The sequence below is a fragment of the Hypanus sabinus genome, chromosome 7 (assembly GCF_030144855.1).
Source record: "Hypanus sabinus isolate sHypSab1 chromosome 7, sHypSab1.hap1, whole genome shotgun sequence".
Lineage (NCBI taxonomy): Eukaryota > Metazoa > Chordata > Chondrichthyes > Myliobatiformes > Dasyatidae > Hypanus > Hypanus sabinus.
The window spans coordinates 88,150,180-88,294,358 of record NC_082712.1 but is presented as its reverse complement, the minus strand read 5'-3'; the positions used below and the strand labels follow the sequence as shown (position 1 = coordinate 88,294,358).

The 144,179-nt window shown below is 43.8% G+C and overlaps 4 protein-coding genes and 1 long non-coding RNA gene across 13 annotated transcripts in view; 2 read left to right on the top strand and 3 right to left on the bottom strand.

Annotated features, from left to right (window-relative positions):
- The window catches only part of LOC132396954 (uncharacterized), a 31,418-nt gene extending 2,009 nt beyond the window's left edge, over positions 1-29,409 (top strand). For 2 of the 5 annotated variants that reach the window (XR_009513195.1, XR_009513193.1), the window contains one exon: positions 17,900-29,409. Coding sequence is in view for 2 of the 5 variants with exons in the window: in XM_059975116.1 (XP_059831099.1) it covers positions 4,478-6,799 (2,322 nt within the window). In the remaining 3 variants the exon portion in view is untranslated. Of the gene's footprint in view, positions 1-3,871; positions 4,039-4,309; positions 6,801-17,899 lie in introns of those variants that run through there. The other 3 variants (XR_009513194.1, XM_059975117.1, XM_059975116.1) reach the window with 3 other exon arrangements.
- LOC132396956 (chromatin complexes subunit BAP18-like) lies at positions 10,542-39,314 on the bottom strand. 4 transcript variants are annotated; one of them, XM_059975121.1, is made up of 7 exons: positions 38,060-39,298; positions 37,761-37,901; positions 32,396-32,490; positions 29,416-29,517; positions 12,563-12,774; positions 11,704-11,808; positions 10,542-10,892 (listed from the first exon to the last, which is right to left on the bottom strand). In XM_059975121.1, the coding sequence occupies exons 2-7, from the start codon at positions 37,779-37,781 to the stop codon at positions 10,828-10,830; spliced, it is 600 nt and encodes a 199-aa protein (XP_059831104.1). In that variant the 5' UTR covers positions 37,782-37,901; positions 38,060-39,298; the 3' UTR covers positions 10,542-10,827. The 4 variants fall into 4 exon arrangements, with proteins under 4 accessions (XP_059831104.1, XP_059831103.1, XP_059831105.1 ...); XM_059975120.1 differs by having other exon boundaries at positions 37,761-39,297; XM_059975122.1 differs by having other exon boundaries at positions 10,542-10,888; positions 37,761-39,292.
- A 5,150-nt stretch (positions 39,315-44,464) lies between these two features.
- Positions 44,465-54,715, bottom strand: rnaseka (ribonuclease, RNase K a). The gene is made up of 3 exons (XM_059975124.1): positions 54,558-54,715; positions 47,010-47,089; positions 44,465-46,236 (listed from the first exon to the last, which is right to left on the bottom strand). Exons 1-3 carry the CDS (start codon positions 54,633-54,635, stop codon positions 46,095-46,097), a joined length of 300 nt encoding a protein of 99 aa, XP_059831107.1. The 5' UTR covers positions 54,636-54,715; the 3' UTR covers positions 44,465-46,094.
- A 10,776-nt stretch (positions 54,716-65,491) lies between these two features.
- Positions 65,492-135,272, bottom strand: alox12 (arachidonate 12-lipoxygenase). 2 transcript variants are annotated; one of them, XM_059975118.1, is made up of 14 exons: positions 135,054-135,270; positions 126,518-126,716; positions 118,941-119,022; positions 116,455-116,577; positions 113,610-113,716; positions 96,633-96,802; positions 94,893-95,036; positions 90,887-91,090; positions 89,062-89,148; positions 84,083-84,252; positions 75,917-76,038; positions 71,674-71,780; positions 69,540-69,710; positions 65,492-67,604 (listed from the first exon to the last, which is right to left on the bottom strand). In XM_059975118.1, the coding sequence occupies exons 1-14, from the start codon at positions 135,201-135,203 to the stop codon at positions 67,425-67,427; spliced, it is 2,016 nt and encodes a 671-aa protein (XP_059831101.1). In that variant the 5' UTR covers positions 135,204-135,270; the 3' UTR covers positions 65,492-67,424. The 2 variants fall into 2 exon arrangements, with proteins under 2 accessions (XP_059831101.1, XP_059831102.1); XM_059975119.1 differs by lacking the exon at positions 89,062-89,148 and having other exon boundaries at positions 135,054-135,272.
- A 25-nt stretch (positions 135,273-135,297) lies between these two features.
- Positions 135,298-138,850, top strand: LOC132396959 (uncharacterized). The gene is made up of 2 exons (XR_009513197.1): positions 135,298-135,492; positions 137,703-138,850. It is a non-coding gene; the product is annotated as an uncharacterized LOC132396959 (long non-coding RNA).
- The last annotated feature ends 5,329 nt before the right edge of the window (positions 138,851-144,179 follow it).

The following is a 144,179-nucleotide window of genomic DNA, read 5'->3' as shown; positions in this document are numbered from 1 at the left end:
ATGTCCAGACATGTTGGGGATGATGAGATCCTATGTAACATTCCAAGACTCTGCTGTGTGGCGAATGAAATCCCAAAGTTCTGGCATGGTGTCATGGCGACCACCTTTCACTCAATATCAGAAAAATAAAAGATGAACAGTCTCAGTACGAAACATCAATTCTTTATTCCTTTCCACTGATGCTGCCTGACCTGCTGAGTTCCCCCAGCATCTTGTGTGCACTACTCTGGTTTTCAAGCATCTGCATAACCTTGTGCACATGAAAATAAGAGTTGGTTATTGATTACAGGAACCAGAGTGGTGCACAAGCTCCTGCTTACATCAATAGTGCTGAGAGCTTCATGTTCCTTGTTGTAAAAGTCACCAATAACTTCTAGTTCAGCCATATAGATGCCATGGCCAAGACAGTACACCTGTACCTCTACTTCCTCAGAAGGCTAAAGAAATTTAGCATGTTCCCTTCAACCGTCATCATAGGTACACCATAGAAACTACAGTAAGCTGTGGACAAAAAAAAAACAGCTTCTCTTCCATGGACTCTGCTAAATCAGGAGTTTACACTTGAATCCAAAAGTTAACTAACATTATTCTGAAGTTAAGCAGCAAGGCCTTGTCTGGTATTGAGACTTTGAGCAACAGCCAAGCCCTGCCCAGAATTTCCCATAAACAACCTTCGACAGATGGCAAAGCTCAATTTCAGCTATGCCAGCTGTCAGAATAACCAAGTATTACATGCTCAGAAAAAAATATTAAACAGTTAATTCTCTCTGAAAATATTGATTCCATTTAAGAATACTTTTTTCATTTAAAACATTAATGGACTCAATAATCTGACAATCTGCTTGCTTGCAGAAATATTGCAATATTATTAAAATTAGTCTATTAATCTTTATAGCTGCCATTTATTGCCCTGTGAAGGTGGGGAAAGATCTGCTTTCTTGCATCACCACAGTACTATTGGAAAGGGAACACCTGACTTAAACCCATCAAGTTTAGAACACTTTGTCTGTAGCTATTACACTTCATTCTGGATTATTATGGCTCTATCTGTTTTACCTCAATGCACTATATGATCAGCATGAACAACATGCAAGACAGGCTTTTCACTGTATCTCAGTACATGCGACAATAATAAGCCAACTCCAATGTTTCCAAGTCACAATTGGCAACTTGAATGGGAACCTCGTGGTGATGTTCCCAAGCAACTTCTACCTTTGTTCTTGTCAATGGTCAAGGTCACGGTACAGGAGGCAAAGTACTCCGGTTGGAAAGGGATTGGACATTTAGGTGGTAATAGGTTGTTGTGTACCAGAGGGTCAGAGCTTTCAATATTGATGGAGCTGTACTCATCCAGGAAGATAGAGGGCCTTCCATAACATTTCTGACCGACACTAAATCGATCAGGAGTTCATAGCCTCGGGGTCCACGGACCCCTTGATTAATGGTAGGGTCCATGGCATAAAAAAAGGTTGGGAACCCCTGAAATTAATGTGAGGATGGGAGGGTCAGGAAGTAAGTCACTTGCTTCAGGACACTCTGACCTGCTGGTGTAGCAACATTATTTATGTGGCTGGTCCCTCCGAGTTCAGGGATCAATGTTGACCTCCGAGATTTGGATGCTGGGGTCTTAGCAAAGGTGATAACATTGAACATCAAGGTTAGGTGGTTAGTTTGTTTTGTTGGAGATAGTTGGTGGCTGACTCTTCTGTATCCCATGTCAGCATGGATCAACACATGGCTTAATGTTGCATTGATCTCATCAAAGATGCCCACCATCCAGACCTTGCCACCTGTTCGCAGCTACCATTAGGCAGGAACTACAGAAGGCAACATCCATCATGAAAGATCGTCACCATCCAGGCCATGCCATCTTCTCACAGCTACTATTTGGCAGGGGGTACTTACTGAATTCTGAAGTCCCACATCATCAGGTTCAGGAACGGCTACTTTCCTTCAACCACTTGGGTCTTGAAGCAACCGACACAACCCTATTCAATAGAGGATAGTAACACTGTGACCCCATTGATCAGTTTGTCCTTTGTGTATTTTGTTGCAATTGTACTATTTCATGTAAAAATTGTATATAATTTAAGCTTTTAATCCTGCTTATATATAGTAATATGCCTATAATGCAGCTGCACGCAAGTATTCACACATGTACTTGCACAGATGACAATGAACTAGGCAGCACTTTAGTATAGTGGTTAGCACAATGCTTTAAGTACAACCGACCGGGTTCACTCCCACTGTTGCCTGTAAGGAGTTCACATGTCTCCCCATGACCGCGTGGGTTTCCTGCCACAATCCAAAGACGTACCAGTTGGTAGGTAAATTGTCCCAAGATCAGGCTAGGATTAAATCCTAATCCTAAATCATGGGATTGCTGGGTGCACATCTGAAGGGCCTATTCTACACTGTACCTTAATAACTAATTAAATAAATAGATCCTGAGAAAGGATCTAGTGCTTTCCCAGAGTATAGGATGAATAAACTCTCCACGAACTTCCAGCCAGGTACAGGTATCAATTTTAACTGATGTTTTGATAAGAAACTCTATTATCTTCATCATCTGGCATCATCCCTGATGAAGATAGCAGAGTTTGTCATCAAAATGTCGATGCCTGTACCTAGCCGGAAGCCCGAGAAGAGTTTTCTTGAACAGACTGAACCAGTAGGCTGCCTTAGTAGTTGAGGAGTTGCAAATGAATTGAACCTTGTGCAATCTCCAGTGAATGCCTCCCCTCTGAGTACATAATGGAAGTGATGAAAGAGTTTAAATTGGCTCGGTCTGGGACACTGCCCTAAGGAACTCCTACAGTGATGTCCTGAGATGGGACGATGGATTTCCAATATCTACAACCAGTGTGGATGTTACATTTCATTTCCAGGAGGATTTGAGAACATTCTTATACCCCTTCCTTGCCTCTCTTGCAATTTTGGAGCATGCAATAGAGCTTCCATTTCTGAACACAAAGTACACTGCAGTTGCTGTGGTCAAAGCAACACGTACAATACGCTGGATGAAATCAGCAGGTCGGGCAGCATCCATGGAAATGAAGTGTCAACATTTCGGGCCAAGACCCTTCGTCAGGACTGAAGAGGGAGGGGGCAGGGGCCCTATAAAGAAGGTGGGAAGAAGGCTCGTAGGTGCCAGGTGAAAAGCCAATAAGAGGAAAGATCAAGGGGTGGGGGAGGGGAAGCAGGGAGGGGATTGGCAGGAAAGGTGAAGAAGGAATATAAGGGGAAAGCACCATGTGTAGATGAAGAAGGCAGAATCATGAGAGAGGTGATAGGCAGCTGGAGGAGGGGGCAGAGGTAAACTGGGATTGGGGAAGGGAGAGGGAGGGAATTACCAGAAGTTGGAGAATTCAATGTTCATGCCAAGGGGCTGGAGACTACCCAGACAGTATATGAGGTGTTGCTCCTCCAACCTGAGCTTGGCCTCACCATGGCAGTAGAGGAGGCCATGTATGGAAATGTCCGAATGGGAATGTGAAGCAGGAGATCCATTTCTGAAGCCTGAGATCAAGCACACTAAACAAAGACTGACCAGCATCATACAAGCCAGTTTGATACCCCTCCACTGGATTTTGCTGAGACATTATTGACTGCACATCTCCAGTGTTTGGAAGTGCTTTCTTCAGATAGCTCATGCCTTTGAAGCTTACAGAATCGCTGCTGCCCAGGACAGGTTCTTGGATTAAGTTTTGACCTTCAAGTTTAAACCAGCCAAAGGCTGTGCAAGTACTTTGTAGGTGGTGGCAAATGTTATTGTGTTGTCTTTACGACAGTTATTTAGTTTATAATATTTTCGCTTAGTAATTCATTTGTTAGTATTTTCTAGTTAGAATTAGAAGTGTTTAAAGTATATTCATTGCATGTAAAATATATCGGCATGCGATGACGTCACATCCGGTTTCGCCGCGTCTTGTGGGAAAACACCGGTTTGAAATTAGCGCGAGGGTGGGGGCTCACCACGAGGCACACCTGAGCAGAAGTTGTTTTGCAGGCATGAGAAATCACAGTGAGAGCAACGCTGTAAGTTAATAGATAATCGATATATTGAACTAAGATGTTAATGCCGACCCTGTTAAAAGTAACGACGGTCGATAAATGTTTTCGTTAGTTAGAGTTGCGGATAGTTTGCATGGAAGTGTATTTAAAGTAGTCAATGGAGCAGGTAAACTCTCCCTGTATACTGCACCTTAGTGTAATGTAGTTATAGTCACTTTTACAAGTATTTACAATTGAAATGTGATATTAAGAAAGGAACAAATACTGTATCAATCTTGTATTGTTTTATCAACAGTTTTCACCATATGTTAATGTGAAGAGTGAACAGTAAATGGTTAATCTTACTGCGATCTGGTTTCATTGACTGTGGTTTATCTCGGCGTTGAATTCGGCGTTATTAGTTACACCCGAAGGATAACGTTACAGTGAAAAAGCGGCATTATCAGGTGTTTCAAGTGCTGCAATGTCAGCTCGATCCAGCATCAAGTCGTTGCCGCCCAGCGACAAGGGCAGTAGAGCGACATCAAGTAAGTCCACCCAGGCAAGAGCCAAGGCAGAAGCCGCCAGGGTGCGACTGCACTACGCCAGACAAGAAGCAGTTTTGAAAATGGAACGGGCCACCAGTGAATCCAAAATCCAGAAGGAAAAGGCCGCCAGAGAAGCCGAAATCCAGAAGGAAAAGGCCGCCAGAGAAGCTGAAATCCAGAAGGAAAGGGCCGCCAGAGAAGCCGAAATCCAGAAGGAAAGGGCCGCCAGAGAAGCCGAAACCCAGTTGGAAATGGCAAAGATATCGACAAAGTTGCAAGTGCTGCAGCTAGAAAGAGAAGAAGCTGCCAAGGCGGAAGCAGAGTACATAGAAGAAGCTGAAGGGACGCAAGATCTGACCGAAGTAAGATCTACTTCAGAATGGGCCAGATCGGAACGCACAAGCGACTATGTCCGATCTCAAATAGACAGGCAGGCTCGTCCTTCCTCTCCATACGTATTTGATAACTTCCCAAGATACGAGGAAGACAACTTACCCTCGCGACTCGGTGATGAAGTCGGGAATGAAAGAGCTGATAACCAATATTTCTCGACACCAAACTTACGAGATTTGGTGCGAAGAGATGCAGAGGTCGAATCCAGGACGGCAAATTCCATAAGAAATGTACGCTCTCAGTCATATAGGCACCAACGTACTTCTCCAGCCCTCATGCCGCTTACAGTTGATCCCACGATGCAGTATTTAGCACGACGGGATCTCGTCACTTCGGGACTGTACCAGTTTGACGATAAACCTGAAAATTACCGTGCATGGTACTCCACATTCACCAACGCGATCGACGGAGTCCAGCTCAGAGCAACCCAAGAGTTGGACCTTATGGTGAAATGGCTGGGAAAAGAATCACGAGAACAGGTGAGACGCATACGTTCAGTGTACATCAACAAACCCGAGCTAGCCTTAAGTGAAGCGTGGGAGAGACTTCTGGAGAGGTATGGGGCCCCCGAAATTATTGAAGCGGCACTATATCGACGTCTGGAAAACTTTCCTAAGGTGTCGGCCAAAGATCACATTAAGTTAAGAGAATTCGGAGATTTACTCATGGAGATCCAAGGCGCCAAAGAAGATGGCTACTCAGCTGGTCTAGTATACCTAGATACTCCATCCGGGATTAGACAAGTAGTGGACAAACTTCCATTCGGGCTGCAGGACAGGTGGCTGTCCGTTGCTTTAGAATACAAGGTAGACAACGATGATCGATTTCCTCCCTTTAAACTCCTCACTAGGTTTGTGTGCTGGGAGGCAAAGAAGCGAAACGACCCTAGCCTCGCAGGCCCAGGAAGCAGTACGATTTACACCAAGCCAGGTGGATCCTCTTCAAATGTTTTCAACATTGATAAACCCGTGTCAGTGCTCAAGACCGAAGCCCTTACAACTAACAACGACCCTAGCAAGTATTGTCCATTGCATAACAAACCTCACCCCCTCAAAGGATGCAGAATGTTTAGGGGAAAACCCCTTGCAGAGAGGACGGCCCTTCTCAAAGAGAAAAGAATATGTTTTAGATGCTGTTCCTCAACCTCTCACCTCGCCAGAGAGTGTACGATCGCCGTGAAGTGTCCGGAATGTGATAGCACGGATCACGTCGGGGCCATGCATCCCGGCCTGTCACTGCAAACCGACGGCGCTCCTTCACCCCCACAACAGGACGGCGGGGAGGGAGAGGCTCACTCTAGGTCAACAGTTGTCAGCACGAACTGTACAGAAGTTTGCGGTCAAGCTCGGTCAACCCGTTCTTGTTCCAAGATCTGCCTCACTAAGGTGTACCCTAAAGGAGCCAAAGACAAGGCCATCAAAGCCTATGTGATTCTGAAAGATCAGAGCAATCGCTCACTAGCCAGTCCAGAGTTCTTTAAATTGTTCAACATTGAGAGTGAGCAGTTCCCATCCTACCTCAGAACTTGCTCAGGCAACATGGAAACCCAAGGAAGGAAGGCAGAAGGCATCCAGATCGAGTCCCTGGATGGTAAAGTCGTCATCTGTCTCCCTCCGCTCTTAGAGTGCGATGGAATCATGAATAACCGCACTGAGATCCCAACACCAAGTGCGGTGCTACACCAGCCACATCTCTGCCACATCGCAAAACACATCCCAGAACTGGATCCAAAGGCAGAAATACTCCTGCTATTAGGGAGAGACGTTCTCCGGGTGCACAAGGTTAGGCAGCAGGTCAATGGACCACACAACGCTCCCTTTGCGCAACGCCTGGATCTAGGCTGGGTGGTGATAGGAGAGGTGTGATTCGGTGACGTACACAAACCGACGGTTAACACACTCAAGACCAATGTGCTAGAGACTGGCCGCCATTCAATTTTTCAACCCTGCCCGAGTGTCCCGTGCATTAAGGAAGCACAAGACGTTAACAAGCGTAAAGTAACTGACGAGGCGCTAGGTCAGTCAGTTTTCGTTCAAACCGAGCATGGAAATAAACTTGCACAATCAGCTCAAGATGCCATTTCTTTAAAAGCAAAGGACACCAAGGTCTTCAGAGATAAAGCAAATAATGGGGTCGCCCCACTACCTTTCAGAGAACCACGCCAGTGCTCACCAAAATAACAAAGAGCAGGCAGTCAAGCGGTTCCTGTCCTTACGGAAAACTCGGAAAAGGAAACCTGAGATGCAGCAACGCACCCGATTGACCCACGAGGTACTGTGCACCCTAATGGCAGAGGTCACAGCCATTATAAACTCACGACCACTCCTGCCTGTGTCCTCTGACCCAGAAAACCCCTTCATACTTTCGCCATCAATGCTCCTTACACAGAAGGCAGGAGCACCTCCTCCACCAGGAGACTTCTCAGACAAGGATTTGTACACAAAGCAATGGAGACAAGTCCAGGCTCTGGCAAATCAGTTCTGGTCTCGCTGGAGACAAAAATATCTACCTTTGTTGCAACAGAGACAAAAGTGGACAGAACCCCGCAGGAATCTTCAAGTTGGAGACTTAGTCCTGCTCAGGGACAAGCAAATCGCCCGCAACAGCTGGCCAATGGCCAGAATCACTGCTACATTCCCTAGTGGGGATGGACATGTCAGGAAGATCAAACTGAAGACTACCGACCAAGACGATGTGAAAATTTACCAAGGGCCAGTTACAGAAGTTATTCTACTTCTACCCAATGACTGATTAAGAGACTAAGTTTTGTACTCTGCTCATTGTGACCTTACGAAGGTCAAGCGGGGAGTGTGTTGTCTTTACGACAGTTATTTAGTTTATAATATTTTCGCTTAGTAATTCATTTGTTAGTTTTTTCTAGTTAGAATTAGAAGTGTTTAAAGTATATTCATTGCATGTAAAATATATCGGCATGCGATGACGTCACATCCGGTTTCGCCGCGTCTTGTGGGAAAATACCGGTTTGAAATTAGCGCGAGGGTGGGGGCTCACCACGAGGCACACCTGAGCAGAAGTTGTTTTGCAGGCATGAGAAATCACAGTGAGAGCAACGCTGTAAGTTAATAGATAATCGATATATTGAACTAAGATGTTAATGCCGATCCTGTTAGAAGTAACGACGGTCGATAGTGTTTATGCTTTCGTTAGTTAAAGAGTTGCGGATAGTTTGCATTGAAGTGTATTTAAAGTAGTCAATGGCGCAGGTAAACTCTCCCTGTATACTGCACCTTAGTGTAATGTAGTCATAGTCACTTTTACAAGTATTTACAATTGAAATGTGATATTAAGGAAGGAACAAATACTGTATCAATCTTGTATTGTTTTATCAACAGTTTTCACCATATGTTAATGTGAAGAGTGAACAGTAAATGGTTAATCTTACTGCGATCTGGTTTTCATTGACTGTGGTTTATCTCGACGTTGAATTCAGCGTTATTAGTTACACCCGAAGGAGAACGTTACAGTTATCATCTTTAGTAATCTGGTCTTGATGGCAAATAGCTCTGCCTCCTAAACCGACAACCTTCAGTCCTAGACAGAGAGTTTTGAAACAAAACGTCAACAGTTTCTTCCCTCTCATGAATACTGGGTGGCGCTGGGCAGCACAATAGCAAAGTGATCAGCACAACTCTTTATCACGCCAACTGTAAAATCAGCGTTCAGATCCTGCCACTGACCATGAGGAGTTTGTGCATTCTCCCCATGACCATGTGGGTTTCCCCCAGCTGCTCTGGCTTCCTCCCACATTGCAGATGTGCACAAGTCAGGGTTAGTAAGTTGTGGGCATAAAATGTTGACACCAAAATTCGTGGCAACACTTTTGTGGACTGCCTCTGGAACATCCCAAGTGTGTTGGTCACTGACATTTCACTGTTTCAATGTACATGTGACAAATAAAACTAATATTAACTTTCCTTTTAACACGCCTACCTTGTCAGTGCTGCACTACTGGTATTCCAGCAGGGCATGCAGTCTCCTTTATTCTCCCCACAATACAGCCTGAGTATTTCCTACTTAATGTAAACCCTAAACCAAACAGTGGAAAAAATAGAAAGGCAAGTTTTGTCAATTTCACAGCTTTTAAATGTTACAATTGTAACCTGGGCCACTACAGCCTCTGATAGCTCATTCCAAACATCGACCATTCTGGGTCAAACCTTCCCCACTGATGTTCTCTAAAATTCCTCCCTCTCACTTATGCTCTTTTGTTTTAGATGCCACCCCCCCCCCCACCCAGATTCTACAAAAGAGATGATTGGCTATAGACCAGAAACAGAAAGATGTAGAGTGGAAAGCATTCTGACTGGCATAGAAATTCCAATGTACAGGAATGCAAGAGGCTGCAGAGTGGTGGGATTCAGCCTGTTCCATCAGACGTACAGCTCTCCCCACTATTAAGGTCATCTTCAAGAAGTGATTTCTCAGTAAGGTGACATCCATCATCCGGGACTTCCACTACCCGGGACATCTCCCTTTCTATGCTGCCATCAGGCAAGTACAGGAGACTGAACCCCACACCTCAAGGTCCAACAACAGCTGTCATTCAACTGACCTGAAAAACCCTCAAATTGCACTAACGTCATTTTTGTTTATTTTGTTATATTAGTTCTGTATGGGTGTCTCCCCCACCCCCTTACAAAGGTAGAGCGTTCCTATGAAAGCTTTCTTAAGCCAAAATGGCGTAAAGCAATGAACCATTAATTTATATGGGAAACATTTTCGTAAAAGCGAAAATCCTTTTTGTAGTGCGAAAACAGGTTACTAATGTCAAACACAAGGAAATCTGCAGATGCTGGAAATTCAAGCAACACACACAAAATGCCGGTGGAACACAGCAGGTCAGGCAGCATCTATAGGGAGAAGCGCTGTTGATGTTCTGGGCCGAGACCCTTTGTCAGGACTAACTGAAAGGAAAGATAGTAAGAGATTTGAAAGTAGGAGGGGGATGGGAAAATGTGAAATGACAGGAGAAGACCGGAGGGGTTGAAGCTGAGAGCTGAAAAGGTAATTGGCGAAAGTGATACAGAGCTAGAGAACGGAAAGGATCATGGGAAAGGATCATGGTACAGGAGGCCTAGGGAGAAAGGGGGAGGGAGCACCAGAGGGAAATGGAGAACAGGCAGAGCGATGGGCAGAAAGAGAGAAAAAAAAGGGGGAAAAGCTAATTACATCAGGAATGGGGTAAGAAGGCATTTACAGAAGTTTGAGAAGTCAATGTTCATGCCATCAGTTTGGAGGCTATCCAGCCGGTATATAAGGTGTTGTTCCTTCAACGTGAGTGTAGCTTCATCTTGACAGTAGAGGCCATGAATAGACATAACAGAATGGGAATGGGACATGGAATTAAAATGTGTGGCCATTGGGAGATCCTGCTTTCTCTGGTGGACAGAGCATAGGTGTTCAGCAAAACAGTCTCCCAGTCTGCGTCAGGTCTCACCAATATATAAAAGGCCAAGTGACGTAAAGCAGGGGACACCTGTATAATGTTGTGTTAAGTCACTCAAGCCTGGTATGCACTGTGCTGTTGTAGCATAATGCTAATTTTCATGGCATTTCTAACCGATGACAATATGACAATAAGCAAAATGACAGATTGTGAGTAGTTTTTGTTTTAATTGAAAAATCCATCCATACACCTCTAAAATAAAATCCCATTGCAATGGTGGTCAACAGTCACCAATGGAGCTCCTTGGAATTGAGCAACATGCAGCGTCAGTCGGAGTTGGTCAGCTCGGCTCTGGTCTTTGCTGGCACTGGACTGAATTCTGCTGGCCGACCTCCTGGCTGACAGGAGGAGTGGGGCTCCCTCTGTGAGTGAGGGGGCCGGTAGAGTAGAGAGGAGGAAGAGAAGGTGGTGGGAGGGGTAGGTAATTCAGCGAGACGGGAGCGGGGTGTCTGAGGTGCTCATGATGAGACTGGAATCGAGGCTCAGACTATCTGGAACAGAGATGGGCAAAAACAAAAGTTAGGTTAGCAAAGCGACAGGAGATAGGTTCCCTTCCCAACTGCCCAAACAGTGAAACGTCAGCTGTACTGTAGGTCTTATGGTCTACATTTCAGACCGGTGCCAATGCAAAGACTTGACAAGCTGTGTCTAACTCTCCTTCAAATGTATGAACAGGATGCTGGGCTTTTTCATCCCTCTTTTTATTCTCAATGGGTGCATGTCCACTGGTGTCATCATTACAACTTCAGATTCAAGTCAACAGAAGAACTAATCTCCCACCAAACCTATGACTCAAGGGCCAAGGGGTGCGTAGGTCTCACCCCACACTGGGGGGAAATAATTGGCTACTCCCCAATCGTGCGCCTTGTGGAACTTTTTTTGTCTGATTGAGGGTGATGGGGTGAGGAGTGGAACAGCATCACAGAATTGGCACTGCAGCTTCAATCCTCCAGGAAGCTGTGTTCGATCCTGACCCCTGCTTGGAGTTTGCATGTACTCCCGGTGACTGCATGTGTCTTCTCTGCTTTCCTCCCACATCCCAAAGACTCACAGGCAGTAGGTTCACTGATTACAGTAAGCTGTCCCCAGTGCATTGGTCCACAGCAGGAGAACCAGGGGATGGTGTGCGGGTGGGATTTGGAAAATATTGGTGGGCATTTGAGTGGGTTAATGGGAAACAGAAGGGGTGGAATGCACTGAGAGCTAGCATCATTACGATGGGCTGAAGTACTTCCTATGTTTCAAATACAAGGGCAAACTGGGTATTAGGGAAATGCCCACCTACCACAGAACAACACATACCCTGGTCAAAATTGAGCTTCTTAGCTGGAGAGCTGTCACCCAGGCCTTCGATGTCCACCAGGTCACTGTTGACATCAGAGTCATTCAGGGCACTGAGGGTCACATCTGCAGGAACAGGCAGAAATCATCATCCTCTCTGTAACTAGCACCCATTACCTCCCCAGTAATCTACGATAGGCTAAACAATATCAGAGTCAGACTCTTACACTGAAAGTCCCTACGTAAACATTACAGTATCATTATATGCTCCGCCAATAGGTGGTGGTGTGGCACAAGCTGCTAAAATCTCCTCTTCAGAAAGGAGGCAAATAGACACTCAGCAGCCACATTATTAGGTGCCTCTTGTATCGAATAAAGTGGCTACTGAGTATATATTCATGGTCTGCTGCTGCTGTAACTAAGCCACTTTAAGGCTCAACATGTTGCAAGTTCAAAGATGCTCTTCTGCTCACCACAGTGTGGTTATTTGAGTTGCTGTCACTTTCCTGTCAGCTTGAACCAGTCTGGCCGTTCTCCTCTGACCTCTCTCATTAAAAAGGCGTTTTCGCCCACAGAACTGCTGCTTACTGAAGGCTTTTTTTTTTGTTAATCATAGCATTCTCTGTAAACCCTAAAGACTGTTGTGTGTGAAAATCCCAGATCAGTAGTTTCCGAGGAGGGTGTACTTAAGGCAGAGATTCATAGGTTCTTGATTGGTAAGAGGGTTAAGTATTAGAGGGAGAAGATGGGAGAATGGAAACAAAAACAAAAATCAGCCACGATTGAATGTTGGAGCAAGCTCAATGGGCCGAGAGGCCTAATTCCCCCCTAATGGTAAGTGTTTCCATAACAACAAGAACTGGAAGTTGAACCGCCGCACCTGATGGTTTCTGCTTCTTAGCCCCTGTCGAGTCTGTGGAGGCCACGTTCCCAGACCCCACTGTCGCTGTGGGCGGCGTCGTGCTTGTTGGGGCTCCAGTTGTTGCCACAGGGGTTGCCATCTTCTTATGGGTCTTCTTGGGGGACTCAGAAGGGAGCGGCATGCTACTGTCCTCGTAGACCTTCCTCTTCACTGTGGTCTTGATCTGCGCTCTAGGTAGGAGTGGGGAGCAGTAATGTTACATCATTAGCACCCATGTAAAAAGAAAACAGAACTGCCAGCTCCAAAACCTCTCAGAACTTTTAAGATACACATACAAAATGCAGGAGGAACTCAGCAAGTCAGGCAATATCTATGGAAAAAGAGTACAGTCGATGTTTCAAGCCGAGATCCTTCAGCAGGACTGGAGGAGAAAAAAGAGGAGTAGATTTAAAAGATGGAGGGAGGGGAGGGAGAAACACAAGGTGATAGGTGAAAGAGATACAGGGCTGGAGAAGGGGGAGTCTGATAGAAGAGGACAGAAGGCCATAGAAGAAAGTAAAGGTGGGAGGAGCACCAAGGGGAGGTGATGGGCGGGCAAGGAGATATGGTGAGAGAGGGAGAAAGGGATGGAGAAGGGGGCCATTACCAGAGTTTTTTTTTAAATATTTATTAAATTTTAGAAATTACAAAGAATAAATGTAATAGTAAAATAGTAAGAAAGATAATATTAGCCCCCCTCCCCCTTAACCCTTATCTAAAGAAAGAAAAAAGAAAGAAGAGAAAGATTGCCTGGATATCGGAGGATCCCCACATGCTCCATGGAGTTCAAAATAATTTTGGTACTTATTTTTTACTTTCCCCAATTACTATAATTTTATCTTCAAAGGACCTATGTATTTACTCCTATCTTTTGTAACCCAATCTCTCTTTAATTTCTTATGTTCTGTTTCTGTTAAATGTGTTTCTTATAAAAATAAAGCTACATCTCCTTTCATTTTCTTAATATATGTTAAAACTCTTTTTCTTTTCACAGGTCCATTAATTCCATTAACATTAAAACTTTAAAAAATTAAGTAAATTAATCATTCATGGGAACTCTTTAAAATTCCCCATGTTGCTATGAGTCTCTCCCCAATCATCCAGGCAAAGAAGAAGAAAAATAGAAAAAAGATAATTAATATATAAGAAAAAAACAAAAAACAAAATACCCCCCCACTAATGTTGCGAATAAAAAGAACACAACATTACCCCCCCCCCCCCCCATTTTACAGGTCATGGCAATCGCCATGATTGTACACGTGAAACTCGCAGCTAACAATCAGGAGCTCCCCCAGCTCCCCCGCAAAAAAAAAAGAAAAATATATCGATAAAGAAAAAAAAATAATAATTAATGTCTCTACTCTCAATTAATACTTTTTTTCTTATAAATGTTTTTTTCTTCTTATAAATGTCCATCAGGTCCAACCTTATTTCAGTCTTCATCATTAGTCCATTTCATTTCTATAATTCTTTAGTCCTCTTCATGGGCATCAGGTAATTTTTGTACAAATTCCTCTGTTTTCTGGTAGTCAATGAAGAATCTTCTTCCTCCATTATCCAGGAAGATTATCAATTTTGCTGGATAGCTCAATAAAAATTTATAGCCCTTTTCCCATAAAGATTTTTTCACTGGATTAAATTCGTTCCGCCTCTTCAACAGATCGTAGCTTATGTCTGGATAAAAAACACATCTTTTCCCTTCTACTACCAATGGCCCATTTCTCTTTTTAGCACCTTGAGTAACTGCCTTCAAGATCATTTCTTTATCTTGATACCTTAAACATTTTATCAAAATTGATCTCGGATTTTGATCTTGTTGAGGTTGTGGTCTTAAAGCTCTGTGTGCTCTTTCAATTTCAATTATTTGACTTCCTTCTTTCATTTCCAAAATTTCCGGAATCCATTTTTGAAAGAATTTTATTGGATTTTCTCCCTCTGTACCTTCCATAAGACCAACAATTTTAATATTATCTTGTCTACTAGAGTTCTCAAGTGCATCCATTTTTTCCATCATCCGTTTTCTTTCTGCTGTCCAGGCAAGCTTATCGTATTCTATCTTTTCTATTCTTTCTGTGTTTTCTTCTATTTTTACTTCCATCTCTTTAACTTTATTATCCATCTTCTTTTGTTCTTCCACCACATTGTCAAGTGTATTCTGTATGCTTCTTATATCTGTTCTTATAACTTTAAATTCATTCGCCATATTTGTTCTTATAACTTTTAATTCAATGATTATATATATATCAGGATATCGTTTATGTCTCCTTTAATCTCTTCCTTCTTTTCTTCTTCTTTTTCTTCTGGATTTCCCAAAGAGTCTGTTTCAACTTCCGACTCACTTTCAATTTCACTTCCAACCATTGTTAAAGCTTGCATTTTTGTTAACATCTGTTCATGCATACTTTCGCGCATGCGTTGTTCTTGCCGTTTCTTCTTAGAGACCGCCGACATTGCTGCAACTTCTTTTCCCGCAACATCAGAAGTGCCATGCACTTCGTCAGGAGAAGATCCAACTTGAGTCCAAGGCTTCGCCAAGACGGCTAGGCCTTTTTCCCGCCGATTTGTGCAGTCTTCGAAGTAGAAGCTTTCTTCTGTTTCAGTTTAGGAGCCATATCAAAAGATAATCCTGAGTTGCTTATAAGTAGTTTCTAATAGATATTTGTTAACTCTTCTTCATTTAAACCTTATTTCATTACTTTTTGCGAGGGAGCTGGAATCCCAACGTCTCGACCCTACGTCATCACGTGACGTCCCCCCTACCAGAATTTCAAGAAATTGATATTCATGCCATCAGGTTGGAGCCTACCCGGGCAGAATTTAAGGTGTTGTTCTTCTAACCCGAGTGTGGTCTCATTGCAACAATAGAGGATGAGGCAATGGATTGACAAATCTGAATGGGAACGGGAAATGGAATTAAAATGGGTGGCCACTGGGAGATCCCGCTTCTTCTGACAGACAGAGCTCAGGTGCTCGGCGAAGCGGTCTCCCAATCTACAGGAGGCCACACAAGGAGCATCAGACACAGTATATGACCCCAACAGACTCACAGGTGAAGTGTTGCCTCACCTGGAAGGACTGTTTGGGGCCCTGAATGGTAGTGAGGAAGGTGGTGTAGAAACAGGTATAGCACTTGTTCTGCTTGCAAGGATAAGTGACAGGAGGCAGATCAGTGGAGGGTCAAATGGACAAGAGAGGTTGGTGGCAGTGGATGGGAGAGTCCCAGAGCTAATAAGGCTGGTGATGGCGTGCAAGACAATGGCCTGGTGCTCCTTAGTAGGGTGCTGCTGCCACCAACCTCATAGTTCTTGCACCTCCCGTTTCTACCTCCTACCCAAGATCCACAAGCCTTGTCCAAGTAGACCCTTTGCTTCAGCTTGTTCCTGCCCCACTAAATGCATTCTGTATACCTGGACTCTGTTTTATCCTCTGGTTCAGTCCCTTCCGACCTATATCTGTGACACTTCACACGCTCTGGATCTCTTCAATGACTTCAAGTTCCCTGGCCCCCATCATCTTATTTTCACTATGTCCCGTCCCTATACATCCCCATTCCCCACCAGAAAGCTCTTACAGCTGTTTCTTTCTGGACACCATATTCAACCAGTTCCCCTCCACCACTCTCCTCTGTCCAGTGGAATTTGTCCTCTCTCAATAATTTTACTTTGGCTCCCCCCCCCCCCCAAACAAAAGGTGTAAACATGGGTGCTTGCGTAGGTCCCAGCTATGGCTGCCTGTCGGCTATGTGCAATATTCTATGTTCCAAGCCTACACAGGTGACCGGCCTGCACTTTTCCTACACTACATCGATGACTACATTGGTGCTACTTCCTGCACCCATGCAGAGCTCATCAACTCTGCCTCTGGCTTCCACCCTGCTCTCAAATTTACCTGGTCCATTTCAGAAACCTCCCTTTGCTTTCTCGATCTTTCTGCCCCTGGAGACAGCTTATCTACTGATGTCTATTATAAACCTATGAAATCCCAAAGCTACCTGGACTGTACCTCTACCTACCCTGTAAAAACGCCTTCCCCTTCTCTCAATTCCTCTGTCTCCACCATGTCGGCTCTCAGGATGAGGCTTTTCATTCCAGAACGAAGGAAATGTCCCCCATTTTTAAAGAAATGGCCTTCCATTTCTCCAGCATCAATGCTGCCCTCAACTGCATCTCTTCCATTTCATACACATCTGCTGTCACCCTATCCTCCCGCCATTCCACCACGGATAAGGTTCCTCTTATCTTCACCTACTAGCCCACCAGCCTCCACGTCCAGCACATAATTTTCCGGAACTTACGCCACCTCCAACACGATCCCACCACCAAGCACATCTTTCCGCAGGGATCGTTCCCTACCCACTGACCTCCCTCCCTCCCTCCCTCACTACCATTCAGGGCCCCAAACAGTCCTTCCAGGTGAGGCGACACTTCACCTGAGAGTCTGTTGGGGTCATTTACTGTGTTCCTGTACATCAGTCAGACTCCGTATAGATTGGGAAACCACTTCACCAAGCACCTACACTGCATCTGCCAGAAAAAGCAGGATCTCCCAGTAGCCTCTCATTTTAATTCCACTTCCCATTCTGACACGTCAATCCATGGCCTCCTCTACTGTCGCAATGAGGCCACACTCAGGTTGGAAGAATAACATCTTATATTCTATCTGGGTAGCCTCCAACCTGATGGCATGAACATCGATTTCTCAAACTTCTGTAATGTCCCCCATCTCTCCTTCACCATCCCCCAACCCCTTTTCCCTCTTTCACTTTATCTCCTCGCCTGCCATTGCCTCCCTCTGGTACTACTCCCCCCCCCCCCCCCCCCTCACTACCATGGCCTTCTATCCTCTGCTGTTAGATTCCCCCTTTTCTAGCCCGGTATCTCTTTCATCAGTCAGCTCTTTACTACACCACTCTCCCTCCAGGTTTCACCTATCACCTTGTGTTTCTCCCTTCACCCCCACCACCTTTTCTTTGTAATCGGAGCTACATGTAGTACTTCAGATACTGTGTAAGCAAAGTTCAATGTGAACGGCAATAGCTTAAGATAGAGGCACAGTGGTGTGGCTGGTAGAGCTGCTGCCTGACGGCTCCAGAGACCCAGTTCGGCGGTGGCGGTGTGCGTGTGTGTAAGTTTGCACGTTATTGGTGCAGCTGCATGAGTACCCCCCCCCCCCCAACCCTGGTTTCCTCTCATATCCCAGAGTCATGCAGGTGAGTAGGATAACCGGCTACAGTAACTCGTTGCTAGATTGGTAACTGGTTTATTGTTTTCACATGTACAGTAAACTAAAATTTGTGTTTGCGTGCCACCCACACAGATCATTCTATACTCGTGTATACTCAGAAGCCACTTTGAGATAGAGTGGACACCCACTGCTTCTTCCCCGGGGCACCACTGTTCAATACAAGAGGACATGGCTTTAAGGTAAGGGGTGGGAAGTTCAAGGGGGATATTAGAGGATGGTTTTTCACTCAGAGTGGTTGGTGCATGGAATGCACTGCCTGAGTCAGTGGTGGAGGCAGATACACGACTGAAATTCAAGAGACTACTAGACAGGTACAGTTGGTCCTCCTTATCCGCGGGTTCCGCATGCGCGGATTCAACCAACCACAAATCGGGTAAACCCGTAAGTTCTCTCTCCAGCACTCGTTGTTTCAGCATGTACAGACTATTTTTTCCTGTCATTATTCCCTAAACAATACAGTATAACAACTATTTACATAGCATTTACATTGTATTAGGTATTATAAATAATCTAGAAATGACTTTGAAGTACAGGCAGTCCCCGGGTTATGAATGAGTTCCGTTCCTGAGTCCGACTTTAAGTCAGAACAGGTACATCTGGTATTATTTAGTGTCAGTTAGTCAAATGTTTTTCTTAGTATATAGTACATATTTTACCTTTCCATGCATATAAAACACTTAAGAAACATACGTATTTCAATAATTAAACCACTGCGTTGCTTAATAATAATTATAGCTTTCATTGGGGCAGGGCCTTTCACATGTTCCATTAAAATTGTTCCGATCATTGACCAACTGTAGCCTAACGTTTTTCCAATGACTGATAGCACTTCACCTCTTTCCAATCATTTTATTACTTCCACCTTATTTTTAATCATGATTATTTTTGTGAAAAGAAACACAGTGGATTCAGAGCTGAGCTGCGCTGCCGGGTCCTAATGTCCACCGCACTGAGACAAGTAAAGTCCGGGGTTCCGCTGGGTCCTAAAGACCACCGCATTGAGACAGGTTAAATAAGGGATTTGAGCATCCGCATTTTTTGGTATCCGCGGGGGGGGGGGAGAGGAGTCTCAGAACCAGTCCCCCCGCGTTTAAGGAGGGCCGACTGTATATGGAGGAATTGAAGGTGGGGGGGGGGGTTATATGGGAGGCAGGGTTTAAGGGTCGTGGGCATTGTGGGACAAATGGCCTGTACTATTCTATGTTTATGAGGCAGATCTTGTACCTAATAAAGTGGCTCATAGTCTTCTGCTGCTGTAGCCGTTCAAGGTTCCATGTGTTATGCATCCAGAGATGCTCTTCTGCACGCCACTGTTGTAGTGTATGGTTATTTGAGTCTGTGTCACCTTCCTGACAGCATGAACCATTCTGGCCATTCTCCTTTGAACTCTCTCATTAACAGGGCATTTATGGATGTCTAATGTTTATCACAACATTCTCTGTAAACTCTAGAGACTGTTGTGCATGAAAATCCCAGATCAACAGTTCAGATCTGAGATACTCAAACCACCCCTATTTGGCACCAAGAATCATTCCACAGTCAGAGTCACTTACATCACATTTTTTCCCCATTCTGATGTTTGGTCTGAACAACAATTGAACCTCTTGACTATGTCTGAATCCTTTTCTGCATTGAGTTGCTGCCACATGATTGGCTGATTAGATATTTGCATTAAGGAGAAAGTATACAGGTGTATCTAATAATAAAGTGGTCTCTATATAGACAGGCAGAAAAAGTGCAAGGGTGACATCAAGGTCAGATACATCCATGGGATAGAAACGGTCCTTGAATATGGTGATATATATATATTCCTAAGCTTTTGTATCTTCTGACCAATAGAAGGGGGAAAGGAGAATGATCGGTGTTGCAGGGGTCCTTGATTAAATTGGTTGCTTTCCTGAACCAAATGATAAAATTAAAGGAGGCAGGGAAATTGACAAGAATATGAGAACTAAACAAGTTAGGATAGAATGACTGCAAATGGCTGGCATGAACATGGTGACCTGTCTCGCCACTGGCTCTCTCATCAATTTATGACAAGCCCATTTTCACCCTCTCTACACTGAAACTGAACCCACTAAATTGTGACTGAATCACTTAAGACAACAAAAGCTACAGATGGCACCAGAGGTTTTTTTGAACTTGGGTGACTTCTTCCAGTTCACCAGCAAAAGTTTAATTCTCCCCTTTTTCCTTTTCAAGATGGCTGGGGTCCGATTGGAGACATGATCTATTGCTGCTCTCAAAGTATGTTCTTCACACGCAGGGGGTTCTTACTTAGAACTCGCTGGGCAGCCTGGCATTTCGATATCTCCAGATGCAGCCTGGAAGACATGTGCCTTCGGGGTGAGACCCTGTGAACAACCCGATTCCTCACCGACTGAAACATTACCAAGAGATTGAAGCATTGAGATAGCAGGCAGGTGGTGTATGCTGCTATCGAAAGTAGGTTTCTGCACTCATGAGAGAAACCTACTGGTCGGGGGGAGTTCAGTTAAGTGATGGGGCAGATTGTGATATCAAAACAGCAGATTGTAATATCGAAACAGCAAACTGTTGGTCTCCCCTCTCGTTGTGGTTCAGAGGAACAGGAAGAGAGGCCGAGGGAGGAAAATGCAGAGCTTGGGGTCCTGACAACTGAATGGCAATGTGATTAAATTTCAGAGACACGAGAGACCATAGATGTTTGAAATCTGGAGTGACAGACACAAAGTGCAGGAGGAACCCATTCGGGCAGCATCTGTGGAGAGAAATGAAGAGTTGATGTTTCAGGCTGAGACCTTTCAGCAGGGCTGGAAAGAGATAAAAAAGGTGGGGAAGAAGTGGTAAGAGCTGGTAGGTGATGGGTGGATCTAAGTGAGGGGGAATGGTAAGCAGGTGAGAAAGGGTGGGAAGAGTGGGATCGAGGCAAAAACCCGAGAGGAAGTGGTTTCTTCCCCCAGGCAGTTAATCTGATCAACCATTCTAATTAACCCTCCTCCACTCGTCTACCTACCGCCTCAGTCACTGCATTGGATTGTAAATACTTTAAACCTCTTGTTATAATGTTTACATTGTAAATACTTGCACATGTTTAAATGTTTATGCACATTGCTTTCCATGTCCACACTTTAACCTCCAACTTTATTTTTAATTTAATTTGTTTTAACTTTGAACGTTGATGTTTATTGCTTCAAGTCATGCGAACATGCCACAGCAAATTGCTAATACGTGTAAGTATGTATGGTGAAGAAAGCTGATCCATGGAAGTGACAAAGAGCTGAGGAAGATGGAAGTAAGATGGCGGGGTCCAAGCCTCAGAGCGTATCGAAGCCACCAAACCCAATGTTTGGACAACAACTTATGCACCAGGCCAGATTGAAAAGGTCAGGGTGTCTGACCCGAGACGAGGGAAGTCCGGTTTGGCTCGCTGCTCTGCAGCGTTTGCTCGGCTCTGCATTGAACTATGAGTCTCAGACTTCAGAATGCAATTTACTTGCGGTTATTGCTTGCATGATTTGTTGTTTTTCACTGCACACTAGGGTGTTTGACGCTCTTTTTTTAAATGAGTTCTTTGGATTTCTTTGCTTTGTAGCTGCCTGTTAGGAGACGAATCTCAAAGTTGTACAGTGCATACATATTTTGATAATAAATGCACTTTGAACTTTGAATTTGTTTAAGAGGGGACTATGGACCATGAAATGAAGGGAAGTAGGCAAGGAGAACTGGAAGGAGGGAATGTGTAGGTGATGGACATGTAGAGGGGACAGGGGAAGAGGCAGAGAGGAGTTGGCGGTGCCAGTGAGATAAGGAAAAAGAGGGCACATTGGAGAATGGATAATGAAAATTAAGGGGAAAACAATTACATTTTGAAATGGTCAAGAGACATGAAATGCATTTCAGGCCACTCTTTGCATCATAAACTACAAACAAGCTTTAGCCAGCGGTTATCCAGAACGAGCATGAGGTGGTCTTTTGGTGAATATAGGGCGCATCGTGTTCCTCCAATAAACGTTCAAATGCAAGAGGCAGTAAATCACTTGGCACTTCTCATCTACACTCAGTAGCCACATTATTAGGTAACCTGCTCATTCATCAGCCAATTATCAGAATGTTGAAGAAATACGTGACTGACTGTGGAATGATTGTTGGCACCAAATGGATAGCTTGAGTATTTCAGAAATGGCTGATTTATCTATCTATTAATTATTTAATTTTATCACCATGCAGCGTGGAATAGGCCCTTCGAGTCACACCGTCCAGTAACCCAATTTAACTCGAGCCTAATCAGGAAACAATTTACAATGACCAATTAACCAACCAACCAGCACATCTTGGGATTGTGGGAGGAAACCAGAGCACCCAGAGGAAGCCCATGCAGTCATGGGGAGAATATGCAAACTCCTTGCAGACAGCTGTGGAAATTCAACCCAGGTTACTGGAACTGCAAAGCATTGCAAAGTAACTACTGCATTATTGTGCCATCCACGATTCCCTGGCATTTTCATGCACAACACTCTCTAGAGATTACAGAGAATGCTGTGAGAAACAAAAGAACATCCAGTTAGCCGACGAAAACACCTTGTTAATGAGAGAGTTCAGAGGAGAATAGCCAGACTGGTTCAAACTGACAGGAAGGCAACAGCAGCCCAAAACAACCACATTAGAACAGAGGTGTGCAGAAGATCATCTCTGAATGATCATCAAACCTTGAAGTGGACGGGCTACAGCAGCAGAAAATCACAAACATACTCAGTGGCCACTTCATTAGGTACAGAAGGTACCTGTAAAGTGACCACTGAATGACCAAGTAAGCTTTAGCCAGCAGTTATCCAGAATGAGGAAGACTAGGTCCTTTGGTAATTACAGACAATATCGCATTCCTCAAATAAACATTCAAAAGCAAGTGGCAGTAATTCATATGAAACTTCTTTTCATCTATTACTGGAAAGGAATTAATTAGTTAGGGAAGGGATTTGGAGGGGTACTTCCTGTTTGGCTGTTCATCATCCTAGAACAGGCCCATTGTCAGCTTTTCTATATGCCCACTAAACAGAGACCAAGGCATTTGCAAAATGAGATATTAACCCCTCCATAATGGGTTTTGGCCCAAAACAACGATGTTTATTTTCCTTTATCAGTGCTGCCTGACTTGTTGAGTTATTCCAGCAATGTGTCTGTGTGGGCGTATGCGTGCATGTACGTTTGTCATGTCTGGGTCTGTGTCCGTGTGGCTCAAAGAATCTCATGGTTAAGGATTAATCCTAAATACACACACTAGTCAAACTAACTGCTAAGAGGAACCATGATCTGGATGAGGGGTGGTAAATTGGATTAGTAAGTATGCAGATGATACTAAGATAAGTGGCATTGTGGATAATGAAGTGGGTTTTCAAAGCTTGCAGAGAGATTTAGGCCAGTTAGAAGAGTGGGCTGAAAGATGGCAGATGGAGTTTAATGTTGATAAGTGTGAGGTGCTACATTTTGGTAGGAATAATCCAAATAGGATATACATGGTAAACGGTAGGGCATTGAAGAATGCAGTAGAACAGAGTGATCTAGGAATAATGGTACATAGTTCCCTGAAGGTGGAATCTCATGTGGATAGGGTGGTGAAGAAAGCTTTTGGTATGCTGGCCTTTATAAATCAGAGCATTGAGTATAGGACTAGGGATGTAATGTTAAAATTGTACAAGGCATTGGTGAGGCCAAATTTGGAGTATTGTGTACAGTTCTGGTCACTGAATTATAGGAAAGAGGTCAACAAAATAGAGAGCGTACAGAGGAGATTTACTAGAATGTTACCTGGGTTTCAGCACCTCAGTTACAGAGAAAGGTTGAACAAGTTAGGTCTTTATTCTTTGGAGCGTAGAAGGTTGGTGGGGGGGGACTTGATAGAGGTATTTAAAATTATGAGGGGGATAGATAGAGTTGACGTGGATAAGCTTTTTTCATCGAGAGTAGGGGAGATTCAAACGAGGACATGAGTTGAGAGTTAAGGGGCAAAATTTTAGAGGTAACATGAGGGGGAACTTCTTTACTCAGAGAGTGGTAGCTGCGTGGAACGAATTTCCAGTAGAAGTGGTAGAGGCAGGTTTGGTTTTGTCATTTAAAAAAAATTGGATAGGTATATGGACAGGAAAGGAATGGAGGGTTTATGGGCTGAGTGCAGGTAGGTGGGACTAGGTGAGAGTAAGCAGTTGGCACGGACTAGAAGGGCCAAGATGGCCTGTTTCCCTGCTGTAATTGTTATATGGTTATATATGTTCTTCAAGCCTGGTCACAATATATTGCTGCGAAAGCATTAATCGGCTTTTTATTTCGAACTGAGTTAAAACACTTTGTTTCTTTGCACCGATGTTCCACCATCTAGGCTTTTAAAATTTACATGATCACATTCCCAAACTGGCAAGCCCTTATCACAGTATTCCATTAAAAGATATGAGGAGTGTTTGATGGCTGTGGGTGTACTCACTAGAGTTTATAAGTATGAGACAGGAACTCATTGACCTATCGATTATTGAAAGAACCAAATAGAGTGAATGTGGAGAAAATGTTTTCTATAGTAGGAAGGGGGTGGGTGAATTGTTGGAATTTTTTGCCATAGGCGGCTTTGGAGGCCAAATCATTGGCTGCATTTAAAGCACAGGTTGATAGATTCTTGATCAGTCTGGGTGTCAATCGTTACGGAGAGAAAGCAGGAAAATGAGGTTGAGAGGTATGATCAAATGAGAGGTTTAATAAATCAGCTATGATGGAATGGCAGAACAGACTCAAAGGACCGAATTGCCTGATTCTGCTCCTATGTCTTTTGATATCAGTGCTTTTTGTAATTATAACTTTGCATAACCAAAATTTGACAGGAATATTTGGCTTTTTATATGTTCCTATGGGTGGCAGGGTGGAGATAAATCTTTACCAAAGGAAGTGTAAGGTGCTCCTTCCCTCGCTAGCCTACAGCTCACTCTTGGGCAAGGTGTAGCAACTGCTTAGCATTCCCCTCACCCCTGATCAGGGTCATGCGAAGCCACGAGAGTAGGTGGTGGGCCGTCGTACGAGCAGCTGGTGCACATTACAAGACCTGGTTATGCGATTACTGATGCCAGGCAGACAATCTCTGAAGAATATTGAAAATGGCTGGGGTCACTTGCCTTATAAAGACACTGCCCAGAAGGAGGCAATGGCAAACTACTTGTGTAAAACAAATTTGCCAAAAACAATCACAGCCAAAGATCATGATTGCACACGTCATACAACAAGTCACATGGTGATGACAATTATACTCGTTTCTTCTAAGCCTGTATTTCCCTACAAAGTAATTTGATTATCAAAGTCCATTCATATATGTCACCACATACTACCGAGATTCACAGCAAATACGGAGCAACACAATAGCATCAATGAAAAACCACATATAACAAAGATAGACAAACAACCAATCTGCAAAAGACAACAACTGCAAACACAAAAAGGCAGAGGGGAGATCTGATAGAGGTTTACTAGATTATGAGAGGCATAGATAGACAGGGAGCACCTGTTTCCCAGGGTAGAAATATCTAAAACTAGAGGGCATTCATTGAAGGTGACAGGGGTTAGGTTCAAAAGGATGTGAAGGGTAAGTTTTTTTGCTCATAGACTGGTGGACGACTGGAATGCGTTGCTGGTAATGGTGGCAGAGGCAAACACATTAGAGGCTTTTAGATGTTTAGATAGGCACATGAATGGAGATGGACAGATAAGGAAGGATTAACGTTTGAATGTTTTTGATTTGCTTTTTAGCTCGTTCGATACAACATTGTGGGTGGAATGGCTTAAACCTGTACTGTACTCTGTTTTATATTAGAATCCGAATCAGGTTTATTATCACTAGCATATGTCGTGAAATTTGTTAAATTAGCAGCAGCAGTACAATGCAATACATTAAACAGAAAGCAAAAAGTAAATTGCAGTAAGCACACATTTATCAAATAGATTAAAAATAGTGCAAAAACAGAAATAATATTATAAAAAGTGAAGTAGAGTTCACGGATTCAACATCCATTCAGAAATCAGATGGCAGAGGGGAAGAAGCTGTTCTTGAATCGTTGAGTGTGTGCCTTCAGGCTCCTGTACTTCCTGATGAGAAGAGGACATGTCCTGGGTGATGGAGGTCCTTAATAATGGACGTTGCCTATATTAGCTCTATTCAAAGTGCTTTCAACTTCTATTCATTTGAAACTCAATGAGATAAATAGTGCAGGAGTGAATTTTATGAAATATCACTCTAGATCTTGCAGCAACTTTGAGATTTCACTTATAGCTTTTCTATGCAGAAATTCCAGCATTGTCTGCTATCTTTTCCAATGGAATTAAGGTAGGTTACCCGAATTGACCTAAATTTCTGGTTTTTAATCTTTCACTGGGGCAACATTTTACATTCAGCGGCCACTAATTAGGTACAGGAGTGTCACTAATAAAGTGGCCACAGGAATGGAACCAATTCTGATCTCCTCCTGCTGCTATCTATCCACTTTTAGGTTTGACATGTTGTGTGTTCAGAGATGCTCTTCTGCATACCACTGTTGTAAAGTGGTTACTGTCACCTTGCTCACTACTTTTATTTCTATTTTGCACTAGTTATTCAACTATATATAAAACTGACAGTAATTCTGTAAAAATGTTTCTATTATCATGTATCGCATCATGCTGCTGCTGTAAAGGCATTTGCTGGTGATATTAAGCCTGATTCTGATTCCGTCAGATTGAAGCAGTCTGGCCATTTTTCTTTGACATCTCTCAATAACGAGGCACTTTCACCCACAGAACTGCCACTCTGCCAAACTGGATGTTTGTTTTGGTCTTTTCACACCATTCTCTTTAAACTTTAGAGACTGCTGTGCATCAAAATCCCAGGAATTCAGCAATTTCTGAGATACTCATACCACCCTGTCTGGCACCAACAGTCAATGTCACTTAGATCACATTTCTTCCCCATTCTGACATTTGGTCAGTACAACAACTGAACCTTTTGACCATGTCTGCATGGTTTTATGCACTGAGTTGCTGCCACATGATTGGCTGATTAGATATTTGCATTATTGAGCAAGTGTACAGGTGTACCTAATAAAATGCCCACTGAGTGTAATGAAATAGCAAGCATTGTGGACAAGAAAAATAACAAAAATATCTGAAACTGCAAATGATTAATAAAAAACATTTTATATTTAGTATACTTCTTTTAAAGGAATGTTTCAATTTTTATTTGACATCAGTAATTATTTAACTACAGGGATTTACTACGATGCTGACTGGACTAGAGGGCATGTCTATTGAAGACAGGCTGAACAAGCTATGAATTTTCCCTATGGAACAAAGGAGGATGAGAGGTGTACAGGATGAGGCATAGATAGAATAGACAGACAGAGACTTTTCCCACAGGGCAGAAATAGCTAAAAGAAGGGGGCATAATTTTAAGGGGATCGGAGGAAGTATAGGGGACATGCCAGAGGTACGTTCCGGTGAGTGGTGGGTGCGTGGAGAACCTACAAGGGGTGATGGTGGAGGCAGATACATTAGTGGCATTTAAGAAACTCTTAGGCACAAGGATGACAGAAAAATGGAAAGTTATGTAGAAAAGGAAGATTAGATAGGTCTTAGAATAGGTGTGCGGCTTAGGTCACCTATCTACAGGACAGATGTAAATAAGGTTGAAAAAAATGTTGCCAGATCTGAAGGAAGTGAGTTACAAGGAATGATTGATGAGGCTAGGACTTTATTCCTTGAAACAGAAGATTAAGAGGAGATAGAGGCATACAAAATTATGAGGATATAGATATGGTAAATGCAAGCAGGCCTTTTCCACGGAGGTTGGGTGGGATTGCAAGAGGTCATAGATTAAGGGTGAAAAGTGAAATTTAAGGGGAAAATGAGGGGAAACATCTTCACTCAGAGGGTTGTGATAGTGCGGAATGAGCTGCCAGCATGATGCTTACGAGTTCTATTTCACTGTTTAAGAGAAGTTTAGATAGGTACATAGTTGACCTATTTGCCTATCACCACAATCTCAATGGCTCTTCACACAGCCTTAGACCACCTGGACAACACAAACACCAACACCAGGATGCTGTTCATTCACTATAGATCAGCATTTAACACATCATTCCCACAATCCTGATTGAGAAGTTACAGAACCTGGGCTTCTGTACCTCCCTCTGCAATTGGATCCTTGACTTCCTAACCAGAAGACCACAATCTGTGCAGATTGGTGATAATATCTTGTCTTCGCTGATGATCAAACCTGCTTAGCCCGCTGCTCTACTCTCTGTACACACGATTGTGTGGCTACGCATAGTTCAAATACCATCTATAAATTTGCTGATGATACAACCACTGTTGGTAGAATCTCAGGGGGTGACGAGAGCGAGATAAGCCAACTAGTGGAGTGGTGTCGCAGCAATAACGTTGCACTCAACGTCAGTAAGATAAAAGAGCTGATTGTAAACTTCAGGAAGGGCAAGATGAAGGAACACATACCAATCTTCATAGAGGGATCAGAAATAGAGAGAGTGAGCAGTTTCAAATTCCTGGGTGTCAAGATCTCAGAGGACCTAACTTGGTCCCAACATGTTGATGCAGTTATAAAGGCAGCAAATCAGCGACTACATCAGGAGTTTGAAGAGATTTGGTATGTCAACAAATACGCTCAAAAACTTCTATTTTGAGAGCATTCTGACAGGCTGCATCACTGTCTGGTAATGGGGGGGGGGGGCTACTGCACAGAACCGAAAGCTGCTGCAGAGGGTTGTAAATTTAGTCTGCTCCATCTTGGGTACTAGCCTACAAAGTATCCAGGACACCTTCAGGGAGCGGTGTCTCAGAAAGGCAACATCCATTGTTAAGGACCTCCAGCACCCAGGGCGTGCCCTTTTCTCACTGTTACCATCTGGTAGGAGATACAGAAACCTGAAGGCACACACTCAGCGATTCAAGAACAGCTTCCCCTCTGCCATCTGATTCCTAAATGGACACTAAACCCTTGGACACTACCTCACTTTTTTTTTTAAATATATGTATTATTGCACAAATTTTAATCTATTCAATATACGTATACTGTAATTGATTTACTTATTATTTTTCTTCTTCTATATTACCTATTGCATTGAACAAATTCCACGGCACATGCCAGTGATAATAAACCTGATTCGGGATGGTAGGTATATGGTGGGCTACAGTACTGGTGCAGGTCAATGGGAGTGGGCCGTTTAAATGGACTAGATGGGGCGAAGAGCCTGTTTCAGAGCTGTACTTTTTTATGTTGTAATTAAAAAACAGTGCTGCTAGGTTGCTGTCAGAATTCTTTACATGACAGGCCAGCTGACTGCCAAGAACTACCTTATAGAAGCACAGTACACAGAAGGGCCCTTTGACACACCGTGCCCAGGTTGACCACTAACAGTAACCCCACTTCATGCCTTGACAATTTGAGTGTTCATTTAGCTTTTTCTTAAAGAGAGTACCTACCTCCATCATCCACTCAGCTTACTAATCTAAGAGACGGTAAAGGGGAAGACGTGGGCTTCATACTCCCCTTTCTCCCCAGATCACCCTCCACCCTTGCTCCCCAGGCTTACACTGTACGGTCTTTGATGACGGTGCTGATTTTGTTTAAATCCTCTCCGAAGCGCTTAACAGCCGAGCGCAGCATCTCAATCTCTGTGTCCGTCCACTTGGCACTGGCGAGAAGAGAGAAAAAAATGGAAAACAAAATGTGGGAGAGCTGGGAACGCAAAGTTAAATTCCACGAGGGCCCAAACTCTGCATGGAAATGGACCACTCGGCCCACTAAGTCTGCACTAGCCATCCAGCACCCGTCTGTGCAAATCCTGGATTATTCTCCCTGCATTCCCAACAACTCCCCACCATGTTGAGCTCCTCACCTACAGACCAGTGTCAATTTACTGTGGACAATTATCTTACCGACCTGCCCATCTCTGGGATGCAGAGGAAACCCAATTACTTGGAAGACACTGTCACAGGGAGAACGTGCAAATTCCACACAAAGGTCGGGACCTAAGGTCAGTCACCCGAGACACTGGCTCTACCTGCCACACAACCACGCATGTTCTCAGTGCTGATGAAAGATCAATGAAGATAGCATGACTGAGGTGAAGGTCAAGCCCACATGGTGGCTGAGTCAGGCACCAAGGTGAAGCAGTTCCTCAACAAATCTACCATCCCGTGTACATGCCATGGGTTACATGCAAGCAGTCAAGACAACTCCTGTACTGGCACAGCTTCCACCACCGTATCCCGACAAGCTGCATCACTGCCTGGCATGGAAATACCATTGCCCAGGAATGGAAAAGACTACGGAAAGTGTTGGGGATAGCCCAGTCCATCAAAGATAAAGCCCTCCCCACCATTGAGCACAGGTACAAGGACTGCTCCCACAAGAAAGCAGCAAACCCAACCAACCAGGTCAGGCTCTTTTCTCACTACTACCACTGGGCAGGAGGTACAAGAGAATAGGTCCACACCACCGAGTTCAGGAACAGTTACCACTCAACAACCATCCAGCTCCTGAACCAGCATGGATAACCTCACTCACCTCAACTTGAACTAAATCCACAACCTACAAACTTATTTTCAAGGACTTCTCCATGTTCTCAATTTTTTTTTTAATGTTTGCACAATGCATTTTGCTTGCATGTTGTGTTATAGCATATTCTGGACTTAGAGCAAAACATTAACTTCAGCCACCAGTCTTCAAATCTGAATATAGACCTTCGATTAAATTTAAAATGCTGCTCTGGGCAATAGGTTCCCAAGAGTCATGAACCACAGTTAACTACAAGACTAGGCAATGCTGATTTAAAATTCATTTTGGTGATGGAGTATGGGTGCAAAGAAGGAGGTGTTAAGTTATACGTAATTCAAATTACGTATTAATTGAATTCTAGATTTTTTTAAAAAATTGTCCTTTGATCTTTAGCATATAGTGTCATATAATATTGGGTCAAGCAGGTCTCGTCCTCCGAAAGGGTCTCATATGATGCCTGATGTATCTCATTTTGTCGAATAAAGAGACCACACCTACCAGCTAAGTCTCTCCAGTGACTCTGTTCCATAGAACATTACAGCGCAGAAACAGGCCTTTTGGCCCTTCTTGGCTGTGCCGAACCATTTTTCTGCCTCGTCCCACTGACCTGCACCTGGACCATACCCCTCTCATCCATGTACCTGTCCAAGTTTTTCTTAAATGTTAAAAGTGAGCCCGCATTTACCACTTCATCTGGCAGCTCATTCCACACTCCCACCACTCTCTGTGTGAAGAAGCCCCCCCCCATGTTCCCTTTAAACTTTTCCCCCTTCACCCTTAACCCATATCCTCTAGTTTTTTTCTCCCCTGGCCTCAGTGGAAAAAGCCTGCTTGCATTCACTCTATCTATACCCATCATAATTTTATACACCTCTATCAAATCTCCCCTCAGTCTTCTACACTCCAGGGAATAAAGTCCTAACCTATTCAACCTTTCTCTGTAACTCAGTTTCTCAAGTCCCGGCAACATCCTTGTAAATCTTCTCTGCACTCTTTCAACATTAATACCCTTCCTGTAATTCTGTGACCAAAACGGCACACAATATTCCAAATTTGGCCTCACCAATGCCTTATACAACCTCACCATAACATTCCAACTCTTAAACTCAATACTTTGATTTATAAAGGCCAATGTACCAAAAGCTCTCTTTACTACCCTATCTACCTGTGATGCCACTTTTAGGGAATTTTGTATCTGTATTCCCAGATCCCTCTGTTTTACTGCACTCCTCAGTGCCCTACCATTTACCTTGCATGTTCTACCTTAGTTTTTCCTTCCAAAGTGCAATACCTCACACTTGTCTGTATTAAACTCCATCAGCCATTTTTCATCCCATTTTTGCTCATGTGATAATTGGTCATTTGTCAGTCTTTATGTATAGTCTTCATTAATATTATTGTACTTCGTTACTTTCCTGTATTTTCACTGTGGAATGGGTGACATCTCTCTGTTCCCTGTGTGAGAGAGAACACCTGTGGCATGAACTGTTGCGTAAACAATAATATTTGTTGACTGTAGATCATGATCTCCCTTTAGGTGCTGTGCAGTTGCTTGGTGGGTAGTGAGTGGGAGGAGTCAGGGGAGTGAGGGGGCATTGCTGCTTGGATGGGGGAGGGGAAAGGGGGCTTTTGGGTTCTAACATTTTTCAATCGTTCATTCACTTTGGGGTTCTTCTGTTTTTCGTGGATGTCTGTGAAGAGTAAATATTTCTGGTTGTGTACTGTATACATTCTTTGATAATAAACTGAAGCACTTGAAATGCCAGCAAGAAAATAAACCTCAAGATAATGTACGGCAATCAATACCCTGATAGTAAATTTACGTTGACTGTCCTTCTTTAATGGGATGAGTGGCACACTTTAGTCAACGATAGATGGACCTTATCCCAGGGTGTGGTAGCCTGTAAGGTACTAGGAGCAAAGTTTTCACAAGTGGGAGGTCAGGAATTGAAGAAGAAAAGTAGTCTTGAAACATAATGCCTCATGTGACACTTCTGTGGATGGCCACTTACCCAGCCGGCGAGGAATCGGCCACCGGGTGAAGCTGCATGGTCAACTCTCCCAGCTTGGTGAAGGCAGCACCGGCTGCAGAGAATATCTCGCCCACCTGCAAGGTCAGAGGGAAAGTGAGAGCTCTGCCAAGGGGTGATCTGATCTCTCCCTATATTTTATTTATACAATATATACTACTGTATTTATATATAAATGAGGAATTCTAGGGTGACACTATTGATCGATTATTTTACTAATTCTAAAGTATTATTGGCCTACAATGAGGAGACTATTGATTATTAAAACCTGTATTACTGTAGTGTGATTGGAGATTGATCATATAAATAAGGAAAATGAACACAGTGGGCAGCATGGTAGTGTAGTGGTTAGCACCAGTGACCCGGGTTCAATTCCCACCGCCGTCAGTACGTTCTCCTTATGACCGTGTGGGTTTTCTCCAGGTGCTCAGGTTTCCTACTACAGTCCAAAGACATACCAGTCAGTAGGTCATTGTCAATTATCTCGTGATTGGGCTAGAGTTAAATCAGAGGGGTTGCTGAGCGGACAGGCTCGAAGGGCCTATTCTGTGCTGTACCTCAGTAACAAAATTTTAAACAAAACATACACAAGGTTACTAATTGGTCAGTATCTGTATTCAACTAATCAAGAACACAAAAGATTAAAAATTTCATTCTTCCAACGATCTATACTCAAGTATGAATCCGATTTCCAAGTAACTGCAATAGCCTTTTTGGCTACTGCCAATGCAATTTTTATGAATTCTTTCTGATATTTATTCAATTTGAATGTCGATTTTATCCCTTCAATATCGCCTAGTAAAAATAATATTGAATTATGTGGAAGTTTTATTCCAATAATTTGTTCGTAAAACTCTTAAATTTGTCCAAAAAGATTGAATTTTAAAACAAGACCGAGTGTAAAAAAGTACCAATTTCTTGATTACATCGAAAACATTGATCAAATAAATTTGAGTTTAATCTATTTATTTTTTGTGGTGTAATATATATTTGATGTAAAAAGTTATATTGTACACATCTTAGTCGAACATTTATTGTATTTGTCATACTGTCAAGGCATAGTCTTGACCAACTTGTTTCATCAATTTTAATATTCAAATCAGTTTCCCATTTTTGTCTTGACTTATGAATTCCTTGTTTAATTGCCTGTTTTTGAATCAAATTATACATACCAGAAATAATTTTTTTAATTTTTCCTTTATGAATTAAAGTTTCTATTTCATTAGGTTTCGGCAATAACATTGTTTGACTCAGTTTATCTCTTAAATAAGCCCTTAATTGGAAATAACAGAAAAGTGTTATTTGATATTTTATATTTATTCTTTAATTGGTCAAATGACATTAATATACCTCCTTCAAAACAGTCTCCCATATATCTAATCCCTTTGTGAAACCAGTTGATTATCCATTGTAAAAGGGTTAAGTTTATTTTGAATTAGTCTCTTTGCTAATAAAGATTTCTTTATCTCATCATCAACATTTATCTTATTCCATAAATCAATCAAATGTTTTAGTATAGGAGATTCTTTCTTTTCCCGTATTCATTTAGATTCCCATTTATATATAAAATCTTCTGGTATATTTTCTCCTATTTTGTCTTATAATATAAGAGATAAATATGAAATATTTCTGAAAATTTGGCACCCTTATTTACAAAAAATAGGAATAAATATATAGGTGCTCCGAAAATAAAATTATTGGTTATCTGGGGAAAGAAATAAATATACAAATTAAAGCTATTATGAACTCCGTGGAGCATGTGGGGATCTTCCGATATCCAGGCATTCTTTCTTTCTTTCTTTTTTCTTCTATAGGGATATGTGAGGGGGGAAGGGTTGATAATTTTTTTTTCTTTCTGTAACCTATTTGAAAATTCAATAAAAAAATAAAAATAAAAAAAAAACACAAAAGATTCTACAGACATTGTAAATCCAGAGCAACACACACACAGCTGGAGAAACTTGGCAGGTCAGGCAGCAACTATGGAGTGGAAAAGAATCCTCTTGGCAGCAAGACAAAAATACTGTAAGTCAAAACATAGAATAGTACAGCATATTACAGGCCCTTGGGCCTGCAATGTTGTGCTGACCCTCAAACCCCGCCTCCCATATATCCCCCCCCCCCCACCTTAAATTCCTCCATATACCTGTCTAGTAGTCTCTTAAACTTCACTACTGTATCTGCCTCCACAACTGACTCAGGCAGTGCATTCCACGCACCAACCACTCAATTATCAAAAAATTACAAAACTGAATAAATGAACAAATGAAGACTACAAACAAGGCAGTGATCACGAGTTCATGGACCATAAATAGTCGAGGGGAAGAAGCTGATCCTAAGACTTTGAGTGTGGGTCTTCAGACTCTGGTACCTCCTCCCTGATGATAGTGATGGGAAGAGGACATGTCCCAGGTGGTGAAGAGTCCTAATGATAGATGCTTGAGATGCCACCTTTTGAAGATGGTGGGGAGGGTTGTGCCCCGATGGCAATGGTTGAATTTACAAATCTGTGTTTCACACCCTGTGCATTGAACCTGCACCCCAAATTCTACCTCGCAGGTACATACTCAGGGCACTTTACTGCGGCCAATTAATCTTCCAACCTACTTGTCTCTGGCTAGAGGAAGCAAACAATGGTCCCGGAGGAAATCCATAAAATCTGAATGCAAACTGAAGACTGTGTGTACCAATTAGGAGCTTAGCAGGTCAGTCAGCATCCATGGATGGGAATAAACAGTCTATGTTTCGGGCTGAGACTTGTCATCAGGATTGGAAAAGAAGGGGGAAGAAGTCGGATTAAGATGGTGGGGGGAGGGGAGTAAGAAATACAAGGTGCAAAGAGCAGGTAAGTTGATTGGTAAGGGCTGGAGAAGGGGGAATCTGATAGGAAAGGATAGAAGACCATGGAAGAAAGGAAAGGGGGAGGAGCACCAGAGGGAGGTGATGGGCAGGTGAGGAGAGAAGGTGAAAGGGAAATGGGAATAAGGAACGGTGAAGGAGAGAAGGGGGGCAATTACTGCAAGTTTGAGTAGCTGATGTTCATGTTATCAGTTTTGAGGCTACCCAGATGGCATATGTGTTGCTCCTCCAACCCGAATGGGGCCTCATCACAGCAGTAGAGGAGCTCATGGACTGACATGTTGGAATGAGAATGGGAATGGGAAATAGAATTGAAATAGGAGGCCACCAGGAAATCCCGCTTTTTGCTGCAGATGGACTGAAGGTGCTCAACGAAGCAGTCTAAATTGGGTCTCACAGGAGATTGGAATTGACTTCAGGCGACTGAAGAAAAGGCACTTCCTTCTGCACCAATTAACTTACCAACCTGTATAGTACGTCTTTAGGCCGTGGGAGAAAACCAGAGCACTCGGAGGAGACCCAAGTAATTGCAGGGAGAATGTACAAACTCCTTACAGGCAGCGGTGGAAAATGAACTCACGTGACTAGTACCAAAAGCGTTGTGCTAAGCACTACGCTACTGCGCCACCCCAATGAACCTGAAATTTGACACTGCTGTCTTTACCAAGTCTGACACTACATATGCCATCTTAATTCAGGGACGATGAGAGTAAAAACAATAAGTGCCAATCTCAGAGGGGAGGTGGGAGAGGGGTGGAGGCATATGTTTCAGGTCAAGACCCTGCATCAGAACTAGTACACTAATTTTTAAAAAGTCTGATTGATGAAATGTTTTGTGCTTCCAGAGTTGATGACTATTTGGCTCAGATTTAAATACTTGCTGAAAGCAGGGTTAGAAATTACAATAATAAACACAAATAAGTCTGCAGATGCTAGAAGTCCAAAGCAACACACAGAAAAGGCTGGAGAAACTCAATCGGTCGGGCAGCATCTACGGAAATGAGTAAATAGCCAACCTTTCCGAATGAGACCCTTCCTCAGGACTGAAAAGGTAGGGGGAAGAAATATGGCATATCCCCCTTTCCTTCTCAGTCCTGAAGGGTCTCAGCCCAAAGGTTAGCTGTTTATTCATTTCCATAGATGCTGCCTGACCTGCTGAGTTGCTCCAGCATTGTATGTGTGTTGCTTTAGCGTTTGCAATAAGCATCTCATTCTATTTTCTCCCATTTTGAGGAAGTGACTAAACAGATTGATGATGGTAGAGCAGTGGATGTAGTGCATATGGATTTCAGCAAGGCAATTGATAAGGTATCCCATGCAAGGCCTATTGAGAAAGAAAGGAGGCATGGGATCCAAGGGGAAAATACTTTCTGGATTTAGAACTGGCTTGCCCCCAGAAGGCAAAGAGTTGTTGTAGATGGGTCATATTCTGCATGGAGGTCGGTCACCAGTGGTGTGCCTCTGGGACCCCTACACTTCGTGATTTTTATAAATGACCTGGATGAGGAAGTGGAGGGATGGGTTAGTAAGTTTGCTGATGACACAAAGGTTGGAGGTGTTGTGGATAGTATGGAGGGCTGTCAGAGGTTACAGCGAGACATTGATAGGATGCAAAACTGGGCTGAGAAGTGGAGTTCAACCCAGTTAAGTGTGAAGTGGTTCATTTTGGTAGGACAAATATGATGCCAGAATATAGCATTAATGGTAAGGCTCTTGACAGTGTGGAGGATCAGCAGGATCTTGGGTCCGAGTCCACTGGACCCTCAAAGCAGCTGTGCAGGTTGACTCCGTGCTTAAGAAAGCATACAGTGTATTGGCCTTCAACAATCATGGGACTGAGTTTAGGAGCTGAGAGGTAATGTTGCAGCTATATAGGACTCTGGTCAGGCCCCACTTGCAGTAGTGTGTTCAGTTCTGATCACCTTACTATAGGAAGGATGTGGAAACCATAGAAGGGGTGCAGAAGAGATTTACAACAATGTTGCCTGGATTAGGGAGCATGCCTTATGAGAATAGGTTGAGTGAACTCGGTCTTTTCTCCTTGGAGCAACGGAGGATGAGAGGTGACCTGATAAGAGTGTGTAAGATGATGAGAGGCATTGATTGTGTGGTTAGTCAGAGGCTTTTTACCAGGGCTGAAATGGCTAGCATGAGAGGGCACAGTTTTAAGGTACAGAGGAGATATCAAGGGTAAGTTTCTTTTACGCTAAGTGAGTGCTGTGGAATGGGCTGCAGGCGACGGTGGTGGAGGCGGATACGATAGGGTCTTTTAAGAGACTCCTGGACAGGTACATGGAGCTCAGAAAAAGAGGGCTATGAGTAACCCTAGGTAATTTCTCAGGTAAGGACATGTTCGGCACAGCTTTGTGGGCGAAGGGCCTGTATTGTGCTGTAGGTTTTCTATGTTTCTCCCAGTTCTCATTATTAGTGTACATTTAACAGCTTATTCAATATTTACAATTTGACTTTTAAAAATGACACTGCTTACCTTGGTAGATGCAGAGGTCATACTTTCCTTATTCAGAACCAGCTAGCAAGCAAACGCCACAAGATAGATACGTAGCTGGTGTCAAATCAAAGCCTTTGGATAGCTGCTGAACGTTGCTCGCCTACTACTGGAAATTTTAAACTGAAAAAGGCAAATTACGTTTCAGTGTACACAAAATATTTCAAAGCAATGCCCCGGAAGGTAAAGCAATGCAAAGGTCTCTGCTAAATACAGTAAAATATAGTAGACTCCAATGCAACTCAGTACAGTAAGCGGAGACACAGCCAGAAGCCGCGTACCACTCGCTATCTCCCAAAGCAGCCAGTCGCCCTTTCAATTCGCAATACGAGTTAACGCCCCGGGATCCCAGGCCTGCTTCCACCCTGCAGGCCGGGGATCGGTTCCAAGCCGCGGCCCGTCACTCGCTCTGATCCTCGGGCTCAATTGGCGCTCCAAGGACAAACGCCCAGCTCCCTAATTTGCCCAACGATTGTATCCCGCGCTATTCTAGGCCGATCTCCCGCGTCTCCCGGAGCAACTTCTGCCTTGCTCTCATTGGATAGTGTCTTTACGATCTGCGTCCCGATTGGTCAACATATACGTCCGTTAACACTGAATTCGGCCTCTTTCCATAAAGCCAACATGCGTATTGGATGTTTTTCCAGCATTTTTATTGGCTAAAGTCTATATCAATCACAAATTAAACGTGCTTCGGTGTTTTTGTCCGATCGGTCGACGATTCTTACTGATCACGTGAAGTGTCAATCAACAATGAATCCGCTCCCTCCCTGTACGCCTGCATCCGGAGCTGGTTTACATTTAATCTTTTATCCACCCCAATAAATCAAAAAGCCTAACGCTTTAATTCAGTTTTTCACGTTGAGTGATCACTATGAAATCCCTGTTTTGATTGATTATAAATGGATCGCCCCTCCGTCTAAAATCCTATCCATTGGATTAGCTTCCTTTTATTCTTTGCATTCAGTAGTGTAACTTCAGTAGTATAGTTAAGAATAGTTATATATAATTATGAATAAAGTTTCATAAAACATTAAAAATTCTCCCCCAGACGTCTTTCAGTCATTCGTCAATCGTATTCCAGCTTGATTAAAATCCTGCCATTATCTCAATCTCATTGGAAGACGTTCTCATTGATTCGTTGGCTTTCTACCGTTTCCCCAATGGAAAACAGATATGGGTGATTGACAATCAGACTTTCGATGTTATTAGCTAGCTGACGTTGCCCATCAGAGACTGTTCCCGCCTTCACTGGGGAGGAGCGGTGGTTCTGCAGTACCATCTGTCTCTGGGGAAGTCAGTAGAAGCGTGTCAAGTTCAACATCAATGAATCATAATCAAGATTATTATTACTGACATGAGTCATGCAATTTTTTTGTGTGGGAGCATAGTGTAAAACATAAAAATCACTATAACTTATAAAGCAACACACACAAGATGCTGGAGGTTCTATCACGGGTACTAGCCTCTATAGTATCCAAGACATCTTAAAGGAGCTTCAAAAGGGCGACGTCCATCATCAAAGACCCCCATCACCCAGGTCATGCCCTTTTCCCATTGAAAGGAGGTACAGAGCCTGAAGGCACACACTCAGTGATTCAGGAACAGCCTCTTCTCCTCTATTATCCGATTTCTGGATGGACTAAACCCATGAACACTACCTCACTCCATTTTTTTAAATTTGTGGTTTTGCACTATTTATCTTAATTCAACTACTTGACATACATATATGTTTACTGTAATTCAATTTTTTTCCTATATTTATCATGCTTTTGCATTGTACTGCTGCAGCAAAGTTAACAAATTTCACAACATATGCCAGTGATATTAAACCTGATTCTGATTCTGAGAAACACAGCAGATCAGGCAGCACCTATGGAAATGAACAGTCAACTTTTTGGGCCAAGACCGTTTATCAGGAAGGGGAACATGCCAGAATAAAAAGGTGGGTGGGAGGGGAAGGAGGACAGCTAGAGGTGATAGGTGAGTGGGAACAATCAAGGGCTGGAGAGGGAGGAATCTGATTGGAAAGAAGAGTGGATCATAGAAGAAAGACAAGGAGGAGGGAAGCCAGGGGGGAGTAATATGCAGGTGAGAAGAGGTAAAAGTCAGCGTGAGGAAAGGGGGGGGGGGGATCTGTTTACCGGAAGGAGAAATCGATATTCCTGCCTCAGCTTGGAGGCTACCCAAATGGAATATAAGGAGTTGCTCCTCCACCCTGAGGGTGGCCTCATCTTGGCAGAAGAGGAGGATGTGGATCGACATGTCAGAATAGGAATAGGAATCAGAATTAAAACGCTTGGCCACCAGGAAGTCTTACTTCTGGCAATAATGCAGAGGTGCTCGATGAAGTGGTCTCCCAGTTTATGACGGGTCTCACCAACGTGGGCACAACTTACAAAACTAAATAGTGCAAGAGACCAATAGCAAGGTAGTGTTCATGGGCTCGTGCATTATCCAGAAATCTGATGGCAGAGGGGAAGATGCTGTTCTTACTCTGCTGTGTGTGTGGGTCTTCAAGCTCCTGTACCTCCTCTCTAATGGTGGTAATGCAAATAGGGCACGTCCCGGATGCTGGATGTCCTGAGTACTGGATACTGGCTTCTGGATGCACCACCTCTTCAAGATATCCTTGATGGTAGAGTTGTGCCTGTGAGGAAAATGGCTAAGTCTACAACCCTCTGCAGCCTCTTGTGATCCTGTGCATTGGAGAGTAAGATGCAACTAGTCAGAATTCTTGCCAAATATGGCCTCAGTTGTCAGGGCAGGGCCTCAAGCTGCAGGCTTGCCTGCTGATGCAGTCCAGATGAGGAGACAGCTGAGGCAGTGTAACATGGCACTGGGGCTGGCCTCTCCCGTCAGTGCTGCCCTCCAGTGTTCAACTGGTGGAATAAGTCTGGATTGCCATGAGCTCAAGGTCTTGGACTATACTTGTCTCCTTGTGTAATGAGGTGTGTTTATTTTTCTCTCTCTTACTATTTTGAATGGCACTTCAGCCCCAGAGGAACACTGTCTCACTCGACTATCTGGTTTGAGTGATATTTAAATGTAATTTAATTCTGATTTGATTTGAAGATACATCCCAAATCTCAATCTCTTTATCAAGTAGCGCCAGTGGCGTGTCTTCCTCCTGATAAACACGTTAGGCCTAGGATGTTGTTGATATTGTTGATACTCGAGAACCATGCCTTCACCGAATTATTGTGACCTTCAAGACCATCTTTACCTAGTCCTAGTTGTGCATAGCTTTAAATCTTTTACTGTCAATGACTCTACACTTCGAAAGGCTATGGCAAGTTCCACAGTTACCTGGGAACTGAAGAGAGAGGGGAATTAGTTCTGTAAAGCAAAATGGGAGTGTGCTGTTGTGACTGAGAAAACATTATTCAAAAAGATAGTAAGAACTGGATAAACACAGGATGAAGAATCAGTGCAAGGCTGTAATGACTCTACAAATATACACCAAATGGCCACTTTATTAGGTACGTTTTGTATGTTAGGCAGCCACTGTGAGCACGTTCATGGTTTTCTGCTGTTGTAGCCCATCCACTTCGAGGTTCGATGTGTTGTGTATTCAGAGATGCTCCTCTACACACCACTTTTATAACACGTTATTTGAGTTACTGTCACCTTCCAGTCAGCTTGAACCAGACTGGCCATTCTCCACTGACCTCTCTCATTAACAAGGCATTTTCATCCACAGAACTGGTTTTTTTTTGTTTTTTCGCACTATTCCCCAAACTCTAGATACAGTTGAGCATGAAAATCCAAGAGAACATAAGTTTCTGAGGTACTCAAACCACCCTGTCTGGCACCATCAATCATTCCACAAATCACTTTGATCATTAAATCTAAATCAAAAATCATGTTGTTCATTTCTGCAACTTGTGGCACATTGGGTGGCAATCTTGCCTTTTCTTTAGCGTTGTGTCTGTTTTTTTTAAAACAAGGCTGAGTTGCTAGCTTGATGCTCAACCCAGCATGGATGGAAAGCATACATGGAGCCTGCCAGATTCAAACTTGAGACCATTAGCCTTCACATCCAGTGCAACCTGAATCTGAAATCTGAAAAAAGGCTCAAGACATGTTAGGTGCTGACTTTTAAAGTTGGGAAGTTATATTGCTATTGTACAAAACCTCAATTAGGCCACATTTGGAGTATCATGTGCAGTTCTATTCGCACTCATTACAGGAAAGAGGTGCAGAAGAGGCTCAACAGGATACATTAGAGGGTATGAGTTCTAAGGAGAAGTTGAAGAAACTCGGTTTGTTTTCTCTGGAATGTCGGAGGCTGAGGGACACCTGATACAGAAATTGAGGTATATGGTCAAGGTCAAAATTCAAAGTTCATTGAAATGTTCCTACATTCAAGGACTCTATCTCATGCTCTCAATATTTACTGCTTTTTTATTTACACTATTGTTTCATTTTTTTGCATTTGCACAGTGCTGGCTTGTACATTCTACTTGAACAGCTTTTCATTGATACTGTTATAGTTATTATTTTATAGATGTAATGAGTATGCTCATAAGAAAATTAATCTCAGGGTTGTACATGGTGACATATGGACTTTGGTAATAAATTTACTTCCAACTTTGATGGAAATTTATTAAAGTATATATGTTACTATATCTTTGGGATACATTTTCTTGCAGGTATTTACAAGAAAATGAATAAATAGAATAGAATTTAAGAAAAGCTATACATAAACGAAGACTGGCAAACAACCAATGTGTAAAAGAATCAAAATTGTGCAAATAAAATATAAATAATACTGAGAACATGAGTTGCAGATTCCTTGAAAGTGATAAAGGGTAGATAAGCTCTCCCCATCCCCCAAAATTGGAGATGTCAAATACTAGAGGGCAAAGGTTTAAGGTGAAAGAGGGAAAAGTTCAAAGGAGATGGGTTTATTTTTCTACCTACAGAGAGAACAGATGGAGATGCATCTCTGTCAAAGGAGGTCTAAGGCCTCCTTCCCTCCACAAGCCTGCAGGTCACCCTCGGGCAAGGTGTAGCACCTGCTTAGCTCCCCACCCCAAAAATCAGGGTGACGTGAAGCCATGGGAGCAGGTGGTGGATGGTCGTATGAGCAACTGATGCTCATCACAAGCCCTGGTTATACGACAACTGACGCTAGGGAGACAACCTCCGAAGAGTATTGATAACGGCTGGGGTCACCCATCTAGTAAAGAGACTACCCAGAAGGCAGCGATGGCAAACTAGTTCTGTAGGAAAATTTGCGGAAGTACCATAGTGGGGATGGAAAGACAATGATCACACGTGTCATACAACACAGCACAGATGATACAGAGAGGAATGTGATTCCCATCGAGATAGTCAAAGCAAATGCTGCATGATAGCATTGTGTAAGAGGCACATAGACACATGAACAGGCAGCAAATGGAGGGATATAGGCCCCACACAGGCAGATGAGATTAGTTATATTATGGTCAGCAGAGATGTAATGGGCCAAAGGGCCTATTCCTGTGCTATTCTGTTCATGCAGAGATGGTCACAGAGAGAAAACAAGACAGCACCCATCCCCAGTGGAAATCTCTTTACATAGGGACCCTTCCCCTGTACACTGGGGACTTGAGTGGAAGGTGTTGGATAGGGCAGTACCATGCAACAGGTTTGTAAGTCTGTTCACTGACACCCTATCCACTTGTCCAGTCTGTGACCAGGTGGAGTCAGTGTACCACATTTACATGAAGTGTGAGGGGTTGCAGCCCTTATTCGATAGCTGAAGGGGGCTGTTCCTCGGGTTTTGGCTACACTTCAGCCCCGCGCTCTTGGTATATGAGCACCCAGTAAGGAAGGGGGCGGATTTCTCAGATGATCTACCAGTGGGTTTGCTCCTGGGCCTGGCCAGCAAGATGGTCATTGCCGACTGCCTTCCGGAGATACGTTCATGTCTGGGTGCCCTTGGAGAGGGAGCACAGGGTCACGATGGATACAGTGGGGGATTTCCTGGAAGGGTGGGCCCCCAGAGAGCAGAAAGAGGGGAGATTTGATAGATGTATACAAAATTAGGAGGGGTATAGATAGGGTAAATGCAAGCAGGCTTTTTCCCTCCCACTGAGATTGGGTGAGACTGGAACTAGATTTAATAGGTTAAACATGAAGGGGAACTTCTTCACTCAGAGTGGTGAGAGCGTGGAACGAGCTACCAGTGGAAGTGGTGAATGCAGGCTTGATTTCAATGATTAGGAGAAATTTGGATATGTACAAGGATGAGAGGGATATTGAGGGCAATGATCCAGGTCTGAGTCAATGCAACTAAGTTAGGCCCAGACTAAATGGGCTGAAGGACCTGTTTGTACATTGTATGACTACGACCTCACAGCCAGAACTGGAATGTAGAGATGTGGAGAAGATGGGTCCCAGTTGTTGTACTGAGAGTACGTATTTTCAAACATCACCCGAACCTGAACTTGAACATCACCCGAACCTGAACTACTGTGGAGAAACCGTGGTCTGGAATCTGCTCTGCACATGACCGAAAGAAACTAGAGATTGCTGGACACAGCTCAACCCATCACACTTTTCACTGCTTCAGCAAAGCAGCCAGCATAATCACCCCACCCCAGACTTACTCTCCTTCACCCCTCCCCCATCTGGAAGACACAAGCTCAAAAGTGGGTACACCAGGTTCAAGGGCAGCTTCCGTAATCAGACTCCCCTCAAGGTTCAAGGTACATTTATTATTAAAGTACGTACGCAGTATACAACTCTGAGATTCCTCTTCTCCAGACAGCCACAAAATGAAGGAAACAATGGGAGCCGCTCAAAGAAAAATATCAACCCCCGTGTACAAACAAAGTACAAGAACATCAAATCTCAAAATGTCTCGTCTGATGAGATGAATTTTTGACCCCAACCTACCTCATTATGATCTTGCACTTTATCATTCACCAGCAGTGCACCTTTTTGGTAGCTTTTCCACTTTATTCTGCTTTGTTTTTGTTTTATCTTTTGTCCCAGCTCAATACACTGTAAGTGATCTGATCTGTACAAACAGTATGCAAGACAAGCTTTTCGTTCTATCTCAGTACATGTGACAATGATAAATCAATTAACCCACACTGGGCTGAATGACAATAATTTTATTGTAATTCTTTTGTGTTTTCTTCCCCCAAATAATGGATCACTGACGTTGGTGCAAAAATGGTGCTCATCTCCCCATACACACCATCAACGTCAAGGCTGAACCAGAAACACGACATTGACACAGATAAACCGACCAGCATCTAAAGCTAGACATTTGGAGATGTGTATGGCTGAAGAATTAGTCACAATGGAATGAGGATCAAACAGATCGAGAAGAAAAAAAAATCCTAGAGGGCACCCCAGAATCAGATTTACAAAATGGGTGGTGTCGTAGTATTTAAAATTGTACATCAATTATTTCTAAACCACAAGAGACTCTGCAGAGTAGCACACACAAAATGCTGGAGGAACTCAACATCTATCAGGCAGCATCTATGGAGAGGAATAAAGGGTTGACGTTTCAAATCAAGGAACGGAAGGGGAAGAAGCCAAAAGGAAAGGGACTTCTTTCCCCCTTCCTTCCCAGTCCTGATGAAGGGTCTTTCCCTGAATATCCTGTTTATTCCACTCCATAGCTGCTGCATGATCTGCTGAGTTCCTCCAGCATTTTTGTGCATTGCCCTCTTTTCATTCAAATAAATTAAAAATTCAAAAGTTTCAAAAGACAAACACGCTCTTTATGGTCCAAGGCTTCCACATTGTCTAAAGGAGTGGAATTTGGACCCGGGGAAGGGGGAGAAAGCAGGAACCTATTAAACAATCTCCATGGAAACAAGGTCAGAAAATGGCAAGGACACAACTTTATTGTTTCACCTCGTCTTCCCCCGACCCCAGTCAATCCCAAATAAAAGTGACCCATTCCTGGGAGGGATTAGACCCAAGAGCAAGATGGGGAATGAATGGCAGACAACTACCAGTGACCCCACCCCCCCCACCCCGACAGTCAAGTGCAAACTTCCCAAGGAGAATTCCCCTCTATCCACACCTGAGAAGAGCAGAGAGAACTCGCCTCCCCGCACATTCCCAATAATTCCCCATTCCACAAGAAAACGAGACAAGGTCGATCACATTTAACCCCATCACTCCCACCTCCATCCTCCCACCTCCTCCCCAGCTAGTGAAATATCACTAACAAATTTATTTATATTAAAGCAGCAAGATTTCAAAAATACAAGATTAAATAAATGGTAACAGCAGGTCATTTAAAGGGGAGGGCATGGTGGGTCACCCAGTTGGGAAGTGGGTCAAGGAGACGGGACTGTTTTAGCGAACCATGTACTCCTTGCGTTTGTTCATGCGGATCTGGCAGAAGGAGAAGCCTCCCAGCACGATGTAAATGGCAGCAGCGATGAAGCAGTTGTAGCTGACCTGTTCGTAGAGCCGGTAGATGCGAGCCGGGGAGTTCCTGTGGGAGAGGCGAGAGAGGCATTGGTTGAAGGGCTAAGGGTCCAGTATTGATCAGCTACTCACCCTCCCACTGTATAACCCTCAGCCAGTCTCCAGCCTTATTGCAGACTCCTTTTGCAGTACTGCTAGTGCATCCCTCCCTCTTCTCCACCTCCCTCACCCGGATGCCTCCCTTCCACCGACACTCCAGTGCCTCAACTCCCTCTCCTGCCACAATGTCAACTCTATCCTCCTTCCCAGCCTCCTGGACTCAGCTCCCTCTTTCTTGCCACCCCTCCCCCCCCCCCAACTTTCAGGCCCCACAAGCTCCAGTTCCTGATCCGTCCACGGCCTCCGTGGAGTCTTTCTCGCCATCTTAATCAACACCCTAACTGAACCCACCAACAACAGAAAAGGGCTTTACTCAACCACGCGATCCCTCCAACCCTCTACCGCGTTCTTGTGCCAGTTCAAGGGCTAACCAGATCTAGATTTGGAGACACAGCACAGTAACAGGCCCTTCTGGGCCATCGAGCCCACATGGCCCAATTACACCCATGTGGCCATTTGGACTGTGGGAGGAAACTGGAGCACCTGGAGGAAACCCATGCAATCACAGGGAGAACGTACAAACTCCTTACAGGCAGCCAGTAGCAGGACTGAACCCTAATTGCTGGCACTGTAGAAGCAGCATGCTACCATGTCTACACCTCCCTCCTTGCCCCCCACCACCTACCCACACGCCCCTGCCCTGTGACACCCCAACCCCTGCACCACCAAATGTAAACTTACTCCGCAAAATCCTCCTCGGTGAACGGAACGTCTTCGATCAGCACCGCCGAATGGATATTGAAGAAAACACCCAGTAAGGCCTGGAACGGGACAAAAAAACCATGTTACCATGGCAACCACCAAACCCAGGCAGTCAGAGGCAACTTGGCTTGGCCACATTGTCGGGGATTTCTGAGAGATCACTTTCATCAGAGTCAACGGCACTCTGGTTAAGTGATGGACCGTACACCCATGGCTAGTGTAGCCATGGTCCCAGAGACCCAGGTTCGATCCTGACCTCCATTAAGTGTAGGGGACCATTCCCCAGTGAGATTCTGTGCCACGGAGTTTGCATGCTCTCTCTGGGACCACGTAAATTTCTCCCGGGTGCTCTGGTTCCCAACAATGTGCAGTGGAGGGGGGGTTAATTGGCCGCTGTAAATTGCCCCCTAAAGCGTGGGTGATGGGGGAGGAATCTCAGGGTATTGATAGGAATTTGGGAAGAATAAAGTACAACTAATGTGCAATTATTACAAATGGGCAGCTGATGGCTAACACAGACCCAAATGGGCTGAAGGGCCTATTTCTGAGTTGCATCTTCTATTAATCTACAATGTAGAATCATTCACAGACAACAACTCAGATCCAGTGAAGCTTGATGAAGAATTTAAATTCCCGTGATTAACTGTGATGAACCCATCCACCTCCACCAGGAGCAAGGTTTGATCCATCTAAGCACCGGGCCGATTGGAAGAGGTCAAGTACAGGCCAGAACTCGGGGCCTATGCCCAGAGTGTATCATTGCAGCAGGGCCTGGGCCTGGCCCTTGGTTGGACAATTTAAAAGCCAGACCAGATGGACTGAAAAGGCAGGGTGTCAGGTCCAAAGGGGAGCTTCGGGGCTGGTTCTGCGCCAAGAGATGTTTACTCAGTCTCCTCGGCACTGAGGCTGTGCCCTACTCTGTGCGGAGTGTTGCGAGCTTTATGGCGATTTGGCCCACTATGTGATGAACTGGGAATCGAGACTGTGGGCCTACACAGGGCTTCAGGTTTTATGTACTCACTTTCCTTTTGAATGTTGTTGCTTGCTTTATTGTTAGCATGATTTGTGTTTTATTCCCCCTCTGTTCATCGGTCTGTTGGCCTGTTTTTAAATTCGGTTCTTTCAGGTTTCTTGCTTTGTGGCTGCCAGTAAGCAGATAAATCTCAAGGTTGTACAATTTATACATACTTTGATAATGTCATAAATTAGCCAGCACCATCATGGGTACAAGCTTCTGTAGTATCCAAGACATCTTCAAGGAGCGCTCCCTTAGGAAGGCAGCGTCCATCATTGTGGACCCCCAACACCCAGGACATGCCCTCTTCTCACTGTTACAGTCAGAAAGGTGCTACAGGAGACTGAAGGCACACACTCAAGTGATTCAGGAACAGCTTCTTCCCCTCTGCCATCCAATTTCTGAATGGACATTGAACCCACTGCCTCACTAATTTTTTTTTGTATTTTTTTGCACTGCGTTTGTATTTTAACTTAACTATTTAATAGACATGGACTTAATAACTCAGTTCTTTTAATATATTTATCATTTCATTGTACTGCCGCCATAAAGTTAGCAAATTTCACGACATATATCAGTGATATTAAACCTGATTTTGAATAAATGTACTTTGAACTTTGAAATATACACCATGATTGTGAATCATTAGATAAAAGTTTGGCAAACCAATGAATTCCACAAAGGCCTCAAGGCCACCTCGGCCACCTTTAGCCATGATCTTTGAATTCTCAGTGGCCACAGGTGTAGCATCAGAAAATTGGAGAGTGGCAAATATTATCCTTTATTCAAGAAAGGCAATTGGGATAATCCTGGGTATTACAGACCAGTGAGCCTTACTCAGGCTGATAAAATGGTTCAGGGTGCTTATGGAATGGTTGCTTTTATTAGTTCAAAAGTCAAGAGGCTACATTGCAACTTTACAAAGCTCTGGTTCAGCCACATCTGGGGTATTGTGTACAACTCAGTTCACCAGGAGGTGTATCAGGATGCTGCCTGGTTTAGGGGGCATGTGCTGTCTGTCACGAGAGGCTGGATAAATTTGGGTCGTTTTCTCTGGAGCAGCGGAAGCTGAGGGGAGATCTGATAGAGGTTTATAAGATTATGAGAGGCATCGATAGAGTGGACAGGGAGTATCCGTTTCCCACAGGAGAAATGTTTAATACTGGAGGGCATGCACTGAAGGTGAGAGGGGGTAGGTTCAAAGGGGATAGGAGGGAAGTTTTTACTCAGAGAGTGGTGGATGCATGGTATGGTGGTAGAGGCTTCTAAGAGATGTTTAGATAGGCACACAAATGTTAGGAAGATGGGGGGGTATAGACATTGTCTAGGTAGAAGGTTTTGCAGAGGGGGGTTGATTTGCTTTTTAGCTGGTTTGACACAACACTCTGGGCCAAAGGGCCTGTCCTATGCTGTAACATTCTATCGCTAGTGGGCAAACTATTGGAGGGGATTCTTAGAGATTCTTGAGCATTTGAAGCAGCACTGCTTGATTAGAAACAGTCAACATGGGTTTGGAGAGGTAAGACATGCCTCACAAGCCTGATTGTCTTCTTCAAGAAAGTGACAAAACAAATTGAAGAGCATAGAGCAGTGGATGTGCTACACATGGAATTTAGTGAGGCTTTTGAGAAGGTTCTCCATGGTAGGCTCATTCCATGGGCATGGAATGGGATGCAGGGAAACTTGGCTGTGTGGACTCAGAATTGGCTTGCCCACAGAAAACAGAGGTTGGTAATTTTGCTTCAAGGTCGACGACCATAAGGATCTGACCTGGGACCCTTGCTCTTTGTGATTTTTATAATTGACTTTGAAGTGGAAATATATACACGTTTGGAGATGACATGAAGGTTGGTGGAGTTGTGGGTAGCAAGGAAGATTGTTGTAGGTTACAAAAGGGCATTGACAGGATGCAAAGCTGGGTTGAGAAGCAGATGGAGTTCAATGTAGAAAAGTGTGGAGCAATGCACTTTGGAAGGTTGAAATGGAAGACAGAGTTAACAGCAGGATTCTGAGCAGCATGGAGGAACTGAGGGATCTTGAGGTCCAAGTCCTTTGAACCCTCAAAGTTATCATGCAAGTTGATGGAATGTTTAAAAATTCACATCGCCTTCAATAGTCAGGGGAATGAGTTCAAAGCCGTGAGGTAATGTTGCACCTCTATAAAACCCTGGTTAGATCACCCTTTGTTCTCATTGGAAGAAAGTGGAAGCTTTATAGCAGAGGAGATTTTCCAGGATGCTACCTGGATTAGAGTGTTTTATAAGGCAAGGTTGAGTGAGCTGGGGCTTTTGTCTTCGGTGCAAAGCTGATTGATCTTGAAGTAGAGTCTATGGGGTCTCGTGTTTCGTGGATATTTGTGAAGGGTATGAATTTCAGGTTGTATACTGAAAGCATTCTGTTACTAAAGGAACCCAAATCCGAAAGGTTGGCACAACATTGTGGGCCAAACAGCCTGTATTGTTCACAATACGCATTTGTCATGTCTATAATGCACTGTGCTGCAACAAGTTAAACTTTTCATGGCATTTAAGTTAATTTGTAACTCTGCTCTACAAAGGATGCATGCTTCACCTAGTCGCTGCACCCACTGATAACCAGGTTTTAAAAAAAAGGCTCTGCAAAACTAAAACTCTGTAAAAGTGGAATTTGCTAGAGACACCCAGTCCTGAGCACACTGGTTTCGACTGATGGTTTGTGGCAGACCCAAACAGTTGGAGCGTAAACACAAAACTCCGGCACAGAGCAGTCTGAGCCTGATCTCCTGGGCTTTATTCCACATCAAATGAGAGTCATAGAGAGGGTTAATGTGCACAGCCCATCTTCTGGGGTTGGGGAAATCAAGGACGAGAAGGAATAGGGTTTAAGCTGAGAGGGGAGAGATTTAATTACAGGCCAGAGGGTAGTCCGAGCTGACAGAGGTGGTTATTGGGGAAGGTGCATCAACAACATTTAAAAGTATTTGGTCAGGTTCACTGATTGGAAAGCCGGGGAGTCCCAACCTGGGGTCCACAGGCACCAGCCCCCTTCACTTAATGGTATTGGCCCACGGCACAAAAAAAGTTGGGAACTCCTGGCTTAGAGGGATTTGAGCCAACTTCAGGAAAGTAGGGCTAGATTTGAGATTTTTTTTAAAAAAAAGAGTGGTGGGTGCATGCAACACCCTGCCATGGGTGGTGGTTGAGGCTGATATGTTACGGACATTTTGAGAGACTCTTTGAGAGATAGGGACACAGATGATAGAAAAAGCATCAACATGGACCAGTTAGGCCAGAGTACCAGTTTCTGTACAGTGTGACTCTCTCCTCTCAGACCCAGGACTTTGGCATATAGGAGCCTGAAGACATACATTCAGTATTTTTAGGAACAGCCTCTTCCCCTCTGCCATCTGATTACCAAACAGTCCACAACCCCATGAACTCAACCTCACTATTATATTCTAATTGTAATTTACAGAAATTTTTTATGCATTCCACAATGTTTTATATTGTGACTTGCAGCTTTTGTGTATTATACTGTACTTCTGCAGCAAAACAAAGTTTATCACTTCGATTTCGACATTTCAGAGAAAGTTGGATAAGTACATGAATGGGAGGTGTGTGAGGGTGGGGGAGGGAGTACAGAGAGCTATGGTCCAGGTACTGATTGGTGGAACTAGGCAAATGAGCTGAAAATGGGCTAAAAGATCAAGATTTACAGTAACTGGCACAAATATTACTGGAGAGATGATCTCCTCCAAGGGACTAAGGGACTCAAAGCCTAAATAGGTGGTGAGGGCATCAAGCAATAGTTGCATAAAATTGATTAAAAGTCTATCAGATAATGAGTTAGGAAGTGGGGCAGTACTCAACTCTTAAATTCAGTTACATAATGCTGAGTTGGTCCTGTCCGGAAGCCTTAATAACACCATACACTTTACGGAATTGAAAACTGGGAATTCATCCCCTCCAAAATGCTTTCATTTTACGATTTGGGAGGGACGGGGGATGAGTTCCTGCAGGCTATATCAAGAGGTAAGACTGAAACTTAGAACACATTTTCTCCTTCTCTGTGAACTTTCAAATACATTAAACAAAAGCAGCTCTCGAAGTTATTCTCTCAGGAAATGGGTTTTGGGTATTTTGACATTTTTGATAAAATTGCCTCCTGGCATTACCCATATGACATGCCGATGACCCTGCTGGGCATAAGTTCTGGCACAGCAGTTTTAGACACAGAAGCGCAGTGTAATAATAAACCTGATTCATTGCCTTCTTTTTGGTACTACAGGTGGCCCCCCCGTTTTTCAAACATTCGATTTACGACAGCTCGCATTTTGAAAGACTTACATTAGTACCTGTTTTCACTAACCAAAGAGGATTTTCGCTTTTACAAAAAAGACGCCCGCTTTATACGTGTGTTTACCCCGAGAAAGACTACCATGACCGTGAAGCCTTGTGCGGGCTGTTGTGTGCATATGCGTGAACGTGCCGATTTTTTTTCTCCAAATCAATTTTGGCTGTCTTCCCGATTTTGATAAGTGAAACTACACGGTACATACAATATTTCTACTTTATATAGGCTGTGTATTTATCATATAATTCCTGCTTTTACTATATGTTCGTGTTATTTTAGGTTTTATGTGTTATGTGGTATGATTTGGTAGGTTTTTTTTGGGTCTGGGGATGCTCAAATAATTTTCCCATATAAATTAATGGTAATTGCTTCTTTGCTTTATGACATTTCGACTTACAAACAGTTTCATAGAAACTTCCTATCTTCAGATAGCGGGGCAAACCTGTATTTTAATCTCCATCACTCAATCACCTGGGAACCGCTGACTTACTTCTGGAGTGTTAACTAATTGTGACGGGGAAGGAGGTACAAGGGAACGCCACCCCCTCAGGTTCCCCTCGATGTGACACAGCAACCCGACGTGGAAACACATCACTGCACCTTCACCCTCCCCGCCCACGCAGCACCCTCACCAGGGCTGTAGCCATTCAAAGAGACAGCTCACTCCTGTAGGGGCAGTTAGGGATGGGTATCACACAACTGCCTTGACAGTAACCCAAAGTGAAATACAGAGAGTAACAGCTTGCTACCAATATACAATATGTGCAAAAGCCTTAAAAACATATAAATAGCTAGGATGCCTAAGACTTTGCACAGAACTGTAGTATCTTTATGTATTGCACTCCACTACTGCCACACAAAAAACTTAATGCCAGAAGGGCTGATAAACCATTCTGTTATGGGTCTGTATTGTGGACTACGAGCAGGAAGGCACCAGGGAGAGGAGCATCATTGTTGGGGGGAGAGAGTGGGAAGCTCCAGATAGACTTCCTAATGATCAATAAACCAATTGTTTGGAACCAGATTACCTCGCCTGGTGTCTCAGGGCTGGATGTGTCTGGACCCATGCCACCCCAGCTCCAGAGCACCATCTCTGCCAACTGTCCCACACCCCTCCCGTAGGGCTCCACTCTCACCACTCTCAACATCCATCACTCCCACCAGATTTACAAACTCACTCTCCACTCCACTAACACAGTGCTGTGCAAAAGTACTAGCTATAAATGTGCACAAGACGTTTGCACAGTACTGTACAACAAGACAAATGAAAACGTTTTGAAACCAACTTCAGAGAAACAAGCCCTTCACTCTAACTGGTTCATGCCAACCAAGATTCTCAGGTTAGCTGGTCCCATACACAAAAGAGAATCTGCAGATGCTGGAAATCCACAGCAATGCACACAAATTGCTGGAGGAACTCGGCAGGTGAGGCAGCATCCATTGAGGGGAATAAACAGTCGGATTTTCCAGCCGAGACCCTCCATCAGGACTGGAAAGGAAGGGGGAAGAAGCCAAAATAAGGTTGGTGGGGGGAGGGGACGAGGGCACGGAGTATAAGCTGGCAGGTGACAAGTGAGCCAGCTGAGGAGGAAGGTATGAAGTGAGAAGCTGAGAGGTGATAGGTGGACACCGTAAAGGACTGTCTATTCCTCTTCATATATGCTGTGTGGCCTGCTGAGTTCCTCCAGCATTTTACGTGTGCTCGCCATTCCCATACCCCTTGCAACTTCCCCATTCAATTTGCATAGCTCCTCTCCCATCCCTCGCTTGTGAAACGCGAGGGGAAGTTCTCAATCCGGCATTTCCTTTCTCAGTACAGGAACAGATGCGTTAAAGAAGCAGCCTATTTTCGTGTCAATTGGGGGATTGGAAGACACAGAGATAACCCATCTTCAATATAACATCTGTAGGATTCCCTATCAGCCTCCAGAGAGAAGAAATCTGGATTACTCGTGAAAAAAAAACTAGAAACGGTGTACGCACTCAGCAGGGGTGAAGAGAGGGAGAGGTCAACCCGAATGGTGTTGGAGGAATCAGTGTGTATAGCGGAAAATCCTTCCAACCGAAACGTTAACTCGTTCCACCAGAGCGGCCGGGTCACGGAACAGCCTGACACCGGCTTGGGTGGGGTTCCGGGGTGTCAGCGTCTGCCCCTGGTACCTGAAGGCAAGGTGACTTACCAGCATGATGACTCCCCAGATGCTGAGGACAATGCCGCAAGCCGCCAGCTTGGGTCCACAGCACAAGAGAGACGCCATCTCCCAGCGCCGTCAGCCGCTTCGCCTTCTTCCTGGTGCGGAATGTAATTCACTCCCGCTGATTGGGAAAGGGACCAACCCTGGGTACAATGACCGAGAGTAAGGGGTGAGGCAGAGAAAGAGAGCTTCCCAGCAATCGAAAATAGAGACATTCCCCGTATAAACACATATTATATATTAATACAATCAGCATAGGTCAACAAGACATCACTTGTAAACAAATAAGAGTACTTTATCTCCAGCATTCAACGTTTACTCCCCTCCTACATATGCTACAGTGGAACAGTCCCAATGAGGCATCACCTGACTGTCACGTGATTCTTAAAGGGTCGGCGCCGTGTGAAGGGTTTACAAAGTAATATGTCTTTTTTTCATTGATGCGTGATGTATTTGGGAATTGATAGTATTTATTTTGCTAATTAAAATAATCAAAATTAAGATTTAAAAACATTATCTCTAGACCAACCTATCAGCACTTTGGACTGACGCTCAGTGTTTAATTGTTGAGATGTGATTTTGGTGACATTTCGATTGAATTGATTTTATTACTTACATCCTTCATATACGTGAGGAGTGAAAATCTTTACGTTACGTCTCAGTCTGAGTGATTTATAGCAAATAGTATGTACAACAGGATATTCAAAATAACATAGAAATACAGTTGTGTCAGTGTGAGTTAATCAGTCTGATGGCCTGGTGGAAGAAGCTGTCCCGGAGCCTGTTGGTCCTGGCTTTTATGCTGCGGTACCGTTTCCCGGATGGTAGCAACTGGAACGGTTTGCGTTTGGAGTGACTCGGGTCCCCAGTGATCCTTCGAGCCCTTTTATACACCTGTCTTTGTAAATTGTGTTTTAAGTGTTTTTTTTTTCTTCTTTTTTTTTAATTCGCAAGGGATGAGTCTGGAGATCCACATTTCAAGACTCCTCAGCAATCTCAACCCCACTGCCATATGCTTCTTAAACCAGCAGATTCACTATCTCTGACTATATATCTTTTCCCTTTCAACTTGCACTAGAATGTTTACTAGTTGGGTTTATTTTTCCATTAATGTTATATATAGTTTATATTATTTGAAATTCATGTCAATTATGTTTGTATTCTAGACCAATAAGACATTAGAGCCGAATATGCCAAAGGTCAGGATTAAGCCCATGTCTCTGGCACTGTCAAGCAGCTGTTCTGTCCCAGCACCATATGTCGAATGTAGAGCACCCAAATCTGCATATAAGACCATAAGATATAGGAGCAGAATTAGGCCATTTGGCCCATCAAATCACCATTTCATCATTGCTGATCCATTTTCCTGCTCAGTCCCGATCTCCTGCCTTCTCCCTGAATCCATTCATGCACTCTCTAATCAAGAACACTACAGAACATTAACATGGGCTTTATTATGGTTTTCAAACGTTAGTTTCAATGTAATCAAAAAAATACAGTTCATGGTTAAAATGGTACTGGTGAAGTTAGGCAACTGCTTATTGGAGGCGAACAAAACAACATAAATAAATACTTTATTAATAACACTTTTCCCGGTAAAATTTATGGTAAATGATTGCCACAAACAACAGAGAGGTGGGTGAAGGCGAGACTTAGTCAAGGGTCGAAGAGAGCAGGCGCGAGGCGAAGTCGAGGCAGGTTTGAGGTGAGACAAAGTCGGGGAAGCAGAAGCAAGGCAGAGTCGTGGCCTGTCCATGTAAATCAAGAGTGAGGAAAAATTCGAGGTTTGATCGATCTAAGACTTGGAGAGGTTGGGTACGGCTGAACTGTGCCGGTAGGTCCAGGCCCAGAGTGTATCGAAATGACAGGGCCTGGGTCCTAGAGCAAGGAATGACCCATTGTTTGGACAGTTTAAACACCAGGACAGATTGAAAAGGCAGGGTGATGTGACCAGAGGCAAGGGTTGGGCCAGTTCCACCCACTGCTCAGTGATGTTTACTTGACTCTGCCTCGGCACTGAACGGAGGCTGAGACTATGGCCTGCTCCAGGCTTCGTGACTGTGGAATCACTTTCATTCTGAATGCTATTTGTTTACTTTTATTGTTTGCACTATCCCCCCCCCCCCTTTGCACATTGGGTTCTTTTTTTAATGGGTTCTTTTGGGTTTTTTTGTTTAGTGGCTGTCTGTAAGGAGACAAATCTCAAGGTTGTATACTGTATACATACTTTGATAATAAATGTACTTTGAACTTTGTACAATTCTTAGGTTAAAATAACACCTTTAACACTGCCCCTAAAGGTTTCAGATTAATTATGAAGAATAAAATCTCTTTGGAAACCTGATTTAGGAACAGTTTCTTCCCCTCAGACATCAGATTTCTGAGCAGTCCAAGAACCCATAAACACCACCTCACCATTTTACACAACTTATTTATTTTTACTAATTTATTATTGTAACATAGTGATTTTTGAATGTATGGAAATATAAGGTATCCCTGAAATTTTTATGAATTTACAACTTTTGTAAAATGTAATGTGACAAAATGGAACCTATGTGACCCTATGTGGTTTGCTGGCTTGCTGATATAGTTGGATGGGAAGTTTGCAAGGATATGTGATTTATAGCAGGGAGTGTTTTGACATAACACGATTGAAAGGTGAGAAAAACTGGATGCACCTTTTGGGGGAAAATCCTCAAAGATAAATGGGCTTATTCAAGACAGGTGCAAGGTAAAACAGGAATGCAATTAAGGGATGGAATGGCCTCAAGGACATGGTTGATGAATTACTCAACTGTTAATGTATAAAGTTATCTGTTTTGAGTTGAAAGATTGAAGCTATTTACCGATGACTTACTGTACAGAGGTAGTCTTCCCTTGAAAGTAATAAACACTTGGTCCACTCCGAGACTGTTGTTGTTTCTTACTGCCTGTTTAGAAGACCTAGCTGAACAATACACGATAAATGTATCACACTGTACTGCTAGCCCCAAAGCAACAAATTCCACAACATATGGCAGTGATAATAAATTTGATTCTGATTTTAATCTGTCTGTTGGATGAACCAGGGTATTTGTGATTTTTATTGTTTATTCATTGAGATAATAGGCCCTTCCAGCCCACTGAGTTGCACTGCCCAGCAACTCCCGATTTAACCCTAACCTAATCACGGGACAATGTACAATGACCAATTAACCCACTAACGGGTAGTGTTTTTGGCCTAGGGGTTGAAAGCAGAGCACCCAGAGGAAACCCACACAGTCACAGGGAGAATGTACAAACTCCTCCAGACAGTGGTGGGAATTGATCCTGCATCGCTGGTAAAGTGTTGCCCTAACCACTACACTACCTTGCCACCCTAATTTTCAAGTTCCTTATTTACATGGTCAATCACCAATCAGTATGGTAATACAGGTTTGAATAACCAATTGAATCTACTCATTAAAGGCTAATAATACTTCAGAAGTAGTAGAGTAACTGACCAATAGTCAAGTTTATTGTCATTTAACTGTCAAACAAGACAACATTTCGCCAAACCAGAGTCTGACGCATAGTAGTATACATAAAACACATTTGACCCAATAACTTATGAAAGAAAGGTGAAATCTACAGATGGATTACACATAAACGAACCAAAATTTGTAAATTAAATATTGTAAGGTACAGAGCAGATTAACCAGTGACACTGAATGTGATGCAGCAGGAAGTTCAGAAGCCTAATGGCCTGGGGGGGTGGGGGCAACTTCATCTCCTGCCTGATGGTAGAAAGTCAAAGAGGACGCTGGATGGATGGGAGGGATCCTTATTAATACTAAGGGCCCTGCAGTCACAACATTCCTAATAAATGTCCCTGATGGATGGTAGGGTTATCCCCTATGATCCTCTCAACCATAATCCCAGTTCTTTGTAGGGACTTCTGGTCCGTTGCTCGGATGTTCCCAGACCAGATGGAGATGCAACTTGTCAGGACGCTCTCGACGGTGCTCCTAGGTGTCACTCTAGAGTTCTTTGCGTTCTTGTCTTGGTATGCCAAATGGATCTGGTTCCTGCTGTGCAAAGGGAAGCCCTAAATCTGTGGCATTCAGAGCTGGCAACCCAGATTCATTTAAGAAGTCCAGGTACTACCTTCGAAAGGTCATTGCAAGCACAGAAATGATCTTGCACTAAACTGTAATGACAGTTGTCTGAAAGCAGTGATGAGCCTTGCACAATATAACTTCCTACAAACTGAAATCCATGAGCAACTCAGTCCCGGATGAGGACAATGCACATTATACATGGGTTGAAAGGGAGAACTATTTTACATCCTCGAGTGGCCCCACATCTCCAGATGACCCTGTAATTTCTTCTCAAAACTGACATTAGAGCATCCTTCAAGAAGGTGAATCTGGCCCAGGCAGAGTACTGAAGATCTGTGCAGACCAGCTGGCTGGCATTGTTACAGACATAAACATAAACCTCTCATTTTTGCAGTCTGGGGCTCCCTGCTTCAAGAAGGCCTCTATTGCCATTCAACCATCAACCAGGCTCTTGTATCAGCGTGGATGATGTCACTCACATCTACACTAAACTGATTCCGGAACCTACAGACTGGAACACAGATGTCAGAGAGTCAAAAGTCAAAGTAAATCAGGTGTTCCTGACCTTATTTATGCTATGGACCCCTACCATTAATCGAGAGGTCCGTGAACCCAGTTGGGAACCCTTAAAGTAAATTTATGATCAAAGTACATACAAGGGGTGATTGATATGTTCATGACCTAAGGTAGAAGGGGTCAATTTTAGAAAACCTAGCACATTTATTTCTCAACATAATCCCCTCCTACATTTACACACTTAGTCCAGCGGTCGTGGAGCACACGGATCCTGGACCTCCAGAAAGTGTCCACAGCAGGGGTGATTGATAAGTTTGTGGCTTAAGGTAGAAGGAGATGAGTTATACAGCTCTCGTTACATGCACATGCAGTTCAACTCTTTGAGTGATTATGCTGAAAGTTTGAAGTTAATAACTCATCGGGGTGATTGATAAATTCTTGGCTTAATGTAAGAGGAGATGAGTTATTAACTTCAAATTTTCTGCACGTGCATGTAACGAGAGCTGTATAACTCATCTCTGTCTACCTTAGGCTGCAAACTTATCAATCACTTCTGCTGTGGACACTTTCTGGAGGTCCAAGATCCCTATGCTCCATGACCGCTGGACTAAGTGTGTAAATGTAAGAGGGGACTATATTGAAAAATAAATGTGCTACGTTTTCTAAAATTGACTCCTTCTACCTTAGGCCATGAACTTATCAATCATCCCTTATATATGTATAACCATATACTACCTTGAGATTCAACTTCCTGTGGATGTTTACAGTAGAACAGAGAAAAATATAAACAAATAAATAACACTGAGGGTATGAGTTGCAGAGTGAGTCTGTAGGTTAAGGATTCAGTTCAGAGTTGAGGTGAGTGAAGCTATCCTCGTTGGTTCAAGAGCTGGGGGTTGAACTGTTCCTGAACCTGCTGGTGTGGGACTGAACACTCCTGTACCTCCTTCCCGATGGTGGTAACAAGAAGAGAGCACATGCTGAATAGTGGATAGCATCTCGAAATATATTACCGTGAGATTCAATTTCTTGTATGAATTTACAGGAAAGTTTAGAAATACAATAGAATTTGTAAAAAAAAACTGCATTAATTTAAGTTAAGATTAACAATAGATAAATTGTGCAAATTAATAATTAAAGAAATACTTATACATAACACACACATACACACACAAACACACACACACACACACACACACACACTTAAAATTATTTATTTATTGAGATACAGTGCTGAAAAGGCCCTTCAGGCCATTTGAGCTGTGCTGCCCAACAATCCCCCTCTTTATTCCTAGGCTAATCATGGGACAATTGTTACGTACTCGTGACACATGACAGTGGTACCCAAACGTGCAATTGTGGGTAAACCAAATCAGGTTACACCAGTAGCTCCATTACAACCTATCCCAGCATTTGGTGAACCATTTTCTAAAGTTATTGTAGAATGTGTTGGTCCATTACCAAAGACAAAAACTGGTTATCAGTATTTGTTGACTGTCATGTGTACTTCATCTAGGTTTCCAGAGGCAGTACCTCTTAGGAATATAAAAGCTAAAACTGTGACAAAGGCCCTTATAAATTTTTTTACTTATTTTGGATTACCTAAGGAGATACAAACTGATCAAGGCAGTAATTTTATGTCTGGATTGTTTCAACAGATAGTTTATAAATTGGGAGCTAAGCAAATCACTTCGTCTGCATACCATCCAGAATCGCAAAGTGCCTTGGAGAGGTTTCATTCTACCCTCAAGAATATGATTAGGACATATTGTGTGGAAAATGAAAGTGACTGGAATGAGGGTATAAACTTACTTTTATTTGCAGTAAGGGAATCGGTACAGGAATCTTTAGGTTTTAGTCCATTTGAACTTGTGTTTGGGCATAGAGTTAGAGGACCTTTAACTTTATTGAAAGAACAGTGGATTAGTAAGGAAGTACACACTAATTTGTTGGACTATGTTTTGAAATTTAAGGACAGGTTACATAAAGCTTGCAGCTTAGCTAAGGAAAATTTAAAGTTGGCTCAGGAGAAAATGAAGACTTGGTATGATAAAGAAGCTAGGATGAGGATGTTTAAGCCTGGAGATAAGGTGTTGGTTCCTTTCCCAGTGCAGACAAATCCTTTACAAGCTAGATTTCATGGTCCTTATGAAATTGTGTCTAAAATCAATGATGTGGATTACGTGATAAAAACTCCAGATCGTAGAAGGTCAACACAACTTTGCCATATAAATATGATAAAACCATATTTTAAGAAACAATCTGATACTGTGACTGTTGTGGTTAGTGAGAATGAGTTTGATTTAACTAGGAACATGATAGATGATTCATCTGACTTTCATTCTAAATCCAACATTCTTTCTGTTAGGTTAACAAATTCAACCATTCTGGAAAATATTGATGAGAAGTTAGTACATTTACTAGAGCAGAAACAACAGATGAAGGAGTTAATTTTTAAATATAAGGAGTTGATTCCAGATGTTCCGAGAAGGACTACTATAGCTTCTCATGATGTAGATGTTGGAGATGCCAAACCTATTAAACAACATCCATATAGGATGAACATAGAAAAATGTGAACTTGCTGAGAAAGAAATTGAATATATGTTAGAGAATAATATCATTAGACATTCTAACTCGAATTGGAGTTCGCCATGTGTTATGGTGCCAAAATCAGATGGTAGTATTAGGTTTTGTATGGATTATAGGAAGGTGAATGCTGTAACAAAAACAGATGCATATCCAATTCCTAGAGTAGATGATTGTGTAGATAAAGTTGGAAAAGCAAGGTTCCTTACAAAGATTGATTTATTGAAAGGGTATTGGTGTGTTCCATTAACGGACAGAGGTAGAGAGATTTCTGCATTTGTAACTCCATCTGGGTTATATGAGTATAGTGTTCTTCCATTTGGGATGAAGAATGCCCCAGGTACTTTCCAGAGGATGATTAACTCTGTGATTCAGGGATTGAAAGATACTGATGCTTATATTGATGATTTAGTGACAGGAAATGATACTTGGGAAGCACACATTATTGCGATGGAGAAATTGTTTGAAAGGCTTTCAAAAGCTAACTTAACTATTAATTTAGCTAAGAGTGAATTTGGACATGCCACTGTGACTTACCTTGGTTATGTTGTGGGTCAAGGTAAGGTAGCTCCTGTTCAGGCAATTTTAGAGATTCCGACTCCAACGGGGAAAAAAACTCTCAGAAGATTTTTGGAATGGTAGGATATTATCGAAAATTTTGTAAGAAATTTGCTAATGTTGCCCTTCCATTAACTAATCTTCTGCAGAAGAATGAGAAGTTTGTGTGGACAGTGCCTTGTCAAGGAGCATTTGAAAAATTGAAAACAATGATATGTCAGCAACCTGTGCTTAAGGCACCTGACTTTGAAAAACCTTTTTCATTGGCTGTGGATGCTAGTGATGAGGCTGCAGGAGCAGTATTAATGCAAAGGAGTGAGGGTGATGAGGTTGATCATCCAGTAGCTTACTTTTCTAAGAAATTTAATAAGCATCAAAGAAACTATTCGACAATAGAGAAAGAATTGTTATCTCTTGTTTTAGCTTTGGAATATTTTGAGGTATATGTTGGTACAACTCAAAAACCACTTATTGTTTACACTGATCATAATTCGTTAGTTTTTCTGAGTAAGATGAAAAACAAAAACAGAAGATTATTAAATTGGAGTTTGATGTTACAAGAGCACAATATTGTAATAACATATTAAAGGTAAAGATAATGTGGTTGCTGATCGTCTATCTCGATGTTGAATGTACAATGCAATTTTTTTCAATTGTAACGCTCCTACTGTATTGTGAGTTATAAGCTGTTATATGATGGTATTGTATATTGTATATGTTATAAAATGTATACCTTTGTTTTTCTTGTAAGCAATTGTTAAAAATTTTTGTTCTTGTCAGACCAAAAATGTTTTTTTTTGGAGGGAGGTGTTACGTACTCGTGACCCATGACAGTGGTACCCTTGTCACGTGACTGGGGTTGAAGCTATACTGGACTTGAGGTAATGGTCTTGTGATGGTGGAGTGACATCATTTTCCCGCCAGTAGATATCATGTGACAGGTTTTTTTTCAGGTTATAAAAGGAAGACCCCACCCTGTGAGGAGGGGCAGTTCGTGGCTGGATTTGCCAAGTTGACTTCATGCCACTGCGTGATTTAATGTGATGACGCAGTTTAGTTGAAAGATGAAGTTTTATCTAATGCCTAAAGTTTAAAAGGTCATTGCCAGCAGGTTCTTTACAATTCTGCTAGTTTGAGAATCAGTGGAGAGTGAAGATCGGAGTTCGGGAGTTAAAGATCAAGGAGAATCGATTTCTACAGTGAAACGGGTTCGACCTTATTTAATCCTTATTTGGAAGGAATTCGTTGACTGTTCTCATGTTAATCTCTGCAGGATAGCAGAAGATTGAGGACCGTGTGACAAAGGAAAGGTCAGTGACTTTAAGCTGCTTCGTTTCCTTTCGTAAATTCTTTGTGGGAAAAGTTCGACGCCGGGGATCAAAGCAAAGCGACGTGAAAGAGAATTTAAATCGTCTTATAAAGTCTCTCCTTTTAAATGGACTGTGAGCATATTGAACTTTTGGCAATACCACTTTAAAGAACTGTTTTTGCAATATCGCTTTAAGAACTGTTTGAGCTGCCGCACAGCAGTTGCTTTCCGGTTACGTTAGTGTTTGTTTACTTTTGGGGGGTTTGTTTTCTGTGTTTAATAAACGTGTTGCTTGTTATAAAAAACCCTTGCCAAACTCATATACTTATTGTTGCCTGAATACGTAACACAATTTACAATGACTAATTAACCTACCGAATGGTAGATCTTTGGACTGAGGGAGGATAACATACACAAACATACACACAGTATGCCAAGGATTATATACATATATGAATCTTGAGAGTGAGTACCTAGGATGTGGAATGAGGCTCACCTGGAGTCTGTGTGTTAAACCCCTGCTTTAATCTCCATACATACTGTGTGGCCAAGCATAACTCCATTACCATATATAAATTTGCCAACAGCGACGCTGTTTTCAGAAGAATCACAAATTGTCTCCTTCTTAAATACCCAGAGATCCAGCCTCTCGCTCCCTCTGGGACAGAGAATTCCAGAGGATCACCATCCTCTGCACCTTTGATTCAAATGCTAGTGGTAAAAGACCAGACGTGAATGAGAGAACAGTTACAATGGGCCAGATGATTTCCTCTTACTTCCGCATCTTGAAAGGTGAAGTCAAGAAATCCTTTTATATTTGGGAGAAGGCTCAGTCCTTTCTTGTTCTTTCACCATGTCCTCTCCACTCTTTTATCAGTTTTATTTGAGGGCGAGATGTCCATTGGGGACAAGTGCATGTGGTGAAGAAAAAGGGAGAGGATGTTTGGAATCCCATGTTCCTTTAAGTTCCTTTTAATATCCCATTAAAGCTTGGTGTTGAATCCATAAGTAATCCAAAAGTAATGTGAAGGGTTAGTTTATTTGCTGGCCGAAAGCCGGTTGTCGATTGGCCATTTGAAGGATTCAGCAGCTCTTTCCCATTGGATGCCTTGTGTGCCATGGCACTGGCGTCTCACAGATATAAAATAGCACATGTGAAGGAATCCTCTTTGTCACCAGGGGCTCCTCTTTGCACTGAGGTTGTGACTATGCTGAAGTACCATTGGGAAAGTGCTGGAGATAAAGGAGGGCCCACACGCACACTGGGTTAAGTATCTGTTGAATGTTTAGCCTTGTAGTTGTGTAACTTGAGGAGACTTAATGAGGTTCCTGTTGAGTTTGAAGTGTCACTGAATATTTAGTGTCATAGCTTATGTAACTTAGGGTGACTTAGATACTGTATTTGGTTGAATGATTTACTGTTTGCCTGGACATAAATGGCTAATATGCTTATTCATAATCAGTGCCTTCTGTCTCACTCACCAAACCTGTGAACCTATTTACTCATAATATCGAGGTACCAAAAACCCACCATCTCACCACTACTTCCTCTTGTTCAAGACTTCCCCATGAGTGGAAGCATAAAACCATAAGATATAGGTACATGATTATACCATTTGGCCCATTGAATCTGCTCTACCATTTCATCATGGCTGATCCATTTTTCCCTCTTATCCCCAATTTCTTGCCTTCTCCCCATATCCCATCATGCCCCAACTAATCAAGAATTTGTCAATCTCTGCCTTATACATCTCACCATCTACCCTCTCATACCTCCTTCTGAAGATCTTGTTAAGATCACCAATCATTCCTTGAAATTCCAATAGTATCAGAACAGTTTTAGATCACCTTAAGACACAGACACAACAGTTGGAGAATTGTGTTTTATTGGCTATCAACAATAATGAAAGGAAATGACATTAATTTTAAAATAATAATGATAATATGCATTCTTCAATCAATAACAGGGATTATTGGAAGGTTACGAAGATCTATAGTAATCTTAATAAAAAGGTCTTTGAGAGATCTGGTCACATTACACAACTCATTTTGTAAGTGCAAGGGATTAATTATCTCATCACTGACAAAAAACTTAATGAAGGATGCGATTTAAAGAGCTTTAAAAATTTGGTATGACACAGAATGAAACCAGAAGGTACTAACAGCATATTGTCTTCAACCAATGTTACTATGGGCGTAGTGAAAAGTCAGATCATCAGTACGAGACTGGGAAAGTTTCACTACCACGACTCTAACCCTAATGTTAACCTCTCTGAAGAACTGGCTGATCCCAGCTCCAGCAACTCCTACATCTAACCACAAATCCTAGCCTTTAACATTGATCCTTAATCCATAATCCCAAAGCTTGAATCGCAAGCTTTTTCTTCTATTTAATTGAGGCAAAACAGGAAATTACAGTCTTATAAACACAACAAAAAAATCTGCAGATGCTAGAAATCCAAAGCAACATACACAAAATCATGGAGAAACTCAGCAGGTCAGGCAGTGTGTATGGAAGAGTGCACAGTTGATGTTTCAAGCTGAGATCCTTCTTCGGGATTGGAAAGGAAGGGGAGAAGACGGAATAAAAGGTGGAGTGAATGGGAGGAAGAAGCACAAGGTGGAGGTTGATAGGTGAAACTGGGGGCTGGTGAAGTGAAGAGATGCGAAGTTGACTGGTGGAAGAGATAAAGGGCTGGAGAAAGGGAGAATCTAGTAGGAGAGGACAGAAGGTCATGGAAGAAAAGGAAATGGGAGGAGCAGTAGAGAGAGGAGATGGGCAGGTAAGAAGAAAAGGTGAGAGAGGGAACCAGGAGTAAGGAGTGGTGAAGGACAGGGAGGGCAGTCGCTGGAAGTTCAAGAAATTGATGTTCATGCCATCAGGTTGGAGGCTACTCAGATGGAATATAAGGAAAGTATAGCCTTCTATAAGTGGTAGGGATATGATTAGAGAAAATCTTAAGGGGTAGATTCTACTCGGAATTGGAACAGCATAGATTTATTTGGGATAGTCAGGATGGCACTGTGCAGGGCGGCTCATATCTTACAAGCTGGAAGGAGTCTTCTGAGGAGGTCCGGAATGTCCTTGGAGCATGGAGGAAAAGGAACCTGAAGCGGCTGGAGGATACCCACGTGGTCAAGGGCCAGAGGTACAGACTCCTTACAGACAGTGGCACTGTAACAGTATTACACAAACCACCATGTGTAAATGCTGAATATATTTACTTTCCCCGAGGTATAGGGAAAGGTTGAATACATTCACACTATTCCCTGGAGTGTAGAATGAGGGGAGATCTTACAGAGGCATACAAACGTATGAGAGCATCCTCCTCAGCTGGAGTGAGATTACAACTAGAATCCATCAGCTTAGGTTGAAAGGTGACACTCCGAAACACAGAACCTAGGAAGTGAAGGGGTACTCTCCTCTTATCCACCAGGACTAGAGGTTCCAGTGGTTGGGGTGTGGGAAGGGTCCCAGTGGTGAGTAGGTGGAACATGTGGAAGGTCTCAATGGTGAGTGATTGGGACATGGCAGTGTCTCTATTGTGAGTGGTTGGGGTGTGGGAAGGGTCCCAGTAGTGAGTAGGTGGGACGTGAGCAGGGTCCCAGAGGTGAGCGATTGGGACATGGGGATGATCTCTGGTGTGTGGCTGGGATGTGGGAGGGGTCCCAGAGGTGAGCGATTGGGACATGGCAGGGTCTCTATTGTGAGTGACTGGGATGTGCAGAGGATCTCTGGCGAGCGGGTGAGATGTGGGAAGGGTCCCAGTCGTGAGTGACTGGGACTTGGTGAGGGTCGATCTCAAATACTAATGCTGTTCTCGATGTTAGTAGGCTGCACATATTGGTACTTGAGTTCGAGGTTCTGGTTTCGGGCCTCAATCTGTCGCTCAATCTCCTTCAGATCCTGCTGGAACTTCGCTATGATTTTCTTAGCATCCGGCTCGGTGAAGTACTCCTCCTCGAAAAAGCCCAGGAGGATCTGCAGGACAGAGTAGAAATCCTATTGAGATCGAACATGCTCACCTGCCACCACCCCATGGTCCCATCAGCTGGGCTGCCCCCCTCTCTGGGTAAAAAGATCACGTGCAGGAAGTGCCCATTGTCCCAAGACAGGGATTTGACAGGAGGGGAAGGGGAGGTGGTGGGAGAGAGAGAGAGAAATGGAGGGGAGGGAAGTGTGAGAGATGGAGGGGAGGGTGGGGAGGGAATGATGGCAAGCAGAGATAGGAAGGTGTGAAGGACAAGGGGGAGAGGAATGGTGTATGGGGGGTTAGGGGAAGATGGAGTGGAGGGAATCAGGGAGGGGTAGGGAGGAAAGGGGAGTGGGAAGGGAGAGTGGGAGGGAGAGTGGGAAGTGGGAGGAGGAGGGAGGACAAAAGAGTAAGCAGAGAGGAAAGAGGCCAGGGAATGGGGAGAGTGGAAGAATGGAGAGGAAGGGGGAAGAGGAGCAGAGGAGAGAGAGGGGAGAGGAAAGTGGGAGTAAGGGGAGGAAAAGAGAAAGGGAGGGGAAGAGGTGAGATGACAGAGGGAGAGAGGGGAGGGGAGAGAGGAGAGGGGAGGGGAAAGGGAGAGAGGGGAGGGGAGAAGGACAGAGGATGGGGAAGGGTAGTGAGGGAATCAGGAGTTAGGGAGATGCTGGAGAAATGAGAAAGTTAGGGGAGGGTAAGGGAAAAGGTAAGGATGAGCGGAGGAGGAGGAAGATGGATGGGAAGGGTAGAAATGGAGAGTGGGGAGGATGCAGGATCCCTTTGTTGTACCATTCCCAGTTTGATGGACAAGGTGTCAGGCAGGGAGCAAACGATCAGGATGAATGATTGTGCCTAACTGGCTGAGGATAACACCCCCACCCCACACAGTTTCTCCACCCTCCCGATAAACCCAGACAGCCCTGGAAAACAATCCATGTGCTCATACAACACAATGTGCATGAGCATCAATGAGTGAGTGGTGTTTACACGTCCTGACGTACACATGAAGGTCAGAGTGTGGTCACTCTGACTGGAGGGGTGGGGAGGTAGGGGTGGGCTGATATTGTGTTCGGTCTGGGGTGTTGGACAGACAGAGTGGCCAGTTGAGGCAGTGGTGAAGAGAGACTGGGATGGACAGCAGGAGGCAACCTTGGAAGGGAGAGGTGTTTCTGCTGCCTCTCATTCTGTGGGTGAGGGAGGGTTAGTGGGGGGGGGATTACACCCCCCACACACTCCTACCAACCCCTGGAGTTTGGAGGGGGTCTATATCGGATACCAATGAGGCTCCTGTTCCAGCCTATATGGCTGTGGTACTTGCGATATAACTGTATAGGTAATGGTAGGTGTATAGCTTGGGAGGCATGACACTATGTGCATCCATCCCACTGCCGCTATCCCGGGATGCCAGCAACATTCCCAATCCATGGAATACTATTTCAAGCTCAGCTCCTGGGCTCCCATTGCTCATATGAAAAAATATACACATGTACACATACATACACACAAGTACATACTCACACACATATACATATGTCTACACACATGCAGGCACACCCTCCAAGAGGACTACAACATTGTTGTAGGGTTTGAAGGCTTGCGTGTCTCAATAACCCGGAGAGCTATGTTGGCTGGAGTCAGGGCCCTGTGCTTTGACCCTTGGTAGGGTCACCCATGCCAAACAGGTCAAAGGGTAGAGGTCATACTAAGAGTGGTCCACAGATCCTCCAGGTTTAGGGGTTCAGCTCAGGATTAACAACCATGACTGGTCAAAATATATTGTTTCAGAAACACCAATGAAGAATCCTTCTATATCTGTGTCCGATGGTATATGGCCAAGGACAGACAGAGATGGAGGACCTTAATTTCTGCCCTCAGTGGTGTAAAGGGCAAAAACTAAGTAACCACACATACATACAGACATGCAGACACATCACTGCACTGCCCACCTTGTTGGGTAAAGGCCGACCCAGGTGCCACGTGAATGCCATCTGTATAGCGGACTGACTCATATCGGGTAGCGTGTCCATGAGCTGCTCGATTGAGTGGTCCTCCTTGGAGGTGGGTGGAGGCTTCCTCATGGTGCAAGGCGAGTTTGGCACCCAGCAACTCCAATCGTACTGTCGGGGCAAATTCAAAATTCAAGGGTCAGATTGTAATGGTGGAATAGCATGAAAACTACAGATGCTGGAAACCTGAGTCAAAATAAAAAACCTGCTGGAAACACTCATCAGGTCAGGTAGCATCTGTGGAGAGAGAAACGCAGTTGATGTATTCAGGTTCTAATCAAAGGTCGTAGAACTAATTAGCAACATTCCTCCTCCTGCAGATGCTCCAGAGTGCTTCTGGTGATTTTTGCTTTGATTGGTTTGAATTTGGAGAGATGTGGGCAGGGATGGGTTAGATTTTTAAGGTAAGTTCAGCTTTACTTGTCACATGTATATCAAAACATCGACAAATGCAGCAAAAGGGCATCATTTGCTACAGTGACCAACACAGTCCAAGGATGGGCCGCAGGCAGCCCTCAAGTGTCATCAAGCTTCCAGTGCCAACATAGGATGTGCACAGTTTGCCAGCCCCAGCCCTAACCCTGAACATCTTTGCAATGTGGGAAGAAACCGGAGCACCCGGAGGAAACCCACGTGGTCACAGTGAGAACGTACAGACAGTGGCGGAATTGAACCCGGGTCACTGGTGCTTAATAGCGTTATGTTAACTGCTGCGCTACTGTGCTGGCCTATGGATATGGGCAGGAATGGATAAGACAAAGGGGAAATATGTGATAGGACAGGTTAAGTGTTAGTGGTGTAGTTGGAGGGTGATAAAGAAATGTGCTGTGTTGCAGATAGTAGGTCAGGGTGTTCAACAGGACGTGGAAGGTAGCCGATCCAAAGAAGTGGGGGGGGGGGGGAACAAGAGCCAGCAGGTGATTGGTAGACTGAGGAGGGGTGAAGGATGACGGACAGGTGGGTGAGGGGGAAAGGTACGGAGTTGGGAGGAGATGGAGGGTGACGGGGGGGGGGTGGACGCAGGCTGTGTGGTGGTGATAAAAGTGAACTTTGAACATTTATTAAAGTATGTGTACATTGTACAACCCTTAGATTCAACTCCCTACAGGCAGCCACAAAACCAAAAAAAACAAAAGAACCCAAAAAAGACTTTCAAACACTCAATGTGCAGAGAGAGAAGGAAAACAAATCATGCAAACAATAAAAGTAAGCAAAGAGCAGTCAGAACAAAAGTAAGTTCATAGACACGAAGTCCACAGCAGACCACAGCCTCAGTTCAGTGCAGAGTCAAGTAAATATTGTAGAGCATCAAGTCTACCATTTCCAAGTAAGGAGGGTGAGAATGGGAACCATTAGGGGTGAGATGTAGGGCAGATGGAATCAGATGGTGAAGGAATCCAGTGGGTGAAATGTGTGGGTGATAGGTGCAGAGGGAGGTATAAACAGGCGAAAATCTCCATATTGTAGCATCTGTAACCTCTTGGGTTGTTGATTACTTTAGCTGTGCTTAGCAGATGCTTAGTATTCATCTAAGGAAGAGAAGTTCTTCACATTGATGCTCCAAATGCTTCTACTGAGGCAGGGACCTCACTCACCCCAGGACACCACAGCTTTGATTGGCTTGTCTAACTGTCAGCAGTCTCCCCTGCTCTGTGTCCACGGAGCAAGAATGACAATGGAGTGGTATGACTACTGAGTAATGTACACTTTTAACTGAGTCATAATGGTACAAGCTGTGTAACTTTCAGTGCGTGAGCTACAGACCAAGGCCACTGAGGTGAAAGACCTGTGCACTTGAAAGCCTGCGTGAATGGGCGGCCCAGTCAATTTACTACAGGATCAATTGACTGCATTTGAACTTGCCACCTTCTGGCAATTGATCTGATATGGCTCATTCCCCACCACACCGCCCCCCCCCCCAGATCTTTTTCCCCTCCCACACCAAGGTCAGACAGTCCAACCTGGAACAGGGACTGAGGGATCCCCCGAGTGTGGAGAGGTTGAAGAAGAGATGGGGGGGGTACATTGGGGATGGGAGGATGGAGGAGGGGTTGAGATGAGACAGAGCCCTTACCTGGCCATTGTTCACTGCAGCGTGTTGGGCCGAGCAGGTGAAAATCACCATGGTGAGGAATTTGAACAGCACCTCCCTGGTCTTAAAGCTCGTCGGCATTCCTGAAACTAGTACAGACAAGGTGAGACACCGGACGCCAAAGAAACACCTCAGGAAGCTCACTGTAAATCAGCCGTTTGGCTCTTGGACATAGGACATACAACTCTTCAGCCCCATACTCAATCCTAGCTTCAACCCTCCACATTCTCCTACTCCCTCACCCTGCCTTTCTTCCTGTCCTCTCCGGAAGCTGACCCTTCACATACCTGTGAGGGAGAGTGTGCTGGGCTTGGACCAGTGACATGGCAGACTGTAGCTGTTGGAGGGTGAGGAGTGAGAGGATGTCTGAGATGAAGTGTGGGATGGACAGTAGTTTTTGTTGGGCTCTAGATCTTGGTCTCTGGGAGCTTGATTTTGCTTGTGTGGTGGGCTGATGCGTTTCAATGAACAAGTGGGGGGAGGGTTGATACTTTGCTGCTGCTTGTGTGTGGGAGGGAGGCTTTGACCTTCTAACACTTTTCTGTCACCCATTCTGTTCCGAGGAGATCTGTGAAGAGTAAGGATTTCCCTTTGTATACTGTACACATTCTCTGTCATTACCATGCCCAGTATCTGTCCTCCCCTCTCTGGGAACACATGGTTACTCCAGGAGTTCCCAGGAAGGAGGAGAGGTGGTGTCCAAATTTGAAATTCCCTGTCTCTGAAAGGCAAAATTCTGCAGATGACAGAAATCCGACAGAAAGTGCTGGGAAGTCTTGGCAGGTCAGTCAGCAGTTGAGGAGACAGAACCAATGGTGATGGGTCAGGTTCTGGTGGAAGGCTGTCGGACTGACTCATCCACTCCCTGAAGATACTGCTGGATCTGCTGAGGATCTGGATTTAGATTACAGTTACAAACCCTTCCACCCCACTGAGTCCACACTCATGTGACCAATTAACCTGCTAACATGTATGTATTTGGAATGTGGGAGGAAACTGGAGCACTTGGGAGAAAGCCACATGATCACAGGGGGTACATACAAACCCCTTGCTGACAGTGCCAGAATTGAACCCAGGTCTCTTCTTATTATTCCGTCTCCGACAGAATCCCTCACACTGAAAACCCTTCAATCCCCATCTGGTTCTGAGGACTAATACCTCCTTATTGCAGACACCCTTTGGCTACCTACAGTACTGTGGAAAACTCTTGGGTGTATATATCTATATTTTATATATTTAGGGTACCTAAGACTTTTGCACAGTACTGAAGTAAATTTTTGTATTTCACTATACTGCTGCTGCAAAAAAAGAAACAAATTTCATGACATATGTGAGTGATGATAAACCTGATTCTGATAAGGGTCTCTATTGTGGACTGAGAGTGGGGGGGGGAGGGAGAGGGGAATCATGGGTGGAAAAAGGGGAAAGGAAGATGTGAGGGAGTGGGAAGCACCAGAGAGACACTCCATAATGGCCAATAAACTAATTGTTGGGAATCTAATGACCTTGCCTGACATTTCAGGAATGTGTGTGTGTGCGTGTGTGTGTGTGCGCGCACAATTATTTCGCCCCTGGTCAAAATTTCTATTGCTGTGAATAGTTAAGTGAGTAGAAGATGAGCTGATCTCCAAAAGTCATAAAACTAAAGATGAAGCATTCTTTTCAACATTTTAAACAAAATTAGTGTATTACTGTTGTTTTGTACAATTTTAGAGTGAAGGAAAGGAAAGGAGCACCGTGCAAAAGTTTGGGCACCCCAAGAGATTTGAGCTCTCAGATAACTTTTACCAAGGTCTCAGACCTTAATTAGCTTGTTAGGGCTATGGCTTGTTCACAGTCAGTGTTAGGAAAGGTCAGGTGATGCAAATTTCAAAGCTTTATAAATGCCCTGAAATACTCCTCAAACCTTGTTCCAGCAATCAGCAGCCATGGGCTCCACTAAGCAGCTGCCTAGCACTCTGAAAATTAAAATAAATGATGCCCACAAAGCAGAAGGCTATAAGAACAGAACAAAGAGTTTTGAGGTAGCCATTTCCTCAGTTTGTAATGTAATTAAAGAATGGCAGGAACAGGGGAGGGCAAGTTGAGGTCTGGAAGACCAAGAAAACTTTCCAAGAGAACTGCTCGTAGGATTGCTAGAAAGGCAAATCAAAATCCCCGTTTGGCTGCAAAAGGCCTTCAGGAAGATTTAGCAGACTCTGGAGTGGTGGTGCACTGTTCTACTGTGCAGCAACACCTGCACAAATATGACCTTCATGGAAGAGTCATCAGAAGAAAACCTTTCCTGCATCTTCACAACAAAACTCAGCAACAGAAGTCTGCAAAGGAACATCTAAACAAGCCTGATACATTTTGGAAACAAGTCCTGTGGACTGATGAAGTTAAAATAGAACTTTTTGGCCGCAATGACCAAAGGTATGTTTGGAGAAAAAAGGGTGCAGAATTTCATGAAAAGAACATCTCTCCAACTGTTAACCACGAGGGTGGACTAATCATGTTTTGGGCTTCTGTTACAGCCAGTGGCATGGGGAACATTTCACTAGTACAGGGAAGAATGATTTCAATTAAATACCCACAAATTTTGGAAGTAAACATCACACCATCTGTAAAAAAGCTGAAGCTGCAAAGAGGATGGCTTCTACAACAGGATAATGATCCTACACACATGTCAAGATCCACATTGGACTACCTCAAGTGGCACAAGCTGAAGGTTTTGTCATGGCCCTCACAGTCCCCTGGCCTAAATATCATTGAAAATCTGTGGATAGACCTCAAAAGAGCAGTGCATGCAAGATGGCCCAAGAATCTCACAGAACTAGAAGGCTTTTGCAAGGAAGAATGGGCAAAAATCCCCCAAACAAGAATTGAAAGACTCTTAGCTGGCTACAGGAAGCGTTTACAAGCTGTGATACTTTCCAAAGGGGATGTTACTAAGTATCGACCATGAACGGTGCCCAAACTTTTGCTTCGGGCCCTTTTCCTTTTTTATTATTTTGAAACTGTAAAAGTAATCTTGCTTAAAATATTAAAGAAATGTGTCATCTTTAACTTTATGCCTTTTGGAAATCAGATCATCCTTTACTCACTTAGCTATTCACAGTAACAGAGATTTTGACCAGGGGTGCCCAAACTTTTGCATGCCACTGTATATACTGTACGTGCCTAAGTACATTACAGCATATCCCAAACTCTGGTACTCCCTCCCTAAACTGCTCTCTTTGTTCCACACCCACCCCCCAAACTGAGGAAATGTCACCGTTAAATCTATCTCTTTGGCCAAGCTGATGTTCAGATCTCCCTGTGTTGTAAATTGCCCCATGATTAGGCTAGGTTAAATCAGGGGATTGCTGGGCCCTGTGGCTTGAACGTCTAGAAGGGCTTATTCCGTGCTCTATCTGAATGAATAAACAAACTAACAACATTGAACATTCAGCAACATAATTTGCTAAATTAATCCTAGTATGTAAGTGAGGAGTAGAACCTGGGGACAGCTAATGGGAATTTGGGGAGAATAAACTGGAATTAGTATAAATGGGTGGTTGATGGTTAGCATGGACTCAGAGGGCCGAAAGGCCTGTTTCACTGCTCAATGACGCATAGACACCTAAGGGAAATCCACTTGGTCACAAAACAGGAAAACTCCACAGATGGATATTACCCAAGGTCAGGACTGAACCCAGGGTTGCTGAGACAGGGAGGCAGTAACTTTATCACCTGCATCACGGAGCTGCCCTCAGTATTGTGGCTACGTTTGGATCATCAAACAGGCATCAGGGAGAAAGCAGGGAAAAGTTATGAGCCAAGTGTCTGAGCGGCTGGAATGTGTATCGAGGCACACACCCACAGTCCAGTAGCTAGAAAATTTATGGCATTAATAAACCTGCTGTAACACACTGACCCTGAAGTTACAATGAAACTGCTACTCATCCTCCTCTACCTTCTACATGACTCCAGACCCAGAACAGTGGCTGACTCTTAACCCACCCTCCCCACACCCGGGGGCAATGAACAATGGGCATTGCTGCAGCGTCCTTATCTCAAGATTGGTAAAACCCTGGTGGTCACTTCATCTCTTGGATCCAGGTTCCAAACAGGAGGATATAGTGATTCAGGACAAGATCCATTTTTTGGAGAGGTTGACAATGGGGCATCACCTGGAGCTGCTCTTTTCTGAACTGATTGCTGTCCCACCCAACTATACCTCAAAACCAGAACTTCCACTCACCAAATTCAGGAAGCTCTGCAAATCCCTCTTGGACCACATCCTTCAGCCAAGCCTGCAACTCCATGTCTTCAAGTACGTCGCAGTCACTCTTGTAGTACAGCCCCATGATGTTCTTCACGTACCTGTGGAACGGAAACACAATTAAGCATCCTCTCCATCTTGTCTGTCTGCAAGACCCTTCTCTGAGAAACCTCTCTGTCTTACCCCATCCCTGGTCTCTGTTTCAACTTGGAAATACGTTGCTGTTCCTCCATCATCCATGGGTCCAAACCCCGTGACTCTCTTTCCAACATCACTGTTCACCAGAGGAGTGACATTTAAGAGAGATTTGAGCAGGAGAGCAGAGATAACTGGTAAATTTGTGAATTGATAATTGGCTTTATTATTGCCCCTGTTGGAAACCACAGTTTTTTAAAATTAATACTTTGTATAAGATTTGTACTTTTTTATAAACTCGTGTATTTTCCAGAGTATGTGGTGGATCATCTTCACTCACTGGCAGAAAGCGATATAAAGGCTAAACAGTTTCTTATCTATCTCATTTTTCATTGGCTAAGTATTAGCACATTACCCACATGATGTAATTGTTTTAATTATGTAGCCTATTAACTAGTTTATGCCTATCTAAGGAATTTCCCTAATCTTATCTATAAAGTATTAGTATAATAATATAAGTATAATATAAGTATTATCTATAGGTATTAGCACATTACCCACGTGATGCAATTGTTTTAATTATGTAGCCTATTAACTAGTTTATGCCTATCTAAGGAATTTTCCTAATCTTATCTATAAAGATGGTGCAAATGCAAGGAGCTAAAGATAGCACCAGGTATTTTTGGACCTGGGTGACTACTTCGAGTTCATCGGCAAAACAGTTTAAATCTTCTGCTCTCAAGTCTTTTTTCCCCTTTTCAAGGCGGCTGGGGTCCTGTCAGAGTCCATAATCTACATTTGCACTCAAATTATGTTCTTCACAGACAGTATTTTCTTTCTCTTCAGAACTTGCTGAGTTTTGGGATCTCCAGGATCTTGGAAGATGAGCACCCTTGGGGTGCCATCCTGAGAGCAACCCAATTCCTCCTCACTGTCGCCTACTGAAGTGTCATGGGAGATTGAGACATCAAGACAGTGGGTTGGAAGCCCCCGCACACGAGCCACAAGAGAGAGTCTGCTGATTCTCAAGTCGAGGAACTTGAATAAGCAGCATTGCAGACTGCAACATCGAAACAGTGGGCTGTTGGCCTCCTCTCTTACTGTGGCAGGAGTGATGTCACTCTCTCCCCGTTAGAGAGGGAGAGAGACGGGGCCTGCTGAGAAGTTGACGTGTTGGGATGGACAGTAGTTTTTATGGTCTCTGTGGGCTTGCTATTGCTCGCATTATGTGTGGTGGGGTGGGGGCATGGGGGCTAATGCTTTTTGATGGAACAATTGGGGGAGGGGGAGGGGGAGGGCTGATTTTTTTTAAATTTTATTGAACACAAACAAAAATAGAAACACTAAACATATGCTGACAAAGCCAGGGATTCACACATAAGCAGCAATAGATATACAAATAAACAAGAAAATCCACTCTAAATACTGTTGGACAGAAGGAACTATATCTAAAAGGAGTCACAAAACAAACATTTACAGAGACAACCCGAAACGTTGACAGATTTGTACAGTCTTTGCAGCTTTCTGGTTATGGGAAGTTTTCAGAGTATTAACGTATAGTTTGAAGTCTGACATAAGAAATATAAATGAAGGGTTCTTATTGCTGTACTTGCATTTATGGATATAAAATTTGCTGCAAATTAACAAAAGATTTATGATAAAGAAATGATCCCTATGAGATTCAGTTTATTAGTAAACCCAAATAAGACATTTTTAAAACAATAAGTAAAATCCACATTAATATATTGATCTATAAATTGACAAACAACAATCCAAAATGTTTTAACATATTCACAATCCTTCTGCAAATTCTTCTGGAGTCACAGGAAATTCTTCTGGAGTCACAGGAAGTTCAAAGGTGGATAAAAACTCAATATAACTCAATAAAGTACTGCTTGAATTAAATGACTGTTTAACTATTAAAATATTATTATCAAGCCAATCTTTATAAAACAAAGGTTCATTTTTATAAGTTATATTGTGGTTATTCCAGATAAAGTGGAGAAAAATTGTGTTTGTAAATCAAAGACCAAGATAAGATAATCTGTTTATGAAACTGAGATAAACAGAGAGGAACTTCGTCTATTTTGTAATCACATAAAAGAAAAAATTTCAGTCCACCAGCCTGGGAAAAGACAAAAGAAAGAATACAATTCCATATAGAAGTAGGATTATGTAAAAATTGTTTAACCCAATTAATTTTAAAAGTATTATTAACACTGTCAAAATCAAGAAAATTTAGACCCTCCCGTCATAACTATTCATGACAGCAGATTATTTTATATAATGAACTTTACTTTTCCATAGGAAGTTAAACAACATGATGTCTATCAATTTACAGATTTTTTTTTATCAATGTATAAGGGGAGAGCTATATACATATATAAAAAATCCTAGAAAGACCTTCTGCTTTACAAAGCAAAACCCGGTCTTTCAAAGGTAAGTCCCTTTGAAGCCATTGGTTTAACCTCTTTTTGGTTTTGTCTATAAGAGGTTGAAAATTACCCACACACCTTAAGTATTCATTTTTAACAATAGTTATCCCCAACTATGTAACTTTGTCTTTTACTTGAGTATTATTAATTATAGATTGAGTGCAACCTTTAAGAGGAAACAATTCACAATTCACAATAGGTCTGGGGTTTTGGAAAAAACAGAAATATGGTTTAAAGCCAATGAGATTTCCAAAACATCCTTTAAGAAAAGAGTTGTATCATCTGCAACCTGACTAATCAGAAAATTGGAATTTGCCCAGGAAGTGCCTTTAAGAGGACTAGACTTGATGGAATAGTTGAGCAGCTGAGCACATAAAAGGAAGAAATAAGGTGTAAGAGCCTTACAAAATAATGGACCAAATCCAAATTTCCCAAGAGCAGAGAAGATAAACTGATGCTCAATAGTATCAAAAGCTTTGTAGAAATCTAAAAAACAATATAAAATTATCATTTTGAACAAGATGAGAATAATCAATAGAATCTAAAACTAATCTGACACTATTAGAGATATGACAACCCTTCATGAAACCTGACTGTTTTTCATCAATAATAAATGGTAAAACTACTTTCATTCTATTAGCAAAGATTTGGGCCAGAATTTTATAATTGCTATTGAGAAAGCGAATAGGACACCAATTATCGATAAATAATTTATCTTTTCTTGGTTTAGGAATTAAAGTAATAAGGCCCTGTGTTAAAGAAGTGGGAAGAAATTTTTTATCAATACATTCTAAAAACAATTTTAGTAAAAAGGGAGCTAGGATGTCAGAAAGCATCTTATAAAATTCTTCAGTCAGACCGTCCACACCCAGCGACTTATTATTTTTTAAGTTTGAAATGGCAGTCTTAACCTCTCCCAAGGTAATAGGAGCATCACACAGGTCTTTCTGATAATTGGACAGGTTCCTAAGAATATTAATATGATTCATGGAATATAGTGTAGATGCTTCACAATATTTTGAGCTATACAGTTTACTACAAAAAGCAGAAAAATATTTTGTTATTTTTTTGTAGTCCTCTGTAATCACACCATCAATATTAAGCTGATGAATGGAATTGAATTGGGCACGCTGCTTTTTTAAATGAAAGAAATAAGCCGTACTCTGTTCACCCTCTTCCAACCATTGTTTTCTAGATATCACATATCCCCTTCTGCCTTTATGGTTTACTTATCCTTCAACAAAGCCAGCTCCTCTTCATCTTTCCCTGAAAGGTTATATGGAAACAATTCACATAAATCTGTAATCTTTGAGATCAATGATTGTTCTCCCAATTTTCTTTTCTTTACTAAATCACTATTGCATTTCCTAAAGAATTTGGCAGATGCAAATTTTAAAAGTTTCCAATTTGTAGAGAAATTATTCTCTACCATCTCTTTATGTAAAAAAATAGGTTGCCAGCTTCCTGCCGAAGGGTCTCAGCCTGAAACGTCGACAGTGCTTCTCCTTATAGATGCTGCCTGGCCTGCTGTGTTCCACCAGCATTTTGTGTGTGTTGCCAGCTTTTTAATGTGGAAAGAGACAACTTCATGCCCCAAAATGGAATTAGTTAATTTCCAATAAGATTTAAAATTGGATTCAGCTGAAGATAATACAATTTTTATATGGATAGCTTTATGGTCTGTTAAAGGTGAGGGAAAAATTATTATTATCTCTTAAGGTATCAGATAGTAACCAGTAATCTAGTCTAGACATGCATGTAATAGATTTATTAGTTCAAGTATAATTTCTAACTCCAGAAAAGTGCTCTCTCCAAATATCTATGATAGTAAACTTCTGAATAAAGCTAGTAAAGTTATTATAAGTAGAGTGTTGCCTTGGTGGCCATCGATCAATATTTTCATCTAATACCATATTAAAGTTTCCTCCCATAACAATAAATACATTAGGAAATTTAGAGAGACAATAATCAAAATGTTTTTTCCAAAATCTCAAATAATCTATCATTATCATTTCTAATATTATAACCATAAATATTAGCAATAAGAAACATCTTACCACAACATTGAACAATAAGAACCAAAAAATGTTCATTCGTATCCGCATCAGAGTGCAAAACATCTCCTTTAGAGTTAAACATCAGAGTAAGAACACCTGCAGTGAGGGCTGGTGCTTTGTTGCCACTTGTGCGTGGGAGGGGGGAGCTGGGAGGGCTTTGGGTTCTAATGTTTTTCTATCATTTATTATTTGTTTTTTTTCCCCTCTCTGTTTTGTGGATGTCTGTGAAGAGTAATGATTTCGGGCTGTATATTGTATACATTCTCTAAAATTAAATTGAATCATTGAAGCCACTGATTTTTCTAAGCCGTCATCTTTGTTCCTTTTGTCTTCACATTCACTCATTCATCTCTTAGCATTGTTTCTCAGCTCTTTATTTAGCTTGCTTAGTACTTGTATGTTTGATGTACTCTAAAATGAACTATCAATAGAATTAAGACTGCTCATCATTCCTGACACACAGAAGAACCCTAGGGATCAGAAAATAAACAGAGTTCCAACACCATATACACTGATCTATTCACCACAAGCCATCCATTTCATCACATCAGTACATTGAGGTAGTGCAAGGGAAAAGCAATAACAGGATGCAGAATAGAGTGTTACACTTGCAGAGGAAGCACAGTGCAGACAGACAACATGATGCAAGGGTCATAACGAGGTAGATTGTGAGGGCAAGGGTCTATCTTATTGTACTTGGGATATGTTCAATAACCTTATAACATCAGGACAGAAGCTGTCCTTGAACCATGTGGTGCGTGCTTTCAGGCTTTTGTATCTTCTGCCCAATAGGGAGAGGTGCCAGAGGTTTTAGTCGACCCAGGCAACTTCTTCCAGATCGTCCATAAAACAGCTCATTCTTAATTTCTCATGTCTGTCTTTTCCTTTCATGGTGGCTGGGATTCCATCGGAGCCCATGATCTGCGGTTGAAACTATGGTTCGCTGCAAGTGGTCCTGGCATTTCGATATCTCCGTAGCAGCCTGGGAGATGTGCGACTTCGGGGGGTGGGGGGTGGCCCATTGGATAACCGGATTCCTCACCGATTTCGCGGACTGAAGAATCGTGGGAGACTGAAACATCGCTCGAATAGGCAGTGTGCGCTACTGTCGGAAGAAGGTCCCCGTACTCGAGCGATACCTCCCCCCTTCTGACTCTCTCGATAGTGAGTGGGAACCTATTAGTCCTTGAGTCGGGGCGGGGGTGGGGGAGCTTGGAGAAGTGACATAAAAGATCGTAACATTGGAACAGCCAGTTGCTGCTTTCCCGCTCTCATTGTTGCAGGAGTGATCACTCTCTCCCTCGCTGGTGAGAGAGAGTCTGGCTGAGATCTCAAAGTGCTGTGCTATGGACTGTAGTTTGATGGACTCTGGATCAAGGTCTCTTTGAGGGATTTGCATGGTGGGAGGGGTTACTGTTTCTGCTGGGTAAGTGGCTGGGAGGGGCGAGAAGGATGTTTCTGCTGCTGTTTGTGCGTGGGGGGGAGAGGGAGCTTTGGAGTGCTGATATTACCATCATTCATTCCTTGGGGTTTCTTGTGACATGCATGTCTGTGAAGAGTAAGAACTTAAGGTTCCATACTGTATAATTTCTCTGATATTAATTTGAACTATTTGAAAGATAGAATGTCTAGGGCGTGTGTGGCCATTGACTATGCTGGCTGCTTTAGCGAGATAGCGAGAAGTGTAGACGGGACTGATTTCTGTCATATGCCAAGCTATGTCCACAACTCTCTACAGTTGTTTTTTTGTTTGTGGAGTATGGAATTTTGGGTTGAAGGGAACAAGAGGCTTTTGAGAAAACATGTAGGAAAGTTGCAGAGAGTCACCAAGATCCAGGTGGTAGAAACAAGAGGCAATTGACACTTTCTAAAGTGTAATTGGAGAGGCACTGATAAAGAATAATTTGCCACACTACTGTGAAAGTACAGGCACGTGGGCTGATGGAATTGTTCTATCAGCATAGAGTCAATGGGCAGGGTGGCCTTCTTTCCTGCTGTGACAGGTCCGCTCATCTCTGCAGGCCAACCCATAGCAACTGCAAACCAATAACAATCTTATGAAGCAAGCCAGGCAGCATCTTTGTAGGGAAATCAACAGAGTGATGTTTCAGGCCAAGACCCTTCATCCGAAGAAGAGATCTTGCTCTCTCTCAGATTAGAGTGGCTACCAGTGTGTTGGCTTCTTCCTAGTGTGGAAACCCACATTAATGCAGCTACAAAGAAGGCAAAACAGTGGCTGTAGTTCATTAGCAGTTTGAGAAGATTTGGTTTGTCACCAAAGACACTTGCACATATCTACAGATGTACCATGGAGAGCATTCTAACTGGCTGCATCATTGTCTGGTATGGGGTAGGGCTACTGCATGGAGCAAAGTGAGCTACAAAGATTTATAAACGTTGTCAGCTCCTAACAGACTTACAAACCCGCTCTTTGTTCCACATTGACAAATACAGTGCAAAAGTCTTAGGCACTGTTTCAGACTGAGACCATTCATCAAGTTAGATATCGGCTAAACCTTAAGAGGCTACTGCTGGTGTTATACAGTATGGAAACTGGCCCTGTGGCATGTCCTGAATCCACAATGACCACCATTTACAGCCTCCCCTCAATGGACTCAGCCACCAGTATGATCAAAGACCCCACCAACCCTGGACGTTCTCTCATCTCCCCTCTCCCATTGGCCAGAAGACACAAAAGCCTGAAATTATGTACCACTCCTGATGTAGACCTCTTGAATGATAAAGTAGATTCTTGGCCCCTTGACCTCACAGTCACCTCATTATGATCTTGAACTTTATTGTTTACCTCCACTGCATCTTCTCTGCTCCCTTCCCACTCCCTGTTACACAAGCATGGCAGTGGACGAACCCAAGTACAGAACACGGGCGTGGAGGCAGAGTCAGGAGGCATTATTAACATAGCGAGCATGGAGTCGGCATCCAGGAGCAATGCTAGACCTAGAACTGGCAGTCCCAAGAACCATGAAACAAGGTTACTCACACCAGAGTCAACCAATGAACTGGCAGCTCCTTGCTGTGGTCACAGGGTTTTTATACTGCATTTGCTGATGGAAAGCAGGTGTTTGTAGTCAGTGGAACCTAGGAATGATTGGAAACTAAACGAGGGGATTGAGGCCCAATTCCTGAGGAAAATAGCCAGGTGGGGGATTGCCAGGAGGGACCATGACACTCCCAGCCCACAATAGAGACCCATATCAGAATTAGGTTTATCATCACTCACATCCGTCATGAAATTAAAAACCATGAATACATAAAATTACCACAAAAATCTTGAGCATCCTAGCTATAAATGTGTGCCCAAGATGCTTGCATAGAAGTATATGTGACTATATACTCCGAGGTTGATTTTCCTGAGGTGATTCATAGTAGAACAAATAAATACAAAATATTGAAATACAAGAACAAAATAAATCTCTACAAACAAACGAAGACTGGCAAACAACATGCCTCCAATTAAAAATGTAATCCTGTTATCCCTTACTTCCAAAGAAACTTACTTGCTGATGGCAGCCCAGATTTGGATTCCATCAGCCTGGTAGAAGTATTCCTTCAGCCCCTGCACTCCTCGGTCCTCCAAGTTGTCAGGGAAACATATGGACCTGTAGGTGAATGACTTAAAGGCCCTCTGGGCAACTGCATCCAAGCCAGGGCCGCCCGAGGCCACTACCTGGGGGGAAAATATCAAAGCAGATTTCTCCAATCAGAATTTAATTGTTTCTTGGAGACATAGAGGAGTTGAATGCCTCTCAAACCTGGTCCACTGCATAATAGGATCAAGACTGATCTCATCATTACCTCAATACCCTATGTCCATTTATTGCTCCCTCCTACCGTAAGCCAACACTGATCAGTTTTCACCCCCTTACTTAGCAAGAACAGTGGCACAGTGGTTAGCAATAACAGTATTACAGTGCCAATGAACCAAGTTCAATTCCTATCACAGTCTGCGTGGAGTTTGTACGTTGTCCCTGTGGGTTTCCACCGGGTGCCCCTGTTTCCTCCCACATTCCAAAGATAGGTTAGTGGGTTAATTAGATTCATTGAGAGACTGTGTGGAATAGGTCCTTTCAGCCCTTCGAGCTATGCTGCCCAGCAAACCCCGGTTTAAACTTGCCTAATCATAGGTCAATTTACAATGCCCAATAATCTACCAACCATCTTTAGACTATGGGGGTGAAACAAGAGCACGCAGAGAAAACACACATGGTCACAGGGAGAACATACAAACTCCTTACAGGAGGGGCAGGAAATGAACAGGCTCATGAGTGTAATTGGGCAGTGTGAGCTCATTGAGCTGGAAGGGCCTGTTACTGTGCTAAATAAAGAAAGAAAGAATTGAATGAAAACAGGATCTTCAGCCAGTTGAGCCCTTGCTGTCCCATTTGCATTAAACCATTACCCCATCTGCCCATCATCTTCCTCCTTCTTCCTTTCCACCCATGGTCCTTTCTGCTCTCCTATCAGATTCATTCTTTTCCGGCTCTCTCCTCTCCCATCTATCTTTCTTTCCTCCCTTGCTTCTCTCCTCCCATCGCTCCTTCTCTCTGTAATAAACTAATTTTTTCTCTCCTTCTTACATCCTTTCTGGTTTTATTTTTCTTTTCTCTAAATTTTGCCTTGTTTCTTTCTGTCTTTACATTAATTTCCTTTGTCCTCCCTTAATACCTTCTTGCATTCCCTCCATCTTTTAATTTCTTTTAAACATTGAAATTCAGTTTACATGCACCACTTGTGCTCATTCCACATTCCCTCTGAGTGAAGTTTTCACCTCCCACCCTTAACCCATGAACTCTAGTCATAGTACCACACAACATCAGTGGAAAAAGCTTGCTTGCATTTACCCTATCTGTATCCCTCATATTTTAGTATACCTCTATCCCTCATGTAAGTAGGGTGCCTAAGACTTTTTGTGCGGTACTGTATTTGTCAACGTGGAACAGATAGTAAGTTTGTAAATCGGATGGGACCAAAGATTGCTGGGAACGGTGAGGGCGGTGCACTGCAGGAGATGGGTGGGAAAAGTGGCAGTAAGGGAGTGCATGGGTGGGGGAGGAGTAGCACGGGTGCAGGCACACCCAGCCCTGAGGCTCCAGGCAAGGTCTTTTGATTCCAAACAATTGTTTTACTAACCATTACAGAATGTCTCTCTGGTGTTTCCTGCTCCCTCCTTTCTCCCTTCCCTTTTTACCAACCATAATTTCCTTCTCCCTACCCACTTCCCACTTTCTGTCTACAATAGAGACCCACATCTGAATCAGGTGTATTGTCAATCACAGCTGTCATGGAGTTTGTTTTTTTTTGGAGTAGAAGTACAGTGCAATACATAAAATTACAGTACAGTGCAAAAGTCTTAGGCACACATATACAGTAATGGTGCCTAAGAATTTTCCACAGTACTGTATATGAGTGGTTTTGCTGATAAATTACTTAGGGTGGATATGGCAAATACTAGAGGGCATAGCTTTGAGTTGAGATGGGAATGTTTTTTCTGGGTCAAGTTTTTTTTGTTACACAGAATGCATTGCCTGAGGAGGTGGAGAAAGCAGGAATTTTAAGAGGTGTTTAGACAAGCACTTGGACAGGCAGGGGTATAAATTATCCACTGGTTAATGTGCATTTTAAATTGGTGTCCTGGTTAGCAATTACATCATGGCCAAAAGACCTGTTCCTGTGCTGTAATGTTTGAGATTGCCCACACAAAGAAACATAATCCTCATATCTTCCCTGCCCCCTCTGGAACTATCCAAGGTGCTGAATTCAAGATCAGCCATTAAAGGACACCAGATGCATCGAGATGCAGCTCCCAGAGACTGTGTTGGGGAATTGGAGTTGCAGCTCGATGATTTTTGGCTTTTTGGGGAAAGCGAAGCAATGATAGACAGGAGCTACAGGCAGGTAGTTACCCCAAGGCTACAGGAGACAGATAAATGGCTGATTGTCAGATAATGGAGAGCACCCCTGTAGCCATCCCACTCAACAATAAGTACCGCATTTTGAGTGTTGTGGAGGTTGACCTATTTCTCAAAGGGCTAAGCAACTATGGCTGACAAGGGAAGTTAAGGTCTGCATGAAAGCTAAGGAAAGGGCAAATAAGGTAGCAAAAGTGAAAGGGAAGTTGGATGATTGGGAAGTTTTAAAAATCCAACATAAGGTAACTAAAATGCTATAAGAAGGGAAAAGATGAAATATGAAGGCAAACTAGCCAATAATATAAAGCAGGACACCAAAAGTTTTTTCAGTTATATAGTGATTAAAAGGGAAGTGAGAGTTGATATTGGACCACTGGAAAATGACACTGGTGAGGTAGTGATAGGGGACAAAGAAATGGCAGGTGAGCTTAATAAGTATATTGCTTCAGTCTTTACATGGAAGACACCAGCTGTATGCTAGAGGTCTGTGAGTGTCAGGGAGCAGGAGTGAGAGCCATTGCTATTGCAAAGGAAATAGCGCTAGTCAAACTGAAAGGTCTTAAGGTGGTTAAGTCACCTGGATGAGATAGACTATGTCCCAGAGTCCTGACAAAAGTTGCTGAAGAATAACAAATGCATTGGTCATGATCTTTCAAGAATATCTTGATTCTGGTATGGTCCAAGAGGATTGGAAAATTGCAAATGTCACCATTATTTAAGAAGGGGGGAAGACAAAAGAGAGAAAACTATAGGCCACTCAGCCTACCGTTGGTGGTTGGGAAGGTGTTGGAGTCCATTATTAAGGACAAGATTTCAGGGTACTTGGAGACTAATGATAAAATAAGTCAAAGTCAGCATGGTTTCTGTAAAAGGGAATCTGTTAAAATTCTTTGAGGAAGTAATATGGAGGGTGGACAAACACAAGGCAGTGTATGTCCTTTACTTGGATTTTCAGAAGGCATTTTATAAGGTACTTCACATGAGGCTGCTTAAGAAGATAAAATCCTATGGTATTACGGGAAATATACTGCCATGGATAGAAAAATGGCTGACAGGAGGCAGTGAGTGGGAATAAAGGGAGCTGTTTCTAGTTGGCTGCCAGTGACTAGTGGTGTTCCTCATGAGGTCAGTATTGGGACCACTACTTTTCACATTGTCTGTCAATTTTGGATAAAGGAATTGATGGCTTTGTGGCAAAGTTTGCAGATGATACGAAGATAGGTGGAGGGGTAAGTAGTGCTGAGGAAGCAATACGATTGCAACAAGACAAACAAATTGGAAGAATGGACAAAAAAGTGGCAGATGGATTACAATGATGGGAAATGTATGATAATGCATTTTGCTAAAAGGAACAATATTGCAGGCTATTATCTAAATGGGGAGGAAACTGAGGTGCAAAGGGACTTAGGAGTCCTCATTCAAGAATCTCAGAAGGGTCATTTACAGGTTGAGTCTATGGTAAAGAAGGCAAATTCAAGTTTCAAGGGGAATAGAATATAAAACAAGGAAACAATCCTGAAGCTTCATAAGACACTAGTCAGTCTGCACTTGGAGTATAGTCAACAGTTTGGGTTCCTTATCTCAAAAAGGATGTACTGTCATTGGAGAGAGTTCAGAGAAGGTTCATGAGGATGATTCCTGGAATGAAGGGGTTAATATATGTGGGGTGTTTGGCAACTTTGTGCCTGTACTCACTGGAATTTAGAAGAATGCCTGGGAATTTCATTGAAACCTACCGAATATTGAAAGGTGATGTGGCGAGGATGTTTCCTATGGTAGGGGTATCCAGGACTAGAGGGCACTGTCAGGAAATTGAGGGGCAACTTTTAGATCAGAAGTAAGGAGAAATTTTTCTAGCCAAGGACTGGCAAATCTGTGGAAAGCTCTGTCAAAAAATGTGATGGAAGCCAAGTCTGTGGGTATATTCAAAGCGGAAATTGATAGATTCCTGATTGGTCAGGGCATTAAGAGATATGGTGAGAGGGCAGGTGTATGGGGTTAAATGGAATCCAGGATCAGCTATGATGAAATGGCAGAGCAAACTCAATGGGCTGAATGGCCTAATTCTGCTCCTATATCTTATGGTCTTATGTCTTATGTCCAGTCAGGGGTTTGAGGAAGATTGGGGAAGACTGCAAAGAGATTCTGCATGTGTTGAGTGTGGGTCAAACAAATTTTGAAACCCTGCATTTATAGATTTGAATGCCCTTGATTTAAGATTAAAGATTAGCTTTATTTGTCACAGGCACATGGAAACATATAGTAAAGTGCACCATTGGCATCAAATCAAATCAGCAAGATTGTTCTAGGTTTCCTGCAAATGTCGCCATGCATCTGGTGTCAATATAGGATGCACACAACTCACTAAACCCAACGCAATGTCCTTGGAATGTGGAAAGGAAATCAATGTGGTCACGGGGAGAATATACAAACTCCTTACAGACCGGGGTGGAAATCGAACCAGAGTGTTACAGCCAGCGTTATAGTAGTGTCATGCTCACCACTACACTACCCTGCAGAACGAAATTTCAGCAGTTTGTGACCAAGGCCACAAAGGGGAGGCTTACTCTGGCAATGACACCGTGCTTGCCCAGGAGCTCGTTTCTGGCCCTTGTGTTTATCTCCAATGTGTATCTTGTATGTGGAGTCAGAAGCTGAGGAAAGAAAGGAAGGATCACCAGGTTATTCAACACAAGTTTGGGACTGCAACTTAACTCAGACCTGTGCTAACAAAAGAGCTTCCACACAAAAACACTAGGAAAGAGAGTGGAAGGTGAGGCCTATTGTTGGTGAGTTGCCCCCTCTCATTATCTCACCAGCAGATGAGGGAAAAAAGGCAAGGAGAGTGTGTAGACCGTGGTTCTAGCCATTCACACAAATAATTCCTTTTATAGTTATCATTTTCAAGGAAACTTCACCTGGGACCAGGAAGTGGTCTTTATACAGTAATTTTTCATTCAACTTCGGTCTCAGTACAGCTTCACCCACCATAGCCATGAGTGAATCTCTGCCCACCGGTGTCTAGTGAAGCTCTGCCCACTATTGTCTCAAGTGAAGCCCAGCTCCTAGTCCACAGTAGTCATCTGCACAAGTCCCCAGTGAAGCCCCTCACACCATAGTCCCTAATCAAGCCCCTCCCAATATAGACCCCAGTGATGACCCTCCTACCATAGCCCCCGGGTGAAGCCTCTCCCACCATAGTTCCCATTGGCGACCCTCCCAGCATAGTCCCCAGTAAAGCCTCCCCCACCATAGTTTCCAGTGACGACCCTCCCTGCATAGTCCCCAGTAAAGCCTCCCCCACCATAGTTTCCAGTGACGACCCTCCCTGCAGTCCCCAGTAAAGCCTCCCCCACCATAGTTTCCAGTGACGACCCTCCCAGCATAGTCCCCAGTAAAGCCTCCCCCACCATAGTTTCCAGTGAAGACCCTCCCAGCATAGTCCCCAGTAAAGCCTCCCCCACCATAGTTTCCAGTGACGACCCTCCCAGCATAGTCCCCAGTAAAGCCTCCCCCACCATAGTTTCCAGTGACGACCCTCCCAGCATAGTCCCCAGTAAAGCCTCCCCCACCATAGTTTCCAGTGAAGACCCTCCCAGCATAGTCCCCAGTAAAGCCTCCCCCACCATAGTTTCCAGTGAAGACCCTCCCAGCATAGTCCCCAGTAAAGCCTCCCCCACCATAGTTTCCAGTGAAGACCCTCCCAGCATAGTCCCCAGTAAAGCCTCCCCCACCATAGTTTCCAGTGAAGACCCTCCCAGCACAGTCCCAATGAAGCTCCAACTACCATAGTCCCAATTAACTTTGCCCTCTGAAGCCTCAGTGTGTCCTCACCTACTATTGTTCCACCCACAATAAGTAGTAGTGAAAATAGGGTAATACAGGGAGGGAGGAAGAGTAGGAATATGGAGGGAAAGGGTAAGAGAGTGGACAATGGAGGGAGGAACAGTGAGGGAAGGCAGAGGAGAAGCACAGTGGGATATCTACAGTATCATCCGCTGGGCAGGGAGATTGATATCTGTGGGGCGATTCACAATATGGGTGGGAGAGCTGAGGAAAGCACTCCACAGACCGACCTGATATACATAGAGATGGCGGGGGGGGGGGGGGAGAGATGGAGCGGGGGAAAGAACAGAGCAAGAGAGAGAGAAAGAGAACAGAGAACAGAAACAGGGAGAACAGAGAGCCAGAGGGGGAGATATACAGTGACAGAAAGACAACAAAATGAAGGGAAAGAAATAGAGATGGAGAGAAGGAGATGGAGTGAGAAAGGAGGTGGTAAGTGGGAATGGAGAATGGAAGGGAGAGAAAAGGACAGAGGGATCCTGAGAGAGAGAGAGCAAGAGGGATGGATGAATGAAGAGGAAGGGAGGGAGAGTAGGGGACACTCACCTTGAAGATGGGGTGCACGGCAGGAAGCTGCCTCAATGTGGCGATGCAGAACACCTCCCCCAGCAGGTGAGTCCCACACAGGTGGAAGCCGACCTGATGCAGCTGGAAATCGGAGCTCCGCACCCAGATCTTGGCCAGCAGCCAGAGGTTCTCCTGATCCGAGGGCAGGAAGATGGGATTGTTGGGCCCAGGGTGCTGGCCAAGCTGCAGGGGAGGGAGGGTGAGGGTGTGAACCAGTGTGAAACGTTAGGAGCCTCTAACCCTGAGCTCCTGAAGGACCCAACGCTACTCACTCACTCTTTCTGGTTGCAGTACATTCCCAGAGAATACAGAAGGCCATTCTGTCCACTATCCACCCTAACTCTCTGTCACTTTCCCTCTCCTTCTGCTTCAATCTCACTTTTACTTGCATTGCCCCATGGGAGTCCTTCTCTTTCTCTGATCCAAACCTCCTCTCTCTCTCTCTCTCTCTCTCTCTCTCTCTCTCTCTCTCTCTCTCTCTCTCTCTCTCTCTCTCGCACTCTTTTGTGTCTATTTGACTCTCTCCATATATTTTATATTCATATTTGCTTGGCTTTTGTGTCCTTAATGTATCTCCTTAGTCTGGTAGCCAGAGCTGTTAACCATTGTTTGACAGTTTCCAGGCTTTGGCTTTGGACTTATCTCTGTACTTCCTCAGTAACTGGGAGAGTCTTTGATCTGCAGAACTTTCTTCAGCTCAGTTAGTCTGCTGATTTCACCCTTGTGGTTATCATCTTGGCTTCCAATTGTCGTCTTCGGGGGAGCGAGTGGGGGGCAGGTTATGACAGTACTCTCCACTGTATTTTATTTGGTAACCCAGCATTTCTAGAACTGCTGCTGCTGATGCATATATCAGGTTATTGGTCTCAATTATGTTGGAGGTTGCAATTGTGAGTAGTGCTTCATTGGCTGCTACTAGCATGCTGTCTGTTGGAATTTTACCACCAAGTCTGGGAAGCCTAGTTCATTTAGACAGTCACCAGATTAGCCACGATCTTCTGTCTGTTTGTAGCAGCCAGCATAGATATGCCCTAATGTGAGATTTGAACTTGCATTTCAGTGTACAAGGAAATGCGATTACCTTTGTGCCATCTGTGAATTGTGGAGGTGGGGTTTGAATTTGAGTTTCCCGATCAGCTCGGCTCTGCAGTAATGTTGCTGTGGTGCATCGTGATTGTACGTCTTCCAATTCAATCCTCTGTTGACAATGTTTGATCACTGGGTAACCAATTGTTTTTCAGTGAATGTGGACAACGTTCTTTGCTGTTGTCAGAGACCCCACATGCGCTTGATGTATCCTCTTTCATGTGAGATGCTGTTAAAGTAGCATTCCATTAATTCCATGTTGCCCAGTCCCATCCATTTATGGTTTGATCCGGTAGCCAATTTCTCACTAGAAGCCAAGAACCATTGGCTCAGACCTTATTAATCCAATGAGGGTGTACAGCAGAGACATCGGGATGTCATTTGGACTGGGAAAGTGCAGCCGGATGGCAGTGAAAAGAGGCAAACTCATCAAGACTGAAGGAGTCAAATTACCTGAAGGCCACATTCAAGGTGTACGGGACAGTTACAAATACCTGGGAATCCTGCAGGCGCATGGAAACCATGATGAGGACACCAGGAAGGCTGCGACATCCAAGTGCCTTCAAAGAGTGAGACAGGTCCTAAAAGCCAGCTGAATGGGGAGAACAAGATTAGAGCCATCAACACATTTGCTCTACCAGTCATCAGATACCCAGCCTCAATAGTATGCTGGCCTGGCCAAGGAACAAACTGGAAGCCACTGGCATCAAGACCCAGAAACTACTAACAATCCATAGAGGATTCCACTGAAACCATCCAGCACATTGTAGCAGGGTGAAAGATGAAGGAAGGGACAGCATACTCAGAATGGCACAACCAAGTTCCAGGAACTGTGTACAGGAACATCTGCACTGAGTTTGGATTGGACACTCCCAAGTCCAAATGGCAAACATCCGAGAAGGTAGTAGAGAATGTCAAAGCTAAGGTCCTGAGGGACTTCAAAATGCAGACTGATAAGCAGTGGCCAAGTGGTTAAGGCATTGGTCTGGTGATCTGAAAGTTGCTAGTTCAAGCCTCAGTCCTTGATCAAGGCACTTAACCACACATTTGTCTGTGACGACACTGGTGCCAAGCTGTATTGGCCCTTGCCCTTCCCTTGGACAACATCAGTGATGTGCAGAGGGAAGACTTGCAGCATAGGCAACTGCCGATCTCCCATACAACCCTGCCCAGGCCTGCGCCCTGGAAATTTCCAAGGTGCAAATCCATGGTCTCGAGTCGAACACGTGCTTATAAAAGCAGGTACTGGCCAACCAGCCAGACATAGTAATACTGAACAAGAAACAGAAGAAAGCAGTAGTAACAGATGTGGCAATCCTGAATAACAGTGCCATCAGGAAGAAAGAATACGAGAAGCTAGAGAGATACCAGGGCTTGAAAGAGCAAATAGAAAGGATGTGGCAGGTTAAAGCCAGAGTAATCACCAGAGGTGACAGGAGCACCTGGACTGGGAGGGTGGCTCTAACAAAACCTTGGAAGAACGTCTGAAATCTCAGTCCAGAAGAGCACTCTACAGGGAACAGCAAGGATAGTGTGCTGAACCCTCAAGCTCCCAGGCCTCTGGTAGAGGACCCGAGATTAATGAGAAAATACACAAACACACCTCCCATAACGGGGTGAGGAAAATAAATAAATAATATACAAGTAAATACTGGTGAGCGTAATGCTATTACAGCTCAGGACATTCAGAGTTCAGAATTCAATTCCGGCGTTGTTCTGCAAGGAGTCTCTGTACATCTTTCCCGTGGAATGCGTGGGTTTTCTCTGGGTTTTCCAGTTTCCTCCCACAGTCCAAAGACATACTGGGTAGGTTAATTGGTCATTGTAACTTGTCCCATGATTAGGTTAGTGTTAATCAGTTTGTTGGGGTTGCAGGGGTGGCGTAGAACGAAGGACCGGAAGGGCCTACTCCATGCTGTGACACAAAATAAAACTAAGCAGTGCAAAAAGAGAGCATAGTGAAGTAGAGTACATGGGTTCAGAAATCTGAAGATGGAGGGGAAGAAGTTGTTCATAAAACAGAGTCTCAGGTTCCTGTACCTCATCCTTGAGGGTAGCAAGAAGAAGACATATCCTAGGTGATAGGGGTTCTTAATAATGGATATCACCTTTTGAGGCATTGTCTTTTGAAGATGTCCTTACTGCAGGGGAGGCTAGTGCCCATGATGGAGCTGGCTGACTTTGCAAATTTCTGCAGTGTTTTGTGATCCTGTACAGTGGCCCTTCTATTCCAGATGGTGATGCAACCAGTTGGAATGCTCTCCATGGTGCCATTCCTGTCTGTCTCCACATCTCTCTATCCACTCTCCTATCTTCCCTTTATTTCTTTCCCTTCTTGTCTCCTTCCCTCTCTCTTCTTCTTTCTCCCATGTCTTCCACCTCCTCTCCTCTCACTCCCTCGATTCTTCCCCTTTCTCCCAGACTCCCTTTCCCATCTCTCACCATCTCTCTCTCCTCCCTCTTCCCTCTGTTTCTCAGAGGCTGATAGATTCTTGATTAGTCAGGGTATGAAGTGATACAGGGAGAAGGCAGGAAATTGGTGCTGAGAAGGAAAATGGATCAGCCTTGATGAAATGATGAAGCAGACTCATTGGGCCAAATGGCCTAATTCTGCTTCTCTATTTTATGCTCCTCTATTTTTTTCTCACTCCCTTCATTTCCCCACCACCCCTTTCCATCCCCTCTTTCTCCTCACCTCCTACGCTCACTGATCTCCATCTCCCCTGTCCCTCTCCCTCCCCCTTTCTGTCTCCATATCTCTTGTTCCCTCTCTCCGTTCCTTTCCCAGTGTCTGAACTTCCTCGTTCTTTCATCCTCTCTCTGTCTTCAGACCATTATTGGGTGGCAGTAATGGTCCTTCCATCATTCCCAGATCCCACGTGCCCACTCCCCCAGCTACCTGGATGGCTAGAGGCATCAGCCTGTTCTGGGGGTCCTGGAACAACAGGCAGAGGGGGGCTGCCACGTATTGTTGATTCCCCTTAATCACATTTCCAACAGTTCCATCCAAGATCTTGTAGTCCACGATGTAAATGTTTCCCTTCTGTGAATGGACACAAGAAACACACACACTGAGTCATAGACAAGAGAGAGAAACATCCCCACTACAAACAAAACAAAAAGCAATAAAATGCTGGAGGAAATTAGCAAGGCAGGCAGCATCGATGGAAAAGAGTAAACGGTCAATGTTTCGGGCTGAAACCCTTCATCAGGATTGGAAAGGAAGGGGAAAGATGCCAGAATAAAAAGGTGAGAGGGAAGGGGGAAAGAGGCTAGCTGGTGAAGAATCGGAGGGCAGCAGAAATCACTGAGGGGGAAGCAGTGAGAAAGGATTTCACTGAGCTCCTGAAGAGAAGATTTAAACTTCTTCAGAGTTTGCGGCGGAGCAGCAAATCATAAACAGGAGAAAGTCTACAGATGCAACACGGACAAAATGCTGGAAGAACTCAGCAGATCAGGCAGCATCTATGGAAATGAGTAAACAGTAGGCATTTCCAGCAGAGATCATTCCTCAGGACTGAAAAGGAAGGGAAGATGTCAGAATAAAAAGCTGGGTGGAGGGGAAGGAGGATATATGGAAAGTGATAGGTGAAGTCAGGTGGGTGGGAAAGGTCAAGCATTGGAGAAGAAAGAATCTGAAAGGAGAGTGTGGACAATAGGAGAAAGGGGAGGAGGAGGGGACCCAGAGGGAGGTGATAGGCAGGTGAGAAAAAGTAAAAAGTCAGAGTGGGGAACAGAGGAATGGGGGGTGGAGAATTTGTTCACTGGAAGGAGAAATCGATTTTCATGCCATCAAGTTGGAGGCTACCCAGATGGAATATAAGATGTTCCTCCTCCTTCCTGGGGGTGGCCTCATCTTGACATAAGAAGATGCCATGGATTGACAAGGTCAGAATGGTAATGGTAATTGGAATTAAAATGTTTGGCTATCCAGAAAAAATAAATAAATAAAAGCCAGCAGAGAGGGAATAAAAGCCCTTCCTAAATGTGGCACAAAACTACTGTATGTAGCCATGACAATTAAGGAGGCTAGAATTATCTAACTTGGACTTTCTCTGCCCTTTTTTAAAAAAGAGAGTTTATTTCAAGTACTCCAAAACTACAACCAAAATTAGAACAACAAATAAACTCCAACTAAATTAAAACAGACCCATCTGCAGCAGGATGCTATGCATTCCCCACAGTTCCCAATGGATCTGGAAGACCTGCATGGTGTCCATGGGCACTGCACATTCTTTTTCAGGGATACCTGGGAATGAACATAGATCTTGCCAGGTATTCAGTTCGAGTGGAGCCCTCAGCTGCCTTCCAGACATTGGGAGTGTGTGATGGTACAGTGTAGAAGGAACTTCACTCTGTGTCTGACCTTGGGAATGGGATCTCTGTATCTAAGCTGGCCAATTAACCTGCAAACCAACACATCTTTGGAATGTGAGATGAATCAAAAGAAACCCATGCAGTCACAGGGAGAATGTGCAAACCACCCCCACCCCCCAGCACACACACACACATAAATCAGAGGTCAGGAATGAACCCAGATCTCTGGCATTGTGAGGTAGCAGCTCTACCCACTGCTCTAATGTGCCACCCTGGTAGTCCTTTGACCCTAATGCAGTAAATACCAGAAACATGCACGCACCTTCATTTCCTGTGCCAGTGTAGAGCCACCGAGGAACTGGTTGATCATGGTGTCTGTCACAGGGAATTTCTTTGGAATCTCTGTGCACCTCTCGATCAAGCAGGGATTGCAACCATTTTTGAACTGGTACCCAAAGAACCAGTCTTCCTTCCAATGCTTTACCACAAAGACTGGTAGATAACGGAGATGGGGGAGGTGGGGAGAGAAAATGAGAGATAAGAGGAAAATCCCCTGATGAGTACTGATCTCCTGTAGAAAAATTCCTTCTACTAGGTTGTTCCACGACCTTAAAAGTACACAGAGACAGTGGCCACCCTCTGCCCTTCCTTGCTCATTGGTGAGCTGCTGGTTACTGTTTGTCTGTCTTTGTGTGCACTTTCAGATGGTGGGGAGTATCGGTAGCTTGGGCTGATGTTGCAGTTGGGTTTGATGTTGCAGTGTTCACTGAGCTTGTCAATTAGCTTGCAGACGTTTCATCACCAGACGAGTTGACACCCTCAGTGCCCAGTTGTTGGTGTTTCTCTGGGAATGCTCACATTTATATAAGCCCTCATTTACTTGCCCCAGTCCTGGTTGGCTACTCCTTCAATTGACCTTTGAACTCTATTGGCTCATGTTTCTTTGACCCTTGACCTTTGAATTTTATTGGCTTGCATTTCTTTGGTTCTTATGGTTTCAAGTAGCGACCATCTATGAATATCTAAGAGCCAAAGAAGTGCAAGCCGGTAGAATTCAAAGGGTAGCCAATCAGGACCAAGGCAAGTGAACTGACAGCCTATTTAAATTGCTATGCACCCGATAATGGGTTAAAAGAACCAGTAGAAATGGAACACACCTGGAGTCTGGATTTGCTGCAAGCAAAACACTATTTATTAGTATCTATGTAAATCAATAATAAAACCAGATAAATCAACCAAGTTAGCAGAGTTTATGCATATGTAAGTGTGTAAATATGAAACCCCAAACTTCTTCAAGCTCAGGTGGTAAATGATAGAGTCTTACAATGGTAAAGAAATGAAGTCAGTTCAGATCGTGATATTGAGTTGAGTAGAATTGAGGAGAAAGAGAGAGAGGTGATTTGTTTTCCAAGTAAACCGACGCCATCGATTCTTCCTGTGTTGTCTTCCAAAGTCCTGTTAAAGTCATCTCTTGTACGTACCCCTATCTTAACAATTTGCATTTCAAAATTACCTTATGCAAAGGCACGGACTCAGTCCCCTTTCCAATACCTTTCATAATATTTACTTCATCAGTTTTCATCTCCTCACTGAATTCCAAAACACTGTCCAATATTAGTGACTTAAAAGCTCCAGTATCTCACCAGATTCTCACAGGAACCGGAGTTGACCCCTCCTTTACAGACACAAACCCATTTAAGATGAACCACTCAAATCCTCTTGCACTCGGCCAGACCCCTCCTTCCTTAGCGGTGTTGCAACTGACTGCACACAAGCATTTGGAATTGTCTCCGTTTCTTTTCCTTTTTTCCTTTTCAGAGCAAAACAATTAGCCGCCACCTGACCAGGCTTCTTACAAAAGTGACATGTAAAACTGGAAAACTTTCCTTTCAAGTGATTTCTTACCTCCTTACTTTTGACACTAGTTCCTGACTTACTCTCCAATTTAACCTGTATGTTATCCTTGTTATCTCTGTTACTCTTTTGGTAGCTCTTACTCTGGAAAAACTTAACCTTATAAGTTAAGGCACACTCGTCTGCTAACCTAGCAGATGCAGAAAGGGTCATGCCTCTTTCTCCCCTAAATTTGTCTTTATGTCAACAGGAACACAGTTTTTAAACTCTTCCACAAAAATAAACTCTTTTAAGTTGTTAATATTCTCATCCACCCCTTTTGAGGTACACCAATGATTGAAGTACACTTGTTTTTCATGGGCAAACTCCACTTTTTTTTGGTTCCAAGACTTCCTCAAATCTCAAAACTTTTGTCTGTACCCCTTGGAACCAACTCATAAGCCTTAAGCACAGTATCTTTCACTTTCAAATATCAAAGCAGAATACGCTTGCTGAGCCTTCCTCTTAATCACACTTTGTAACAAAACAGCTCACTGCCCCCCTCAGCCACTGCTGATTACAAGCCATTTGTAGGAAGTGGAAGTATGCACTTTCCTGCATTTCAAAATGATGGAAGTACTTATCAACTTCTGCTTCATCAAATGGAGGTACCAACTTAATTTCTCAACTAACACTAAGCCCACCAAGGTCTGCCACGACCTCTTTGCTGCATTCTCTCCCTCTCGAACATTCTGTTTTTCTGCCTCTTCTCTCTGTTTATCTGCCTCTCTAGCATCATATTGCCTCCGCTTTTCTGCTTTATCAGTCTCGAGCTGTTTTAGTTGCAACTCATGCTCACACTTCAATTTTGCTACCTGAAGCTGAAGCTCAGCCTCAGTAAGTTTACCTTAAGCAAGCATTTCCAACACATCCACTTTGAACTTCCTTGGATATATAATACTATGCTATTAACATCTGCATATGAGCCTTCTTCATTCTAGTAGTCACCTTACATTTTAAGTTATGAGTAATTCCCAACAGCACATCCTTCTTAGCAACATTCAATGCCTCAGGGATTGGCTCTGCCAGAAACTTATTAACCTCAAACTCCATTTCTGCTGATTTTACACTCAAGCAAATTAAAAGATATTTTCCCAATTGCAGCAACCATTAATCACTCAATTAAGCCCCCAACAAATTTAGAATAGCTCCCAAAACATTTAGTACATATCCCGGACGAGCCCCCACTTTTGTTATGTACCCCGTTACGTGTTAAAAGAACAAGCAGAAATAGAACACACCTGGAATTTGGTTTTGCTACAAACAAAATACTATTTATTAGTATCTATGTAAATCAGTAATAAAACCAGATACATAAAACAGGTTAACAGAGTTCATGCATATATAAGTGTGTAAATATTGAACCCCAACTTCCTTCAAGCTCAGGTGGAAAATGACACAGTCTTACAATGGTATAGAAATGAAGTCAGTTCAGTTCATGATATCGAGTTGAGTAGAATTGAGGAGAGAGAAAGAGGTGATTTGTTTTCCAAGTAAGCCAACACCATCGATTCTGCCCACGTTGTCCTCTGAAGTCCTGTTAAAGTCACCAACTGTGACCACACAAAAGGGTATCATCTTCATGCAGTAAAGCTATCAACCCAGGCAAGGGTTAAACACACCAATTGCCTTCCTCCGGTCACCACTTTTCCACACTGCGAGCAAAACACACCCTTCGTGGGCACTCAAAGCTCATCCATTGTCTATTTCTTCTGTGTGTCTGTCTGAAAAGCCAGCTTGTATATATCCCAAACATGCTGAATGCCAGCTGTCCATTATATAGCTCCACCCTTCCATAACCTTGGCAACTCATGAGTTGTTCAGTGCTCTTTCTCTCTCTGTATCAGTATACACACACACGCTCTCTCTTTTTAAAGGCACAGTCCATATTGAATAAACCTTAGGATCTTGTTACAAAATGTGAGCACACACAGGGGAAACACCAGCAACTGTGCACTGAGGATGTCACCATGACTGGTGATGAAACACCTACAAGTTATTTGTGTGTAGATTTTCACTGACTTCATTGTATTTCTTTGTTCTGCTGTGAATGTCTGCAAGAAGTTGAATCTCGATGTTTTAGCTGGTCAACTATAGGTATTTTATGGATTTTGAATTTTCTTGCTGGCTTCAAGGTCCAAAAATAACCTCTCATTAGCCATTTTGAGTAGAGCCCTTTGCAATTTATGTAAAGAACTTGGACAAAACCTCCAAGAGCAGTGCTATTGAATGTGCTGATGATGCCAAGGTGTGTAGTACTACTGGAGGATCTCAGTGGGTTAGGCAGCATCTGTGAGAGGCAATGGACAGTCACAGTCAGTTTTTCAAGTTGAGACACATGCTGTCCAGATGAAGGGTCGTGGTCCAAAATGTTGACAATCCATTTCCCTCCACAGCTGCTACCTGAATCACTGAGTTCCACCCACAGACTGTAGCACCAGAATCTACCACCTTATCTTTGCAGGAGCCAGCAAGAGGATGTCTGTGGCTACAAAGAAATACAGGCAGCTTACATGAGTGATCAAAGATATGGCAATGGGCTTTCATGTGGAAATATCAAAATTGATGGGAGAACATCTTTAAGATAAACTTGTTACCTGAATGGTGAAAGATTGCAAGCTTCAATATTGTTAAGTTGGCAAATTGATCTCTAACTGCTACATGTACCAAGGTATAGTGAAATGTCAGATTTGTATTCCATCCACACAGATCATTTCATCACCTCAATGTATTGAGGTAGTTCAAGGGAAAACATAGAGCAGAATGAAGAATAAAACATTCTTCTTCTATTCCCCACTCTGGCCTCTTACTGCTTCTCCTCACCTGCCAAACGCTTCCCCTGGTGCCTTGCTCCTTCCCTTTCTCCCATTGTCCACTCTCCTTTCTTAGTGGGAGAGGAAGAAATGAAGAAACTGAACTCTTTTTGTCAGAGGATTCAAAGTTTCTTCCAGAAAGGGTGGGGGCAATAGGAATGTTTAAAAAGGTTTAAGGGAGATATTTGATCATGCAAATGGGTGAAGGCTACAATGTGATCAGAGGTGATGTTATTAAATGGTGGGTCTAAAATGTGCTTCTCTCAGTGCCTCCCCCTCCATTTACTGAAACCTCACTTCCTGTAACATCATACAGTCATAGACATAGAGTCATACAGCATGGAAACAGGCCATTTGGCCCATCTGGTCCATGTTGACCACAATTCCCATCCATTTGTCCACATTTGGTTCATATCCCCCTCAAGCTGACAATAAATTGGACATGAGCTCACAGCCTATATCTTTATTGTCTACCTGCACAGCACTCTCTCTGTAGCTGTTCCATTTTATTCTACACTGTTATTGTTTTACCTTGTTCTACCTCAATGCACTATGTAACAATTTAGTCTGTATAAACAGTATGCCAAGCAAGCTTTTCGCTGTAACTCAGTATGTGTAGCTCTAATATACCAATTAAAATTCCATTTCTATCACTATCAATTTCTTTTTAAACATTACTAATGTACCTGCCTCAACTACATCCTCTGGCAACTCATTCCACATATGGATCACACTCTAGGTAAATAAGCTGCCACTCCAGTTACCATTAAATTTTTCCTCCTTTCACCCTCAATATATGCCTCTGGTTCTTGATTCACCAAGTCTGGTGGGGGAAAACTCTGTGCTTTCACCCTCTCTGCACCCCTTTATTCAAAGTAAATTTATTATGAAAGTACATATACAACCCTGAGATCCAATTTCCTGTGGGCATACTCAATAAATCCTTAATAGATAATAATCATAATAGAATTGTTAGAGCATTTTTCAGAGTTATGGTATCTAGCAAATACTAATTTGTAATGTACTACCTCAATACAGCAGCCAACCTTCAGACCTGAAATTGGATTGTATATTGAATTTAAAATGCAGCTCTTACAATGGTCTTCCTGGAGCTGGAAACTGGGGTTGATTTCGAACAAAGAAACACTCTATTTGATCACAGATGCCTGCATACGCTTGAATGCAGACCAGAGTCAGTGAGAATTAACATTCATTTTGGGTGTCTGGAGTGTAGATGTGAAGACGGAGAGGTTTGGAAAACTATTATTTAAATCAAAGGAAGCATTGTACTTGCATTGTATCTATAGAATTGTCCTGCTCCTTTCCTTTGATTTTTAGCTTATAAACATATCATGTAATATTGGGTCAGGCAGGCCACCTCTTCCAGAAGCTTAATGTTCCAGGGTTCCAATGTTTCAGACATGATAGAGGCAGAGGGATGAAGGGTGGGGAGGTGGCTTTGCTAGTCAGGAAAAATGTTACAACAGTACTCAGGCAGGACAGATTAGAGTATTGTCTACCGAGGCCATTTGGGTGGAGTGGAAAAACAGGAAAGGTATGACCACTTTAATGGGTTGATTTATAGACCACCCAATAGTCAGCGAGAATTGGAGGAGCAAATCTGCAGAGAGATAGCAGACAACTGTAGGAGACATGAAGTTGTGATAGTAGGGGATTTTAATTTTCCACATATTGATTGGGACCCCCATACTGTTAAAGGTCTAGATGGGTTAGAGTTTGTAAAATGTGTTCAGGGAAGTTTTCTAAATCAATATATAGAGGTACCATCTAGAGAGGATGCAATATTAGACCTTCTATTAGGAAACGAGTTTGGACAGGTGACGGAAGTGTGTGTAGGGGAACACTTTGGTTCCAGTGATCATAACACCATTAGTTTCAACTTAATCATGGATAAAGATAGATCTGGTCCTCGGGTTGAGGTTCTAAACTGACAAAAGGCCAAATTTGAAGAAATGAGAAAGGATCTAAAAAGCATGGATTGGGTCAGGTTGTTCACTGGCAAGGATGCAATTGGTAAATGGGAGGCCTTCAAAGGATAAATTTTGAGAGTGCAGAGTTTGTATGTTCCTGTCAGGATTAAAGCCAAAGTGAATAAGAATAAGGAACCTTGGTTCTCTAGGGATATTGGAACTCTGATAAAGAAGAAGAGAGAGATGTATGACATGTATAGGAAACAGGGAGCAAATAAGGTTCTTGAGGAGTATAAAAAGTGCAAAAAAATACTTAAGAAAGAAATCAGGAGGGCTAAAAGAAGACATGAGGTTGCTTTGGCACTCAAGGTGAAGGATAATCCAAAGAGCTTCTACAGGTATATTAGGAGCAAAAGGATAGTAAGGGATAAAATTGGTTGTCTTGAAGATCAGAGTGGTCAGCAATGTATGGAACCAAAAGAAATGGGGGAGATCTTAAATGGTTTTTTTTTGCATCTGTATTTACTAAGGAAACTGGCAATGAGTCAATGGAAATAAGGCAAACAAGTAGTGAGGTCATGGAACCTATACAGATTGAAGAGGAGGAGGTGCTTGCTATCTTGAGGAAAATCAAGAGTAGATAAATCCCCAGAACCTGACAGGGTATTTCCTTGGACCTTGAAGGAGACTAGTGTTGAAATTGCAGGGGCCCTGGCAGATATATTTAAAATGTTGGTATCTATGGTGAGGTGCCATGGCTTTGTGCACGGTAGGTCATGTTTAACAAATCTATTAGAGTTTTTTGAAGAGGTTACAAGGAAAGGGGATGAAGAGAAGGCAGTGCGATGTCCATTGTTATTTGTCATCTATATCAATGACCTGGATGATAATGTGCTAAACTGGATCAGCAAATTTGCTGATGATATGAACATTGGAGGTATAGTGGACAGTGAGGAAGTTTTTCAAAGCTTGCAGAGGGATTTGGACCAGCTGAAAAAAATGGGCTGAAAAATGGCAGATGGAGTTTAATACAGACAAGTGTGAGGTGTTGCACTTTGGAAGGAAAAACCGAGGTAGAACATATAAGGTAAATGGTAGGGCACTGAGGAGTGCAGTAGAACAGAGGGATGTGGGAATACAGATACAAAAATCCCTAAAAGTGGCATCACAGGTAGATAGGGTAGTAAAGAGAGCTTTTGGTACATTGGCCTTTATAAATCAAAGTATTTAGTTTAAGTGTTGGAGTGTTATAGTGAGTTTGTATAAGGCATTGGTGAGGCTGAATTTGGAGTATTGTGTACAGTTTTGGTCACCGAATTACAGGAAGGATATTAATAAGGTTGAGAGAGTGCAGAGAAGGTTTACAAGGATGTTGCCGGGACTTGAGAAACTGAGTTACAGAGAAAGGTTGAATAGGTTAGGGCTTTATTCTCTGGAGAGTAGAAGAATGAGGGGAGATTTGATAGAGGTATATAAAATTATGATGGGTATAGATAGATTGATGCAAGCAGGCTTTGAGGCTAGGGGAGAAAAAAACCAGAGGGCATGGGTTAAAGGTGAAGGGGGAAAAGTTTAAAGGGAACATGGGGGGGGAGCTTCTTCACAGTGGTGGGAGTGTGGAATGAGCTGCCAGATGAAGTGGTAAATGCGGGCTCACTTTTAACATTTAAGAAAAACTTGGACAGGTACATGGATGAGAGGAGTATGGAGGAATATGGTCCAGGTGCAGGTCAGTGGGACTAGGCAGAAAAATGGTTTGGCACAGCCAAGAAGGGCCAAAAGACCTGTTTTTGTGCTGTAATGTTCCCTGGTTCTAAGTGCCTCCTATATGATGCCTGCAGCTTGCTTTGCTGAACAAAGACTTCTGTATCCATCAGTGTCTCTGCAGTGACTTTATTCACAGTCACAACAAGGATCAATAAAAGACCACACCAAACCACTCCAGTGACATCACAGGATGATTTGCCACAATATTGAACATTATCTCCACCCATTCAGGCCCAACGCGCTTGAATTTCCTTCTACACTGCTATCAGTGTAAAGGGTCAGGATGAGGGCAATGTGGGAACTACTCCCACACATGGGGCAGAGGTGTTAGGCAGATGTTGAAGTGATGTACTCCTCAGACATGCCCACAGTGTCTCGGTGTGCTCCTGATGAATGGTTTTGAGGTTGTCAATACCAGCCTTCCTCCAAACAACTCTTCCAAGAGGCCATGTAACTACACTTTATGGGCTGTGTATGAGGGAATAGTTAGAATAATTGAGGAGCATGGTCAAAGGTCAGTGCAACATCATGAAGTGGTGGGGGGTGGGGTGGTGGTAGGTGCCAAGCTGACTTTGCACCAGAGCTCTAATGGTGAAGTTTTATATCTTTAACCAGTGATCGACCATGAAAGACAAACCAGGTGGACCCAAGTCCGGAGGAGACCAGAGACAAGGATAGAATCCTCACTTGTTGGTTTGTCAGTAGGGAGCACAGGCTACAACTCAAGAAGCACTACTCACCAGGGTAGGTAAACTCAAGGCTGAGCAAAAATGAACAGAGGGAACTTAAATGGACAAACAAAACAAGGCACGGGCGCACTGATAACTAAAACAAGACACAGGTGAAAAATAATCAACTAATAATCGGGGAGAAGGGTTGCCAGAGCCTGGAGGTCTCCAACGCCCCCTGGTGGTCAGAGTAAGGCATGAGACATGCAGTGAAGAGCCCAGACTGTGCTGTTCCATGTTTCCAATATCCAGTGAGGTTAGAGGCCTACAGATGGATGGCTCTATGATCAGCCCTCAGATAAGGGGAGAGATTCTGAGGGAACTGAGAAAAAGTCCAGAGGTTTAAGGTGCTTGAAAATTCAGGGCCCTTTCCCTACAGCCTTGACTTTATCATGAAGAGTTTGTAGGGCAGGAGGAAGAAGAGGGGATGGGGCAGAGGGTTGGCCAATCTATGAAAGGCTGCGACGGAACAAAAGGACATGCAGAACAGAAAATCTGGGGCAGCACAGTGGGTAGAGCTTCTGACTCACAGCTCCAGGAAACAGGGTTCCACCCCCACCTCCAGCACTGCTTGTAAGTGCAGGAACACCCCCTCCCTTTGCTTAGGGGCTCCAGGTTACTCTCACATTCCAAAGATGTGGTGAGCCGGTGTGTCAACTGGTTGCTGTAAACTGTACAGGGTGCTGGTGGGAGTATGTATGTCCTTACTGTAATTCACAATTATTCTCTATTATGTATTGCACTGAACTGCTGCCACTAAGTCAACAAATTTCATGACATATGCCAGTGATATTAAACCTGACTCTGATGTTACCGTATACTACCTTGATAAATTTTTTTCTCATGCATTTCCAGGAAATTAACAAATACAGTAGATTTAAAAAATCTACACACAAAGACAGACAACCAGCCAAAGTGCAAAAGAAGACAAACTGTGCAAATAGAAAATAAGTTATACTGAGAAGTTATAGCTCGGTCCTTGCAAGTGAATATTAGAGGTTGTGGGATCAGTTCAGAGTTGAGGAGAGTTCACACTGTTCAATAGCCTGATTGTTGAGGGGTAATAACTATTCCTGAAACTCATGGTGTGGGACCCAAGGCTTCTGTGCCTCCTGTCTGAAGGTGGTGGTGAGAACATGGCCTGGATGGTGGGGTGTTTGATCGTGGATGTTGCTTTCTTGTGACAGTTCTGCAGGTAAATGTACGAGAGCTGGGATGGTGTTATATGGACAATTCACCTGGCAACCTTGCCGCTGTGGGCAGAATTCCCAGCTTCCTAACCCATCCTGATAAAGGGTCTCTGCCTGAAACATTGACTGTACTTTTTTCTGTAGATGCTGCCTGGCCTGCTGAGTTCCTCCAGTGTTTTGTGTGCGTTGCTTGTGTAACGGCCTGGGAAAGGTTTCACTTCTCATGTAATGGTTTCTCTGTAGCACAGTGTCTGGGAAATGACTATAGATAACAGGGGGTTTGGAATGTACGCTGGCCAATGAGGGAAGGTGCTTTCCTTTCTTCTGTGCCCAAGAGAAGGTTTCATGGTCTTTTGTTCAGCAGAAGATGAAAGCAGATGCCAGAACGAAGAAGCTGTAGATTGCAGGACGGAGTGGACTTGGAATGGGGACAGGAGTCGACAATGCTCAGGAAAAATCGATGAGAATGAACAGAAGGAAAACAGTGAGCTCCAATGTGTGCATTGGACCACTGCATTAAAACGGGCCCTTTTTCTTTTTGTTTTCTTTACTAACCCTCTAGTCAAATTAAGAATTATAAAGCTCAATCATTTAATGCATATTGTGTACTATCTGTTATTTCGGGGTACAGTACTGATTTGTAACAGGGGAACACATCATGCAGCATCCACCCAAATGAGATTTCTCAAGTTTGGATGGGCCAGAGGCCGTCTTCCTCTAGACTAAGCCGCTAGCCGAACCTGAGGGTTACAATTGTGGGGGTATCATTTGGGGTTGATTTCATTGGATGCTATGTGATTACCCTGAGCAATGAACCAGTGGATTGTGTGTTTAAGTGTGTGCTTGTATGGATGCTACCAGGGGTGGAGTGGTGGTGTTCATGCATGAGGGTTACTGGTAACTAGCGCATGCATGTTGAGTGGGGTAGAAATTCATACTCCCAATGGATTGTTAATTCACCTATTAAATGCTATTAAAGTTGTCGACAAAATTACGATTGTGGGGCTGAGGTTTGATAAAATGGCGGGTGCAGCTCTCATTTTAGTGCAGACTAGCGCTGACGTAGCAGCCATGGGATGGGCCAAATCACGTCGTGTTTCCTGTAGCTGGGGGCGGAGACTTCAAAGGCAGGGTGCTATCGATTCTGAGGAGTGAGAGTAAAGAGTGGTCGGATTTGGAATGGCTAATCAGCTCCCACCTCCCAGGGAAGAGCAAGGATTCTGAGCTAGCATCATCCCTTAACTCTCTGGCGAATAAATGGGAAAATGCCCAGGTCCAAAGTCCCAGCTACAGCAGGCTCCACCTATTCTCTGGAATAACGCCCACCCCTAAAGGGGAAGAGGAGTATGAGACCTGGGTGGAGCAGGCCTCTCAGTTGTTAGGTGTCTGGTAGTGCTCTGATGTCGTACAGTGACAGAAATTGATTGAGAGTTTGAGTGGGTGGGCTGATGTTGTGAGAGCCATCAGGTCATGATACCCTCTAGCAAATACAGCTGATTACATGAGAAAACTGGAAAATACCTTTGGCACGACATGAAGCCCAATGGAGCACATGACGGGGTTTCAGAAAGTAGGTCAGGAGAAGGGGGAGATGCTTTCTGCCTACATCTTTCAGCGGGAGAGGCAGCTAAATTGCTTGTGGCACGGGGGGGGGAACATTCAGGTGGCTGAGGTAGATCAGTTAAGAATGGACCAGATAGCAAAGGGCGTCTAGTCCCAGGACCTGATCGCTTGAGGTCTCTGACTATCTCGTAATACATGTCTCCCTACCTCGTTTGTTGAACTGATCAGATAAGTACGCGAAGAGAGGGAGAGGGAACGGGAATAGACAGAATGAGCAAAGCACCCCGTAGCCATTCCCACCAACAATAAGTGTACCGTTTTGGATACTGTTGGTGGGGACGACCTACCAGGGACAAGTTGCAGTGGTTGTGTCTCTGGCACTGAGACTGGACCCTCAGCTCAGAAAGGAAGGAGGAAAAAGAGGAGAGCAGTAGTGATAGGGGATTTGATAGCTAGGAGGACAGATAAGAGGTTCTGTGGAAGCGATCGAGAATCTCGGATGGTCTGTTGCCTCCCTGGTGCCAGGGTCTGCGATATTTCGGTACGAGTTCTCAGTATTCTCAAGAGGGAGGGTGAGCAGCCAGATGTCGTGGTCCATGTAGGGACCAATGACGTGCGTAGGAAGGAGGAGGATGAGGTCCTGCAAAGAGGGTTTAGGGAGTTAGGTGCAAAGTTGAAGGACAGGACCTCCAGGGTTGCAATCTCAGGATTGCTACCCATGCCACGTGCTAGTGAGGCTAGAAATAGGAAAATAATGCAGCTAAATACATGGCTAAGGAGATGGTGCAGGAGCAAGGGCTTCATGTTTCTGGACAATTGGGCTTTATTCCAGGGAAGGTGGGACCTGTTCCGACAGGACGGGTTGCACCTGAACTGGAGGGGGACTAACATCCTTGTGGGTAGATTTGCTATTGCTGCTCCTGTGGGTTTAAACTAGATTTGCAGGGGAAGGGGATCCAGAGTGTTAGAGCAGATAGTGAGGTGGAGGAAGATAAAGGTCATGCGAGGACAGCATGTATAGACAGAAATCAAAGGTTTCTACATGATAGAAATGTTCTTAGGTGCATCTATTTCAATGCAAAGAGTATTGTAGGTAAAGCAGATGAGCTTAGGGTGTGGATTGGCACGTGGGATTACGACATTATTGCTACTAGTGAAACTTGGTTGCAGGAGGGGCAGGACTGGCAGTTTAAAGTTCCAGGGTTCTGTTGTTTCAGACGTGATAGAGGAGGAGGGATGAAAGGGGCGGAGTGGCATTACTAGTCAAGGAAAATATCACAGCCCGAGGGGCTTGTCTATAGATTCCACATGGGTGGAGCTGAGGAACGGGAAAGGTGTGACTCACACTAATAGGGTTGTATTATAGACCACCCAATAGTCAGAGAGAATTGGAGGCACAAATCTGTAGAGAGATAGCAGACCAATGTAAGAAACAGAAAGTTGTAATAGTAGGGGATTTTAACTTTCCACATACTGACTGGGACTCTCACACTGTGAAAGGGCTAGATGGCTTGGAGTTTGTCAAATGTGTTCAGGAATGCTTTCTAAATCAATATATAGAGGTACCTACGAGAGAAGATGCAATACTTGATCTCCTATTTGGGAACCAGACAGGTCAGGTAACAGAAGTACATGTAGGTGAACATTTTGGGTCCAGTGACCATGATGTCACTAGTTTCAAGTTAATTATGGATAAGGATAGGTCTGGTCCTCGAGTTGAGGTTCTAAATTGGAGAAGGGCCAATTTTGTGGAAATGAAAAAGGATCTAGGAAGAGTGGATTGGGATAAGTTGTTTTCTAGCAAGGATATGTTCAGTAAGGTGCAATTTCAAAGGCAAAATTTTGAGAGTGCATTTTACATGTTCCTGCCAGGATTAAAGACAAAGTTAACAGGCATAAGGAACCTTGGTTTTCAAGGGATATTGGCAATCTGGTTAAGAAAAAGAGAGAAGTGTATAGCAGGTATAGGCAACAAGGAACATATGAGGTACTTGAAGAATAGAGAAAATGTAAGAAAATACTGAAGAAGGAAACCAGGAAGGCAAAAAGAAGACATGAGATTGCTTTGGCAGATAATGTGAAGGTAAACCCAAAGGGTTTCTACAAGTATATTAAGAGCAAAAATGTAGTAAGGGACAAAATTGACCCCCAAGAAGATCAGAGTGGTCGTCTATGTGCGGAGCCTCACAAGATGGGGGAGATCTTAAACGGTTTTTTTGCATCAGTATTTACTCACAAAACTGGCATAACGTATGTGGAAGGAAAGAAAACAAGCAGTAGTGTCATGGAACATGTAGAGATTAAAGAGGAGGAGGTGCTTGCTGCCTTACAGCGAATAAAGGTAGATAAATCCCCCGGGCCTTACATGATATTTCCTCAGACCTTGAGAGAGACTAGTGTAGAAATTGCAGGGGCCCTGGCAGAAATATTTAAAATGTCCTCAGCCACGGGTGCAGTGCCAGAGGATTGGAGGGTAGCTCATGTTGTTTGGTTCTTTAAAAAAGGCTCTAAAATTAAACCAGGCAATTACAGGCCGGTGAGCCTGACATTATTAGTAGTAGGCAAATTATTGGAAGGTCTTCTGAGAGATCAAATATACAAGTATTTGGACAGCCAAGGGCTGATTAAGAACATTCATCATGGCTTTGGCGTGGTAGATTACTAAAGAATCTTTTAGAGTTTTTCAAGAAGGTTACCAAGAAAGTAGATGAAGGAAAGTCTGTGGAAGATGTCTACACGGACTTTAGTAAGGCCTTTGACAAGGTCCCACATTGGAGGTTAGTTCAGAAGGTTCAGACACTAGATATCCGTGGAGAGGTTGTAAACTGGACTCAAAATTGGCTGTGTGGGAGAAGACAGAGAGTGGTAGTGGATGATTGCTTCTCAGACTGGAGGTCTGTGACTAGCAGTGCATCTCAGGGATCTGTGCTGGGACCATTGTTGTTTGTTGTCTATATCAATGATCTAGATGATAATGTGGAAAATTAGATCAGCAAGTTTGCAGATGACACTAAGATAGAGGCATTGTGGACAGCAAGGACGGCTTTCAAAGCTTGCAGAGGGATCTGGACCAACTGGAAAAATGGGCCAGCAAATGGCAGATGGAATTTAATACAGACAAGTATGAGGTGTTGCAATTTGGAAGGACAAATCAAGGTAGGACATATAATGGTAGGGCACTGAGGAGTGTGGAGGAACAAAGGGATCTGGGAGTTCAGAGACATAATTCCCTGAAAGTGACGTCACAGGTAGACAGGGTTGTAAAGAAGGCTTTTGGCATCCTGGCATTCAGGGAGCAGTAGAGGAGATTGTGGCAGAGTTGAGAATGGAGATGCCTTGGTTGTTGTCAGCTGGTGTGAGCCCCCGCCCCCCCCCCCCCCATCACAAATCACTACCAGAGGGCGTTCACAGTGGCCAAAGTGTTATGGGAGGAGTATTTCATTTATTATGGCCTCCCCAGGTGGATACATAGTGATCAGGGATGGGACTTCAAGAGCAGATTCATCCATGAGTTACTGGGCATGCTTGGAGTCGAGAAGTCAAGGACCACGCCCTATCATCTGCAGGGTGATCCCCGGCCCGAGGAGTTTAATCAGACCTTGCTAGACATGCTGGGGACTCTGGAGGTCAGCGAGTAGAGCAGGTGGGGTCAACATATTGGACATTTGATCCTCAGTTACAACTGTACCTGAAATGAAGCTACCGGGTACTTGCCATACTACCTGATGTTTAGGGCAAGGCGAGGTTGCCCATTGGCCTTTGTTTTGGGACTGACGTTTTGGGGATTTACCACCAAAGAAGTATGTGTCTGCATTGAGAAGGGAGCTGAAAAGGGCTTAAGAATTAGCTGGGGTCGTGGCTGCCAAGCAGAATCAAGGAAATAAGAGGAAGTATGATCAAAAGTTTAGGTTCTCCCAATTCTTGCCAGGAGACCGAGTCCTCATAAGGAATTTGGGGCTACCTGGGAAGCATAAGTTGGCTGGCCGCTGGGAGGCTACACCCTATGTAGTGGAGAGTCAGATGCCAAACCTACCAGTTTTCCAGGTGAAACCAGAGGATGGGAATGGGCCTGACAAGATTCTCCATCGGAACCACCTTCTGCCTCCGGGACAAGAGGTGGAGGTTGACCCAGAGTCTGACCTGGAGCCTACACCTAGTAAAAGGACTCTGCGATGACACAGGATGACTGACGGACCAACAGCAGGAGAGATCAGACCGGCCCCACCCCTGAGTGGGATACTGATTCTGAGGATGAGGATCTAGAAATGTGGTTTATGCTGCATTTTGCTAACTCCCCATTGATTGAGGAAGAAACTCCCAGCCCTTCTCCCACTGAGTCAGGTGAAATGGAGGGGGGTGCTATCTGTGGACAGCCTGGGTTGCAGCAGGGCACTGCAAGGGATGAAGCGGGGCTTAGCCAAGGGACAGAGGGGTCCGAGATGCAGGTGAGCATGAGTGATAGATTTGGGAGGGCCTTGCCCGGTAGACCAGAAGTATCCCCAGTAGTGTCGGAACATGAAGAGGTAGATGAGGGGGTATGGAGGTTTCACAGAATCATGAAAATACCGGATAGGCTGGCCTATGTAGCACCTGGGGAACAGAGTGTGGCACCCACTGCTTTGGGGAGCTATGTCAATGCCTTTTACACCTGGGTTGGACTTTGTGCTTTGCAGGAAGGGATGGCAAATTATCTCAAAGTCATGAGGACATAACTAAATTTGGTGGGGGGCAGAGTGTAATGACCTGGGAAATGTCTCACTTCTAATATAATGATTTCTCTGTAGCACAGTGTTGGGTTATGACTAGAGATAACGGGGGCTTTGGAATGTGCGCTGGTCAATGAGGGGAGATGTTTTTTCTCTTGTGTGCCCGAGAGAAGGTTTCGCGGTCTTTTGTTCGGCGGAAGGTGGAGAGAGAAGATGCCAGAACGGAGAGGTTGTAGTCTGCAACCTGTAGAGTGGACTTGGAATGGGGCCGGGAGTCAACGACGCCCGGGGGAAATGGATGGAAAATTAATGGACGGGAAAACCGTGTGCTCCAACGTGTGCATTAGACTGGTTCATTAAAATGGACCCTTTTCTTTTTTGTTTTCTTTACTAACCGTACAGTCAATTTAAGAATTACAAAGCTCAGTCGTTTAATCATATATTGTGTACTGTTTGTTATTTCACGGTACTGATTTGTAACAGGGAACACATCACGCAGCATCCACCCAAACGTTATTTCTCAAGTTTGGCCAGGCCAGACGCTATCTTTCCCTAGATTAATGCTGCTAGCTGAACCTGAGGGGGGGGGGGGTTACACTTGGATTTTCAGTATTTGCAGATTTTCTCATTTGTGCTTGGCATAAATCTGCAAGATTCCTGGACACCTGGATGTTGTGCTAATTGGTGCACAATTTACTAAATTCTTACCTCCTACGGCACTCTTGACTCTCCAGAATATCCTCTGAAAGCTCTCCAGACTGTCCCATGAGTTTCCGAACATATTCACAAACTTCTTCAGGAACAGTTCCCCTAAACTGAGAAGAGATATCGAAGAGTGTAGAATACAGAACATAGAACAGTTCAGTGTAGGAACAGGCTCTTTGACTCATAATGTCCATCAGATATATGAGCAGAGTGAGACCATCGAGTCTACTCTGCCATTTGATCATGGCTGATTTATTTTTCATCTCAACCCCATTCTCCTACCTTCTCCCTGTAACTTTTGACACCCTTGCAAATCAAGACCCTATTAAACTCTACTTTAAATAGTCCTGAAGAAGGGTCTTGGCCTGAAACGCTGACTGTTTACTCTTTTCCATAAATGCTGTCTGATCTGCTGACCACCTCCTGCATCTTTTGTGTGTTGCATCTTTGGATCTCCAGCTCCTGCACGTTTTCTAATGTCTTTAAATAAACCCAATGACTTGGCCTCTACAGCAATGAATTCCACAGATTCTCCACCCTCTGACTGAAGAAATTCCTCCTCTTCTCTGTTCTAAAGTGGTGTCCTTTTCTGAGGCTGTGCCCTCCAACACAATTCCAAATTAAATGAAATCTCTTCTGCCTGCACCCAATCCATATTCCTCCATTCCTTTCATATTCATGCATATAATGCACTTTTGAATGTCACTATCTGCTCCAGGCAGTCCATTCCAGGCACGACAACTCTGTGTAAAAGAAAATTTTGCTTTTGTGTCACAGAGTAATGTGGTGCAGAAATAGGCCATTCAGCCCAACAGTCCATGCTGACCCCAGTATTTTCCCTGCTAGTCCCATTTGCCTGAGTTTGTACCTTAATCTACCAAGACCCTCCCCTCCATGTACACACTCAAATGCCACTTTAACACTGCAATGGTACCCAGCTTGGCCACTTCCTATGGCAGCTCATTCCAGGCACTCACTGTCCTACGTGTAAGGAAGTGACCTCTTAAGTCTCTACTCAATCTCTGCACTCTCACCTTGAATCTTGCCCCGTATATCTCCTTTACACATTCCTCCTCTCACCTCTAGTATCTAACATTTCGACATTGAGTAAAACTTCTGTCTACCCTATCTTATCATTTTATAAATTACTCTCAACTTCTGATGTTCCAGAGGAAACTCAAGTTTGTCCAACCTCCCCTTATGGCTCATATCCTATAGTCTAGGTGGCATCCTGGGAAACCTCTTCTGCACCCTCCCCAAAGCCTCCACATCCTTCTTGTAACGGGGCAACCAGAACTGCACACAATACCCCAAAGGTAGCTTAACCAACATTTTATACAGCTGTAAAATGGCTTCCTTGTTCTTCCACTCAATGCTCCAACTAATGTAGGAAAGCATGCCGTTCACCATCATTGCCACCCCATGCAGGGAACTGTACATACATGGAACCTATAGGAGCCCTCTGTGCATCAAATCCTTCTGAACATTGTTAATGTCAAAATCGTTCCCTGATTTGTGATCCTGTGGAAATTATGGAAATCCCAAAAACAATAAGCCAGTTTTCTCCAACCCATTCGTACTCCCAGGGACAATAACCTCTCTCTTGGCTAACCCTGGGATCACTGTCAACACAAAGGAGAAACTCAGCAGGTCAGGCATTATCCATGGAGGGGAATGAATAGATGGCATTTCAGACTGAGACCCTTCATCTGGACTGAAGAAGGTGGGGGAGATGGGAAAGAGAAGAATACAAGTCGGCAGGTGATAAGTGAGACCAGGTGAGGGAGAAGGTGGGAGGGTGGGCAGTGGATGGTGTAAGATGCTAACGGGTGATAGGTAGAAGAAGTACAGGGCTGAAGAAGAAGAAATCTGATAGAAGAGGTCAATGAATGATGGAAGAAAGGGAAGAAGGATGCCTCCTTACAAGAAGAGTATGGAGGCTTCATAGAAGGTGTAGGAGAGGTTTTCCAAGTTGCCAAATGGATTAGACGGTATGTGCAATAAGAAGTGGTTAGACAAACTTGGGTTGTCTTTTCCTGGAGGAAAGGAGGTTGAAAGGAGTCCTGATAGAAGTTCATAAAAATACAAGAAGCATGGATAACATCGACTGTCTGAATCTTTTCCCAGGATAGAAATGTCAAACCCGGGAGGGCATGCATTTAAGATAGAGATGATGGACAGGTGAGGAGAAGAGATGGGGCGAGCTGGGAACCAAATGGGGAATGGAGAATGATAGAATAAGCAGAGGGGAGTAATTACCTGAAATTAGAGAAATCATTGTTCATTCCATCAGGTTGGAGGCGAGCCAGATGGAATACGAGATGTTGCTCCTCCCACATGAGATTGGCCAAATCATGGCACTAGAGGAGGCCAAGGACTGACAGGTCAGAATAGGGACATTTAGCAACAAATATTCTATTTGAATCCTTGTGAATAAACTTTTGTTTCTGTCTCTCCATGTGAGTTGGTGCTTCCTCTGCACCTCGGTCCAGACGTCTGTCAGTGCACAGCATGACGTGGCATAGTAGCAGGGTAGCAGTTTACAGCATCAGTGATCCGAGTTCAATTCAGACTGCTTCTGTAAGGAGTTTGACGCTCTCCCCGTAATTGAATGGGTTTCCTCCAGGTGCTCCAGTTCCCTCCCACATTGAGAAAGACGTATGGTTGAGTAGGCTAATTGGTCACATACATGTAGGTGTTTCGAGCAGTGGGTGAGGAGGGCCTGTTACTGCCCTCTATCTCTAAATGGAATAAATAAATAAATAGAATCCTGGAGGAGGGGCTCCCCATTCCCACACTCCCAGTCCCACACTGCTGCAACCACACTCAAAGCGAATGCTGAACTCACGCCAAGTGCAGGGAGTTCTCAAAGTCGGCACGTTTGTCATTGTCGAACTTGATGTCCGGGTGCAGGTCCTCCTCAGTTTCAGCATCAATGCACTTGCTGACGCCAGTCTTCCAAACCTTCCACCTGTACAACACAAAGCGGGCTGGGTCGGCACACTGTGTGTCATGAACCCTGTGGGCCTGTGCACCTGTATGTGTTAATAGCTGTCTGATCAAGAATCAGAATCAGGTTTAATTTCACCGGAATATATCATGAAATTTGTTGTGTTTGCAACAGCAGTGCAATGCAATACATAATAATAGAGAAAAAAACAAAACCATGAATTACAGAGAGCACACATATATTAAATAGTTAAGCAAAATTAGAAATTTAAAAAGTAGTAAGGTAGTGTTCATAGGTTCAACGTCCATTCAGAAATCAGATGGTAGAGGGGAAGAAGCTGTTCCTGAACTGCTGAGTGTGTGACTCCAGGCTTCTGTATCACCTTTCTGATGGTAGCAATGAGTCATTAAGCTCTTCTGCTTTCTGTTAAATCTTGTTCAGTTTATTTTGACTAGCACGGACTTTTTGCATGCTGTGATTACTTAAAGCAGACTTCCCATTAATGGGGTTCCTGCTCTGAGAATAATTCACCTTGAGGTGTGGCTCAGTTGAGCCTCTGATGTTCTGTTGCAACTCCTCCGAATAAACTCTTGTTTCCATCTCTACATGAGTCTGCCGTTCCCCTGCACATGGATTCAGTCGCTTGTCAGTGCTCACTGTGACATTGTGTGGGTGGTGGTTGTGGACATCCCAACCCGCTCACTGGGAAGGATTCTGAACTCAAATTCATAAGATTATCTGCACTCTGGAGATTCGAACCTGCAAACCTACGGAGGGCCAGAGACACTGTTCTAGTGCTACATTGAAACCTTTATAAGGTTGTTCCCACTATTTACAGTATATCAATTACACTGGACAACAATTTTTTTCAAAAGTGTTGCTTCCTCACATTTTGTTTTTGAAACTGAACACAAATATAATTTCACACCACTTTTATCACATAGGAATTTAGAGAAACAAACATTAACTTCTATTGAATATAATGCCTTTAATTGCATAGTAGTCTAATGCTTTGCTAAGACAACTAAGCTGAAAATGTTTGTGAAAAAGTGCTGATCTTTGTTTGTACTCAGTGTCTGAGGCTTCTTGCTTAAGTGTCCAACAATAATTATTGTTAAATCAGCCAGCTTTGATGGATTCCAGTTCCTCCATGACCGCAATGTTCCAGTGAAATGCTTCACCATGCTTGTCACTGACAGCGTCAAGATTTACAGGGAAGAAGTCTAAACGGGAATGCAGAAAATGAATCTTCAGTGAAGGGTTGCACTTCAGGTTTTGTGTGCTGAAGGATATTGTCAACCAGCCACACATAGTTTGGTGCTCTATAGCTACCAAGAAATTTTTCAACAACATCCTTGAATAACTTAGATGGAATTTTCTCCGGTCCCACCAGAAGTTCTTCGAATTGCTTGTCATTGATGACCTGTTTGATTTGTGGACCAACAAAAATGCTTTTCTTAATCTCACCATCAGTTATTCTGACTTAAATTATGAATTGAAATAACAAATATAGACAATTTGAGAAAATGGTGCGTGATAAGGAAGTTTCATGGTGATTGTCATGATGAGCAGCCCAAAATCCGTAAGATTGTCCCAGAAGTATTCAGGAAGCAAAATCTTTGTTGTCCAGTTTTAGCAACCATGCCGGCCATCAAATAGGTCATTAGTTTATTTTTTTTAATAAAAGGTTCTACCCACTATTTACTTTATCGTATAGTTGGCCCCACTCCACTGAGTAGGTACTGGCCCTGCAATACTAATAGATCATTGGTCACATGTACTGAGATACAGTGAATTTTTTTGTTTTGTGTACCATCCAGACATGCATCATTCTATACCCAACACCAAGATGTCTATCAAAGCTGGTCCCATTTCCCTGGCAAATAGTTCCATGCTTTTTATGTCTCTGCTTTTTACTGCTGCTGCAAACCTCACATCAGATTAGTCAGTAATAATAAATCTGACTCTAAATCACTGAATTGCAGATTCTTTAAAGACTATTAAAACTGATTTTACTATTTTAATATTAAGCAATTCTAAAAACAAGAACCCTAATAAATAATAAAAACTTTAAAATAATGAAAATCAAATGCATTTTAGATCATAAGACCATAAGATCTAGGAGCAGAATTTGGCCCATTGCGTCTGCTCCACCATCTCATCATGGCTGATCCATTTTCCCCCTCAGCTCCAGTCTCCCATCTTCTCCCCTTTTCCTTCTAATCTGAGGAAAATCTTCTATCTTCTATCCCCACAGAATCTCAACACCATGATGGAAGGGAGCTAGAAGTGTGGAGTCCGGGATTTGCCTCCTTGGGGAAGAAATCACTGGGAACAAATTTGGCTGCTTGCCCTTCCACGGGCGAGCTGCCAGCCACCATTACCTGTACAGCTTCTGCCTGTCCTGGAGCTCCCTCTGACGATGCGACCGAAAGACGGGTAGTGTGTCATCAGTGGGTCGCTTAGCTGTGGCGAGAAGAGATTACACGATCAAGTTCACAGGCATGCTCGGCAGATCATACTTACAAAAGCCGATGTAAAATGCACATAGTCTGACATTAACAGACAGACGGACATTCTTTATTGATCCCAAGGGAAATTGGGTTTCACACCAACCAAGAGTAGTGAAGAAATATAGCAATATAAAACCATAAATGATTAAATAATAATAAGTTAATCATGCCAAGTGGAAATAAGTCCAGGACCAGCCTATTGGCTCAGGGTGTCTGACACTCCGAGGGAGGAGTTGTAAAGTTTGATGGCCACAGGTAGGAATGACTTCCTATGACGCTCAGTGTTACATCTCGGTGGGATGAGTCTCTGGCTGAATGTACTCCTGTGCCTAACCAGTACATCATGGAGTGGATGGGAGTCATTGTCTAAGATGGCATGTAACTTAGACAGCATCTTCTTTTCAGACACCACCATCGGAGAGTCCAGTTCCACCCCCACAACATCACTGGCCTTACGAATGAGTTTGTTGATTCTGTTGGTGTCTGCTACCCTCAGCCTGCTGCCCCAGCACACAACAGCCAACATGACAGCACTGGCCACCACAGCCTCGTAGAACATCCTCAGCATTGTCCGGCAGATATTAAAGGACCTCAGTCTCCTCAGGAAATAGAGATGGCTCTGACCCTTCTTGTAGACAGCCTCAGTCCAGTCCAGTTTATTGTCTATTCATATCCCCAGGTATTTGTAATCCTCCACCATGTCCACACTGACCCCTTGGATGGAAACAGGGGTCACCAGTGCCTTAGCCCTCCTCAGGTCCACCACCAGCTCCCTAGTCTTTTTCACATTAAGCTGCAGGTGATTCTGCTCACACCATGTGACAAAGTTTCCCACCGTAGCCCTGTACTCAGCCTCATCTCCTTTGCTGATGCATCCAACTATGGCAGATTCATCAGAAAACTTCTGAAGATGGCAAGACTCTGTGTTGTAGTTGAAGTCTGAGGTGTAGAAGGTGAAGAGAAAGGGAGACAGGAGACAGGACAGACCCTTGTGGAGCCCCAGTACAGCTGACCACTCTGTCTGATGCACAGTGTCACATATATATGTTTACTTTGCTCCCGCTGCCTGTAATCTACACAGGACTGTTATTCCCTGTAACATAAAGTGAGACCCCTACTCTCTCTAGTCTAAAGTATATTCAGAGGCTGTGTTTTGTAATATACACATGGAATTCTGTTGTATGAAATATATACAAGGACTGTTACTTCATGTACTATGCAATGGGACTACTGTTGTCTGTAATATACACAGGAACTGGTTTTCTCCATGATCTACAGAGAGACTGATATTTAGATCATTAAATAGGTATCACTGCTCTCTACCACATATAGGGACTGCTATTTTCTGTAGTAAAAATGCAAGAAAGTGCAACCTCAGTTATATACATGGAAAGCACTACTCTCTGTAGCAAGGTTTCTCAACTGGGGTTCCCCTGAAGCCTAGGGTTCCATGATAAGTTGTGATTAAAAGAAAATAAACATCAGTTTTTGAACTTCACACATTCTGGGATACTAACGATGCTGACCAGTGATGGGCAGTGGTCAAGTAGCCCTGTAAGCAATCTCGTTCAATCTCTCTCAGAGCAGTAGGGCAGTGTGCAGTGGGACTGTATTTATTTGCTTCAGTCCATTCCCAATTTTTGACGCGAGATAGGGGAGGACAGTAGGGTAATAAATGGTGAGCACTGTATTGCACAGAGGGGAGGACGGTAGGCTGATAATCAGTGAGAGCTGTATTGCACGGAGGGGAGGACGGTAGGCTGATAATCAGTGAGAGCTGTATTGCACGGAGGGGAGGACGGTAGGCTGATAATCAGTGAGAGCTGTATTGCACGGAGGGGAGGACGGTAGGCTGATAATCAGTGAGAGCTGTATTGCACAGAGGGGAGGACGGTAGGCTGATAATTGGTGAGTGCTGTATTACATGGAGGGGAGGATGGTAGGCTGATAATTGGTGAGAGCTGTATTGCACAGAGGGGAGGACGGTAGGCTGATAATTGGTGAGCACTGTATTGCACAGAGGGGAGGACGGTAGGCTGATAATTGGTGAGAGCTGTACTGTACGTAGGGGAGGACGGTAGGCTGATAATTGGTGAGCACTGTATTGCACAGAGGGGAGGACGGTAGGCTGATAATTGGTGAGCACTGTATTGCACAGAGGGGAGGACGGTAGGCTGATAATCAGTGAGAGCTGTATTGCACAGAGGGGAGGACGGTAGGCTGATAATCAGTGAGAGCTGTATTGCACGGAGGGGAGGACGGTAGGCTGATAATCAGTGAGAGCTGTATTGCACGGAGGGGAGGACGGTAGGCTGATAATCAGTGAGAGCTGTATTGCACGGAGGGGAGGACGGTAGGCTGATAATCAGTGAGAGCTGTATTGCACAGAGGGGAGGACGGTAGGCTGATAATCAGTGAGAGCTGTATTGCACAGAGGGGAGGACGGTAGGCTGATAATCAGTGAGAGCTGTATTGCACGGAGGGGAGGACGGTAGGCTGATAATCAGTGAGAGCTGTATTGCACGGAGGGGAGGACGGTAGGCTGATAATTGGTGAGCACTGTATTGTACGTAGGGGAGGACGGTAGGCTGATAATCAGTGAGGGCTGTATTGCACAGAGGGGAGGACGGTAGGCTGATAATTGGTGAGAGCTGTATTGCACGGAGGGGAGGACGGTAGGCTGATAATCAGTGAGAGCTGTATTGCACAGAGGGGAGGACGGTAGGCTGATAATTGGTGAGCACTGTATTGCACGGAGGGGAGGACGGTAGGCTGATAATTGGTGAGCACTGTATTGCACGGAGGGGAGGACGGTAGGCTGATAATCAGTGAGAGCTGTATTGCACAGAGGGGAGGACAGTAGGCTGATAATCAGTGAGAGCTGTATTGCACGGAGGGGAGGACGGTAGGCTGATAATTGGTGAGAGCTGTATTGCACGGAGGGGAGGACGGTAGGCTGATAATCAGTGAGGGCTGTATTGCACAGAGGGGAGGACGGTAGGCTGATAATCAGTGAGAGCTGTATTGCACAGAGGGGAGGACGGTAGGCTGATAATCAGTGAGAGCTGTATTGCCTGGAGGGGAGGACGGTAGGCTGATAATTGGTGACAGCTGTATTGCACAGAGGGGAGGACGGTAGGCTGATAATTGGTGAGCACTGTATTGCACGGAGGGGAGGACGGTAGACTGATAATTGGTGAGAGCTGTATTGCACGGAGGGGAGGACGGTAGGCTGATAATCAGTGAGAGCTGTATTGCACAGAGGGGAGGACGGTAGGCTGATAATCAGTGAGAGCTGTATTGCACGGAGGGGAGGACGGTAGGCTGATAATTGGTGAGGGCTGTATTGCACAGAGGGGAGGACGGTAGGCTGATAATCAGTGAGAGCTGTATTGCACAGAGGGGAGGACGGTAGGCTGATAATCAGTGAGAGCTGTATTGCACGGAGGGGAGGACGGTAGGCTGATAATTGGTGAGGGCTGTATTGCACAGAGGGGAGGACGGTAGGCTGATAATTGGTGAGGGCTGTATTGCACAGAGGGGAGGACGGTAGGCTGATAATTGGTGAGAGCAGTATTGCACAGAGGGGAGGACGGTAGGCTGATAATCAGTGAGAGCTGTATTGCACAGAGGGGAGGACGGTAGGCTGATAATTGGTGAGCACTGTATTGCACATAGGGGAGGACGGTAGGCTGATAATCAGTGAGAGCTGTATTGCACGGAGGGGAGGACGGTAGGCTGATAATTGGTGAGCACTGTATTGCACAGAGGGGAGGACGGTAGGCTGATAATTGGTGAGCACTGTATTGCACGGAGGGGAGGACGGTAGGCTGATAATCAGTGAGAGCTGTATTGCACAGAGGGGAGGACGGTAGGCTGATAATCAGTGAGAGCTGTATTGCACAGAGGGGAGGACGGTAGGCTGATAATCAGTGAGGGCTGTATTGCACAGAGTGGAGGACGGTAGGCTGATAATTGGTGAGAGCTGTATTGCACGGAGGGGAGGACGGTAGGCTGATAATCAGTGAGAGCTGTATTGCACAGAGGGGAGGACGGTAGGCTGATAATCAGTGAGGGCTGTATTGCACAGAGTGGAGGACGGTAGGCTGATAATTGGTGAGAGCTGTATTGCACAGAGGGGAGGACGGTAGGCTGATAATTGGTGAGCGCTGTATTGCACAGAGGGGAGGACGGTAGGCTGATAATCAGTGAGCGCTGTATTGCACGGAGGGGAGGACGGTAGGCTGATAATTAGTGAGAGCTGTATTGCACAGAGGGGAGGACGGTAGGCTGATAATTGGTGAGAGCTGTATTGCACAGAGGGGAGGACGGTAGGCTGATAATCAGTGAGGGCTGTATTGCACGGAGGGGAGGACGGTAGGCTGATAATTGGTGAGAGCTGTATTGCACAGAGGGGAGGACGGTAGGCTGATAATCAGTGAGAGCTGTATTGCACAGAGGGGAGGACGGTAGGCTGATAATCAGTGAGAGCTGTATTGCACAGAGGGGAGAACGGTAGGCTGATAATTGGTGAGCACTGTATTGCACAGAGGGGAGGACGGTAGGCTGATAATTGGTGAGAGCTGTATTGCACAGAGGGGAGGACGGTAGGCTGATAATCAGTGAGAGCTGTATTGCACAGAGGGGAGGACGGTAGGCTGATAATCAGTGAGGGCTGTATTGCACGGAGGGGAGGACGGTAGGCTGATAATTGGTGAGAGCTGTATTGCACAGAGGGGAGGACGGTAGGCTGATAATCAGTGAGGGCTGTATTGCACAGAGGGGAGGACGGTAGGCTGATAATTGGTGAGAGCTGTATTGCACGGAGGGGAGGACGGTAGGCTGATAATCAGTGAGGGCTGTATTGCACAGAGGGGAGGACGGTAGGCTGATAATCAGTGAGGGCTGTATTGCACAGAGGGGAGGACGGTAGGCTGATAATTGGTGAGAGCTGTATTGCACGGAGGGGAGGACGGTAGGCTGATAATCAGTGAGAGCTGTATTGCACAGAGGGGAGGACGGTAGGCTGATAATTGGTGAGCACTGTATTGCACAGAGGGGAGGACGGTAGGCTGATAATCAGTGAGAGCTGTATTGCACGGAGGGGAGGACGGTAGGCTAATAATTAGTGAGAGCTGTATTGCACGGAGGGGAGGACGGTAGGCTGATAATTAGTGAGAGCTGTATTGCACAGAGGGGAGGACGGTAGGCTGATAATTGGTGAGGGCTGTATTGCACGGAGGGGAGGACGGTAGGCTGATAATTGGTGACAGCTGTATTGTACGTAGGGGAGGACGGTAGGCTGATAATTGGTGAGGGCTGTATTGCACAGAGGGGAGGACGGTAGGCTGATAATCAGTGAGAGCTGTATTGCACGGAGGGGAGGACGGTAGGCTGATAATTAGTGAGAGCTGTATTGCACGGATGGGAGGACGGTAGGCTGATAATTGGTGAGCACAGTATTGCATTGAGGGGAGGACGGTAGGCTAATGAGGGCCATGAAGTGCGAATTCCAAGCATTGGATGGACTCGCCCAGTTTGGGCTGTGATGTCAGCCTCTCCCTCCCAAATTACCTCCCAACTTCCCTTAAGGGTCACTGAGTAATTTATTGGAGTGAACAAACTCAACCAGTGTAGGAGAAAATTGGAGGGAAATTTTCACACTAAAGGATTTTTTTAAAAACACACTGCCACTTCACTGCTGACCTGCTACTTTGCTGTTGTTGTAATCATTGCAAAAGGTGGATTGTGTAGGTTAGAAGTGAATTGTATTGTGAAGTTTTTGTATTTTTGCAGTTTTCTCTTTCAGTTATTTATTATGTCATTCTTGTTATGCAACAACAGACACAATAAATTTCAAATGAAAGCTACTTATCGATGGGTTTTGCACGGAGGGGTGGTCCAAGTTGTCCTATTCCAGTCTGTACCAAACAACTTACAAATTTGGCAATGGCTCCAGCAAAATTGAAAACAACATTGAACGATAAATCTCAGCCAGATGACACATAAAAGTGCTGATTATTTTAAATGAGTATTGGAATCTCAAAACTGAGTAAAGCTTTTGTGAATAAAGTCACAGTAAAAAGACTCAGGAAGGAAGTTATTTAGTAACAGAAGTTATTACCTAGAAAAGGAAAAGTCACACAGTTGGTGAAAACCTATTAATACCAGTATGTAAAATTATAGTGGATAAAATAGGTTGAACATAGTTCAGTGTGAGAAATGGAAAAGGTTTCATTCTCAAACAGCACAGTAATTTGACATATTGACTACATGTCACGTGATGCTGAAGAAGTTTTGTGTGATAAACTGAACAGCAACAGTTTCTCTATGCAGGTTGATGGGTCCACAGATTTCACCAATAAATGTCATGTTGTAGCATTTGTAAGATTTGTAAATGATGGCGAAATTCAAGAAACCTTTTTCTACTGCAAAGAGCTGCCCAAAAACAAGCAAAGGGCAAGATATGATTAATGTTTTGTCTTCATATCTGGAAACATAAAGGTCTGTCTTGAAGGAACCGTGTTAGCAACAGTACTGATGCTGCCCCATCAATGATTGGCTCCACAAGAGGTTTCATTTCTCTTGTAAAACAAAATTCTGACGTCATCACAATACACTGCTTCAACATTGTCAATAACATTTTAAGTTGTAAATAGCATTAATTAAAATCAATTTACAACCTTTATTTAAATTAAATCTACCTTTAGTAAAACTAAATGCCATTTTGGCTTAAGCCAGTTATTTAACAAAAACTTATGATGTTTGCCTTGTGAGTTTTTAAAATTTATGAAAGGGAGAGACTAATTTCAAGAAAGGTAAGCTAAGCTTAACCACCCATTTTTTCCAAGAACATTTAGCTAAAATTCATTCTCTGCCGAACAAAGAATTGACAATTATTTTTGGATCATTATATCTGTAACTTACTGATCACGCTAACGTACCGTGAGCTGTAGATGTAATAATTTTTACGTTGGGATTCCCTGAGACCTGAAAATTATTTCAGAGGTTCCTCCAGGGCAAAAGGGTTGAGAAAGGCTGCTCTATATGGGGACTGTTACTCTCTGTAATATACATAGGGATTGCTACCCTCCATAACATACATAGGAACTGTTATTCTCTATGTTACACAATGGGAACACAACTCTCTACAGATTGCTGCTGTTATCTGTAGTGTGCACAGAAAGTGCCACAAGCACAAGTGACATGAACATTTCCTGCCATTCTCTGCATTACACACCAGTACTGCATTTTATACAGCAGCAGATGCTCACTGTAATGGACACAGTGCCTGCAACCTACAACCTTCTAAGAGATCCATGTTCCACCAGTTTCAGCTTGCAGCTCACTGCCACAAGTAAACCACAATGTCTGTGCCTCCGATCCCACCCTCCAGAATCCCTTCCTGATCCCTCGCCACCTCCCCAACCCTTCTCCCACCGTCTCACCTGCTCCTTCCCGGAGGCAGACGCTGTCATTGTGGCACAACCATCTGTAGCAGGGGAAGACGAGGCTCTCTCCCGAAGGCGGCCGCACCATCACGTAGCGGCAGAACCAATTGTCCTCCACCAGGAACTTCTCCTTGTCCAGTTGCACCCACCAGATGCAACCCAGGTCCTTCTCACTCTCCACCTCGTATTCATCCACCTGGCCAATCAAATCAGAGCTCGGATCACTAAATAAGACAGCACAATGCTATTAGAGCTTGGGGCATCAAATTTGGAGTTCAATTCCAGCACAACCTTCAAGGAGACTGTAAGGTCTCCCTGAGAGACAGTGTGGATTTCCTCCGGGTGCTCCGGCTTACTCCAAGACTCCAAAGACAGACCAGTCGGTAGTTTAATTGGTCATCGTAAATTGTCCTGTGGTTAGGCAAAAGTTAAACGGGAGGGTTGCTGGGCAGCATAGCTGATTTGGCTGGAAGGGCCTATTCCGTAAAATGGATGGAGGTGGATGGAGAGAGGGATAGAGGGAGAGAGAGAGAAAGATGGAGAGGGAGAAAGATGGAGAGGGGGAGAAAAAGATGGAGAGAGAGAGAGAGAGTGTGTGGGGGCAGAGAGAGGGGAAAGAAAGAGGAAGAGAGAGAGGAAGAGGGAGAGAGAGAAAGATGTAGAGAGATGGAGGAGGAAAGAGGAAGAGAGAGGAAGAGGGAGTGAGAGCAAGAGAAAGAGGGAAAGAGAGAGAGGAAGAGAAAGAGAGAAAGAGGAAGGGAGAGAGAGGGAGGGGAGAAAGAGAGGGAGGGATGAGAGAGAGAGGGAAGAGAGGAGAAAGAAAAGGGGAGAGAGAGCAAGAGGGAGAGAAAGAGAACAAGGGGGAGAGAGAAAAGGGAAAGGGAGAGAGAAAGAGGGAGAGAGAGAAAAAAGGGGAGAGAGAGAGGACAGAGAGAGAGAAAAGAGGGAGAGAGAAAGAGAGCAAGAGAGAGAGCAAGAGTGGAAGAGAGCGAGGGGAGAGTGAGAAAGAGACAAAAAAGGAGATAGAAATAGAGAGAGACAGTTCAGACAGAGGAACAGAAATAGGAAGGACTGAGCAGAATCCTCAAGGTGATGATTTGGAGCAAATTTAATCAGTCTTGGTTGTCCACAGCTCTGGAAGTCTCCCCTTAAATCTTCTTGTTTTTTTATGTTTTCACTGAAGATGGAAACTGACATATCACTCATCCCTAATTGCCCTAGAGGGGCCATTTAAGATTCAAATTGCAATTGCTGGAAATCTGAAATAAAGACAGAAAATATCAGAAAAGCTCAGCAGGATAGGTAGCATCTGCAGAGAGTGAAACCAGGTTGATTTTTCACCAGAGAGAGTCTAGCACAATTTCAGAATAGAAGAGTATCCACTTAGAACAGACATGAAGAGGAATTTCTATAGCCAGAGGGTGGTGAATCTATGGAATTCATGGCCACAGACAGCTGTGGAGGCCAAGCCATTCAGTATATTTAAAGCAGAGGCAGCTAGGATCCTAATTAGTCAGGGCATCAAAGGTTACAGGGAGGGGGCAGGAGAATGGGATTGAGGAGGATAATAACTCAGTCAATGGGCTGAATGGCCTAATGTCCTGTGGTGTTAAAAACCACTGCAAGAATATGTTAAAATTACATGACTATTTAAAACTTTATAAACAGTATTTAAAGTTTACTTCTGTTATTTCAGCTTCAATATTAACTTCATAGTCTGATGAAGGATCTTCTCTCTTAGACATTAATTCTGTTTCTCTTTGTATTGATTCTGTTTGGAGGCACACACTCAGCAAGTTAGGAGCAGCTTCTTCCCCTCTGCCATTCAATTTCTAAATGGAAATTGAACCCATGAACACTAGCTCACCTTTTTTTTTAAATTCTGTTTTTGCATGACTTATTTTAATTAACTATTTAATATAAATACACTTGCTGTATTCCATTTTTCTAGATATTTATCTTGAATTGCATTATACTGCTGCCGCAATGTTAACAGGTTTCACAATATACGCTGGTGATTCTGAGCTGATAAATGCCTTTCAGCTTTTTCTGGGTTTTTTTTTACAACATCCCATTAGTTTCTTGGATACTGTTTCTTTTTATTTTGAAGGACTTTATTTTTTTTTAACTAAATTTAAATTCTCCAGCAACATGGAGACATGAACTCAGAACTCTCAGTCAACAATACAGAACTCTGGCTGCCAGGACCAATTGGCCAGAAGTCAAATAATTGGAATTCCAGAGTTGGGAAGCTATAGGTGTTGATGGCAATGGCAGACCAGTATTGGAATCAGAATCAGGTTTAATAACATTAGCCTATGGTCTGAAATTTGTTCTCTTTGTGGTAACAGTACAGTGCAATGCGTAATATATAGGGAAAACTGAATTAAAGTAAGCATGTATATGAATATTAAATAGTTGTTAAAATAAGTAATGCAAAAACAGAAATAAAGTAGTGAGGTAGTGTTCATGGGTTCAATGTCCTTTCAGTAATCAGTTGGCAGAGGGGAAGAAGCTGTTTCTGAATCACTGAATGTGTGCCTTCAAACTCCTGTACCTTCTTCCTGACAGTCACCATGAGAAGAGGGCATGTCCTGGGTGATGGGGGTCCTTTATGATGAGCAGCAGTGTAGGAGGTGTAGTTCCATATAAGAAAGAAGCCAGCCACTCTGGTACGAGAGGAAGCAAGCCAACTTCCAAGGTAGGGTCTCAACCCAATAGGTAGTCCGTCCATTTTCCTTCACAGATGCTGCCCCACCCACTGAGTTCCTCCAGCAGTTTGCCATATTTTCCAGCTTCTGCACTTCCTTCTGTCTCCAAGTTTATCTCTATTTGCCATGAATGTTTTGTGGGCAGCTCGAGAACTACACCCACGTATACAAACACTATCAATCGTGCCAATAAAGATAACAGCAGTCATAATCCACACTCATATCTGCCAATGCTTTCAGCAAGGTTAGAAAATATTGAGCAATTTTTTAAACAAGATTTGAGTTTGTTCATCAAACATACATCAATATAGTGAACAATCTTGCACTCAACGTAAGTAAGACCAAAGAGCTGATTGTGGACTTCGGAAAGGGTAGGATGAGGGAACAAACCATTCCTCATAGAGGGATCAGAAGTGGAGAGAGTGAGCAATTTCACTTTCCTGGGTGTCAAAATCTCTGAAGATCTAACCTGGATCCAAGATATTGATGCAGCTATAAAGAAGGTTATATTTCATCAGGAGATTGAGAAGATTTGGTTTGCCAACTAAAACACTTGAAAACTTCTACTGATGTACTGTGAAGAACATTCGGACAGGCTGTATCACTGTCTGGTATGGGGTGAAGGGGGTACTGCTAGGATCATAGCAAGCTTCAGAGAGGTGTAAACTCATTCAGTTCCATCATGGGTGCTAGCCTCTGTAGTATCCAGGATATTTTTAAGGTGTGGTGCCTCAGAAAAGCGGCTTCCATCGTCAAGGAGCCTCATCACCCAGGACATGCCCTCTTCTCTTTGTTACCATCAGGATGGAAGTACAGGAGCCTGAAGGCACACACTCAGCAATTCAGGGACAGCTTCTTCCCCTCTGACATCTGATTTCTGACAGACATTGAACCCGTGAACACCACCACACTAGTTTTATTTTGGATTAGATTTAGTTGCATCACATGTACATTTGAACATACAGTGAAAGGCTTTATTGGCGTCAAATCAAATCGGTGAGGATTGTGCTGGGTGCAGCTCGCAAGTATTGCCATGCTTCTAGCACCAACATTCCCTGCCTACGGCTCATTAGCCCTAACCCAGGGGTTTCCAACCTTATCTATGCCATGGACCCCTATCATTAACCAGGGGGTCCGTGGACCCCAGGTGGAAACTCCCTGGTGTGCATTTCCAGGAAGTAGGAGGAAACCGAAATGCTCAGAGGAAACCATGCAGTCATGGGAAGAAGAACATGCAAACTGCACCTTAGAGGCAGTGGCGGGAATTAAACACCGACCTTACAATCACCAGATTGTAAAAACATTACACTAACCACTATGACACCGTGTTACCTTGGCTTCCTACAATTTGTTCCCTGACATATAGTGTCTACAAAAAGTATTTCCCCCCCCCCCCCGGAAGTTTTCACGTTTTGTTGTTTTATATCATTGAATCACAGTGGATATAATTTGGCTTTTTTGACACCAGTCTGCAGATAAAGACACTTCTGTGTCAAAGTGAAAAAAGATCTCTACAAAGTGATCTAAATTAATTACAAATATAAACACAAACTAATTAATTGCTTAAGTATTCACCCCCTTTAATATGACACACCTAATCATCACTGGTGCAGCCAAACGGTTTCAGAAATCACATAATTAGTTAAATGGAGATCTGAGTGCTGTCAAGGTGTTTCAATTGATTATAGTAAAAATATACCATATCTGGAAGGTGCAACTGCTGGTGAGTCAGTGGCCTGACATATGAAGGCAAAAGAATATTCCAAGCAACTCTTGACTTTTCCTGACTTGAAAACCACAAGTCAGGAGATGGATACAGGGAAATTTCCAAGTTGCTGAATAGAAAGAATGTGGCACAGCTGGAAGTCTGCCTAGAGCAGGCTGTCCTCAAAAACTGAGAGACCGTGCAAGAAGGGGACTAGTGAGGGGGGCCAGCAAGAGACCTATGACAACACTAGAGGAGTTACAAGCTTCAGTGTCTGAGATGGGAGAGACTGCACATCCAACAACTGTTGCCCGGGTGCTTCACCAGTCACAGCTTCATGGGAGAGTGGCAAAGAGAAAACCACTGTTGAAAAAAATTTGCATGAAATCTTAACTAGAGTTTTCCAGAAGGTATAACAGAGACTCTGAAGTCAGCTGGAGAAAATTCTGTGGTCTGATGAAATCAAAATTGGCCATCGGACTAAACTCTACAGTTGGTGTTAGCCAAGCACCACACTTTGGCAAAATAACATCATCCGTGAAGCATGGTGCTGGCTGCATTGTGCCATGGGGATGTTTCACTGCAGCAGGCCCTGGAAGCCTTGTGAAGATAGAGGCTAAAACGAATGCAGCAAAATTACAGGGAAATCCTGGAGGAAAACCTGATGCAGTCTGCAAGCGAATTGCGACTTGGGAAAAGATTTGTTTTCCAGCAAGGCAATAGCCCCAAGCATAAAGCCAAAGCTACACAGGAATGGCTTAAAAGCAACCGAGCTAATGTCCTGGAGTGGTCAAGTCAGAGTCCAGACCTCAATCCAAATGAGAATTTGTGGCTGGACTTGAAAAGGGCTGATCACTCATGATCCCCATGCAATCTGACAGAGCTTGAGCAATTTTGTAACAAAGAATGGGGAAAAATTGCAGTCCAGATGTGCAGAGCTGATAGAGACCAATCCACACAGAGGTGAGTAATTATGCAATTATTTTGTGTTTTATATTTGTAATTAACTTAGATCACGTTATAGAGATCCATTTTCACTTTGACATGAAAGTGACTTTTTCTGTGTCAAAAAAGCCAAATTAAATCCAAGGTGATTCAATGTTGTACAACAATAAAACATGAAAATGTCTGGGGCGGGGGGGTGAATACATTTTATAGGCACTGAGTGCCTATCAAATCTCATTTGTTTGTTATGTTTCCTACCTGCACCAAGGAATAACTCAAAGCAAGAAGAACTCAATAGGAGTGAGTTTCGGAAGATGTGACTTCTTTAGGTGTAACCTGCAGGAGGAGTAATGCACGAGTGGCAATTTACACCAGAGTAACAAACTAGAGCCAATTTACACCAGGGGTAACTTACAACAGAGCAAACAGGAAGGATGTGGAGGCCATGGAGAAGGTGCAGAAGAGGTTCACCAGGATGCTGCCTTGATTAGAAAGCATATTCTATAAAGAGGGGTTGGACAAAATCAGGTTGTTTTCTCTGAAGCAGCAAAGGTTAGAAGGGGGGATGATTTCAGATTTAATTTTATTTATCACATGTACATCAAAACATGCAGTGAAGTATTATTGGCCTTTAATGAGAAGAATCTATTGGTTATTAAAACCTGTACTGATTGGTGATTGATGAATTTCAACATGAGGGCAGTACTGTCATGTAGTAGTTAGCACAATGCTTTACAGTACAGGTGATCCAGGTTCAATTCCCGCCACTGCCTGTAAGAAGTTTGTACGTTCTCCCTGTGACGGCATGGTTTTCTTCCAGGTACTCTGGTTTCCTCCCACAGTCCAAAGGCATATGGGTTGGTAGGTTAATTGGTCATTGTAAACTGTCCAGTGATTAGACTAGGATTAAGTTGGGGGTTGCTGGGTAGTGGGGCTCGAAGGTCTCAAAATTTCTCAATTTTGTCAAACAAATAAATAAAAAAATGTGTCATTTGCACTACACCCAAGGATGCGCAGGGGGCAGTCGGCAAGCGTTACCACACCTCCACTCTCATAATCCAATAGACCTCACCTTTCGACCTCCTTCATTCCAAAGAGAAAAGCCCCAGCGTGAAAAGCAGAGCTTTGGAAAAGCGAGTGGCTGAGTGGTCCACTTTAGGGACACAGTCATAGAGTATGACAGCACAGAAACAGGCCCTTCAGTCCATCTAGTGCTTGCTGGCCTGATTTTCTTCCTTGTCCCCAACTACCTGCTCCCGGACCATAGCCCTTGATCCCTCTTATCCACGTAGCTATCCAAACTTCTCTTAAATGTTACAACCGATCCCAACTCTACCATTTCCGCTGGTGTCTCTTGAGTGAAGTAATTCGCTCTCAGAATCCCCTTAAATATTTAACCTATGACTTCTATTTCTAGTCTCACCCAGCTTGAGGGGAAATAAGCCTACCTGCATTCACCCTATAAAATTAATTTATATAGCTGTCGGATCTCCCCCATTCTCCTGCACTCCAGGGAATAAATTTCTTACTAACATACAAAATATTAGAGGAACCCAGCAGGTCAGACAGCATCAATGGAGAAGAATAAACAGTCGACCTTACAGACCAAGGCCCGACATCAGGCCTGGAGAGGAAGGGAGAAGAAGCGAGAATAAGTAGGTAGACGGAGTGGAATCTGGCAAGAGATAAGTGAGACCAGGTGAGGGGAAAGGTAGGTGGCTGGGGTGGGAGATGATGTGAAAAGCAAGGAGGTGATAGGTTGAAATCGTTGTGGTCTGAAGAAGTAATCTGATAGGAGAGGAGAGTAGAGCATGGAAGAAAGGGAATGCAGAGGAGCACCTGAGGGAGGAGATAGGCAGGTGAGAAGAAGAGAAGGGGTAAGAGGGGAGCCAGAATGGGGAATAGAAAAGAGAAGGCGGGCGGAAATTAATAGAAGTTAGAGAAATCGACGTTCAAGTTGGAGGCTATCCAGACTGAAGATGGTGTTGCTGCTCAAATAAATTTCTGTGACCTTAGACATCCCACAGTTGCTGGGGGTTGACCTGGCTCCCTCTCCACCAGGATGGTCAGTGTCACTGGTCACGTTAATAACCAGCCCTCTCCGCGCTCTCTTGAGAAACAGACCCCAGGGCTCGGGAGCGAAGCTCAAGGAGCGGCGGGGAGAGAGCGGTAGAGATCCTCATTCGTTCACACCCACTGATGGTTTGGTCGGCGTCTCACAGGTAAACTGAAGCAACAGGGTATTCAGAAAGAGACAGGGAGCCCTGCCAGCAAAACCTTTTCAAGGATGATCGCATCGTAGTCAAGGGGAAATTTTGCAGTCAGCGCTGAAGCAAGGGAGTGTCCGTGGGGGGATGGTCAGCCTGAAAGGTATTATTGTTACAAGCAGATTGCACTGCCTCCGTCTTTTACACACAGCCACTACCTTTCTTCTCTCTCTCTTTCCTTTTTTCTCCCTTTCTTCTCTCCACACACACTCTCCCCACACGCACAATCATTCCATACTCCCGTCATTTCCTCTCTTTTTCAAATTTCCTCTCAAATTTATTATCGAAGTACGTACTCTGTATGTCACCACAAACAGCCCTGAGATTCATTTTCTTGTGGGCATACTCAATAAGTTCATAACAGAATCATTGAAAGACCGGATCTACTTGGACCCTCGACTAGAGTGCAAAAGACAACAAACTGTGCAAATACAAATAATAAAAAATAAGCAATAAATATTGAGAACATGAGAAGTTCCACACACTCTTTTTCCTCCTCTTTCCACACTCTCTCTCTCTTTCCATTTTCACACTCATGCTCTCTCACCCCACGCGCACTCTCCATCTCGCGCCAGACACAAACTCACTCCCCACACACTCCCTCGCTTTCCATGCTCACTCCCTTTCTACATGTGTTTTCCCGCTCTCCTCACACATTATCCCCAACACCCTCTCTCCCATGTACCCTCTTCCTCTCAAACTTTTACACTCCGTTTCTTCATCGGGTCCTTCCCCACCCCACCCCCCGACACACAATCTCTCTCCATCCCCTACGTCCTCAGCCACGCTCATATATTCTCCCGTACCCTCACCCATTGACACCCTTTCCTTTACACTCTCCCTCTTTCCTGCCGTACTCTCCTTCACACTCTCGCTCTCACACGTTCCCTTTCCCTCACACTTACGCTCCCCCTCTCCAGGTCATTGTACAGCCACTTGTCGAGGAGAGTTCTCTTGCTGGACCCCCTCTCTCCCACTAGAGTGACATAGACGTAGTCGTTGGTTCCCGAGTAGTCTGACGTTCCAGTGGCTACCGTGACCCTGTAGGTGACCATCTCTCCTGTCGAGGTACGGAAACTCGGAGCCCAGTTGCAGAGAAATACTTTGCAAGGCAGGGGCGGCGCACTTTATGTAAATAACAGCCTCATTCATGTTGAAACGAGTGTTCCGAGTGCCGCCTGTTGGGACACTCCCAGTGACTGTAGTTTGTGGGCTCGGCTTGCGTTGCTTTGGAAGCTGCAGCTATGCGTTCCGACTCCGACACCTTCAGCAGGGGTCTGGAACCAGACAGTTTCCCCGCCGCCAAACTGAACCGGTGACTCCCGCAATGACAGACCAAAAAGGGTAGGTCAAGGAAAGGGCAGAAAGTGGGCACAGCAATAGGCGTTGCTGGCTCAGATCTCCAGAGACGCATGTTCGATCCCCACTTCGGGCGCTGTGTGTGTATGTTTGTCTTTATCCCTCTTTGCATGTGTGTGTTGATTGTGTATGCCTGTTTTGTGCATTTTGTGTGTGGCTGTGTATATGCGTTATGCGTTTGTTGTGTGTGCGCGTGTATATGTCTGTGTTGTGCGCACGTTGTGTGTGTGGGGGGAGTGCATGTTGAATGTGTCTGCATAGGCATGTGTGTGTATTGTGTGGTGTGTTTTGACAGCATGTATGTGTGTTTGTGTAACAGTATGCAGAATACAGTGTTACAGTTACAAAGAAAGTGCAGTGCAGACAGATAATAAGGTACAAGGTCGATAACAAATCTTTTTATTTATTATGTATGTATTTATTTATTACGTATTTATTTATTGAGTTACAGCGCAGATTACGATCTTCTGGTGCCAGGCCTCCAGCAATTCCCTGATTTAACCCCAGCCTAATCACAGGACAATTTACAATGACCAATTAACCTACCAACCGGTACATCTTTGGAATATGAGGGGACACTGGGTCACAGGGAGAACATACAAACTCCTCACAGGCAGTGGTGGGAATTGAACCCGGGTTGTTTGTACTGTCAAGTGTTGTGCTAACCACTACACTACCATGCTGACCCAGAGTAGACTGTGAGGTCAAAAGCCGATCTTATTGTACCTGTGAGCAGTTCAATAGACTGGATAGAAGCTGTCCTTGAGTCTGGCGGTACGTTTTCCTGAGGCAATGTGAAGTGTAGACAGAAGTAGCAGTAGTTGTGTGATCAATCGAGTTGACTACGATCTTCTCCTAAGGGGTTGTCTATTGGCGGATCCTCAGGTGTCTGTGGAGGATGAGACAGAACTATTGCCCCACTAACTACCCTCCACCAGAAACTGTATGTACGTAAGCCCTGTGTCTGTTGTCCTTCGTCTCAACCTGTGAAGAGGGGATGGAGGAGCAAATGGTCACAGCATCTACAACATCTCTAACTACCCTCAGTGGGGGCTGAAAGTACATACAGAGCCAGAGCCTGTTATCCCTCCTAACTACCCCTGGTGGGGTCACATCTTGGAATCACTAGCCCTGTATGACACTCCATAACTCCATTCATTCTTGCTGAGAAGGGAAAGAAAGTCCTTCCATTCACCTGCTCCCTCACCTCCATTCTGGGCCCCAAACACAAAGTACACTGCAGATGCTCTGGTCAAATCAAGACGTACAAAAAAGCTGGATGAACTCAGCAGGTCGGGCAGCATCATCCGCTTCTTTCAAAGGATGTTGCCCGACCTACTGAATTCATCCAGCTTTTTTTTGTACGTCTGGGCCCCAAACAGTCCTTCACGTGCCAATCTGCTGGGGTTGACTATTGTGTCTGGCGCTTCTGACGTGGCCTCCTCTACACCAGTAAGACCAGTTGTTAAATGTGGCACTGCTTCGTTCAGCACCTCTGCTCCATCTGCTAAACTGGAACTTCTCAGTGGCCAAACATTTTAATTCCCATTCTTAATCTAGGTTCTGACATATCAGTCCATGGCTTCCTCTGTGCCAAAATGAGACCATCCTCAGGGTCAAGGAGCAACTCCTTATATTCCATCTGTCAGCCTCCAAACTGATGGCAGAAATATTGATTTCTCCCTCCCCCTCCACTCCTCTACTATTCTCCACTCTGGCCTCCTACCTCTCCTCACCTGCCTAGATAGGGATAGATAGAAAGATACTTTATTGATCCCAAAGGAAATTGCAGTGTTACTGTAGCATTATAAGTGCATGGATGTAAACATCAGAAAAGAAGTAGAAAGAATAAAAAATAAGTTATCACAAACAGTCTCACAGGAGGGAGTCACTACTTCCCTAGCTATAGGTTGACCCATTATACAGCCTAATGGCCGAGGGTAAGAATGAACTCATATAGCACTTCCCCATGGCCCTCTCCTCCTTCCCTTTCTCTTATGGTCTGCTTTCCTCTCCTAAAGGATTCCTTCCTCACCGGCCATTTACCTTTCCCATCCACCTGGCTTCACCTATCACCCTCCATCTAGTCTCTTTCCCCTTCCCCCATCTTTGTATTTTGGTGACTTCCCCCTTGCTTTCCAGTCCTGAAAAAAATATCTCAACCCAAAATGTTGACTGTTTATTCTTTTCCATAGATGCAGACTGTCCAGCAGAGTTCCTCCAGCCTTTTGTGTGTGTTGATCTTGGCTTCTCGTATCACTCAGCACTGCCATCTGTTTAACAGGACATCCCCTTGGGATTTCTAATGATTAACAGGACAGCCCAGGATGTGCACCAGATGCTGGGCTGTCAACAATTCCATACTTTAGAAATAAACACAGAATAACTTTCCTCCCAACATGTGAAAGGAAGCACAAGAGGCTTCAGCTGATCCAGGGATGGGGTCCTGCTTCACATCTGCAGGTGCAGGTACCCCAGGAAGTATGCTGCCTGTGCACAGCAGGATCCCACAAGCAACTCACCAAGGGCAATCAATGCTAGGCCTGATGAAGGGCCTCGACCCAAAATGTTGACTGCTTCTTTCAACGGACGCTGCCCAACCTGCGGAGTTCATCCAGCTTTTTTGTGCGTCTCAATACTAGGCCTACTTTGGGACTGGCCATCCAGCCAATCCTCATTAGGAGATTGGAGGTGAAGTAGTCAGTAACATTAAATTCCTTGACGTTACCATATCAAACAGTCTGTCCTCGGACAGCACATAAATGTCATCACAAAGAAGGCACAACGGTACCTCTAATTTCTTAAGGTTTGCATGGATTCAGTATGTCATCTAATACTTCTGTGAAATTCTATAGATCCCCAGTGCAGAGATTTCTGACCAGTTGCACTATGACCTGGTATGGACACTCCGATGTCCAAGAATGGAAAAGCCCTACAAAACTTGGTTGACACTGTCCAATCTATCACAGGGAAAGGCCTCTCCACCATTGAGCACATTTACAAGGAGTGGTACCACAAGAAAGCAGCATCCATCATCAAGACCATGCTCTCTTCTACACACTACCATCAGGAAAATTGTACAGAAGCCTTAGGGCCCATGCCACCAGGCTCAGGAACAATTATAACCCTTCAACCATCAGGCTTGTCAACTGGCGTGGATAACCTCACCCACCACAACACTAAGCAGATTCCATAACCTAAAACTCACATTCAAGGACTCTACAACTCATGTTCTTAGTTTTAGTTATTTATTTACTTTTCAAAGTTCTTTGCATAATTTTCCTTCATTTGCACATTATTTGTTTGTCAATCTTTGATTAAATCGAGATCAGTTTTTCATAAATTCTGTTGTATTTATTTTCCTGTGCAAGAAAACTGCTCTAAAAGTAGCATATGGTGATATAGAGATACTTTGATAATAAATTTACTTAGAGCTTTGAACGTGGAGGAGAGGGGATGGTTAATGCTTTGAGCGAAGACATGAATTAGTACTGGGGGCAGGTCACACAGTCCCACAAGACCACTGGACTAGTCAATGAGTCACAGCTAATCTGTTTGTAACCTCCATTACATACCCTGAAAACACTTAGCATCTTCTATCCCACTGTTATCAGACACTTAAACTGACTCCTTGTACAACATGATGGACTCTTGACCTCACATTCTACCATGTTATGATCTTGCACTTTATTGCTTACCTCCACTCCACTTTCTCTGCAAATTTTACACTTTATTCTGCATTGTATTGTTTTACCTTGTTCTACCTCAACGCACTGTGTCATGATTTGATCTGTATGAACAGGATGTTAAACAGTTTTTTTCATTGTATCTTGGTACAGGTGACAATTATACATCTAACTAATATCATACATCTTCCTACCCTTTATGAAATGTTCCATACCTTTTAAAGAAAGATTGGCTTTATTTGTCGGAGGTACATAAAAACACACAATTAACTGTGAATTTCTAAAGCAAACACGAGGAAATCTGCAGATGCTGGAAATTCAAGCAACACACACAAAATGCTGGTGGAACATTGCAGGCCAGGCAGCATCTATAGGGAGAAGCACAATCGGCGTTTCAGGCCGAGACCCTTCGTCAGGACTCTTGGCCGGAAACATCGACTGTGCTTCTCCCTATAGATGCTGCCCGGCCTGCTGTGTTCCACCAGTGAACTGTGATGCTTGCATCAAATCAGATCAGATCAGTGAGAATTATGCTGGAGAGGCAGCAAGTGTAACGTTGCTTCTGGTGCCAACATAGCATGCCCATAACTCCCTAACCCTACCAATCATACAAGCGGTTCAATTTAATATCAGAGAATTATACAGTACAATCTGAAATTCCTATTCTTCAAAGAGACATCCACGAAACAAGAAGGATTTTTTTATTAGAATGTGGGAGAAAACGAGAGCATCCAGAATTAACCTACATAGTCATGGGGAAAATGTACAAACTCCTAGCTACAGTGGTGGGAATTGAACCTCAGTCGTACAGTGGGCACTGTAAAGCGATACGCTAACCACTAGTTATCTATTTTATTGAGAGTCTACTTCCCTTCGTCAAAAATACATTCCACTGCCTTTCATTAACAGAATTCCAAAGATGGGCAACACTCTGGGTGTCAAAATATTCACCTCTTCTCTGCATTAGATGGACTCTATAATTTAATCCCTTTGCTGTAAACTAACCAGGAAAATGAAATGTTGTTCTACCAGTTTGGGGTTGGCGTCTCCAAGGCAACAGAGAAAGCCTAGTTCAGACAGGTTGGTGTGGGAAAGTGGAGGAGAGATAAAATACGCAGAACTGAAGACAGCCATTGTCAGAGTGTAGGGGCCCAGTGAAATGGTCAGTAATGTAGAGGAGGCCACACTATGACCACAGAACGCGTTCAGCCCCATTGGAAGAGGTGCAGGTGACTCGCTTGGTTCTCTACTTCACTTGGAAAAGTTGCTCAGGTCCTCCCGGAAGGCAGTGATGGGAACAGATGTGACATCCCCTATAGCGTCACTGGAAAGTACTTGCGTATGGGGAGGGGAAGAGCAGCACGGGAGATCAGAAAGAGGGAGCTCCCTGGGGTAAACAGAAAAGGGGCAGAGAGGGAGGAAGATGGTGGGAGTCACAGAACAGAATCAGAAAAAGCTGCAGAAGGTTGTAAACTCTGCCAGCTCCATCACGGGAACTAGCCTCCCCACTATTGAAGGTTACACCAAAAAGGCACATCCATCATTAAGGATCCTTACCACCCAGGACATACCCCTTTCTCATTGCTGCCATTGGAGAGGAGCTACAGGAGTCTGAAGGCACACACTCAGCATTTTAGGAACATCTCCTTCCCCTCACCATCAGATTTCTGAACGGACAATAAACACATGAACATTACCTCAATATTTTTGCTCTCTTTTTGCACTAGATATGTTCCACCCTGGGAGTTCCACTCCTGTTACACATATTTAATTTATTTTACAATATGTTTATTATTGTAACTTACAATTTATTTTATGTCTTACGCTGTATAACTGCCTTCAAACAACAAATTTCATTGCATGCACTCAGCGGCCTCTCCATTAGGTATCTCCTGTTCCTAATAAATTGACCACTGAGTGTGTTCATGGACTTTTGCTGCTGCATGTTCACAGTTCGATGTGTTGTGCTTTCAGAGATGCTCTTCTGCACACCACTGTTGTAACACATGCTGGCATTGTGTCAGCATGAACCACTCCAGCCATTCTCCTTTGATCTCTCTCACTAACAAGCCATTGTCACCCACTGCCACTCACTGGGTGATTTATTTTTTAGTTTTTTGAACTATTCTCTGTAAAATCTAGAGACTGTTGTGTGTGAAAACCCTAGGAGATAATCAAAACCACCCCATCTGGCACCAGCAATCGCTTCACAGCCAAAGTCACTTAAATCACATTTCTTCCTCATTCTGATGTTTGTTCCAAACAATAACTGAACCTCTTGGCCATGTCTTAATGAGTTTATGCATTGAATTGCTGCCATGTGATTGGCTGATTAAATATTTGCATTTACAAGCAGGTGAACAGTTGTACCCAATAAACTGACCATTCAGTATATGTCAGTGACAATAAACCTAATTCTGATTCTGGAGCTGGTACAAGTCATGGAGATGTTGTGCTGGATGCAGAGGCTGATGCGGTGATACAGTGAGGGCCAGGGTCTCTATTACTGTTCTCTCTGGTGAGAAGGGAAGATGAGAGCAGATCTGTGCGATGAAGAAAAGTTTTCTTGTTCCCACACGCTCTTATATAAGCACAGATATGTGCAGAATTTTGAGTGATCTGGATATTGTGTAGGTAGAAGGGACTCATTTTGTTGGGCATTTAATTACAAGCTTTGGATCTCTCCTCCTCAGAGGCTGATGGAAGTGGAGTCTGTGAAGGTCATTAAGGTATAAATATCATTAGGAAATAAGCAGATAGTGAGGGGATGATAAGTAATTGAGACGAGGCAGGAATGTGAGGCTGATCATGAGCAGGTCGCTCAGATCAGAGCAGACAAGAGGAGCCAAGTGGTCTTTACCTGCTCCTAGTTCGGTGGCTGGTTACACAGATAGGAAAGGAAGGAGCCATCAATTTGTAACTGAGTTTAGACCAATGATCTATTGGGCTCCATGCAGATCTCAGTGACAAGTTGTGTCAGGTTACAGAAATATTTATTTGCAAGTCTTCTTCTGAGAAATGATTCCTGCCCCAACCTGCTGAGAATTGTGCAGGCCACTCCTAGCCTCTCAGGTGGGACTTTCTCAGGAGGGACAGGGAAGAATAGCCATAGAACAGCACAGAAACAGCTCCTTCAGCCAAGTCTGCTGAATTTGTTAAACCTGTAATTAAATGCCTAAGTAAGCTAGTCTATTCTGCCTACATATGTCCATACCCCTACATTCTCTTCATGTCCATTTGCCTGTCTAAGAGCCCCTTAAACAGCTCTCATAAATACAGGTTTCTGCAGAAGCTGAAAATCTAGAGCAACACGTACAAAATGCTGGGGATCTCAGCAGGAAAATAATCAAAAGCTCTCTTTTTCTTGCTCACACCACCATTTCTGGCAGCACACTCCAGGCATCTCCCACACTCTGAGCAAAAAAAACTTAGCCTTTTAACTTTGCATCTCTCCTCTTAAGGCATGTTAGATACTTTGACTCTGGGAAGATCCGACTGTCCACTTATGCCTCCAAACCCATGGAACACCAGTTTTCTGAGACCTCCAGCCAGTCCCATCAACCCTGCTCCCTCCTGTCTCTTATTGGCAAGCCAGGTCCAAATCCAAACTGACAAGTTACTATGGATCAATGGGCAATCTTTGGGATTGAGATGCACAGGATCATGTGATCCCATGTGGGACCTTGTCAGACACCTTACTAAAGTCCATGTAGACAACTGCCACAGCTCTACACTGAGCAGTCACCTTTGCCACCTTCTGAAAAACTCATTGAAGTTAGCAATCTATCCAGGAGGACCACAGACCACAACACCATAGATTCAGCGGAAAGCACTCTGATTGGTTGTATCACAGTCCGGCATGGGAATTCCAATGTACAGGAATGCAAGAAATTCCAGGGATTAGTGAGACTCAGCCAGTTCCATCTTGGATACAGTTCTTCCCACACCACAGGAAGGACAACTACAAGATGTGACAATTCAGGAAAGCAATGTCCATCATCATGGTCCGCCACCACCTCGATCATGCCCGCTTCTCAATGCTGACATCAGGAAGGAGATACAAGAGCTTGAAGACCCACAACTCAAGGTTCAACAGCATCAAAGTTCAAAGCTTATTATTAAATTACATATACTACAACATCAAATCGCAATATACTACCCTGACAGTCATTTTTTTCCTAGGACACACAGTAGAACAAAGAAATACAATAGAATCAATGAAAAGCTAAACCTAAATACTGACAAACAACCAATAAATGTCTGTTAATGTTTCCTTTTTGTTTTAGTTTTCCCTCCCTTACTTTACCGTTTAAATGGCTATGGTGTGCTCTTCGTACCGGATGTTGGAGAACTGGGAGACCCAGAGTCTCCCGGGAACTACATCTGCGTGAAGTGCATCCGGCTGCAGCTCCTAGAAGACCGCGTTAGGGACCTAGAGCAGCAATTGGATGACCTTCAACTTGTACAGGAGAGCGAGGATATAATTGATCAAAGTTACAGGGAAGTAGTCATCCCAAAGTTGCAGGAGACGAGTAGCTGAGAGACTATCAGGAGGAATGGAAATAGGCAGCTACAGCAGAGCACCCCTGTGGCCATTCCCCTCAAAAACAAGTACACCGTTTTGTGGGGGATGACCTCCCGGGGGAATACCATGGCGACCGGAATGCCACGGCACTGAGCATGGGTATGTGGTGCAGAAGGGAAAGAGAGAGAGAAGGGAGTGGTAGTGATAGGGGGCTCGATAGTGAGGGGAACAGACAGGAGATTCTGTGGATGTGAATGGGACATTCAGATGGTATGTTGCCTCTCAGGTCCCGGGGTCAGGGATGTCTCAGATCGTGTCCATAGCATTTTGGAGAGGAAGGGGGAACAGCCAGATGTCTTGGTACATATTGGTACAAATGACATAAGAAGGAAAAAGTAATGAGGTCTTGAAAAGAGAATTTAGAGAGCTAGGTAGGAAGTTGAGAAGCAGAACCTTCCTGG

What these genes read in the sequence shown, in the direction of transcription:
- LOC132396956 (XM_059975121.1), bottom strand. Translation starts at nt 37,781, where the DNA reads ATGACCTCTGCATCTACCAAG. An exon ending in GCCGATTCCTCGCCGGCTGG is followed by an intron (nt 29,518 to 32,395) that starts GTAAGTGGCCAT and finishes TCTTCTCGCCAG; the next exon opens with TGCCAAGTGGACGGACACAG. An exon ending in GTCATCAAAGACCGTACAGT is followed by an intron (nt 12,775 to 29,415) that starts GTAAGCCTGGGG and finishes ACTCCTACCTAG; the next exon opens with AGCGCAGATCAAGACCACAG.
- rnaseka (XM_059975124.1), bottom strand. Translation starts at nt 54,635, where the DNA reads ATGGCGTCTCTCTTGTGCTGTGGACCCAAGCTGGCGGCTTGCGGCATT. An exon ending in TCTGGGGAGTCATCATGCTG is followed by an intron (nt 47,090 to 54,557) that starts GTAAGTCACCTT and finishes GTCCCGTTCCAG; the next exon opens with GCCTTACTGGGTGTTTTCTT. An exon ending in ACCGAGGAGGATTTTGCGGA is followed by an intron (nt 46,237 to 47,009) that starts GTAAGTTTACAT and finishes CCTCTCCCACAG; the next exon opens with GAACTCCCCGGCTCGCATCT.
- alox12 (XM_059975118.1), bottom strand. Translation starts at nt 135,203, where the DNA reads ATGGTCACCTACAGGGTCACGGTAGCCACTGGAACGTCAGACTACTCG. An exon ending in AGCACGGTGTCATTGCCAGA is followed by an intron (nt 84,253 to 89,061) that starts GTAAGCCTCCCC and finishes TTTTCCCCCCAG; the next exon opens with GTAGTGGCCTCGGGCGGCCC. An exon ending in CTGCAGTGAACAATGGCCAG is followed by an intron (nt 69,711 to 71,673) that starts GTAAGGGCTCTG and finishes TTGCCCCGACAG; the next exon opens with TACGATTGGAGTTGCTGGGT.